Here is a 129105-nt window from a genome sequence, read left to right on the forward strand (position 1 = left end):
TTGTCCTGGGTGTGTGGAAGATGTGTGTTGAACTCCTTCTGATCACATCCATCGCAGTACCCGTGCTCAATTTGACTACTAATTGTCACCAGCTAGGCCGCCATACAAATTCAAGCCGTAGTTTCACCTTACCTTGTTAATAATACAGATTGATAGTTGCCTCGGAGGCACGGGGTTCGTGATGCATTGATTCTGGTTTCTAATAACCAGCATAAAAACCTGGGGCTGGCTGCTAAGTACACAACTGAAAATCAGATCTCGAACTTGGATTTCGTTTCCGTTTTGATTCAGCTCTTTGTGGCGGGGAATAAATTGTTTTTGTTGGTGCCAGGTTGAAAATACTTTCTGATAGTGATGTCATACACGTTAATGATTGGTTTCGCTATGGTGTGCACAACACACCCTGATACGGATGACATAATGCTCATTGGTATGTCTGAAACCACTCACAATTACATCTTACAATGTATCCTAACTGTATGGCTGAGTTGGTGAGTGCGAGAATGGGTGAGTTGGTGAGTGCGAGAGTCGATGGGTATGAGAGTGGGAGAGTTGGTTGGTGGGTGTGTTAGTGTGTAGGTGATGGATGTGTGGGTGAGTGGGTGAGTGAGTGAGTAGGGTGATGGATGAGGTAATGGGTGTGTGGATGTGTGGGGGTGTGGGGGTGTGGGTGAGTAGGGTGAAGGGTGTGTTAGTGTGTGGGTGAGTGGGGTAATGGGTGTGTGGGTGAGGGGGTGGGAGGGTAAGTGGGGTGATGGATGTGTGGGTGTGTAAGTGAGGTGATGGGTGTGTTAGTGTGTGGATGAGTGGGGCGATGGGTGTGTGGGTGAGGGGTGGGAGGGTGAGTAGGGTGATGGATGTGTGGGTGAGTGAGTGAGGTGATGGGTGTGTTAGTGTGTGGGTCAGTGGGGTGATAGGTGTGTGATGGTGAAGGGGTGGGAGGATGAGTGGGGTGATGGATGTGTGGGTGAGGGGTGGGAGGGTGAGTAGGGTGATGGATGTGTGGGTTAGGGGGTTAGAGGGTGAGTGGGGTGATGGATGTGTGGGTGAGTGAGTGAGGTGATGGGTGTGTTAGTGTGTGGGTCAGTGGGGTGATAGGTGTGTGGGTGAAGGGGTGGGAGGATGAGTGGGGTGATGGGTGTGTGGGTGAGGGGTGGGAGGGTGAGTAGGGTGATGGATGTGTGGGTTAGGGGGTTAGAGGGTGAGTGGGGTGATGGATGTGTGGGTGAGTGAGTGAGGTGATGGGTGTGTTAGTGTGTGGGTCAGTGGGGTGACAGGTGTGTGGGTGAAGGGGTGGGAGGATGAGTGGGGTGATGGATGTGTGGGTGAGGGGTTGGGAGGGTGAGTGGGGTGATGGATGTGTGGGTGAGTGGGTGAGTGGGTGAGTGAGTGGGGTGATGGGTGTGTTAGTGTGTGGGTCAGTGGGGTGACAGGTGTGTGGGTGAGGGGGTTAGAGGGTGAGTGGTGCGATGGATATGAGGGTGAGTGAGTGTGTGGGTGAGTGGGGTAATGGATGTGTGAGTGAGTGGGTGAGTGAGTGGGGTGATGGGTGTGTTAGTGTGTGGGTGAGTGGGGTAGTGGGTGTGTGGGTGAGGGAGTGGTAGGATGAGTGGGGTGATGGATGTGTTAGTGTGTGGGTGAGTAGGGTGATGGATGTGTGAGTGAGTGGGTGAGTGAGTGGGGTGATGGGTGTGTTAGTGTGTGGGTGAGTGGGGTAATGGGTGTGTGGGTGAGGGAGTGATAGGGTGAGTGGGGTGATGGATGTGTTAGTGTGTGGGTGAGTGAGTGGGGTGATGAATGTGTGGGTGTGTGGGTGGGTGAGTAGGGTGATGTATGTGTGAGTTAACGAAGGAGCGATCTGGAGGAGGGAAGGAGAGAAATGGAGCTGAAGTCGATTAGAACAGTATGACAGTTATACCATTGTTTGTCAGCTAACTATTCCAGGAAATACCCAAGTAATGCTTGTGTTGGAACCCGTGGTCAGAGGAATAGCTAAACATTGTAGTTTCAATTCACATACTACTCCATGTTGTCAACGTACGTAAAACTGATCCGTATTGTCTATGTGCAGTTGATACCTGTTGCGTTGGCAAAGAACAACCGATGCCTGCTGTCCACGTAGAACTGATATCTGTTGATCATCTCCACGAATTACCGAGACAAGAAGCAGTGTCAGTATTCAAATAACTCGAACTGTAAATAACACGACGTGTGTATGCGTGCTCCTTCATCGGAAACATTGTACTATTCACAATATTCATCCCTCATCTCCACGGAACAGCATTCCGTTGAATCCATGCACAAAACCTAGCATTATGATTATTATTAATGGAAAATTACACAGCAGAGCTTCCATATGCAAAAGATAAAAAGTCACCGCAGATCAATACCATGTTCTGCCAGTTTCTTATCATTATACAGTAACCTAATGGTGGCGTAAAACCATACTCACTCACTCACTCAATGAAGTAAACTGCTTTACATTCAGCACCCTGCTCACTATATCAACCGCTGGTTTTTCCGGTCCAGATCTATAAACAGCTACCACGGAGCTGGAAGGTTTTGGCCTTATAAAGAACGTACTGCAAGAGCTGATAACACGCCAAAGACAGGGGAGACAACTGCACGATTGGAGTGTGTAAGCCTGTCTGTGCTGTCACAACTAAATAAAGCGACTAGCAATGGCTGTTGTACTCAGTCCTGATACAGCACATATCGAATATACATACACGCACGTTGAGACTTGGTCTATCCTTTAAATGGAAGGAACATGCACGCCCAATCCTCCTCTACAGATCAAGATGTCTGCAGTCCTGGCTGGATGAAGTCGCTGCTGGAATGGCCTTCCGTGACAAGAGACACTTTTAACACTCGTAGACTGCTTGTCTAAACCCTGACGACAGCTGAGACGTGGACCTTCGTGCTTTATCACATGGACATCTTTTCCACCAAGGGTCCCAGTTTGTGTATGATAATTAGTTTTCAGGGAAGCAATTAGAGTGATGCATGGTTAAAAGTCGGACAAGTAAAGTGGAAAGAATTAACCGGGAAGAGTACCAACGCAGCTTCTATCGGTTGAATAAATGTGCTACAAAATATTTCATGCATTCAGAAATCGGTAAATATTTCATTTTGAAAGTTGAAATACTACAAAATGCTGACTCTACGTATCAATAAGGACTTAAGTGACGAAAGCTTATAAGAGACATTCTTCAGAGTGAGTCAACAAGCGAGTTTAGTTTAATGTTTTTGCAGGAAGGGGCACATCAGAAATGGTCTTTACACATTGCACCCATGTGGGGAATGAAAGCCTGGTCTTCCGAGTGACAAGCGAACGCTTTAACCACTAAGCTACCCCACCGACCCACATCTGTCTGACAAGTCTGAAATAACGTATAATGATTAAACCTTGACGTTAGTCAGCAGTGTTTTCTGGAAATTCTTTTCACTGTTGAACTTTTTTGATATCGTTAATATCGCACTACATTAAGGCGATCGTCATCATCATCATCATCATCGTCGTCGTCGTCGTCGTCGTCATCAACATCGTCTTCGTCATCGTCAATATAATCAACATTATCAGCACCAACATCATAGTGAACATCTACACAGTTATTTCATCATTACTAGTTCCATCCTTCAAGGGGCGGTGGGGAGCCATAAAGCGTTCGCTCGTGACACCGAAGACCCGTGTTCGATTCCCGACATGGGTACAGTCTGTGAAGCCACTAGGTGGAATCTCCCGGAAAAAGACGGTGTAAACCCAACTGGTGATAACACCGCTATTATGTGGCTGCATATTTATTTCTCCAACGCAGTACTGGACATAAATGTTTATTTGACCCCCAAACACTCTAAATCCAGGCACAGTGAAAGCGTTCATTAAGAGGACGTAATGACTCAGCCCGTCATGGCTTCTGTTGGAGATGATAAGAGCTTTCTGTCCCATGAGAGACACTTCCCTTCTGACACAACAGATGCTTCTAGTGTCGTTACAGACCACGTTCCCAGTTTACTATCAGCCATCACCATGCACTCTCCTGCTTAGGAGGCTCCAAACATGGCTAATGATCAACTCAGAGACACGCTGGCGATAAAGCACTCTCGACTTGCCTGGAAGTCTTTGCTGCTGAGCGACAAATAGAGTTTTATTGATTGCTAAATCACTGCATTTATCAAGATAATGGTGACATTTATTTTTTTAAAGATTTGAAATCTGATTTCTGTCTCGAAAAAATGTCAATACGATTCAATACACGTCACACATTTTGTTGCTGTTTATAAGAACATTTTTGTGTCGAAAATTGAATGGACTTAAAATCGCTGAAAAACACTTCCGTATATACAGTGTATATACTCCATCACACTATTGATTCAGCCAGAGAAGCCTAACATCGATTTCTGAAATGTACCCATATGAGTGTGTCATGAATATGACGTCATTGACTTCAACTGGCGAATCAGAATAGAGAATTGCTGAAATCACCAAATCACAAATATCAGACGTTATAACACTCTAGTTATATGTGAAAAATACTATGATACAATGTGCACAAGTGTTTTAATATCTTCCTAATATTTTAGTTCCTATAATTTGAAACTGTCTGTGTTCCACGTTAGATCCGACAGACATCTGTTGATTGGGCTGCTGACCTCCAACATAGACGTCCATCATACCTGAAAAGGGGAGACAATAAACATGTACTAGGTCAAGGTCAAGGTCAAGGTCACAATCAAATATAGTCATCTGTAAGAAGACTTTAATGGTATGTAAAGGTGTGTTAGCTTTTACGCCGCGTTTTAGCAAAATGCATGTATATATCAAGGCCTGGGACACTCGAACTGGGATTTACAATTTGACTCCAGGAGGAAATTGAAAAAGATCAACGCTACCCTACGGTCCTTGGAATACATGGTTAGCTGTGGTATGTAATTCCAAGTGTTGAACATAAACACCAAAATAACCAAGTGACAAAACCAATATTTGCACCTGGTGGAAGTATTTGAAGTGCGTGCGAATCTACATAAAAGGACAGAAGGAGATATCGCTTTTGTATTTTGCTATAATGAAAGGGATTGTTCGAGCATGGGGTAACACCGCTTCACCATTGTTCCAGCAATTTCACGGCTGGGGACAGTAATGTGCTTCACACAGTGTAGCCATGTGGGGAATCGAAACCGTATCTTCGGCGTGACGGCCGAATGCTTAAACCTTTTGCTTTAAACCAAATGGAGAATGACTACCCACTGTATTCCATGTTTTGTCCGCCATATAGATGGAAAATTGCTGAACAAACCAAATCATGTTAAAAACCGTGGCATATCACTTGCCTAGACAAAACCTGATAGTACAGTATATATTCTTTTATTTAGACCTGTGACAGTGTCACCAGCAGGTTACATAGGCAGACAGTTAATGTGGACGATAGACAACATATGGAAGGACTCTCGTCATACACCATGACACTTTGACATCCGTGGCTCATATTGTGTAAGTAGCATTTCTTTAACTCTTGGAGAAATATTGTGTGAAAAACATATGAGACTTTTGCAAACTTTAGATTGCTAAATACGATGCTGATTTATTTACTGAATATTTACTTTTTGTGTATTTGACTACGACTACGACTACGACTACTCCTGCTGCTGCTGCTGCTGCTGCTACTGTTACTACTACTGCTGCTGCTGCTGCTACTACTGCTACTACTACTACTGCTGCTACTACTACTACTGCTGCTACTACTACTACTGCTGCTACTACTGCTACTACTGCTGCTGCTGCTACTACTACTACTACTGCTACTGCTGCTGCTACTACTACTACTAGCACTAATACTATAACTACTAATAACACTAACGCTCCCACTGCTACCATTACAACAACCACCACCCCCACTACGTACTACTACTACTGCTACTACTACTACTGTTACTGCTGCTGCTACTACTACTACTGCTGCTACTACTACTACTAGCACTAATACTATAACTACTAATAACACTAACGCTCCCACTGCTACCATTACAACAACCACCACCCCCACTACGTACTACAAGTACTACTACTACTGTTACTGCTGCTGCTACTACTACTACTACTACTACTACTACTACTGCTGCTACACTACTACTAGCACTAATACTATAACTACTAATATCACTAACGCTACCACATTAGAACAACCACCACCACTACGTACTGCAAGTACTACTACTGCTGATCCACAGAGCAAAACACGATGACATACCTGGGAGAACCACCCATTCATCGTTATCGGTCCACACGGCCATGCTGCGGGGATCCACTGTAAATTCATTGACTACCGACCCGTTTGAAATAATGAATCTCCTGGTAAAACCAACCAACTGAATCCTGGGAACCGGAAGTGAAGAATTTTGCCATGACATATACACCTGAGACACCTGGAAGGGAAAAGGAATACCACGCACTTGATTTTTAGATATTCTTAACTTTTAAACATAGATTATTCACTATAGCTATCTCAAATGCGAAGATCGTAAATACGATATCACTTGTATCACGGTTCATTGGTTACCCTTTGCGACATTTCGGGTGATTCCGTCAGTGGGTCACGGAAAGGGCCGAGCAACTATGCGGTGAAGAACATTTGCAAATATATCATTTGGGTTTGACCCCACGTTGTTTCTTTTGCATAAGCTGGCACCGCATTGTACCTGCAAAAGCATCAGGTTTTTACGGTCAGTGTGGAAGATATCTGACCAGATAATTACGTTTGCACCACCAAATCGTGTGACCTTCCGTTCATTGCGACACGGTTATTCTGTAGCTCTGAGCTCCCCTATTTAGAATATATTCAGCCAGAAAGATTATTTTAGGACAGAACCTGGTCTGTGTATAGTGTATACCCACTAACCTCATCAGCGTCATACGACCCCGTGTTGTAGACGGTGACACTACACCACAGCCCCTCCCCAGCCATGACGGTGATGTCGCAGGTAAAGTCATCATATCTGAACGTGGTGTACGACAAGCCGTAGCCGTAGGGAAAGGCAGGCTCTCCATCGAAGAACCAGTATGTCCGACCAGCCATGGAATAGTTCACCATCGGAGGAATCTGCAAGATAACATTCGTTTGCTAAATAACAACATGGCCAAGCGTTGACTGATACCAATTAAACATATTCATCTGGGAATCATTGTTTGGATTTGAAATATCAAATGTAACATCTACAGTCCGAAACGACAGACCGCCGCCATACAGCTAGAATGTTGTTGAGTGCGGCGGAAAACTGAAGTCGCTCACTCATTCACTCACTCACCTCACCTCACCTCACCTCAACTCAACTCACTCACTAACTCACTCACTCACTCACTCACTCACTCACTCACTCACTCGTGAAGGTACGGGGTACACTAGCCCCAAGCAACTCATGCTTGCCGTAAAAGGCGTGTATGTTTGTCGTAAGTGGAGACTAACGGGATCTGGGTACCCGGCAGGATTAGAAGATCATACCGTGTACCCAGTCATTGCAGTAGCATGACGATGTTTGTTCTACAACAGCAGTATGCAGCTGCGTGTCCCTTCTAGTATCTATCTGGTAGACCAGTGAAGATCCGAGTTAGAATTGGTCTTCGCAGATCGATGAGCATGCTGTTGGTCACTGGATTGTCTGGTCCAGACTCGATTATTTACAGACAGCCGCCAAATGACTGGAATATTGCTGAGTGCAGCGTAAAACTAATCTCACTCACTCACTACTACTGCTACTACTTTATCTTGCTGTTGCCGCTACTGCTATCACCACTGCTGCTACTACTGCTACTACTGGTACTACTACTACTACTACTGGTACTACTACTACTACTACTACTACTACTACTACTACTGCTACTGCTGCTGCTGCTGCTGCTGCTACCATCACTACTATTTCTACTACCAGTCGCATCATTTATGATCCAAAACTCATCAAGGGCTCTACGGTGGCGGTTCTATACGAAAATCAAATTTCAATTTGTAATTAATATCTTAAAGTTATTAATGAATTCGTCTAAGTGACTAAAACGATGCTGTATTCTCCATGCACTTTACCTGTGTGTCACTGCTTGGCCACGTGTAGGGCAGTCTGGCTGCAGGGACTGAGCCAACCCCCGTGTTTGTCAGAGAGGCAAAGATAGCGTCGCCCGCAGCCTGAGCCGGATAAAAACATTCTATTATGGCAACAACACGTGGGTTCGCCACCGCCCATCCAATCTCAACAGGTCCGCCATTAAAGAGGAGAAGGACGACCGGCTTATCGGCTGTAACATGATAACGAGTTATGATTAACGAGTTATATGAGACTGATGCCCAGTACACTTGTTCCTGCATAAATCAGTTACAGTTATTATTATAAATGTGTTTTTGCAGAATCCTGTAAGTGAAATCCTTGAAGACGAATACATTTATTTCGCGAGATTCGGTATTTTCATTATTTTGATACATATTTACACAGTTTATTACCTACGATGATCGTGGTTCTGAATACAATGTAAAGATGCATTGTAGTTAGTGCAAGCCAGACCATATCCTGACCGACGTTCACGAATCGGGATCGATGCTGTTGAAGATGACGGTTCAGGTCAAGACCAGTGAGAGGTACACTTTGATACGGAGGATAGTAGACGAACATGTGAATGAGTCACTTTAGTTTTACGCCACACGCAGCAATATTCCAGCCATGTGGCGGAGATCTGTAAACAATGCGGATTCCATACAAGACAACCCAGAGATCAACAGCATCGATCTTCGCAACTGAAGAACGCTGACGTGTGTCAACCAACTGATGCGACCATGACCCCCCGATACCGTTAGTCGCCTCTTACGACAAGCGTGGGTGACAGAAGATCTGTTCTAATCCAGATCTTCTCTGTTCTAATCCAGATCTTCTCAGGTAAGATGACCATGTAAATGTAGCTGAAGACTATGAACAGATATGTACATGGTGGTCATGGTGTCGATGTTGACTTAGATGAAAAGGTAAATGTCACTGTGAGACAAGTTGGTGCAGAGGTTAATGCTGATATCGATGTTTTCGTCACTGGAAATGGACGTGAAGAACGTATGACCAGTCCACTAGCAACAGTATTTGCTGTTCTAGGTGTTGTATGTGATGTTGATGCGTAGATGGCGCAGGTGCTGTAGGTAATGTAGATGATATCTCACTGTTGTTGACGACGTCCTGTAAAAGCTGCAGTTGCTGTCCCGGCAGAGAAATGTTGTGTCGGTCATGCCCTTCAGACTCTATAGCTGGACCTGTAGGATATACCCTATTGTCACTTTAGATCACTGACACAGTTGTTCTGAAGTCGCACTCATTAATATGACAGTTTCGTCACGGTGTCGTGAAAGTATTTTAGTCTGGAGCAGACAATCCAGTGACTGATAGCGACGTCGTTACAGGATCACATATCTGACCTCCCGATCCTCGCATGTTACGACAACCATTCGTTAACCGTTGAGAACAAACACAAGTTGTAACTGGTCCAACTCGAAAGAACAAAGGAGGAAACTGGAGAGTTGTGCCCTTTACACATGACATAAGTTGCTGCGAATTTCACACCTGTTCCTAGGCACACGAACACCACGTCAGCTCCTTGCAGCGCCTTTACCACGTCCCCCTTCCTGTAGTCCGTGCAGAAGGTGCTGGAACAGCCTGCAGCGTGGGTGGCCATGGTGCCCAGTCTGACCAGTCCGGACAGAGGGGAGCTGATGTAACGGGGGTCAGGACTCGGGGCGTAGTCACCAAACACCTGCTGGCTGTCATTTGCCATAGGGCCTACTACCTGGAAAAGAATCCTGAGACTTTGTATTGAACACTAAAGTCATTCTCCATTATACTGCTGAGCAATAAGCAGATTCTCACACCTCTTCATTCAAAGCGTTGAATTGATGATTCTGAATTATATATTTTGAAACTCTTAAAACTTCATATTAGAATGCTCTTGAAAACTTTGATGCGTATCTGTCCGACACTTTAATCATAAACTAGTTCCTGTAGGATGATCACAAACTCGTTTCTGTAGAATAATAGTCATAGCGTTTTCCTGTAACATAGTTGTGATCTCCTTCCTGTAGTATGACCATAATCTTGATCAGTCTTGCAAAATCTTTCCTTCACCACGATAATAAACTCGTTCCTGTGGCATATCATAAACCCGTTTTTTGTAGATAATCCCGTCGTTTTAGTATAGTCCTAAACCTGGTCTTCAACAAAACCCTAAACTGGTTCCTGCAGCAATACCCTAAACTCTTTCGAGTAGTCAGTATGCAACTCACTGCGACGTGGGTGTAAAGTGTCTTGATAGGTAGAAAAGTATTGGTATTTTTCAGAAGAACAAATGTCTTGGCCGCTGCCTCTACAGCCAACTGTCGGTGTGTGGAGCTCAACACGACGTCATCAGTGTCAAGGTAGTTGTAAGGGTTCATTTCCGGTGGGTCGAACTCTCCAAGTCTAAGTCTGGTGTAGAGCAGACGTTTCATGTTTTCCCTGACCAACGTCTCGCTGACCTTGTTCTGGTGTATAGCATCAACTGTGAGTAATTACAAAGGTACTCCAATATTTTGTTTATTTCCACATTCAACAATATTTCAGCATTTCGACGTCGGTCCGAAGATCCAGTGATTGACATCATGAGCAGCTATAGTATATGGTGACATACATCCCGTCAGTGTGCTTGAACAACGTTCTTGTTATCATGTTCACCAGACAAAATATGTTCGGGATATTGACATTTTTAGGATTGATATTTGTCTGTCAATGAATAAATAAATCATTATTTATACTTTGAAAATTTACATATATTCCTAACTATTTTTGTCCAGTATATCAACATGCCGTGTTTCGATAATGACTATTACCTTTACCGACTGTAATCATGTTTTCATTGTTTTTCAGCTGGGGCGGTGGGGTAGCCTGGTGGTTAAAGCGTTCGCTCTTCACACTGAAGACCCGGGTCCGATTCTCCATAAAATGTGAGAATGTGTGGGCAAAATGTGTGAAATACATTTCTGGTGTGCCCCGCCGTGATCTTGCCAGAATATTACCAAATGAGGCGTAAAACCAAATTCTCTAACGCAGTCACTCCTTTTGATCTCGTCTTCAGTGTATCAATTGATGACTTGCTTTGAAGATACTCATCATATTGACCACTGGTTTTCCGGTCCAGATTCGACTTTTTACTGACCGCTGCTATATAGCTGGAATACTGCGTCGTCATACTTAACTCACTCACTCACTTTGTTTGATATCACAATACCACATATCATAGTTGAGTGAGGTGGATTTCCCGCCGATTTGAAAGGTATTTTATTCATATCATGCCATGTCTGCTGAATGTTGGAAAGACTGAGTTTACGTTACCGAAATTCGAACCCAAGGTACCAACAACGCTGCAGTATATTCTCTTCAAAGAGAAATAATAGCGGTATTTACCATCCCATGCTGCTACTTACTGATGGAGTTATAGACCCTTGTGTCACCGCCCTGCACCTCCAGGCCACATCCGGCGTTCAGACAGCCTGCAGCTGCGTCGACGGTGTTGTTGAAGTAGTGCTGAACGTTGATACTGGTGAGAAGAGCCCCAGCATCTGAAGCTACGTAGCCGGTGAAGTTCCACTCCCCTCTCAGTATGTCAGTCAGCAGCTTCTTGTTGGCGCAGGCGGGGATACCGTTGATGCTGTGAGAAGAGAAAATGTCTAGATATTCTGTAAATTGCTGGGAGTATGGCCATTTCCTGCTACACGGATGAATGTGCTTTGAGAGAATTGTTAACTGTCTAAACATATATGACATAGAATTAGCAGTCAGATTCAATAAGGTTTTGCTCTTACAGGTTATATGCGCAGTGGAGGCCGAATGATCCAGCTTCTGCGCATTTCCGGAAGGGAGGTAGGAAGTAACTTCTCCAATCCCGTTCTGAAACCTAGATGGAACTCCTAAGTAACCATCTCATCAGTCACTTGTGGCTCATGCAGAAACGTTGTCAACCTTGGTCATCAAGCTGTTGGAAGGGTTTTCGCCCAAAAAATGTTACAACATGGAACTTTTTGTCACGTGGCCTTGAACTTGGCATTAAGGAACTAAAGCAAGAACTGGTCAGTTCTCTGTCGGTATAATTTATCCAACAGTGGTATCTTTGTTACATTGTGTGGAAGGATATTTCAGAGGACTTACACTAGAATTCTGTCACAGATCCAGTCTTGCACAAACAGGCACACTCACGCACACTTGCATGCATGTTATCCTACCTCATTTCAATTTCAGACGTGAAGTGCATTTATTAGAGACCATTCCTAATTTATGAATAGGAGAGGGGAGTAATGTGGAATGTGACTGTACAAAATCCGCCCCCTCATCTCATTTCATGTACAAAATAGATGACATCCGATTCAGTGAATGTCTATCTAAAAAGCATCATTATGAAAATCAAAATAGGTAAAACTGAACCTGCTTTAGACTGCAAGTGCTGGGATGATGCAGCATATGATATACACAAGTACAAAGAAAGATTAATGTCGTTGCGTACAAGACGACGACTGTTTTTCCATCAGAGGCGTCTACAACATATACATTTCTGGAATGGAATGAGATTAAGTAAACCGACCACACCTTTGCATCAAAGTCGTGTCTACTGACGGGCCAGTCTTCTGGGCCTGCGGACACGTCGAAGTGTTTACAGGCGGAAGCAGTTCTCACATAGCGTGGGTGGCTACCATGGAGACCCTTCACGTGGTGGTATCCCATCTCCCCAGCATGGTAGGGGTCTTCACTTAGCGTCTCCTTAAATTCACGTTCGTTTGTAAAGACACAATGCTTGCTCATCTCTAGAATGCAGATTGGGTGAACGTAGCTATACTCTTGGTATTTGTTTGTTTTATTTGTTTTGTTTGTGAATGAGTGAGTTTAGTTTTACGCCACACCCTGCAATATCCCAGCTATATGACGGTCTTGGTAACTTCGAGTCAGGAGCAGACAATCCAGTGATCACCAGCTTGAGCATCAATCTACGCAACCGGGATTTGATGACATGTGTCAGAGACCCTGATCACACTATCATCTTTTACGACAAGCATGGGTAGTAGTATAGGGAATGGGGGTTCTGGACCACTTTCAAGAAATGTCTCTACAACACCTTATTTACTAAATAAGACGTTGGTGGGCCCCTTAGCTCTTGCTACTATTACCCCTACTACAAAAAAGTTGGCGGTAATTACTGTGCCTTGGTAGGAGGTAACACTGTGACGTACGGTACGATCAATACACGTTTATATCAATGAAGCAGTTTAACGTGAACCGCCTACGATCTCTTTGGTGTTCATAATAAAGGCTTGTTGGGCTTTTTGTATCCCCTGTGCTATGTACTTTTTTTCTCGTCCTCGCTGATAGCAGACTTACGAGACTTGGATCGAATATCTTGTTTCATTCCGTTATATTTTTTGAGTTCAGAGAGGATTGAACGAAACTCCTCTTCTGAGATCTTACTATCAGAGAGTGCCGTGGAAATACGCTCACTAACTGTGTTCAGTTTTGCTTCGGCCAGAACCCTGATCTCGTCGTGTTTCAATGCCTTACGATGCAGTCTGCGTGATACCAACTTAAGCGCCAACCCTAACACCCCCGCTATCCCAGCTGTTATTTCAAAACCTAGCACTATAGGTGCAGCCACGATGGTGGTTAACAACCCAACACCTGCAGCCCCTAGTCCCGTGCTGGTTGCCATAAGGGCAGTGTCAGCCCCGTCCACGATATTGAAAGCTCTATTGTACTTCTTACATAGTGCTTTCCGCGTGTCACGGTCTTGTTCTAGTTGACGTTTCACATCACATAACTGCCTCAAGCGGAACCCATCTACAGTTTCCAACGTCTTCGCTACTTCCTCTACGACTGGGTACAGACCCATCCTATAATATATATTATGAAAGATATTTTAATTGGGTTTCAGTTAATACTCTTCCAATGTATTTAAAGTCTACAAGTTCTATACGAGTAGTCAGGGTAATAGGTGAGAGGCTAATATACTTTCCTGTTGTAATAAAAACCCCACTGAGATTTATTAAGCGGTTTATAGGACCCCCGTGGGTATCCCGTTGTATAACAATACGACAATATTTGTTTGTGTGTTCGTCAAACCAGTGTATTGACACCCCGGGTAAAATTTGGTGTACTCTTGAGGTGTTTTCATTACCTAAAAATACAAAGAAGACTTCTATGATGAGTGTGAAAGGGGAGAATGTATCAAGACTTATGTTAGGAGTATAATTGATAAATGCTAATTTATTGTCTTCTCCAGGCCTTAAACTACTTTTTTCGGTCTCAGTAGTTGCTATGAATATCCTCTCCGGAATGAAATCCCCGGTCCAGATACCGTTGTTCCTAATCTTAGTGACAAATTTTGTATCTGTATCTATTGTGATATAAGGTGAGGCGAGTGTTAAGTTGATCAGCCATTTAGGCTCTTTTAAATCTGATAACGGCACCAGTCTGTACACGTTGTCTTTGAAGTGTAGGACGTATAATTCATCTTCCTCACCAGGCTGATCGAATCCCTCTGTATCTCCTAGGTCGTTAAGCGTGGTGTTGGGTCGATGACTGGTCATTATTATATTATTACGATATAATTTCCAACTGGTTTTTTGATAATAATTCAGGGGTGAACTTCATACCCATGAAGTGTATGTTGGCAGGCAGGAAGATATTGGTTAGTGATATCTTGTTTTCCACGATCACGTTGACCCCCTGCAGACTGGTGTTGGAGTCGGTACCCACCCGCACGTAAACATTGCAAACTTGATACTGGTGTCGTTTCACCCACCCGAGTTTGATCCCCTTCACGATCTCGATATTATTCCCCGATGGTTCCCCTAGGTAGACTTTGATGATCAGTGTTGAGTTTGCCGGTAGACTCTCTAGTATACTGACCACGCCTTCGAATTCAGACACCAACTGCAATTTCACGTTTTGTATGGTCGGTTTACTCGATAGCATATGAGCTGCCATAGTGTCGAGTGGGCTGATGACTATGCTACGTCTCTGAGTTGGGACGTAAGCCACGAGTATGGTTCCATTGTTCACGACTTTGTTTAGGTGGTTGTCTTTGTTATCCGTGAACACGTAGGGAGAGACGAGTCTAATATTGAGAAACCAGTCGTCGTTATCGGGTAACAACACCCACTTGTCATCTTCGGTGAAGACGAGCATATATGGCTTGTTTCGGGCGACGGTAGTGCTCTCAACATCGTCTAAGTCGAACAGTTTACCCCCGAACGATGGGTATATTATCCAGTTATTATCACCGGTGTTGACAAGGGAGTACTTAGTGTTTACTGTTGCTCTTGTGGTATCTATCATATCACTTAGGGCTCCACTGGAGGGGATTTCAACGCGTTTGTAAATGTTGTTTTTCAGTTGCAAGGCGTACGATGTACCATCTACTCCGGGAGCGTCGAAACCGCGCGTGTCTCCGAGGTCGGAGATCCCGATATTGACGCATTTTTTAACTCCGGGTCCTTGTGCGCTGGTCATTTTACATGAAGCGTTAAGCTGAGGTATCCTATATTTACAGGATTATGATTTATATCTAACACCGATATTGTCAGCTCAGGTATGTTGCCCTGGGTTAATTTTTTTATACTGCCGTGGTGAAAACGACTCGGTTCTACCGTCGTTGTATTTCTCAGTTTTCACCGGCACTGCTCTCAGTATAGTGGAAGGGTGACCTCCTTGAATGTTGTCCGTTGTGCTCACCTGACTGAGATGAATGTACAGCTCTCGGTACGGTACTAGGTCGGGTAACTTCGTGCCTGTGACGGTTGTTGTTGGTTTTATCTCATCAGGAGACATACCGAGTATCCTCGCTAATGGTCGGCCTAGCCTCAAGGGGTTTCTTCCGTTGTTGATTAACACCACTGTGCCGTTTGAGTCGTTCATCTTGAGTTCGGCTCCAAGGGGTTTGAAGACCTCGTCGTTTAGAGAGCACACGCTGTAGTAGCCGTCAGTTATCTGGCTGCGAGTTCCACTGACGAACAGCTTATTGTTGCTGATATTGATGTTAGTCCATTGCGGTAGGTAGGTGATATCGCAGAGTGCGACTTCGAGTTGACCTGACGTGTTATCGATCGCGTGCGTCAGCTGAACAGCCTCACCGCTCGTTATTCCTGGAAGTGTTATGTACATGTTAGAGTATATACACTCATTATATAAGAGTTTTAAAATGTTGTTTTACCCTAAACTGGACGTAGATTTCTCCCCGATGAAGATCGTGGTTGCTCCTGAGTTGTATTTCAATGCCCAGCTTTTAGATGTGTTCGATAAGTATAAGCTTTCGGTGACTAACATCAAGGCAGTCCACGCTTGGTTCAACAACCCTATGCAGTTCTGGCAGAATCAATTAAACTTTGCTGTGTGGTGCGCTACAACAGGGTGTGGTGTGACATTGACCGACACTCGACGTGGACCGCTGAGTCAGTCTGTGTTCAAGTTCCACGTGTACTACCAGGTCAGACGTATCCTTAAAGAGATCAGCGCCCCCCTCCCACAGGACAAAGCGTGGGACGCAACAAACAACCCGTATGATAGACGGGTCTACGAACGTATTTGCAATGAATTCGAAATAAACCCTAAGACGGATTGGCGTTTGCCGGGGCTGAACCACGGGTTGGGTATTCCTTACAGCGATGGGCTCTCAGTAAAAGCATTTAAGAAAGATTTACTAACAAACTTTATGAAACGAAAAATGTTTAGTACTGAGAATTTTTTCCATGCATTAGATGATATTGTTCCTAAACCTACCAAATATGGACCGAAACCAGTGAAAGATGCAAGTGATGATTTAATGAAACGAGGTATACTTAGGCAGGACTTTGCTTTATCGAGTAATGAATGGAGGGATGATCGTATGGACTTTGAAGGTGGTGTTGCTTTCACAATCCAGAAAGTGGAGCAGTCAACCGCAGACGGGTGGAAAATGTTTATGTTGGACAAGTCGAAAGGATTCACTCGTGCCGGGGTAGTCAGGTTGAACGACTCGATTCGAACGTACGTGTGGGCGCTGTTGGGTGCGCAGTCTATGACGCGTTCCAACATCCTCGGTAAGGGAACTGCTTACGACGCTCAGAAACAGTTCGTTTCCAACGTTGAGGATGCTATCAATTCTCCAGTTGATCTCCCGCGGGCCATCGAACGCTACCAAAACGTGTTAGAATACGCCAGATCGAAAGTCAATTACGTGTTCGGTGTGGGGCTGTACATGGCTCCGAGTGATATGCAACTGAGAAGGATCAAAAGTTGGGTATCAACCCTGATATTAACACCACCTATATCCCACACATCCCACCACTTGAAACGGGTATAGTGACGTCACCCCCGGAGTCTAAAGTTCATGTGGAGGTACCCCCCACACACTCTCATATTCAGGCTCAGCAGCATATTGATAGTAAAACGGCCCTGGTGGTTGGTGGGGTAGCTTTGGGACTTATTTGGTTAAAGATTTTTTAGCCGCTACGTACACCAGACCCGCCACGGCGACGATGGCTGCCCACAGGTTTTGACTGAGCCACATGGCAGTTTTAGACAGAGCGCTCAACAACCACGAGACGATGCTACCCAGGATGCCGGGAAGGGCTTCGGCGGCTTTACCAGCCAGTTTAGCTAGGCCTTCCCCGAGTTTTTTTATCCAGTCTTTAACACCACCGCCTGTGGGAGTTCCCCCGCCGGTAGGTGTGGGGGTTCCCCCCGTTAGTGACACCACCAGGGTTGATATGATGAAACCCAATGCAGTCAGAATGCTGGCGATGGTGATCCCTTGCTCCCGGAACAATATCCGAATCCTGTTGGCTAAAGTTGTATCCTCGTTCAGTATTCTATCGATTGTTTCCCGAATGCGACTGATCTGTGATCGAAGCTGTTCACGATTCGAGGAAGCGGATTCCAATCGTGTACGTCTCTCGTCTTCTAAATCACGTAGTCGTTCATTGATACGACGCTTCATATCATCGTTTTCAGTTTCGTTGAGTTTGGTTTTTTCCCTAGCGATGTGCTCGTCGATTTCGTTCAGTTTCCCCATGTTGTTCACGAGTTCTCCACGCACGCGTTTCACGGCTTCGTCTAAGCCGCGCAGTTCCCTTACCAGAAAGTCAAACCCCGGTAACGGTTTGTCCCAGTAGGTGCTCAACAGTTTTTCTATGCTGTCCGAGGCTTCTGTAGCACGCTGTGGTGTCATTTCATCTCTAGTGGTGAGGTGGGATCTGGTAGCTTGCAGATCTTCAACAACGACCTTAGGTATTGCACCACCGTAATTATGCATGTTTAGATCTTCACGGATAAATTTGACACCATAGCGTCTGGCTAGAGTTGACAAGGCCAGTGGTTCTTTAGTGCGCGTGTTAAAGATGTCAATCTTTTTGTTAGACTTAAGGCGTAGAACACCCTTTTTATCAATCAAAAAATTATTATAGTCTCGACCCTGTGGTTCAACGTAGTTTTTATCTCTTCTTAAACTTTCGTAATAATCATTTACCGTTGTTTCCAAAAGTTCTTGGCTCAATGGCGAACTAGTAAATGAGGTCTCCTGCACATCGGATGCCTGGGCACTATCGTCCCACATCTCATTCATAGGTATGTCTTCATCCATTATTTAGTATTAAAATATATTTTATTTATATATAACAATGTACGGCAGAAAATTAGATCCTTTCAGAAGATTGAGAGAACCATTAGGAGCCAGAGCCGTGCGTCAGTCGGTGACCATCACCAACAATCCCAGCAAGATAGACCAGAATCAAACTCTGCTGGTTAGATTTCCAAACCTTGGTGAGAATGACCTCATTGTACCAGGCACTGTTCGACTGGCGTTCAAGATCACGTTGACCTCCGACAACGACAAACGCGAGCTAGTGCGGAACGTGGGGCGAGCCATCATCAAGAAAACGACCGTCAAGATCAGCGGTAACGAGGTGCTGAGCATCGACGACAGCGACGTGTTTCACTGCTACAAGGATCTCTGGAAAAGCGAGAGAGAACGAGTCAATGATGTGTACCAGGGTATCAGCAAATCAACCCGGGCGCGCATAGGGTATGTCTTCACGCAAGACCAGCAAGACAAGCTATCGGACGGTGAAAAAGCCATCGCTCTAGCATACGGGAATCGATTCTGCGTGCCGCTAGACTTTGAGTTGCTCACGGGACACGCGCCGTTTTACCAGGCCACGCTGGGTGATAGGCTCGAATACGAGCTCACGTTTAACGACTATAGCAAAGTAGTGCGTACGCCGAACGGTGATGAGGCTAGTTATGCCATAGACAACATCTCTCTGGAGTTCGACATGGTCACTAGCCCGGAGCTGGCCAGGCAGGTTCGAAGTCAGTACTCTGGGAAGATGGCCATCCTGTACGATCGCGTACTGAGGCATAGATCAGTCGTGCGAGATAAGAGTGACACTGTGTGGAATATCAACCTGAACGTGCCGGCGCGATCGATGAAAGGTATCCTGGTCGTCCCCGTGGAGGATTACGATCCATTCCGGAGGGACAGCGAGAAGTTTTTCAACCCCGAGATTGAAAAGGTGGAAGTGACCATCGAGGGCGTGCCAAACCAGCTGTTCAGTCATGGTATGAGACCACACCAGCAGTGGGATGAGATAAAAAAGCTACCAGTGGGGGATTACATAACAAAGGACCTGGACCTCGGCTCCGTGCAGATCGGTGAATACCTGACCACCAAGTACGCCCTATGGTTGGACATGCGATCCACGGATGATGATAAACTGCACGGTAGCGGACGCCGTATAGATAACGGCAGCGAAGGGATAACCATCCAGATTACTAAGAAGGCTCAAACCGCTGGTAAGTTGAAATTATATCTGTACGTTATTATGGACGCGCAACTTAATATAGACAATGGGAGATTCGTGCAAGCCATCTACTAGTGGGGGGTACCCCCCCACAGCCCCCAACAATAAACTGCCCCACCTCCCCTCTGACCCACACTGCGCTATCATATGCGGGCAGACTGGCTGTGGGAAGACCGTTTTCGTGTTGGATATGTTGGAGGGTTACTATAAGGATGTGTTCGATAACATCGTTATCATGTGCCCTACTCTGAGCATGAATAAAACGTACGCGCGACCTTGGGTGATGACGGACCCGGACGTACACAAAATCGACCCTGGGACACGCCTGCAGGACTGGTTAAAAGCTCTTCACGAGAAATTTAAAGGGGAACCGACGCTGTTCATACTGGACGACTGCAGCGCTAATCGCAAGATAACAAAAAAGAGAGACATGCTATCGTACCTGGCCTTCTCCGGCCGGCATGCAAATCACAGCGTCTGGGTGCTAACGCAGAAGTTCAACTCGGTGTTGAAAGACCTCAGGGAGCAGACGCGATGGGTGGCCTTATTTCACTGCAAGGACAGGGATTCGTTCGAGGAGTGTTTGAGAGAGAACGATGTGATGAGTAAATTAGAACGGGAACGGGTGAAGAAACAGCTCGCTGAAACTAAACACGCTAAGCTCGTACTAAAAACCGACCAACCAGTAGCATATATAGTATGCTAAAGCTAAGCAAAGCTAAGCAAAGCTAAGCAAAGCTAAGCAAAGCTAAGCAAAGCTAAGCAAAGCTAAGCAAAGCTAAGCATATAGCTATGATATTTGAAGTATTTCTCTGTGTTTTGTCTGCATCGGGTATTATATAGTTAAAACTAAATCTTACTTGTTATATTATAAGATGGAGTGTGAGGAATTGCTCGAACAGTTGGGGGAATCCCCCACACCCACTGATGACAAGCGAGAGAAACTGGTGGCGTTGGCTGTTGGCGGCAAAGCCAAACATTACTTTGGAGACTACACTCCAGATAAAATTCACAAAATGTCAGCCGAAGAAATCGATAAGCTGTACGCTAGATACGAGTCCCGGCTCGGGGCAGAAATGACAAAGACAATAGGATCGGCTATGACCCAGATATACACCGGTATTGTGTCATACTTCCTTCCCATTCCACCAGAGCGCCGACTTTACCTGTGGGAGGACCTAGATAAAGACCCTTTTATCGAACACGCCGTGAGCTCTATCAGCTGCGAGCTGTACCACAAATATGGTATGTTGTTGGCTCCAGTGACGGCGGCGATTATCACGGCAAAGCATTGTCAATTTGAGAGAAAGAATAATAATAATAGTATAGATGGATGCTGCACAGGAAACCCCAGTGGGGGTACCCCCAACAGTGAGTCCCGAGGTGATGGAGGAGACCCCACCCCCAACAGTGACGGTGGAAACCCCTTCAACAGTAACCAGACAGAAGAATCCTAAGAGAGTAGCTGCCGGTAAAAAACGGTGGTGTAACCAACATAAAGTGACCAACCCAACCCGACTGTTGTTGGCTGTAGGCGTAACTGCTGCCTTGGCTATCTCGTGGTTATACGTGGGGGTACCCTCCCACAGTGAGCCACCACCCAACAGTGAGCCCCCCACCCCCACGGTAGACCCGCATATCATGTTATAATTTAAATATTTTTATATCATATACATAATGTCTGAGGGGAAAACGTTCGTCAACGACGCATACCACGCCACAGTGGTCGCCAGTCTAGCTGTAGGGTACGCTCGGTTGACTAAAATGGTGCTTAAACAACCAACTATCAAGCTAGATTTCAACCTGCAGGATATGGGTATGCTCATAATGAACCTTGGTATGGCGATGGCCACAAAAGACATCCTAGTAAAACAAGGAATAATACCTGATAATATAATGAAATAAATATAGGGATGGCCACGATAGCTATGATGGCCGGTGGGGCGTTAGTGAATGTCCTGGCATTTTCCGGGAGTAATTTCCTCTTCTCGAAACTACGAGATGATCACGCAATACAGGAAGAAAGGAAGCGGCACGATCTCGCTACTGAGAAATTACAAAGAGCACAGGCCAAGTACGCTAAAAAACGTCTCCAGAGGATCGATTTTATTAACGAACAACTCACGCGTGAAAACCATGCCGTTCAAACATTCAACGATGTCGATGAAGCAATGAAAGAATACTACCTACTAACTGGTAAACGATTGGAACCGCTTAATAAACCAACACTCGCTCAGTACTACACACCATCCAAGGGGCAAATGAATCGTGAACTGGTCTTCATAGTGTTGGGTATAGCAGCTACTGCGTTGGTTGCGAAGCAATTAAACTAAAATACCTATATAAGTAAACATGAGACCCGCTCCATACCGATGCGAATACATACTTATGGGGAAGACCGAGGCCTGTGGTAGGAAATGCAGGAATCAGGGGTTCTGTTGTTTCCATATGGGAAGTCCTAACTACACGTGTTCTGTGTGTGGTATCGGGGTTAAACTGCACTACTGTCTATGTAAAGCTCACGGAGCGAACGTAGTCAGACATCAACTCATCTACGAGAATAAAAAAGGCTACATAAAAGAACGTAGGCGACTGCTCAAGATAAAATCCAATTAGAGATTATACACACCTACGTATAGCTATGTCTGCGGAAAGTGTGATCGCATCTCTAGTTAAAAACATATTCAAATATGAACTGGCCTTATGGGGAAGCTTCAGATTTAAGATAATATTGGACGTGGTATGGATTAAAGAGGGTTTTAAGTATACTCGTCCCTTCGAATGGGAGCGGGATATCGCGACTCAATACCATATAGAACGTTTTTCAAGTCTAAGTGAATACTATAACCAAGGCGAGTGCTGGATTGAAACAGCCACACTATATATTTTACCAGGTACGTGGGACGATTTGACAGAATTACTAGAATTGGACCCGGCTGCCCGAGTTTGGCCTCTTCTGGATTGAAATATTTTTTTAATAAGGTTACTGTGAACCAATTAGACATTAGTTCTCTTAGGTGTAAACACTATGTCTACTGTACGCGAGCTGAAGAGGGTCGCAAAACAGAGAGGTGTCATCGGGTATTCTCGAATGCGGAAGTCAGCATTGTTGAGATTACTAGGTTTAGAAGCCCCTCCTACGGTAAAACAATTAAAAGCTCAAGCAAAACAGCTTGGACACACGGGTTATTCAAACCTGGGGAGAGCCGGGTTAACCGCATTGTTATCACATGCCCCCGTAGCACGTCCCACTGTAAAACAATTGAAAGCCGAGGCACACGATTTGGGTTTAGGCGGGTATTCCCGTATGAGGAAACCACAGCTTTTAGAATTATTACGACAGAATAGAGCTATTGACCTACAGTTCGTGCGCACTGAGCACGCCGTAGGCAATTATTTGAGAGGTTGGCGCATGCGCGTTGATAGAAACATAGACATTACAGATATCAAGCCTCTGATAGCTGATAAGGTCAACCAGGAACTAAATAACCTAGGAAGTATCAAGTTTCAGATCACAGTGAAAATGTCGCTCGATAAGCAGGTTGGGAGTACCACTGAGTATGTTCAGCCTTACTTCCGAGGTAAACAAGAGGTCGTCACACATGCAGAGACCATTGACGCATCAATCGATACCAGTTTTCAGCAGATACGAGAATACCTAGAACGCTACACACACTTGGGGTCTGGGTGGGCTGTAGATAAAATCGATAATGTCCATCTAGACATAGCTAACTACGTGCCGTTCAGAGGCGGGTCATACCTAGCCTTGCCTCCCTACTATAGGAACAAACATGCCATAGTAAACGTTAAGAATAGAGGAAACGATTGCCTGAGGTTAGCTATCAGGTCAGCCTTATTTCCAGCTGACACTCATTCAGATAGGCTTTCTAGCTATCCCCAAGACGATGGGCTCAACTGGGATGGTATAGATGAACCCACCCCCATATCCCAGATCACTAAAGTAGAAAAACAGAATAATCTGGCTATAAATGTCTTTGGGCACGAAGGTAACACAACAATAGTACACAGGGTCAGCCCGGTGAAGGATTGCCAAGTTATCAATATATTCATGATCCAGCGAGGTGATAAGTATCACTACACGTGGATAAAACACTTTAGCAGGCTGTTGTATGACCAATCGGCACACAGAGAAAAGACCCACTTCTGTGAACGATGCCTACATGGCTTCACCCGAGCTGATTTATTAGAATCCCACCGGGATGATTGTCAAGGTGTGGGGCAGACGGCCATACGAGTCGACATGCCTAAGGAAGGTGAAAATATCCTAAAATTCAGTAACCACAAGAACCAAATGTCTGTGCCTTATATCATATACGCCGACTTCGAAGCCTTAGTTGTGGGGGAATCCCCCACACCCCCTAGTGGTGAGAGCTTCACCCACAAGACACAAGAGCATAAAGCCTGTTCGTTTGGATACATTGTCGTCCGTTGTGACGGGGAAACGAAAGCTCCGGTAGTGTATAGGGGCCCTGACGCGGCTGAAAGGTTTCTAAAGTATTTGCAGGAGGAAGAAAAAATTATTAGGAATGCATTGTATAGAATCGCTCCCATGCGTATGACCCGAGTCGACAGGCTAGCTCACGCTAGTAGCACTAACTGTCACGTGTGCGACTCACCACTTAACGGTGATTCGGTGAGAGATCACTGCCACATAACTGGTAAGTATAGAGGCGCCGCTCACAGCGCGTGCAACCTCAAGCTTAAAATCAACCCTAGGACAATAAACATCCCCGTTGTCTTTCACAACTTGAGAGGGTACGACTCACACTTGATCATGCAGGCCATCGCGAAAATCGATGGTAATATAACGTGCATCCCCAACAATATGGAGAGATACATCTCCTTCAGCTTAAACGGACTTAGGTTCATTGACTCGTTTCAGTTCCTCCTATCATCACTCGACAGTCTGGTCAAGGCCAACAATACCTTCCCTATCACCGATCGATACACAGACGCCGAGACTAGACCCCTGCTTATGAGGAAGGGTGTGTACCCCTATGAGTACATGGATAGTTGGTTCAAGTTCACCGAGACCAGACTACCCCCTATTGACTGCTTTTATAGCAAGCTGAATGAGACGTCCGTCTCACGAGATGATTACTCGCACGCGACTAACGTATGGAATAAACTGGGTTGTAAGAACCTGGGTGATTGTCACGACCTGTACTTGAGGACAGATGTACTGCTGTTAGCCGACGTGTTTGAAACGTTTAGGCGGACGTGTTTAAAGCAGTATAAACTCGACCCCGCATGGTATTACACCAGCCCAGGTCTGTCGTGGGACGCCTTGCTTAAAAAGACCGGAGTTAATTTGGAATTGCTAACAGATTACGACATGCACCTATTCATTGAGAAAGGCTTGCGAGGTGGGATTTCCATGGCATCCAAACGATACGCGAAAGCAAATAATCAATACGTGAAAGGTTACGATCCTAACAAACCAACCAATCACATTCTCTACCTCGACGCAAACAACCTGTACGGCTGGGCCATGAGTCAGTATCTACCTACAGGGGGATTCGAATGGGTACCCCACGTTGATGTTATGGAGGTTGCACCAGATTCGAACAAAGGGTATATCCTCGAAGTTGACTTAGAGTATCCCAAGGAATTACACACATCGCACAACAGCTATCCCCTTGCACCCGAACGTATGAGGGTTAACACAGACTGGATGTCTGAGTACCAACATAACTTGTCAGGTGGTCGTGTGACAGACGTTGAAAAACTCGTGCCTAACTTAATGAATAAGACCAAGTACATCGTTCACTATCGCAACCTACAGCTGTACCTGTCGTTGGGTATGAGGCTGACCAAAATACACAGGGTGCTCATGTTCGACCAGAGCCCATGGATGGAGCCCTACATCAGAATGAACACAGACCTACGACAAAAAGCCACCAGTGATTTTGAGAAAAATCTCTACAAGCTCATGAACAACTCGGTGTTTGGTAAGACTATGGAGAACCTGAGGAAACGCGTGACCGTGAAGCTGGTTAGATCTAGTGAGGAAGACAAGCTCAGGAAATTGATAGCCAGTCCGGCATTCAACCGTAATAAAATATTTACAGACAACCTGGTTGCCATACACATGAAGAAAAGCCACATAAAATTCAACCGGCCTGTTTACGTGGGGATGAGCATCCTCGATTTATCCAAACACCTGATGTACGACTTTTACTACAACGAGCTCAAGAAACAGTACGGCGACAGGTGTGAAGTACTGTACACTGACACGGATTCCCTGCTGATGGAGATTCGAACCGAGGACGTGTACGAGGACATGAAAAAACACCTCGATTTATACGACACCAGCGACTACCCTAAGACCCATACCCTACACAGTACGGTAAATAAAAAGGTCCTAGGTAAGATGAAGGACGAGTGTGCTGGCACGCCCATAGCCGAGTACATAGGTTTGAGACCTAAGATGTACTCCATACTGAAAGCCGACAATAGTGAGATCCGGAAGGCTAAGGGGGTTAAGAAGTATGTGGTGAAACAACACATCAAACACGCCAGATTCAAGGAAGCCCTGTTCAAGACCCGTACCTTTAGACATAAAATGAACACACTTAGAAGTGATGGGCATAAGATATACGGACTGACTATAAACAAGACGTCCCTGTCGCCTATGGACACGAAACGTTGGATAGCTATTGATGGGATAAACACATACGCGTATGGACATGAAAAAATTTGAGGCTATTTACTACAGCCCGCGTGGGTACTGGAAAGGAGCTAACGCAGTAGATAAGCTAGCTAAACTAGCGCGAGTACCCACGGAGGAAGCCAAAGCGTGGCTTGAAAAACAAGCCCTGTGGCAGATCTATTTACCGGCACCACGCTACGTGCCTAGAAGGAGGTTCGGTATTAACATACCTAATAGCATTCACCAGGCAGACCTACTGTTCCTACCCCACGATAAGAGGTACAAGTATGCCTTAACCGTAGTGGATGTAGCCAGTCGTTACAAGGAAGCCGAACCCTTGACCACGAAAGATTCGGCCCAGGTAGCCAGAGGATTTGAATGCATATACAAACGCAGCCCACTGACGTGGCCAACAGAGCTGCAAGTTGACCCCGGACGGGAGTTCATGGGTGCCGTGTCACAACTGCTAGCCAAACACGATACAAAGGTCAGGCGTGGCACGGCCGGAGCCCATCGCAGCCAAGCCATAGTTGAGAGATTTAATAGGACTTTAGCTGAGCGCTTGTTCGGCTATCAGTATGCTAGGGAGATGGTCACCCCTGGAAAACGATCGACTGAATGGGTCACGAGGTTACCCAAGGTGGTGTCGGCAATCAACCATGAAGTCACCCGTCTCACCGGTAAGAAACCGGCAGACGCTATCAAACTAAAATCAATAGTTGCAGAGTCGGCCGCTCCATTGCGTGGGAAGGAGAAACAGATACCAGATAGGGCCCTAGTGAGGTATCTATACCAGCCGGGGGAACACGAGGGTGATAGCCGTAAGCGAGCCACCGATCCTATATGGTCAGTCAAAACTTACAACATAGATAAAGTGGATATGAAAGCCGACGAACCTAACTTGTACTACTTGAGGGGTGGGCCGGGTAGGGGGTTTGTAAGAGAAGAATTATTAATCGTACCGTACGGCACAGTGTTACCTCCTACCAAGGCACAGTAATTACCGCCAACTTTTTTGTAGTAGGGGTAATAGTAGCAAGAGCTAAGGGGCCCACCAACGTCTTATTTAGTAAATAAGGTGTTGTAGAGACATTTCTTGAAAGTGGTCCAGAACCCCCATTCCCTATACTACTTGGGTTGCTTAAGACCAATTCTTACCCGGATCTTCACAGATATATAGTCTTTGAAATGACTGAAGTAATATTGTCTCGCATGCACTGTTAAGTACAGTTATTGCATGATAAGATGTATAGAAATCCCTGAAGCGTGTTGTTTATAAGACGAAAAACAATTTCGTCAAAACGCATCCACATTCAAATCTTGAGACCATTGGACGTGTGCTTCGTCACAATATCAGCACCATCACGACCATATCACAAACATCATCATCATCATCCTCATCATTTCCGTTGTTACTATCATCATTACGCACCGGCCCTCTGCCCCAGCGAGGGTCTCTGTAGAGATCCATGTTGGGATTCCAGCAGCTGAGAGCCTGGTGGATGCCCATGGACCCTATCTTCACGAAGTGGTTGTAGTAGGCTCGAACCTCTGTACTGCTAGCCTCCGCCACTCGGTAGATCAGGTCCTTGCTGGAGGGTTGGGACAGAAATGCAGAAATGTGACGGACATCTGATGAAAATTCTACAGCAAAATGTCACCGATGTATCTCATCAATCTTTACGACAAAACAAAGAATCATGTTGTTATTATAGTCTGCAGTGAAAACGTACCCATGAATTTCACTTTAAACAAAAACGTAAAGTATATAAAGTGAAATTAAGATTGAAAATCCTCATAAACTTACCTTGTCGATTGAAAATGTGAGTCTCAGATTTTTATTCTACTTAGGATAAAAGATGTTCAACTAATTGGCTTGTATTACAAGGGTGTAATCGCAGTAGTTGGAACAGCAAAACAAATGCACGTGCCGCACGTGATGAGCGTTAACCAGCTCTGCTTGTTTTCGGTGTCTCATTTAAAGTACATACACCTTGTAATATAAACAAATGAAGTGATTGGAAACTATGACCTTTTATCCTAATTTGAATTAAATTCTGAAATGGGAGTGTTCAATTGGCAAGGTAAATTTGTGAGGATTCTTAATCTTAACTTCACTTTATTCGATTTACCATTTTGCTTGAAGTGAAATTCCAAATTCCGTACCATATGTTTTCACTGCGACAGACCTTATTGTTAACCCTAATCGCACAACGACATTGCTCAGACATTGCTCCAATAATGCTACTCTCACGGCCCGGTAAAATTCGGGTTTGTAAGGGTCTTTAGCAACTCGTGGTTATCGTGAGAGGCAACCAACATGATCGGGTGGTAAGGCTAGCTGACTGATTTCACGTGTAATTTCCCAATTGCGTTCATCGATGCTCATTATGTTGATCAATGGATTGCCTGGTCCAGACTCGATTATTGACAGACAGCCGCCTTATAGCTGGAATATTGCTGACTGCGGCGTTAAACAACCAGATAATCGACCTTATATCCTTGTGGTTAAAGTGTTCGCTCGTCACGACAACAGCACGAGTTCAGTTTCTCACAATTACACTGAATCGACGCTTCAGTACTACACAACACATGTACAACACAAACGTTCGTACATTAAACACTAAAACCAATCTGACAATACATGATTATCAACAGGTAGAATACAGAAACTCACTCAAACGACGCTCCAATGCCAATTGCCTGGGGGAAAGCCGTAGCGTTCTGACCAACATCACCCCGGCCACAGTTTGTCCACCAAGAGTATTCCCCAATACCTAATCTACTGATAGGTGGGGTAGCTCCCTGACCACTGGCCAGCTGAGCCTGAATCTCCTGGATGGTCAGTCTCCCCACCACATCCTCGACACGCACCTGCCAGGGTAGAGAGGCGTTACGGAAGGGGATGTCTGATGACGTAATACATATCAGAGATGACAGAAGGATTACAGAGGCGAAACGTTCCATCGTGAATGTGAATAGCCGTTCCTGGAAGTGTGTCAACGGACGATTTAATCACGTGATATCTCAAGGCAGTTATGAAAAGTCTGGGAATGTATCATCTGGCTCGCGTCCAAGATAAGATTGAAATAATATTCATGTAACGTTTCCTTATTTCAAGAACCGAATTTCCATCTCATCGCACATGGAAATTGTTCAAATTTGCCACACGTCATTGTGGTTCATCATGGAACTCATGAAACACTTGATTGGGAAGGTGAGGGTCACCAGTTCTCAATAGCACCCATACCAGTGTTGAACAATCTGGAACGGTAGCACCATGGACCAAATCACTTCTGTGGCTTGCTGCATGTTCACCCACACTTACTGCAGTGATGGTCAACTGTTGGAGGTTCTGTGGCTGCTGCTGACGAGATAGCAGACGTTGTCCAAGAGCATTAAATAACTATTCGATGGGAGTATCACTGGAGGCCTTAATAGCCATGGTAGTACTGGGGTGTTTTGGTTCTTCTAAAGAACAGTCTTGCCGTGGGAGCTTTCGTTTTAAATAAGGCTTGGTGTGTAATGGAAATTTCATCTGTGTAACGCTGGACCGTTAAATTGCAGTGTATCAAGTGAGTAAATGAGTGGGTTTGGCTTGAAGGTGCTATTACCAATATTCCAGCAATATCATGTTACGGGACACCAGACATGGGTTTCCCATAATGTCCAATGTGGTGAGTCGAACCCCGGTCGTGACGAGGTAACGTTTTAACCACTAGGCTACCCTACCGCCCAGGTCTGTTTTCCACATGCAGTAGGCATGTTGTGTTTAGGCGTTTCAATCGATTATAGTGCTGGTGTATGTCAACACCCTTTTTCCTCTGTTTTTGACAAGGTTTCATTTCATTCAAGGAATGCTGAATCAGTTGCTTCACTGCATGTTCTAACATGTCGTTTAAAGTGCTCATTATGCACACAAAAGTAAGCATTTACCGTAAAGTATATATGACCTCACCAAGTCCATATACGACTATCACATTTTAGGATGTTCCCATACTTTGGGTTGTATTTGTTTGTAGTATACTACTTACATAAACATAGAACGCCATTGATCAGAGAACATAAGCTGGGGACATTGCGTGTGTGAGTGAGTACATATCAGAAAGAAATGAGAAGCTGTGGGCACATTTGGTGCTGAGAGCATCACAATCAGTGTTCAAATAGTCCTAACCCTTCGCGTACCGTAGATCTTACAAACAGCGTTCGTGGTACATGAGTAGTGTTGTATCATATACGTAGACACAAGTTGACTTTATCTGTAATAATTTTTAAATCTGAAGATCTCTAAAGTCCACTTGTGTGTATTTTTCATCAGAATGGCAATGGAATTATCTAAAATAATACTGAATCAGTCAGTCAAATGTCGGCAATCTCTTCTATACTTAACATCGACAAAATTTCAATGGACGTGTGAAAAATCAAATTGTCCCTCGATGCATGTGCACTCGTCCGTGTAAGCAATTTCCTTAACTGGCTCCTCAGCCTTTCTTTCCTAAGTGTGATACGCTGTTCCCTGTTTGCAGTCCTTTGAAACACAAAGGGCAATTGGTGGACTAACCGCTGTGGTTAGTGATATTACCCTTGCGTATATCCGTGATCTGTCGTTTTCTAACGAGATGCAATTTCACCATTAGCACTGGGGATCGACCTGATAGTGGCATCCAGCGTCTTGTTACATTCGCTCGTCAAGACCGTTAAATCTACGGCACTGTACAGCTGGGCCGGTTCCTAATGGCATGGAACGTAATGACAGGACCGCACGGACACGGATTGAACCTTGAACAGTTTTCGGTTACGACAGATGAACAAGTCTGGATAATGTTATGTACGTTCACAACAGCCAATTACGAATTACCGGTTGAAACCGGCAGGTGGATTTTTATACCATTAACATGTTTCCCAGTTCCTTGATTGAGCTATATCGAAGGCGGATTTAAGTTGTAGGTGCTCGCCCTTGGAACTACAGGAAACAATTGATCTGTAAATATCGTTCGCATCAACGTCATCATGTATAACAAGAAACAAGAAAAATAGTCATTGTCGTAAAACGTTTAATATTTTCCTAATATTTTAGTTCCTATAATTTGAAACTGTCTCTGTAGCACGTTAGATCCAACAGATATCCGTTGCTTTGGTTGCTGGCCGCCCACGTAGATATTCATTGTACCTGCAAAACAGGATGCATTGAAGGGCATTGATAAGTTACACGTGCAATTGTTATCAGTCTTTGTCAACAAATGGCTTCCTCTGTGGAGTCTACATTATCTGATACAAACTATTGATAAGTAATCAGTAGTTATTATCGTTATCGCGTAATAAAACCATACTCACCTGGGACAACCACCCATCCGTCATCATCTGTCCACACGGCCATGTTCCTGGGGTCCAGTGTAAACTCGTAAACAGCAGACCTACCAGACATGATGGTTGTCCTGGTGAACGACACCAGCTGAATTCTGGGTACAGGAAGTGACGTATTTTGCCACGACATATAGGCCTGGGTGACCTGGAAAATATGTGAAATATATAGAAGCAGATGACCCACGTTGGCCAACTTGCCAGTACGTATGAGGTGTTGCACGTATCGGGGAAGTTGGTGACGTTGGTGTAAGGCGTAAGGGTTACCTTTGTGTTCCTGCCGTGTTGATAACCGGCGTATTGTGTTCATCTGACTCAGAATCATCATGTAGTTAGGTGGCATTGACCTTGCACTCACATCATTGATTTTTCCACCAGATTAAGAAACATCTACTCAAAACATTATTGCTGAATTCATTTCAGAACACAACGTAGTGATGTTTTGCGTCCAGTGACGTCATCAGCGTCATATAAACCTGTCTTGTGAACCATTTGGATACTGACCTCATCAGCGTCAAATGAGCCTGTATTGTAGACGGTGACACTACACCACAGCCCCTCCCCAGCCATGACGGTGATGTCGCAGATAAAGTCATCATATCTGAACGTGGTGTACGACAAGCCGTAGCCGTAGGGAAAGGCAGGCTCTCCATCGAAGAACCAGTATGTCCGACCAGCCATGGAATAGTTCACCATCGGAGGAATCTAAAAGAAGATGATTTCATTTACACTGGCATTCTTTCTTACCCATTAAACAACTCGTGTTGAATTTTTGTTCACCTGATACTCCCGTCTGGGCCACCTGTTGAATGCACTAACATGTTCACTTGATGATCACTATTCTGTTGAATTAAATAACATATCCACCTGTGAATCACTGCTCGGCCACGTGTATGGCAGTCTGGCGGCTGGCACAGATCCCGCCCCGGTGTTTGTGAGGGAAGCAAAGATGGCGTCGCCTGCCGCCTGAGCCGGAAGGAAACATTGCATGATTGCGACAACACCAGGAGCCGTTATCGCCCAGTTAATGTTGACTGGTCCCCCGGTAAATAACAGTAGCACCACTGGTTTGTTGGCTGTTGAAGAAAAATGTGTATATCTGTAAACACTGACACATTGTTTCAAATGACAGAGAAATTAAACGCTGATCCTTCTGGTTTCCTGGCAACATTGTTCACAATGTTCATGCACAGGCGAACGAGTGAATGTGCCTTTTCAGCAATTTTACAGCAATACAAGTGTGGGGGTCTCCAGGAATGGGTTTCATACATTGTACCCAGTTAGGGAATCGAACCCGGGCCTTCGGCGTGACGAACGAACCATTAGGCTACCCACCGTCCCATGCACGACGTAAAACGGTTCCTATTTGTTTTACAGACATAGTACATGCAACATTCTCCATGACTAGATGCTCGTATGTAGATGGTGAAGGTGATGTAGATTATGTAGGTGATATCTCACTGTTGCTGACGACGTCCTGCAGAAGTTGTAGTTGCTGTCCCGGCAGTGAGATGTTTTGTCGGTCATGCCCCTCCGTCTCGATTGCCTGGCCTGTTTCAAATACATAGACACTGATTATTCATTGGACACATTTGTATGAAGTTGAATGAGTCATTCTGAAATCCTACAGTCACATTGAAAAGACAAATTGAAGCACCAAATCCACCCAATCCACAGGTGTACTGAAACCATGGTATCCAAAACATGGAGCTATCCAGTGATGACAAGCTAACTCCATAAGATATTGCCCGTACTAACGGGATGGTCAGACTCATTGATTTGGTTGACGCATCGTATTGCCATCGTATCCCAACTGCGTAGATTCATGCTCATGCTTTTGATCACTGGATTGTCTTGTTCAGAATCCAGATTATTTGCGGACCATGTAGGAATATTGCTAACTGAGGCGTTAAAGGCCAAACTAACATGTAAAACAAAGGTGGAGCTCTAGTTTTGATTACTGCCCTTGTCAGCTAGCACGTTTTAAGTTTCTTTTATGCAGAGTCTATGAGAATATGGACCCGTGAAGGTAAGGGGTAGAATATGCCTTCAGCAACCCATGCTTGACGTAAAAGGCAACTATACTTGTCGCAAGAGGCGACTCATGGGATCGGGTTGTCAGACTCACTAACTTGCTTGACACATGTTATCGGTTCCCATTTGGGCAGACTGATGCTCATGTTGTTGACCACTGGATTGTCTGGTCCAGATTCTGTTTTTACAGTCCGCCGCCTTATACCTGTCGTTACGAAGGAAACCCCTCTAAACTCAGGCAAAGTTAGGCCACTGTCTAAATCAAACCACATAAGCGGATATTATGGAGCACCTTTTGGCATGATGGAGATCATACCTGTCCCCAAGCAAACAAAGACGGCATCAACTCCTTGCACCGCATTCTCCACGTCAGTCCTGTTGTAGTCGTTACATGCGGTGCTGGAGCAGCCCGCAGCGTACACACCAGCATTGCCCAGTCTCAGCAGTCCGTTCAGAGGGGACGTGATGAAGCGGGGGTCAGTCTTGGGCGCGTAGTCACCAAACAATTGTTCTGTGTCATTTGACATTGGTCCAACAACCTGTAAATATCCCTCATAAAAATTATAGGACGCTTCAGAAATTAGGAATTAATCGATTAAACATATACAGAAAATCATTGTACTGAATGTGTAATTAATTCACTGTTTTCTGCATCATGGACTTATTTACTTACAGCAAATTTATCGAGAGGTGATTTGATCGGTAGAAAACTGTTTTCATTTTTCAGCAAGACGAAGCTCTTGATAGCTGCCTCTACTGCTAGCTGACGGTGTGTGGAGCTCAGCACGACATCATCAATGTCAAGGTAGTTGTAAGGATTCATTTCTGGTGGGTCAAACTCTCCCAGCCTGAGTCTGGTGTAGAAAAGTGGTTTGATCTGGTCCCGGACAAAGGACTCTGTCAGTTTGTTCTGTTGTATCGCTGGAACTGAAAGAGAAAGAAGATAATTCTACTTCCACGAATGTTACGCGTGTTTTATGAGACGGAAAGGATGGGCGTGCACTAGCAACAACAAACAAGAAATTACGAAAAAACAAATAACAAAACAAAACCCAAAACATATGTGAATCGAAAGTGGAAGAGATGGACGCAAGAAGAAAGATAAGATATTGAACTGTCTGTACCTTTTGTCAAATGGTACCGTTGATGCCACCTACTTATTGAATTATACACTCTCAAGTCACCACGCTGGACTTCCAGGTTACAACCGGCTTTGAGACAAGCTGCAGCGGTGTCGACAGTGTTGTTCAAGTATTTATGTACGGTGATGATGTTGAGGATCTCCCCAGCGTCTGCAGCAATGTAGCCGGTGAAGTTCCACTCCCCTCTCAGTATGTCAGTCAACAGCTCCTTGTTGGCGCAGGCGGGGACACCGTTGATGCTGAATGTAGATACGTACTGATGCTGCACATTCTATATATGTAGGCACAAAGTTGAAGCCAAGGCAAACAGTTGTTATTGAAATCGATGTTATCTTCATTGTATTCAGTATTATTTGTGTCATTTACTGTATAATAAGAAGTATGCAAAATATAATTCTGTCAAAGAATAGTGCAACAACGTCTTTACCCTTAACATCTGTTGATGTACAACTGAGGATGATCCTTTCATGACTATTTCAAAGAAGGACATACGAATCATGCTCGCTTATTTATCATGATGCCAAATTTCATCCAAGAATATTTTAGAATCTTATGTTGTAGACATTCACAGGACATTCCCAAATTTGACCCTCATACCGAATGTTCTTACATATATTTGCCTGGAAGTATTTATGGTAGCAGCAGGATATCAAAATGCTTGGGAAACCCTATAATGTGCTTTTTTATAATGTACCTCGTCTAGGCACATATAAGTTCATGTATAATGTATATTGCCTGACATATGTCCGAAGCCTACTTATTGTTTGCTTATGACGTATTAGTTACCAGCACGAAAGCACAGTGTTAGTTGTTTGCCTGATTGTGTCAGGACAATGCTTATCTGTTATGACTACACTTTACTATAGGCACGAGTGTTCCGTAGAAGGTTAAAACGACACACGTAGCCAGTAGTCAGCCGGGCATGTAAATGTGATAAGCACGAGTAAACCACCCACAAGTTTCCTTGTTACAACGTGGAAGACTAGAGTTTACCTGCTATAAGCACACTGTTGACAGGCTGAAAGACCGCAGTTAAATGTAATAACTTCACAGGATACTTGTTAAAGCTGTATATTGTACATGGCATTCGAACACATTTTACTGCAAACGCAGTTCCTACAGTAAAAGAAGGCAAATATACCTGTTATAAGCACAGATCAAACTATAGGCTCCAGCTTCAACACATCGCCTGAAGGGAGGCAGGAAGTACGATCTCCAGTCTCGTTCTGAAACCTGGTAGACATAACACAGAGTGTCAAAAGTATTGGCAGAATTTTAAATATATTAGCAGAGGAATTTACATATCTCTCTTTGGCATGTTTCGAATCTGTTAGGCATGATACGTTTGTTTGAAAATCATGTGGAAAGTGGATAATGAGGAGCCTAAGATGTAACATAGGATTTGGACACATTGACTAATCTGTGCATCAAACACCTGTCTGGACACATTCATCCATCTGTGCATCGAACACATGTGTGGACATATTGGCCCACCTACCTGTGCATCAAACACCTGCCTAGACACTGGCCAGTTCTCAGGTCCTCCAGACACGTCAAAATGTTTACAGCCAGAACTAGTCCTCAGGTATCGAGGATGGGTACCATGGAGACCCTTCACGTGGTGGTAGCCCATCTCGCCAGCGTGGTAAGGGTCTTCACTGAGTGTTTCCTGCAAGTATTAACTCACATATAAGGAGCATCCGGACTCACCGCCTACCGGAAGTCATTCACGTGAAATGAAGTACATACTGCATAAACTGTTTCAGTTGAAGTACAATCAGACCTCCGAATCCTTACAGTTACAATGTGTTTCAAACATAGTTCATTGTGTTCTGTTTAATGGACAACGGCTACACCTGAGTGTGTGTAACATCAACCATGTTCTGTTTACAGCTACTGATGCCCTTAACAGAACCTCACTTGATAGAAATGGACAAGTATGTCATAACTGTTATTCTTTAAGGCTACGTGAAGAAGAATTAATGAAACGTTATTACACATAACAACGGCAGCTTCTATTCACGGGTAACGTTAATTGTCCACCATTACTACTAGATATTTCTTTAATATAATATACTATTCAAACACCGGTAGCGAAGGCCGATCTTTGTAGCTGGAATATTACATTAAGTCATTAACATTCATCCGCCTACTTCCCGCATAGATGACTTAACTTCTTCTCCATGATCTGGAACCGTGTCCCTGTTGAGGTCAACTGTTTTCATCTCACCGTTAATATCTGACCGTGCCCCGTTGGGGATTATGGTTTCTCAGCTGATTGTTCTCCTCCTTGGGGTATGAACGTATCGACCCCCTAGACAAGTCATGTCGTTCCCTTAGTAGGTCTCGGAAGGTGTCCACTCTCGGGATATCAATCAGGGCAGCAATCAGGACAGCAACCAGGACAGCAATGAGGCAAACGATCATTGTAACAATGCGGACAACAACCAGAACAGCACAGTGGCCAACAATCAGGGAAATTATCAGGACAGTAGTCAGGTCGACGATCCGGACAGCCGTTAGGCAAACAATCAGGACAGCACAGAGGCCTACAATCAGGTCAACAGTCAGGACAGAAGTCAACAATTAGTACAACAATCAGAACAACAGTCAGTAGTCCGGAAAGAAATCAGTACAGCAATCAGGCTATATATCAGGACAACAATCAGGAAATCAGTCAGGTCAACAATCGGACAAACTATCAGTACAGCAGTCAAGCCAACCAGCAGCCACGGAAACAATCAATCCAAAATCAGGACAGCAGGTAGTCCAACAATTGGTTCAACCATCGATATAGCAGTCAGGCAAACAATTAGGCCAACAACCTGGAGAACAATCAAGACAGCAGTAAGGACAGCCATCAGTCCAACAATCACGCTTACACTCCAGTCAGAGATCAGGACAGCAGTAAGGCAAACAAGCAGGCCGCTCCAACAAGAGGTTTCTGAATGAATCCCCGTTAGGGCTCCATGTTCCTCACCTGTCCCCTCCCCCACCTCGGGTCCCTGAACGTGTCCATGTTAGGGCTGAAGCAGCTGATCGCCATATGTACATCTAGAGTAGCCCCTGTCTTCATGAAGTAATTGTAGTAGGCGCGGACCTCTGTGCTGCTCGCCTCGGCTATTCGGTAAATCAAATCCTTGCTGCACAATGATACACGGATACAGATATAAGTAAATACAATGAATGCACAATTAATGTCAGTTGTCATTGACCTTCTCAACAAAATCGCAAGAAAAGATGTCTTTTCTACACGTCTGGTTAAGCTTTCTGACATCATGTAGTTTAGGGGGCACACCGAGGAGACTATATCTCGAGTTTGGTTTGTTTCTAACACTCCAGTGCAACTGTTAGTGGTTAGTAAACACAGCTTGTCAATTTCATCAAAAGTGGTTAACACCTTAAACTTGGGAAACGTTAGCGGTTTTACAAACGGCAGCCATTTAAATGAAATCCAAATACAGCCAGACACGTTTGTGTCGAAGTCAGGAGAACCTATGCAGATATTTCAATTGATCTGATAGCCGTGGTACGACTCAGCCTTCTTTTCGAGACAAGTGTAGGTTAGGCACATCAGAACTCGACTCCATGTTGTTAAGAATAGATACGTCACGACAATATTACATACTTCGAGTTATCCGAGGTTCGATACAGAGGATACACGGGTGTTTGATTGAAGATGTAAGACGAAGTCTAGTGTTTATCAATGTTTCAGCGTTTAACTTGATAGTTTATTGTGACGGTGCTGTACTCACTCGAAAGACGCCCCTATTCCGATCCCCTGGGGAAAAGCCGTAGCGTTCTGGCCAACATCCCCCCTACCACAGTTTGACCACCATGAGTACTGATTAATCCCCAGTCTAGATATCGGAGGCGCTTGTCCTCGACCACTGGCCAGCTGTGTCTGAATCTCCTGGATGGTCAGTCTCCCAACCACGTCGTCAACACGCACCTGCCAGGATAAAGAAGCGTTGCGAAAGGGTATGTCTGCAGTGGAATAGGTGAGTAAAGACAAAAGGGTAAAACACAGCACGTATCGCATGGTGGAATGTGTAACCGGGGCTGAATCAGATCCAACTGAGACTGAACAGCAATTTGGAATTTGGAATGATAATAAGACATTCCCAGGAACGAACATCTGGCCTCTTTCTTTCAAGGTTTGATCTGAATTAAGGTTATCTTAGGTATTTCAACCATCCAGAACCGCCCACTGTTAACGGAATGACAATAGTAATTTTTCAGAATAGAATGTCAGAGCGTGTATGATTTGCAGTCGAGAAGTAAAGATATTTGTTTACAGTGCTGCAAGACACATTAGAGACCAGAACATGCGAAAAAGCATCATGTCCATACCATCACCATGTACAACCAGATCATGCCCTCATCATGTACAACCAGATCATGCCCTCATCATGTACAACCAGATCATGCCCTCATCATGTACAACCAGTTCATGCCCTCATCATGTACAGCCAGTTCATGCCCTCATCATGTACAACCAGTTCATGCCCTCATCATGTACAACCAGATCATGCCCTCATCATGTACAACCAGTTAATGCCCTCATCATGTACAACCAGTTCATGTCCTCATCATGTACAACCAGTTCATGCCCTCATTATGTACAACCAGTTCATACCCTCATTATGTACAATCAGTCTATACCCTCATCATGTACAGCCAGTTCATGCCCTCATCATGTACAACCAGTTCATGCCCTCATCATGTACAACCAGATCATGCCCTCATCATGTACAACCAGTTAATGCCCTCATCATGTACAACCAGTTCATGTCCTCATCATGTACAACCAGTTCATGCCCTCATTATGTACAACCAGTTCATACCCTCATTATGTACAATCAGTCTATACCCTCATCATGTACAATCAGTCTATACCCTCATCATGTACAATCAGTTTACCCTCACCATGTACAACCACCCCCCTCATCATGTACAACCAGTCCATACCCTAACCATGTACAACCAGTTTATACCCTCACCATGCACAATCTGTCTATACCCTCAGTACACAAAGTCTGCACACAACGTTGACTCCAAGGCGTTTACACCCGGACACAGATGGGCTCGATCCCGGCGCCTGAAAATCCCTGGATCACTAGCCTTGCGTCTTTGAGAGCTCTACCACCACATCCCTCATATCCTTACCATGCACAGCCCGATGAAACCCACAGTAGCACATACCAAGCAAACAAAGGAAACGTCTAGGAGCTCCCTGCATCCTACCACATAATCACACATACATCTGCAATTTTCGTCAAAGTGTTAACTGGCACGTGAAAAATCAATTTTCCATCATTTCTGGACATTGCGTGAGAATATGTCCGTGCAAACAAAATTGGCACTTCAGTATTTCTGTCCTTTAATCGCTCGAGTGTGACACGCACTTCCATGTTGACGGTCTTTTTAAACAGAAAGGGCAATTGGTGACCCATCGGCTGGAGAATGTGATATTACCCTCGAGTATATCTGTCGTTTCCAGGGGAGATATAATATAACCATGACCACTAGTGATCGAACTCATTGTAGCCTCCGGTCTCGGACAGTCCGGGTCACGACGTTCAACCTACAGATCCCAGTATCGGGATTGGTTCACCCAACGAGCACTGGCCATCTCTGTGGGACCATCAATAGGACTTTGACTGAAGACTGAACACACAACAGTTCTGATCTAAAGTCATCATCACACCTGACAGTTCAATACTACATCGATCAGGTTTTGAGGATGGACATACAAAACTGTGACCTCTCCAAAAATCCATATCGTCACTTATAAACGATTGTATAACTTTTCGTGGACAGCACAACATTGTCTCATGACATACTTTTAGCAATCGAGGATGAAATGTAAAAATCCGCAGGAACAGAACAAAACACTTTGAAGTTGCCTGAAATCAAATCTGGAGAGAAAGTTACACCCTTAATAACGTTCATGAATTAGGAGATATCGCTGTTTTAGAAAGCGCAAAATATTGACCAGTAAGAAAAATATTTATTTCCCGTTGAAGCGTTGAAGTTTTCCATACACCGCCTCTTTGTAAGAAGTGATCCTAAATATGTTTTCCATTGATTTTCTCGTTGAAACAAACAAAGTCCTAAATATCTCTTTCTTACACTTCCTCGTTGAAACAACTGAATCCTACATGCATGTTTCAGACACTGCTTCGGACCCAAAATGTACAGCAATGTAATACAATACTGATTTATACTCTCTTTCTACTTTTTCGTGTTCATGTATCTTTGCTGTCAGACAATCGGCGTTCTTGGATGTCTTACCATTCGATGTGCAGGAGTTACGTAATCCAATTAGGCAAATAACAAAACACCAGTGTAAGATAAATGATCACATTCAGGCTGAAACGACCATGGAACTAGAGAGGGGCTGTCTGGACATGCAGTAACCGTGATTGTGTGATAGGACGATGGCATAGCAGAATGTAGTTCCTGCACGAGGAGTCTTTGTACACTTAATGATAGGCTAAATACGATACATGGTGTTTCCACATAAGTTAGACTATGGTTATACTGACTCCGTTCTTATTCATGTGATTGTGTGTGACAAGCTGAATTTGGGGTAGCATCATGTTAGCTGGGTTGTGTCCAACACGATATTACGGTATGGGGGAAGTGTACACACCATACTTTGGTGGATCCGCACCAAACTCTTGGTGGCTCAGAATACAATATTGTCAGTATATGTCCTTAGAGAATGAACAGCTCCATAGTTCAACTGACACAATATGGGATGTCTCCAATCTCTTGTAAGCTATCTTAGATTCTTTGAGATGTTGAATATTTCATTTTAGGAATGAATGAATGAGTATGGTTTTTCCCCACTTGTAGCAATATTCTAGCGATATCAGGAAGGGGACACCAGATTGTGAATCGAACCGGGTCATTAACGCTACGAGCAGACACTTTAACCTCTACACTACTCCAAAACTCCCATTTTAGGAGGAATAATCTGACTGTTAGATGTATAGATAAATTGTATGTCAGAGGATTATTCATTACAAGTTACAAGTCACCAGCATCACAGCGAGACAATCCAGTCATAATGAACCAGAAACGAGGCAAATGCATTGCACGAAGTCAAAATATAATGAAAAGCAAGAAACAGTCACTGTTGTAATATTTTTAATATTTTCCTAATATCTTAGTCCCTATGATTTGAAATTGTCTCTGTAAAACATTAGATCCAACAGACATCCGCTGATTGGGCTGCTGGCCTCCCACGTAGATATTCATTGTACCTGCAGCACAAGATGCATGGGAGGGCGTAAGTTAAACGTGTAATCGTGACCTTAATAGCTGTGGATAAATTACGTCCTCTGTAGAGTCTATATTGTCTGATATATTCACTCCTCAAACCATTGATATATTTCGAGTCCTTGTTATTACATGATACAATCATTAAAATCTTGTTTACCTGGTAAAATTCATATATCACTAACGGCAAACGTTCCCTAGTGAACATCTTACGTATAGTGTGGGCATACGGATAGTTCCCATTCAAGACATCTTTCAAAATATTCGACACCAAACTAAAGCCAATGCTGCTATAAGGAAGTGAAACATGGGGACACACAAGCGTCCACGCAATTGAGGAAGGTCAGTATCTAGATTGTAAACGCTACATTGGAGCCGGTACAAACATGCCAAATTCTCTGGCCCTCGGAGAGTGTGGACGTGAGATACATCAAATTCTGGACCAGACTCACTCTTCTCGCATCTCATCGACTACCACACAAGGCATATGAGACGTTGTATAATCTGGACAATTTGGGTCGACATACATGGTGTCCCGACGTCAGAACCCTACTACCAGATGTTGGAATGGGATATGCCTTGGCTTCTCAAGAAGTTGGTTGTACGAATGTTTTGTTCAGCGTTTAACAAATATCAGTTCTCAACAGTGGCATGACATTTTAACCAGCAGTTCAAGATATGTTACATACCCAACATACAAAACAAATCTTGGTGCTGAAAAATACCTATTAGACTGACTATGAACTTTTGCACTCTTGCAAGAGTTGGACATACAAGTCTACATATTGACAGATGCCGGATGTCAAATACCTCGTGGAATCGAAGACGCTTATCACTTTACTTTGATATGCCCCTCACTTGATACCATCAGAAAAGCTATTCTAGTAAGTCATGTGATCAGAACCAAATCAGAACAGATGAACTCAGAACTTATGTCAACAACTTCAAACTTTAAACTTACAAAGTTGATGGCATTTATTCATGTTGAATTAAAGAAGTGAAAATGATTGTATAGAAGTGTATGGCTGTATTATGTATTTGGGCCTATGGCCACACATGCATTATAAAATAAACACATCATATTTACCAGGTAGGACCACCCATCCATCGTTATCTGTCCACACGGCCATATTCCTGGGATCCAATGTAAATTCATATACTGCAGATTCACCGGACAGTATAGATGTCCTGGTGAACGACACCAGCTGAATTCTGGGTACAGGAAGTGACGTATTTTGCCACGACATATAAGCCTGGGAAACCTGGGAAATGGATGAAATATTTACCAGTACATGATCCATCGAAACTGAGACATTAAAAACATTTTAACCATCCATGTAAACACACACACACAAACACAAACACACACACACAGACACACATACACCTTGTTTCACAATAGGACTTTTTAAAATTAAGTAACTCACATGTACACCATATCAGGTCACATGATAATTGATGGACAAACAGGACAAAGATCAATGACGTTCAGACATAACAATGGTCAATGTTGGGATTCCTCTAATGTATCTCCCCTGTGAAAGGTACTCCATAAACCACACCTCCTGACAAAATGGAGTTTGCGATCACTTGTTTGCCGGTGTCGGATGTTGGTTTTCGATGACATTTGTGTCAATGCAAAATGACACAAGAATATCAGGAAGGAATGACCGCCCAATATCATAGACAGCTTTGGTGATTCCTGTTCAAATCACTGTGCTGTCAACGAACGTGACATAATTACTCCCCAGCTCTCCCAAGTCATGTGGATCATAAGTCATAACTCAATCAAAGAGTTCTTAGGACAGGACCTAGTCTAAACACTTTGTACACTGACCTCATCGGCGTCATACGACCCCGTGTTGTAGACGGTGACACTACACCACAGCCCCTCCCCAGCCATGACGGTGATGTCGCAGGTAAAGTCATCATATCTGAACGTGGTGTATGACAAGCCGTAGCCGTAGGGAAAGGCAGGCTCTCCATCGAAGAACCAGTATGTCCGACCAGCCATGGAATAGTTCACCATCGGAGGAATCTGGAAAATGACATTCGTTTGTGAAAAATTATCTGTTTCAGTTTAACAGGCATTTCCCGCTGAATATTACTGCTCAGTCACGTGTTAACATATTCACCTGTGAATCACTGCTCAGCCACGTGTTAACACATTCACCGGTGAATCACTGCTCAGCCACGTGTTAACATATTCACCGGTGAATCACTGCTCAGCCACGTGTTAACACATTCACCGGTGAATCACTGCTCAGCCACGTGTTAACATATTCTCTCGGGAATCATTGTTCAGCCAGGTGTTGACATATTCACCTGGGATCACTGGTCAGTCACTTGATGAATTAAATAAGATATCCACCTGGAATCACTATTCTGCTATGTGTTACATTAAATAACATATTGACCTGGGAATCACTGCTCGGCCACGTGTAAGGCAGTCTGGCGGCTGGCACAGATCCCGCCCCGGTGTTCGTGAGGGAAGCAAAGATGGCGTCGCCTGCCGCCTGAGCCGGAAGGAAACACTGCATGATTGCAACAACACCAGGAGCCGTTATCGCCCAGTTAATGTTGACTGGTCCCCCGGTAAATAACAGTAGCACCACTGGTTTGTTGGCTGTTAAAGATAAATGTGTATATCTGTCAACACTGTAAATGGACTTGAGGTTGTTTTGACTGATTCATTGACAACATTGTTGTATGACGATATAGATGATGTCGATGATGTTGGTGCTGTAAATGTCGTTTACGGTGTCAATGGAGAATGTTGGAGATGATGTTGTTGACGTTGACGATGTGAATGGTGGTGGTGAAGTAGTAGATCGTGATGTGGACAATGAGTAAAGTGTTGATGATGTTGATGATGCTAATGGTGACGATGATGTTGAGACACAGATTATGCGGTAGAATGAAATGTCTCACTGTTGCTGACTGCGTCTTGTAGAAGTTGCAGTTGCTGCCCCGGCAGAGTGAGGTTTTGTCGGTCATGTCCCTCCGCTTCGATGGCCTGACCTACAAACATTCGTACACACCGATTACTTCACACATATGCATGAGGTTGAGTGGGTCTGCAGTCATATCACGACAACATTTGGGACAAAGCATCGGACTTTCCATTTTTTATACGAATCTGCTGGTAAATGACCAGATGGTGACCACATGGATATGTGCAAACATCTTGTTTCTGGGACAGAAACATGCAGTAAAACGTGAACAAAGAATGCGACTATGTGTCCTAGTCTACCTAGATGGGTGCCTCTTAAAGATGGGAATACCATATTTAGCGCGTAGTGGCCGCATAAATTTAATGATCTCCAGGGAGTTGAAATTGAAAAATACGATGCGCCGTTGATATTGACATCCACTGATGGAAGGAAAAAACAAAGCAGATGGGATGGACTATAGCACTTTATACAAAGTGAACCTTTCGACTTCATGCGTCTCCATATGACTGCTTCATGACGAGGCTACACGTTAATGGAGAGCCTCTGATGCCGAAAGTTATGAAGTTATTTAACCTCGTAAGTGAAAGGATCACATACAGATTATGCCATTGATGCACAGATTCTCCCACTGTCCTCGTGGTTCATGAAACCTAGGTATCCATACCGAGGAGCGAACAAAACTCGATTTTCATTGAAAATTTATTGAAATCTCTCATTTATGAAAGAATGATATCATACCTGTCCCCAAGCAAACAAAGACGGCATCAGCTCCTTGCACCGCATTCACTACATCAGCCCTGTTGTAGTCGTTGCACGCGGTGCTGGAGCAGCCTGCAGCGTACAGGGCAGCATTGCCCAGTCTCAGCAGTCCGCTCAGGGGGGACGTGATGAAGCGGGGGTCGGTGTATGGCGTGTAGTCACCAAACAGTTGTTCTGTGTCATTTGACATTGGCCCTACAACCTGAAAATATACAACGTATCAAACTCAAGACGCTTCAGAACCCGTTCACCTTTAAACTTGCCTATATACACATTGCATGTGTGTCAATGTTCTAGTTGTCTCGCCGTGGTTCTAATCTGTTACATTGTTTCTGAGGATATCTATATCTGTATCGTAGTGTGCAGTGTCTTTCCAGTATCTTCAAATCAAGGATATTATGAGACGTTGTAAAGGACTTACACTCTGTACAAAAGGTATGTTCTTGACTCGTTTACAATGTGGACACTGAGCTCAGACTTGTATTAGAACTTTCATCACTTCATGATGTTGATCACTGGATTGTCTGGTCCAGACTCAATTATTTACAGACCGCAGCTGAAATATTGCTGAGTGCGGCGTAAAACTAAACTTACTCGTTTTGTTCATTGTTTTCGCTTTTACTGATGTAATCACTTCTTACGTATTACATGTACACGGTTTTTGGATTTGTACTGCCATTACATTTGTAGAGCAATCACAATTAATTTGTGATTAAATATTGACTGAACTATTGCAAAGCAACTGTAATATTTTCACATTTCTTTGTTCTTTGTCAGTTTCACAACATGCTCCGTTACGAAATGAATTCCAATTACTTTACAGCTTCAACATGGGAATAGACATTCTACTCATATGTGTACAACAAGTGACACGAGGGATGATGGAGGTATGTGTTGTCTATGTTTTCTGTGTTATCAGCTCTTGAATGGGCTCTGTATTTCTGCGAGTCTACGTTTCAAAGCTGATTGACACCAGATAACAATCTTTTGCATTTTAACTCTAACGTGTTATAGACAAAGTTCCATCCGAACAAACATCGCCAGTGTAAATTGTTGGAATTGTTCCAAGTAAACGTTTTTGTCTGTGGGGACAGTAGAAACAGGAAAGAAAACAAATTCCGCTAGAGGCACAGATACTCTTTGACATCAACACGCTACCTGTTTCTTGGATTTCATCTAAATCGATTTTAACAGTATGGCCTATGTGATTCCACCACAGAAGTATATCACCGTGAAACCAGTTCTAAGCCTATTCAAGTCGAGGCACAACATTGTTTTAAATATGTAATTAAAACATCTCACTGTTACGTAAATCATGGAAGTGTTTACTTACAGCAACTTTATCAAAATGTGATTTGATCGGGAGATAACTGTTTTCATTTTTCAGCAAGACGAAGCTCTTGATGGCTGCCTCGACTGCTAGCTGACGGTGTGTGGAGCTCAGCACGACGTCATCAATGTCAAGGTAGTTGTAAGGATTCATTTCCGGTGGATCGAACTCTCCCAGCCTGAGTCTAGTGTAGAAAAGCGGTTTGATCTGGTCCCGGACAAAGGACTCTGTTAGCTTATTCTGTTGTATCGCTGGAACTGAAATGTTATCAAATAACGTCAAAAATGAATCAGAAGTAAAACGTTTAAGGTAGGAGACGAACGGAAGACTGCGAAGATTTGGAAAGCAATATGTCAGAGCAAGGAAAAGAACAGAAAGATGAAGCCGGGACAGAGGAAGACGAGGAAAATGAAAAAAAAAAAACAGGGATGGAGAAGAAGCCGAAGAGGACAAGATCCTGATGACAAAGTGTCCTGTACTGGAAAAAGCAGGTATCAAAAGAAAAAAAATGTTTCGAGGAAGAAGCGGGGTATTGTAGTCATGATGTTAAACCAGAAAAAATGGGATATTTTGGCAGGGAACATCATCACGTTAATCAGGATGGAGGAGTAGAGGGAGGGAAAGAGGCAATATGTGGACAAAAATACCGTAGATCATGCATCATAATGAGAAATGATGCATGAATGATAACAAGGAGGAAGAAGCATGAACAAGAAATAATGGGTGCTGGTTTTTGTCATACTCGACTATCCAGCAAATGTGTTGACTCCTATGGTGGCAATAGTGTGCTGATCTGAGAGTAAACCGTATTTGACTATCTCATGCATATTAGTAAGTTGTGTGATGGACGGAAAGAAATCATCGGACATAATTATAACATAATAACATACACGGTATGTCCAGAGAAAGAACATCAAGCTGCAGGCCTTGACTAATAAAGTACATATACTAGACAGTGAGGCACCAGTGTCCCTCCACAAGACCTACACATGGAAACTCGAGTGCTGATGATGACCAGCCGCCTCAAAATAATTCCTGAATGATTGGACACTGGTCAGAATATACTTTGGCCAGTAAATCCCGGACTTTAATTGTGATTATTAGATTTCTAATAAAGCTTAGGGTGCAAAGGGACACGTGAGATGAGAAGTGCATGAGGATGACATACCACTGACTAGATGCATACGGGGGAGGTGTGTGTGTGTGTGTGTGTGTGTGTGTGTGTGTGTGTGTGTGTGTGTGTGTGTGTGTGTGTGTGTGTGTAGGTTGAGAGGGGGAGGAGGGAGGGGAGTTCATCATTGAACTGCAATGTGATGAACGTTATATTAGACCTTAATCCGGAATCGGAGTGATATATTTACAAGATTACCCCATGAAAATTCCTGAGCAATTTGTGACAGTGACTGTGGAGATTTAATGATCGGATTGGATATTTACTAGCCGAATAAGAACAAACTTCGATACATATATCTGTCGAGGAATTGTTTGTAATTATTATCATCTATGGCTCGGCAGTATGTTGGTGGCACCTACTTATCGAGTTATACACTCTCGTGTCGCCAGACTGGACTTCCAGGTTACAACCGGCATTGAGACAAGCTGCAGCGGTGTCGATGGTGTTGTTCAAGTATTTATGTACGGTGATGATGTTGAGGATCTCCCCAGCGTCTGCAGCAATGTAGCCGGTGAAGTTCCACTCCCCTCTCAGTATGTCAGTCAACAGCTTCTTGTTGGCGCAGGCGGGGACACCGTTGATGCTGAATGTAGATACGTACTGATGCTGCACATTCTATATACGTAGGCACAAAGTTGTTTCCAAGATGAATAATTATTTTATCACCTTTGAGTCAGATACATCTCCTTTTATTCGTTGCCATGTGTGCCATGTATGTAATGTGTGAGGCGAGGGATGACTGCAACATCTCTAAGGTCACCCTCTCTTTATTGTCGAGCATCATTCCAACGACTGGAGCCTTTGTGTGTTTGTGACGCTACAATTATTTCAAAAAGTGTCATACCGCTCCAACTGAACACACGCCAGGTCAGTGTTACAACATTTGAAGCACCAGTAAATGTCAAAGATGTGTGTAACATGAGAAAGACATTTCCTGATCAACTGCAATATGACAAAGTGTTATTTCCCAAATTCCCCATGGTTAGGCATAAGGCAGATTCAGGAGTTTGGAGAAACAGGGGCTCACGTTAATCATGAAGTCCCAAGATTATGGAGGAAATGATCAACATGGAAGAATATTCGAGGCGTGGGGTAGTGACTTGGGATTAGGAGTTTAGGGGTAGTGTGCGCACCCCGACCGATCCCATCCTACACGGCTGGATGCGCCCCTGAGGCTAATAATTGACTGTGACGGATAATAACAGAGGGTAAAATACAACCTTTTTGTCATTGGATATCCTGGTTGCAGTCGAGTCAGCTTAACGAGATATGCAGGGCTGGTCTTGATTACTATTCTTGTTACGGATAGCGGAGAATTTGTACCTGGTATTTCTTTACTCACAATAAGCATGTGAATTATCTGTTATAAGCACATAGTCTACGTGTTATATGAACATGGTATACCTGTTATAAGCACAGATCAAGCTGTAGGCCCCAGCCTCAACACATCGCCTGAAGGGAGGAAGGAAGTACGATCTCCAATCACGTTCTGAAACCTTACAAACACAAGTAATTAGTAATACTTAAGAATAGTAAGTCCGATCCTTTGTCACGTTTTTTCGGCAGTGGAAATGTCTGTATTAGAAAACCGTGTTGTAAGGGAACATTGAACAATTTTAACGGATCTATGAAATATATAAAAATATACGAAGGTCAATGATTTGAATGTCTGTTTGTTCTGTATCACAATATATTCTGACGCAATCGTTGTCATCAGATTGAAGCATACCTGTGTATCCTTGTCTGGAGACAATGTCCTAACTATACTTTGGGTATCCTTCAGCAAACATCGGAATACTGCTGCATAAAATACATGTATTGCTATAATGACACTACCTGTGTACGGTGACCTACCTGTGGATCAAACACCTATCTGAGAACAAAGATTTGCCTGTGCGCCAAACACCTGCGAGGACAAAATTACGCACCTGTGCATCGGATGCGTTTCTGAACACATTGACTCATCCGTGCATCAAACACCTGTCTGTACACATTGACTCACCTGTGCATCAAACACCTGTCTGGACACTGGCCAGTTCTCAGGTCCTCCAGACACGTCAAAGTGTTTACAGCCAGAACTAGTCCTCAGGTAGCGAGGGTGGGTACCATGGAGACCCTTCACGTGATGGTACCCCATCTCGCCAGCGTGGTAAGGGTCTTCACTGAGAGTTTCCTGCAAGTATCAACTGATGTGTAACTTAATCTGCTCGATTGTTTGTGTGCACGCGTATCTCACCAGTGCTATTTCTCTACATCAACAACTTCTCTTCAGGGACTAAGAGGGGGACAAATGTCTTATGTATACTCAAAGGCAAACAGAATCAGCTTTAAACGTTTTTGATTCTTAACTATTCCAAGATGTGGTAACGGGGAGGACAGGGCATCTTGCATATGAACATGAGCCACAACACATAAGGGAGTTGACAAACAAGTTCAGTAGCGAGTGTGTCCATCTTATGCATTGATGCAGGCCTGACACCTTCACCTCACTGAAGCCACTAAACGTCGGATGTCATGTGGAACATCATTCCACATCCATGGCGTGGAATAATACACATCATTACTGGAGGATTCGGACCTTTCTTTATATTTCATGACAGCTCTATCCACATGCTTCATGTTGGCAAGTGCATGTTATCCGCTCAGCTATCGATGTCGATGTCGATGTCGATGTCGATGTCGAAGTTCTGCCGTCGGAATTGGTCATCTGGCAGGGCTGCTCTAGACGCGTATTCGTCGTTGATTTCTTCTCTCAGATGCACCTCTGTAAGTCTTGCTGTTGGGACCCGTGTTAGAGGTGCATGGTTCCAATTCATCAGTCTTGACATTCGGTCGATGTTGGTGGACGGCATCAACGGGAACGACCTATGACGTGCTGTAAACGTCACCATGAGTATCACACGTCACCATGGGTATCCCAGATAACATACTGAAACATACCTACAGCTTTCCAGATATCATTTTCCACGTGGTGTGGCGTGTCGAACGTCTTCCAGAGAGATGAACAGGTGTTTTTTTCTGACTTCTGCTCGTTGTGAGTCAGCACTGGGTGGAACTGATAAGCGTCTCATTATTCAGCCTATTAAGCGTTGCTTGGCATGTGTCTGGGATATGTCATGCTTCCCGCAAAGTCATGCATTTCGAACAACTGTGGCGTTCTTCGTTCATTTCAACACATTTCTTAAATCTCCCAAGTCAGTTGCAAGAAAACCGATGGAACGTTTCATGTCACAATACCTTTTACCTCTGAGTGTAGAATGAATTATTCAGTTCTTGCGTGTCACATTTGTAAATCTAGATCTTTGATTTAAGTGGTTCTGACTCTTCCCTTTATGGGGATCCATATTCCTCACCTGTCCCCTCCCCCACCTCGGGTCTCTGAACGTGTCCATGTTAGGGCTGAAGCAGCTGATCGCCATATGTACATCTAGAGTAGCCCCTGTCTTCATGAAGTAATTGTAGTAGGCTCGGACCTCTGTGCTGCTCGCCTCGGCTATTCGGTAAATCAAATCCTTGCTGCACAATGACATGTAATAAATACAATCAATACAAAATGAAGGTAGGGAAATATATATCAGTTAAACAGAAATCCATGAAAAGAAGCATTTTCTTCACATCAGGTCAAATTGTCGTCAGAGAGGACACATTGAAGGGGTCATCTTATTGGCTCGGATCCAACAGTACATTGTATGTGATCACCAGTACAGTGAAAGATAAATGAGAGTGAGTGTGGTGGTTTCATTGCCCTAAATATTGAGGGGTCTGATTCCCCGTTTGCCCTGATTTGTCACTCAACGCACTCACAAAGATTGAAAAAAATTAAAATCAACGAAATCCAATTTAGAGCCGAGTAAGAAACTTCGTGACTTAAACGGTCGGCACAAGCCAGTCAGTCACGTTTGTGTCGACGTTGAAGGGACCTACGTTATTAGTTCGAGACATCCAAAGCAACCGCAAAATGATAATTAAATATACAAAACATTTTTTCGAGTCATCCAAAGGTGCGACTAGTCCCATACAATTGTGTTTGACCGCCTGACGGCAAATTTACAGTGAATTTAATCGCAATGTTTATCTCGATAACAACTGTTAAGGTGTTGTACTCACTCGAAAGACGCCCCAATTCCGATCCCCTGGGGAAAGGCAGTAGCATTCTGCGCAACATCCCCCCTCCCACAGTTTGACCACCAGGAGTACTGGTTAATTCCCAGTCTAGATATCGGGGGAGCTTGTCCCTGACCACTGGCCAGCTGTGTCTGAATCTCCTGGATGGTCAGTCTCCCAACCACGTCCTCCACACGCACCTGCCAGGGTAGGGAGGCGTTACGGAAGGGGATATCTGCAGCGGAGTAGCTGAGTAAAGCCAAAAGGGTTAAACATCGTACGTATCGCATAGTGGAATGTGTAACCGGGGCTGAATCAGATCTGAATGAACAACACGTTGAAATGATCACTAGTCAAAGCCGGGAACTAACATCTGGCATCTTTCTTTTAACCTGGATTTAGATTATCTACGTTATGTGGACCGTTCACCGTAAGCGGAATGTCAAGGTCACGACCTTTACCTCAACATCTAACGGTAGAACGGGCTTAAGATATAAACATGTGAGAATGTCAGGACGCATGGAGTCCGAAACCGGGGAGTTTAGGGGTACTTTCAGCAGACTCGCCTCAGTAAGCCCGTCACGCCTGTGCCTACTAGATGCGTTGGCGACCAAAATGTGCCTTAACTGTAGAATAATGTTACTGTTGTAAATGGCCGACAGCACTGACGTGAAAGCGTTTTACTCCTTGCGAATTCTATGACTGATAGATGAGGATCGAACGCAAGGCATGCAAAAAAGTCATACCCTTACTTTAAGCTTACCTGACCATACCTTTGCCCTTACGTACTGTCAACCTCACTATTCACCTGTACCCTCACGAACTGTGAACCTCACTATAAACCTGTGCAGTAACGTAATGTGAACCTCACTGTACACCTGTACCTTAACGCAGTGTGAACCTCACTATACACCTGTACCGTTACGTACTGTGAATCCCACTATTCACCTGTACTCTCACGTACTGATAACATCGCTATACACATGTGCACTCACGGTCTGTGAACCTCACTATACACCTGTACCGTTACGTACAGTGAACCTCACAATACACTTGTATACTTACGTTAAGCAAACCTCCGTATGTGAACCTCATCATAACTGGAACCTACACAGAGCATCGGAAGACCTTTTTAAACATAATAAAACTCCATTAGAGTCTACAGTAACATATCATTACACCTTCTATGTCTGACTCCGTGTCCCGATACAATAAGAAAACAGAGGTTAATTTGATATGTTATGATAACTTGTTTCATCTTTATCATGTGGAACGATTCACCTTTATAGGGCCAAACTAATGGATACAAACAAAGTGTCTGTTTCTGATTTGGGGCATTTCCTGTCTTAAAGAGTTTCGACTTTGCTTCCACCACTCACATACCAGATCGCAGACAATGCATGACATCGCTGTATCAGCTGCTCTGTCACATGGCGTTCTACAGTGCGCGTTAACGCCATATTGTCACGTCACACGACGTAAAGTGACGTACAAAACATACCTGCGATTTATACTCGCAAGTACTGTCGTACATTTATTTCTCATGTAAATGGTTTGTGTTTCGTGATGGGAAGGAGTATAGATGACTTGATTCCTTTCACTGCACCTGTATGTAATACCGGGGAGATGTAATTGTTTTAAATGATACGTGACGTATTCCTGTTAGCTCGGAGGCATACACCAGCATTACAGCCATGAACACAATCAAAGGACAACACAAGAACAATATTCGTGAAGTAATTTGATGATGTGCGCCGTAATGCTCCTTAAAAACGTTTTGCCTTTGATTTGTCGCTGTACATAGTTACGACCTGCCCAGTCTTGTCTTCTTTATGTAGATAATAATGTAGCGTCTCAGCTAGGAACATATTGGTCTGACAACCATGCCGTAATGCCGCGAATCAAAACCACACACACTGTGCAATAACAATTGCTACCATAAACATTTGCCGTCAAATATGTGCAGGTATATTTTCTATCACTCAAGTTCTCTACTGGGTGTGGAATCATGGAGAGGGCACAGATGTTGCGGACGATCACTTGATCTTCCTATTGTCAAAACGCCTTTACTTTACCGCTGTCAAAGTTGTTAATAGGTACAAGTAGATATAGGTACTTTTGAAGGTTAGTGTTTTTGGAATTCAATCAGATGACGTCATCAAGCAGATAAGTACAATCAAATACAGCGTCCAGTAGTCCAGTGGCCCAAGCTTTCGCTCGTGAAGCCGAAGCCCCTAGTTCGATTCCTCACATCGGTTCAAAGTGGGAATCCCCTTATGATGTTCCACTAATATATTGCCCAAAATAGCGTGAAGCCACTCACTCACTCGTTTTAGCTTAACTTATATTAAAATAAACACCTGGGGCTATTGATAAACGTACATACAATCTGAGAAAATAAATGATAACACCCAGTCAGGGAGTGGACTAGCGAGGAAATGATCAGGCGATGCAGCAATAGCATATCACCAGCACGCACGTGTGTTTCTGTGGTTGTGGGAAAAGTATGCAAATATATACAACATGCATGCAACACAAAGGAATTATCTGTGTCTTGTATCGCGCTGTCGTCGGATTTATACCAAACAGTTACACAGCTTATCTGTATGAATAACAAGTACGGGCATCTGAATAACGATTGCAACATTATTAAATGGAAGTGAAGTTAATTTCCTAATTTTGAAATCAAAATCCTCTGTTGTCCTCGTTACCAGGGCGCGTTCAATAATCCGATGAGCGAGTATTGTTAAACACCCACTTTTGCAGTATTCTATCTGTTTCACAGCGGGGAGATATGAGCCCTGTGGTTGTGTTCGGGATCCATTCAGGATTGAGGTGAGCTCGATACTGTCAACATTAACCTGTCGTCAATTTTGCAGTGGGTGTAGAGATCGATGAATATCAAATACAGTGCACGTTGTGCTCACTGCCATGAAAAATAGCCGCCATATAGTACCACTAAGCTCAAAACCTCACCATGGACAATATAACCCTTTCTGTATATGTGACCGAAGCTTTCGCTCATCACGCCAAATGTCTGGGTTCGGTTTTCCATATAGATAATAGGGCTGTAACGATTCATTGGAATTATTGAATCTCTAACAGCAATTAATCGATGATAGAAACGGATTGCTATCGATGCATCGACAGCATGTGTGACTATCGGTAGTATATTACTTAACTTCAGTTGATAACCGAGCAGCGCAAAATGCATAACGTTTGGATGCAGACTTGCAATTTCACTGAGTTTATGTTTAAACTGCTTATGTGATCTGGGTTTCAAGCGCTTTGTCAGTTGTCAAATAAAAGACTGAAACTATTCACTTGTTTTTTGTTTCACATAAACCATGCATTCGGTTGGAAAATTACTTCAAATGAAACAGTTCAAGGGGAACAAAACTACTGCAATAGTATCACAATACTTCTCGCAACAGATTATCACTATCACAATAGTAGTTTGCAAAAGACAGTCGCTATTGCGGTAGTTGTTTCCCCTCTATAGTCACCCCTAATTGGTGCAGTGTGTGAACCCAACTGCCTGTCCTTGACATTGATGGAATATTGTTAAAAGCGACTTAAAGACTTACCAGTGATCACGTTTATTGCATCTGTTAAAAGCATTAGAGCATCCAAAGCAAAATAACAAAAACAGAGTAATCCATCAGACATCATAAAGGTAGTAATGGTATCCATTACGAAACTGGTGGCCGGAATACGGTCATGTTCCAGCGCTCTGTTTGATATTTATGAAAGTGGGCAACATTTTTGTCCTCAGTGGGCAAGTGGAAGAGAGCGACCGCTTGTTGAACACTTGTAACATTTAACGTTTGTTGTCTCCTTCAAACACACCACACACCCACACCCACACCCACACATCCACACACACACAAGCGCGCGCACACACACGCACGCACGCACACACATACACACGATGGTATTTTGATAGTGGACGTCAGTGACAGCGATGTGACTGCCAGAGTCGTATGCTCTGAGGAAAGCCGGCCTTTTCTATTCAGAGCTGAGGGAAACTGTGTCGCTGTGTCACTGAACATGAGCGAGTTTACGTGTGTGTGTGTGTGTGTGTGTGTGTGTGTGTGTGTGTGTGTGTGTCCATTACGTTGAGAGTGCTACATGAACTTAAATCAGCTGCCTAGTATTTCAATAACAGTGGCTGTATGACTGTTTTCCTCAATGTTGATTTTGTTCATTTTTTTCACATTTTCGAAACACCATACATGACGTTTCTAGAACGTGTGCTTTTCAAACTGGAAGGATACAGACATGATGATAAAGTATTCGTAGAACGTTACATACCTGTAACGTTGCAATGTATGCACTGATTTAGGTTAGGTTCATAGGAACATGTATAAATAACAGAAAATTTAGAGGTTCTTCTAGAAAGCATGTCTATGTACAGTACAAACGTTCTCTTTTGTCATGCTGACCGGGGAAGATCTGTGCTAGAATGCGTCTTCAGTAACACATGCTTGTCACAAAAGACGACAAACGGGATCGGGTGGTCAGTGTCGCTGACCTGGTTGACAGATGGATCCCACATGCGTAGATCGATGCCCATGCTGTTGCTCGCAGGTCTGTCTGGTCCAGACTCGATTATTTACAGACTGCGACCATATAGACCGATAAGCAATAAATCAACCAGCCAATCCTGGACAAAAAATTCAAATACAATGCTATGCATTGTTCAGCGATGTTCAGCGCCACACCATGGGAATATACGGACACGTGTCACTCTTAATCCAGGATGAATAATACTGTTACGCTTTTTCCCTGGCACTAACTAATATTAGGAATTGGTCCTCGTCTTACTTATAGAGAAAATGCTTCAAGTCTTATGGGGCATTGGCAACTGAATAACCATCCGTCACTTGTTTTTACACTTAGCCACTCTTTCTTAAACAATATGTATATTGTAATGATAACAAACAGGTGGTTACTATGACAAAGCTGGTTGATGTCAAGACGTTCTCATGGTCTGGTCATATTGTCAATAGGACGTATCATCTAGTATGATACATTGTTCTTGAGACGTTGGTGAAGAAGTCACGATAACATCGAATGGTTACGGTGACCATGTCAGTTGATGTCAAGGAGTTCTCACGATCATGTGTCACAATGTTTGAAAAATAATTTGCTCCTTCCTTTCAGATGACTTATCACCTTAGATGCATATGATGATTTTAGAGATGTTGGTGAAGATTTCACGACCACATCAGATGGAAACAGAGACAGATATTGTTTTATGTCAGTGGGTTCTCGCGGTCTGGTGGCCTTGTCTTAGAAACAGTTTACACTTTTTTCTTTCAATATGACACCACCTGTGAGACGGATGGTGATCACCTTGAGACGTTGGTAAAGTGTCACGACCAGATGAGTTGGTAGCATTGGCCGCGCTAGTTGATGTAAAAAAGTTCTCAGTGTCTGGTCACTGCTGCTCCGAGGTTGAACATTGGCACCATTGTTTTATCCTCATTGCATATTTCCACAAATACTTGTCCAGCTCTCACTGATTACAAAAACTGTCATCTGTTCCACACAACGTCAGACCGTCTGGTAGCACCGGCGTGATGAATCTACTGCTACTCTGGAACAACAAAACTTTAAATAAGATTTAACAAATCCTCTGGGATACCAGCTGAAAATTATCTTTTTCTGCGATGGACATTTTATTCCATTCAGCCAAACCCTTCCCATTAAAAGATAGTATGCATAACGATGCGTTCAGATTGGTTTTATTTGCATAAAAAATGTGAAATGAAAATAAAATAAAACTTTCAGGGCTAATTAATGATATGTCACTTCGTGTTCCTGGATTGCATGCTTACACACACACACACACACATACACACACACACACACGCACGCACGCACGCACGCACGCACGCACGCACGCACGCACGCACGCACGCACGCACGCACGCGCGCCTGTGTGTATATAGTGATGGCAATACTCTGTTTTCCAAATACCCATAAAAATATATTTAACATAGGTTTGAACTGTGAATTTGATTAGGTGAAATCATTGAAAGTGGAACAAACTATCCCCTGTGATCAGCAACAGGTTCCAATATATTTAAAGAGAAATATATGAGACAAATATTTTGTTATGAATACACTTAAAATTAAGAATTTTACACCATTATTTCATCTTCACCATGTGCATGGAAAGATCGGCTTACTGCCCACCTGCTACTTTCATCTTGTACACATTTTGCTGGAGTTATCTCCCCGTGTATTTCAACATAGATGTCAGTGCATGTCAGCTTCCGGTAAGACTGAAACAGACGTCGTTGTACAATTGTTACCATGTCAATGCATTACGCAAGTATTCTCTCATTCAACAGAAACATCACTGGTTGTGGGGCAGAGAGGCATCTGGCCTTAATTGTAGTAATGCATCATTACGAATCAGGCAGATTTCGATCTCGGGCGGTCAAGCTTCCTGACTCCGACGAAGCATGCCATCGTATCTCACATACGTAAATTGATGATCACTATGCCAAAACTATTCCGACAGTTGGAAAATCCGACTTGGCTGACACATGTCATCGGTTCCCCATTGCGTATATCTATGTTTATGCATTTGATCACTGGATTGTCCTTTCCAGACTCGATCATGTACAGACCGCCGTCATGAAGCAGTAACATTGCTGTGTGCGGCGTATAACTAAACGCACCCACGAAAGAGGGGTTAAAGTAGAGCTAACATCTACTTCGCAGTTTATGCAACCCTCTTCATTCATCGAAATTATACATACTATAATATGTTCATTGTAGAATTGTCCTCATGTTTCCGCTGATATCCGAATGATTTATGTGATTAATAGCAAACACATTTAGATTCTGAAACACCCCATGTCTACAGTAATGTTTCACGCTTTGTGTCACATGATAAGCATCAATTTCCATGATCACAGAACACGTTAACCGCAACCGAATGTGTATAATTCAATAAGGAAGTTCCCTGATCCCAGCTGAATGATGAGATGGACATTTACCATATAGCATGGAGCCGAGAGCAGCCAGCAGAAACACAAACACAACCACCAGTGAGGCTTGCAGTCGAAACAATGGCTGTAGATGGTGTGATTCGTCACGTAGAGTCTCGCGCGTCTCACTTTCATTTGGTGAATGTCGTCACAGCTCGTGATGGCTTCTTTGTGCTCGGCGTACCAGTCATGTAGGGATGTGGACATGTCCAGCTAGTGAACGTAAAGAGAGTATGATTACGCGATGCCATTTAGGAAGTGGTCAAATGCAACATATGTCATATTTGGGATTTCACTTCCTCGACTTCCACCGCGACTTCCACCGGTGGCTGAGCGGATTAGGCGGCAGACTTTGTGTGCTGACGATTAGGTGCCTGACTCTGAGGGTGCGGGTTCATATCCCGGATGGGACTCAACCAAAAAAGTACTAGAAGTTGTACTTTACTGAGGAAGTGAAATCCCAAATATGACATATGTCGTACAGAGAGTACTAAAACGAGGAGATGCTTCGTGTACTTTTACATTACAGTCACAAACCCGAGACAGCCTATGACTTTGCAAAGCATGACCCTTATTGCTGTCAACAGTTACTGCTCATTTAGCCTGAATATTTGGTGGTTGGTTTGTTCATTAACACCGAGCTCAGCAATATCTCATCTGTATGGTGCGGTCTGTCAGTCAGACCAAGTGGTCAGCAACATGAGCATCGATCTGCGCAATTGGGATACGATGACATGTGTTAATAAACCCAGATAGTCATCTCTTACGACAAGCATCCTTTACCTGGAGGTGTTGTTTGTATATAGAACATTGTATATCCTGGAATACAAGTTGTATAATCGCTCGTGTTCAAGATACGCGGGTTCATTCTTCAGTACATGACATTAACTGTTAACCAGTATTGGTTGCTAGGCATTCGATTCAAATCTGGAATCTTCAAGTTATCAGGGTTGCTGGTTGTCTGTGTTTGTATGCCGATCGAAATATCCTCGAGACAGTACTCATTGAAGTAGATGTTATTAATTTTCATACCTCAAACAGTTAACAAATAATTTTTGTGAGACTTATGAAGTACAGCACCGTACTCTCTGTGGACTAGTCTACTCCCAATACACATACTTACCCACCTCAAAGCAGAATTTCCTGCATCTTGACATGCGCAGTGCCGCGCACTTGAGCCCATCACCTAACCTCGTTATGATGGACGGGTGGCTGGTGTTGATCAGAACGGCAAACTCATCTGAAATCAGAAACATTTCCTTGTATATTCCCACTCTGCATTAACAAATTGAAACTGTGAAATGTTTCCATGGTATACCTTTAGCTGTGTATTAATTTCAAGAAGGTCAACATCAGTGTTTGTGGAGCTCTTGACAAAAATTGTCTGAAAGCTAAGAGGCATGTTGAAGATGGATTTGTCGATTTATTCATAAATAACCGTGCTCCGTTTTTCTTCATAGCAGCCAAACATCGACAGATAAATCCAGTTTATTGATGTAGTTCTAGGGATAAATCATCGATTTTCGCGTGGCTGCGAAATGAAAGTTCTACGATTTCTCTGTTTTGTTTTGATAGTTACACTTAATATATACTGATGTTCGCCTTTTGCGTGACGATTTAGTTTACACTTGGTCGTCATACCACTATTGTCATATAACCTTTGCAGCGGTGAGGTAGCCAAGTGGTTAAAGTGTTGGCTCGTAACGCCGAAGCCCTGAGTTCGATTCCTCACATGGGTGCAATGTGTGAAGCCCATTTCAAGCGTCCTCATCCGCGATATTGCTGAAATATGGCTAAAAGCGACGAAAAGAACATACTCATTCAGTCATATAAACTTTTTCTGTGGATGGGGTACTTATGTGATAACACATGCTGAGAAGCTGTATCATTTTGATGAGTAAACACTTCTGATCAGAGGGAGATGAACTTTTCGCTGTATTTTACCATTAGTGATTGAGAAGATCTTTATGCTATACTTTACCTTACAGTACTGAGGGGATCTCCACGCAAGTTTTGACCTAGTATTCACGAATCTCCACCTTGTGCTCTATTTTCTTTTTTGTGGTGTACTTGGTGCTCTGGTACTGAGATTAACTCTTCAATGTATTCAATGTATTCGATGACATTCTGGTACTGAGATGACATCCATGCTATTTTTAACCTTTTTTGCTTCCTGCTTTGGAATAATATGTGTGGTGTATCTAAAGTTCTAGTGTAGAGAGGATGTTTAATAAGGTCGTTATTCGAGTTCTAGCAGTAAGATATCCTCGGTATACGATACACCCAAACTGCATGTAGCCATTGAGATCTTTCAGTACTGAGATCATGTCTAGCGTATATGTACCTTCCAGTACTGAGATCATGTCCAGTCTAAGTGTGCCTTCCAGTACTGAGATCATGTCCATCCTACATGTACTTTCCAGTATTGAGATCATGCCCAGCCTACATGTACCTTCGAGCGTTGAGATCATGTCTAGCCTATATGTACCTTCAAGTACTGAGATCATGTCAAGCCTACATGTACCTTTGAGCGTTGAGATCATGTCTAGCCTACATCTATCTTCCAATAGTGAGATCATGTCCACTCTATATGCACCTTCCAGTACTGAGATCATGTCCAGCCTCTATGTACCTTCCGGTATTGAGATCACAGTCCAGCCTACATGTACCTTCGAGTACTGAGATCGTGTCCAGCCTATATGTACCTTCCAGTATTGAGATCATGTCTTACCTATATGTACCTTCCAGTATTGAGATCATGTCCAGCCCATATGTACCTTCCAGTACTGACATCATGTCCAGCCCATATGTACCTTCCAGTACTGACATCATGTCCAGCCCATATGTACCTTCCAGTACTGACATCATGTCCAGCCCATATGTACCTTCCAGTACTGACATCATGTCCAGCCCATATGTACCTTCCAGTATTGAGATCATGTCTAACCTATATGTACCTTCTAGTACTGAATCATGTTCAGCCCATATGTACCTTCCAGTACTGAGATCGTGTCTAGGCTGTAAATTCTAGTATTGAGATCACAGTCCAGCCTATATGTACCTTCCAGTATTGAGATGGTCTCCACGCTGTATTTACTGGAGATCTCCGTGTGGAGGACTGTGATGCGCATGAGCAGGAGCTTCCTTAGCAGGTCTCCAAGAAGTGACGTCATCTCAGCCTCGTTGTGGATTATCAAAATTATTTCATTTCTGGAAAGGAATGCGCATCGTATGTTATCTAGTTCGTTAGAGAACTGTTCCATTCAGTCAACTTCAGATGTCTGCCTCAACATACGTGAAGACATACGTGAAAACATACGTGAAGAAAACCGAAAATGTGTGTAGACACAAACACAGACACACATGCAAACGCACTCAAACACATACTTGCATCCAACCATCCATACACGCACGCACAAGCCCTGTTAAGCTCTAGTATGTTGATGTGATGTGAAGCGATGTTCAGTTGTGCTGTGGTGATGTGACAAGTCTTGCTTATTTCTGATGTGGTGTTGACCTGACAAAGCCTGTTTAGTCGTGCTCCGTTGAAATCACAACCCCTACTTAGCTGTCCAGATCCTGTTTACTGTGACCGTTCTGATATAGGAAGACATTCTGTGCAAACATTATTAATTCACAAAACAATTGAATCACAAAAGAGCGAACCTTGTTCTCAAAGATGCAATACGTGAATCATATTAATCATTTATCATACAAACACCACAGCGAACAGCCATACATCATGTTAGGAGACAAATCGATAGCAATCTTGATGGAAACCATATCCACAAATACTAATATCGGGCTTGACACAATCTTACACAGCTTTACCACAATAGACCGACTTACTATTATCCCACACGTTTGTATTGATACATTACATGCATATTGCTCTTACAGACGGAGGATACACTCGACGGTTGATGCCAATCAACAACATCAACACTCTCTGTAACTTGTGTACTCTAAGGCTCATTCCCCAAGGAATGGTCTGTAGACAAAATGAACGCCATGAAAGGATACCGGCAGCGTAAAGTTTGAGGCAAACACTTTTACGGAAACTTTTCATTTGATGAAAATCAATACCGATCAAATTCATCATTCAGTGAACAGATTTGAACTTGGTGGCAAGCAGACCCTCGTCTAATGTCTTCAAGTCACAACGTCATAAATCGTTAATTCGCATATCGTGAAGCGCTGGGTCCATTTTCTGCCATATCAAATGTTCCGCCCGGTTTGCTTAAACTTGGAATTACAAAACAGTTCTTACATTACAATTTTCACTTATCTCCATAGAATTCAGTATCAAGGATTGACACTTCTGGAAGTGGGAATGGTTAAATGACGTTGAGTTACTTTGGGTGTTTGTAACACTTTGGGTGTTTGTAACAAAGAGACGATAGACGCATTTTGGTGGGATGGTTATAGAACACACAATATTTCAACTAATTACTCGCCAGTGGAAGGTACTGCAGTGTAATATTTTTAAGACAATGTTACACTATGTAATGCGAATAAAAGCACTAGACTGGGATAATTATATTATATGGACCATTCAAATTGGAAGTTGATAACGAGGAGACGATAGAAACATTAAGTTGGTATGGTTATGCAATATTTATGGTTAGTGAAGACAGAATATGTAAACTAAATGTTAATAATAGAAGATAGAACTATTACTGGGGACACCTGTAGAAGATAAATTTAGAAGCAAGTGGGAATGAATAGGCGGTAGAAACTTTTAGCTGGGTTATATAAGTTTTAAGTAGGTATGGTGGTAGAAGATAGGACATTTACACGCGGATTTTTACAAAAGACAATATTGAAGAAATTCACTGGGAAAGCTGCAGCCAATAGAAGCTTGATGGTGAGATGTTAGTGCAAGACATAGGCCTTATGTGTTGATGGCCACAGACCACAATAGCTTCAAGTGGAGAGTGTGCCTAAGTAAGGGCGATAGTTTCTTGGAGCTTTCCGTGAATCCAACAACTATTTCAGCTGGGAAGATGAGGAGGCCGACTCCTTCAATACGTCAGATCGCATTGCCAGTTGTCCAGGATGAATCTGAGGTGTAATCTCCCAGCAGACACCATGGCCTGTAATTAGATATATCTAAAGGCGACTGAGTGAGATGTATTGTAACTGTCAATCAGGGGTGAAGGCAATTAGCCATACCTTCAATGCGTCCTCAGTACAATCTATAAAGGGGAATCTGGCTGCAGGACCATTGCTATAGAGTATTAACGCCGTCTCCTGATGCCGGACAGTGGCCATCGAACACAGATCGCTAGTACCTTAAACTTAACGAAACTGCACTTTTGGAATCACAGATCATGTAAAAAACTAGTATTCCGAAATGTAAACAAACTATCAAAATCACAATAATTCACAATAAAGAAGTCGACATTCATTTCTTAAAAAAGACTGAGTTAGCGAGAGGTTTCCTTTTTTGCCATTTCTGAAGCGAAATGGATATATTGATTTAGACCATTTTACATCCTTTTTACGAAATGCATGATAATTAGTGAACTGCTTTAATTAATAACCAAAATGTGCTTACATCACGATTCACACTATGTCATTATAGCATGGTGAAAGTTGCCATAATTTGCTTCTAGTTTTCACAAAAATTCGAAAATATTCTACAATGTATATTTGATTTTATTTTACTCCACCTAACTTGCACCTGACAGCTGGCATAATATCACAACTGGTCAAGCAAAGCAACATTCAGTCACAACTGGTCATGCAGCTGCTAAGTTACTTTGCCTCCTAATCGAAATACAGGGCTTTGTCGATGTACAGAGCCTGATAGCGCTGTTACAGCTGACCAGGTTAAGTATATTCCATCAAAGGAATAAACTTTCATAACTACGGCATTCTGACAACCAAACCTTGCGTAAGGTAACCAGCATCAGATATATTCTATTATAAAAAAATGTGAATTGGCACAGACTTGCTTTCGAATTCGGACAGGAGGTCTCGGGTAGACATCCAGGATGGTTTTACACTAGAATCATTCCTGCTTTGCCTGAGATCCCTCTAAAACCCCGTATACACGACCCATAATAAATGACTGTTCCATCACAAACAAATGCAAATGACCGTGAGTTTAATGATACAAGTGTTCATGACAAACTGACTGTATCCTGGACCGCCGGTCTTAAACAAACACAAAGGCAAGCACGACAACGAGCGAGATAGATAAAAACACTGGGAACTATGAACATGTATTGATCGAAACGAAACAAAGCTCATACTGGGGTCATGTAACGTGAATGATCTAAGCTATGTAATTGTAAGAAACAATATAGAGGTATAGAGGGATGTATACCTAAAATGATCAACCCACTCCTGGTTTAATGGCATCAGGTGAGTTTACGAGTAGGTACCAGCCAGCGCCTGGTTAATATCAACACTTGTGTTGTGTCTGTTTAGTTCCCGCCCTTCAAAGAAACATACCATCGTTCTGACATCAGAAAAATCAATCACATTTATGAAAGGTCGAATCCTGCTTGAGGTGTGCTAAGGCTCACGTTGCTGTAAATAGAGAGTTGCGTGTCCTGGCAATTTGCTGGTTATAGCAAGTTTCATTTATGTCTGTCCATCGCTTCCTTTTTTGTTTGGACGCATATCCAAACACGTATCACAACGCACAGGGCCACGCCACTCCACGCACCGAAACGCACCGAATAAATCACCCAAACTTATCGCACCTAATCATATCGTGCGAGAACATATAGCACCACAGCACAACGCATCGGAACACAGCACAAACCATCTCAACGCAGCGAAACGCAACGCAACGCAACCAAACCGTATCGAGCACAACCTTAAGTCAACTGCAACCGCAGCTGGAAACTCCTCAAATATCAGAGGACGACGACATTTGCCAAACACCTGCTCACACATACGCACTTATCCCCACTTACTTCTGCAGATGGTATCCTACTCCAGCCTGCTCAGCCGCCAGTGGCGTAGTGAGGTCGAAGACGAACTGACCATCGTAGGTTAACTGGCCATTCTCCTTCGTGAAGGCGTGATGAAGCTGGCCTGGGCATGCCAGGAATTCCGGCCACGCCAAGACTCTCACAGCCTCTAAATCCATGGTGTCCCACTCAGGACATCGGATGTACACACAAAACAGCTGGCTCAAGGCTCTACGCTTCACAGCAAGGACATCGTGGACGTGGAGCTTCAGCTTCTTATAAGCGGTGGTCGTTCCTCGTCCCCGTGTGCGGTGTACAGGGGCGAATGAACATCAAGATGACAACAGTCCCATTGAACAGATGGTGGGACTCCTGTGTTGGGGGCTTCACGATGACAGTAATCCGGGCTGCTCAGTTATCTGAAAAATGAAACATATTTTAAATGTGTGGCATGCCTTTACTACTTATAATATATTCCACTTATGTTTGTTGTTTAACTCCGCCCTCAACACAGTGCAAGCTGTATGGCGGCGGTTTGTAAATAAAGAAAGTGATTAAAATTATGAGCATCGATCTATGCAAATGGGATATTATGTCGTATCAATCAAGTCTGCGAGTCTGACTACCCGATTCCTATTGTCACGTCTTACGTCTTGAGTTGCATGATATCAAACAAATGGTGATCGTGAGGCTGAAACATAGCAAAACCTATTCCCTTGATGTTGACAGATTGTATGTATAAACTAAAACATAAATACAGCTGCATTTGCATCATATTCTGAGTGAGGATGTCTACAGTTCGAACGTACTTCGTACATGCGACGAGTCTTAAATACCGACGCAAAATTATACGTGCCGTATCACGTATTCTCCACACATCAATCAACACCTGGTTGACTTGATTGTATTAAATAAGACTCCATCGAGGAACCATTTCTTATTTTTTCTTCAATTTTATATATCATCAAACACAGTCCACCTTTAGCTACCATCACATATGGTTGACAATCTTGGCTAACATCAAATATGGTTGACGTTCTTGGCTACCATGAAACATTGTTGTATACACTCTTTTTCACTTGTATTTTTTGTGTGAGGAGTGCTATACTGAGCTGATGAGACCCTTTGAGCAGAAGGATCCCTTTGGTGCGTGTATTTATGACATTTGTCAGTCACCCATGGCAATCATTCAGATAAGATAGCTTTATTCTGCGGTATGTAGGGGACGACTGGTGAAGGGACGAGGTTACCATGTTATTTAGTACCATCACGCGCCCGACACATGATCCAAGGCCCCATTTAAACCAGTATCCAAAGAGCATTACGGTCAAGTACGGAAATACAGATTATAGTCCAAGGCGTTTAGCTCAAGCCTTATACGCTGAGGATATAGGGAACAAGAATCGTGACTGTCCAGAGCAATGGTGTCCCAAAACAGGGATAGTCACGGATGAAGGTGGACTAACAAGAATGAGGATAGCCAGATCAAGGATAACCCCAAGGTGAGGATGACCGTGGATGACACTGATAACCCTGCAAGACGGTATTGCTGAAAACAATGGTTATCACCAAGGATGAGGATCATGGCAACATAAGCATGACCCATATATGTTTGTACAAGTAGGTAGTTGTGGTATGTACTACATACAAGTAGTCAGAATTAGACTGAAGTATATTCGCCCTGACAGGGCGTCAGAACTAGCTTCTTGTAGATATACTCCTACTAAGAATCTTTGGTACCCCGCCTACCCGTATGTAGTCGGTCCCTAGTACCTATCTTGTTAGAAAACATAGAAAACCCTTGATAGATGTCTCCCTATAATAAGTAATCTCTCTAAAAGTACTCATTAGTAGCTCCTTTTAAATATCTCTCTACAAGTAATCAGTAGCCCCTCCTAAATATCTAAGAGTAGTTACTAGTAGGCCCTGCTTAATACCTCTTTACGAGTACTCATTGGTAAACCCTGCTAATATCTTCAGAAAAGTACTCATTATCAGCCCCTGCTTAACGTATCTCTTCAAGTAGTCATCAGTAGTCCCGGCTAAATTTGCTCCCTACAAGGTGTCCTAAGCAGATTCTGCTAAATATACCTTTACAAGTACTCATAAGTAGCCCCTGCTAAATATACAGTACATCTCTCTACAAGTACTCATAAGTAACCCCTGCTAAATATACAGTATCTCTCCCTACAAGTCCTCACAAATAGCCCTACTATATATCTCTCTTCTAGTCAAAAGCAGCCCCTGCTAAATATATCTGCTAAAGTGGTACCTTCTGTTACAGGCATCCCCTACAAGCAGTCAGTAGCGGCCGCCTCTGTTACACATAACCAAGGCGTCAGTGCACTCTAACGCTGTGATGGAGCATAGAGCAGTTTGTGGTGCATTGATTACCTCAGTGTAATGGTCGTCAGACATCACATCAGCGGGGCACTGTCATCTGAAATGACTGAACTCATTAACAGCAGATTTAATGATACTGTCTGATCGCGAATGATATATTGATTGCAGGACATTAAGTGCCCGATACATACTATCTGTAAGCGTCTAGTTGCAGCTATTAACCGTCTTTGTGTCTCATAAATTCCATCCACGACTGGCAGTATAAGAGTTGTAGGAGCACTGATTCAACATCCCGTCGTACAGAACCATGACAGATTGGTGCATGTCTCACTCTGGGATCAGCTTTAAGAGAGGAGGTGAATAGGTGGACGGTGCAATCGGATGGAATCCCGCCCTTATCTGGTTCTTTAGCACTACACACACAGAAAACACTCACGGTCCACGTATTCTTCTGCAAGTCATATTATTTCGTTGGAATGCCACGTACCCCCTATGAATGAATGAATGTTAAAAAGAATAAGCCACGGAAATGAAGCAAATATAGCAAAATAAACAAAAACAAAGTCAAAACCAAAAAACGGAAAACTCTGACAACAAATAATATAGGAAAACTACAACATTTCAGTAAGTAGAAAGCGAAACTACCGTCTACGCTGAGCCGTCGTCCGGCGTAACATTTCTCTTCAAGCTTTGGATTTAATTCAATAAAATTATGAAAATGTATGTTTTATGTCGGCCACCAGTTCACAAACAAAATAATGCTGTCAAGAAAACCGCACAGATAACCTGATACTGACTATGTCAGCTATCTTTGATGGTACGAAACTTTTTTAATTCATCCAAGAAACAAAAAATAATTATTGCTTATATTTCCTTTAAAGTATGCACACAGTGTTGAAAAAGTAAAGTTCGTTTCTTATTTCTTTTTTTCACTTCATATGTCAGACACATGATCTTCAAATAATACATCTCGCAAAATATATTCGTTGATTTCATGTACTGCATGAATGTGTGTGATGGTCAAATGGATATAGTATGGTACCATCTTTCATCAGACAAGAGTCTCCAAAAGTGCAGTATTTAATTAATACAAATACGGGAAAACATTGGAACATACCTGTGTCAAAACGTTTATTTTTTTATTGGCATTCCAGAAGTTGGTGAGTCAAAAATGAAGCTTACAACTTTATGGGTGCTTCTTATTTAAGAGTCTACCAACCTTTGGTGAACAAGGTCGATTGTTTGTAATGCATGCTGTCTAAACATATCGGAGATACTAACAACATGGGGCTTGCTGCTTGAACATGTCGTGAGGAACCCTCTCGTACAGGCTTAGGCAAGCTACAGATAAGGCGTGTCCAGAGAATCGGAGATTATGTAGAAGAATTTGTTGACACCTACGAGCATTGGTATGAACCTGTTTGGCCATATTCACACACACGTGCATTGAACGCATGTGGAAAATTCAGTTCTAACAGCGTTTGCCATGTAAGGACCTTTTAACCAGTAAGTTGCATAATCGACCCGTGTGTTTTTTGACTGGTTTCTCCCCTGATTCCTCTCGAAGACGTTTGATCTGGTAGCATGAAGGCCAACTGCCCATGTAGTCCGTAGGGGTTAGCGTCACGTGAGGATGAAACCTCAGGTGGGTCTACCAACTGTGGCGTTTATATACTTACAAACGTCCGCTTCACGGACATGTAATCAGTATCTCCTTCTTTGGAAAAGTCGTTATTCATAAGATATGTGTGAAAAAACAGCATCCAAAGAATCCAAACGTCCAAAGAAAGTTGGCTAATCTCTTTCATTGCAACTATTCAGTGGAAGATAAAATATTGGGGATATTACAATAAACGGCATGGCAGTCAAAATATCAACTCAGACAAATAAGGTGAAATGCGCACCATTGCCAAGGGCAGGTTATTCTACGTAGCATCACTGCATCGTCCGAGGTATTCTATCTGTTTCTTCAGATTATTTAAGCACTGTTACCAAACTGAATCTATAGTTCCCCATATTCTGTATATGCGCCAACATCCAGGACGTCCAGTCCCAACATCTGGTTCTAGTATCCCCAGCTGTGATTTTGCTGGAATATTGATAAATGTCGTAAAACCTAACTCACTCACTCAGAATATGAGTATTCAAATGATGACCTCAGGTTGTCCTCAAGCATACAAGGAAATAGAAAAGGAAAGAACTACTGAGGTTTGCAGTGGTAACAGTAATGTAACAATGGTAAACATGGATCTACATGAGTACATCCTCCCCTACCTTTAACAGAGAATCCGGTCCAACCGTCTTTGTGATGCTCTGTGTCCAATAACGCACCCTTAACATGAACCTACAGCATTTAAATCCTCATCATTTGCAGTGTCTCGAAGGCTTTCCAATATCGCTAGCTACCTTAAGTACAACGTCAGTCAGTAATCACAGCCTGGAGTGTCGGGGCACAGAGCTCTAGAGGAGTCGACCGTGCTGGCCGTCGACGTCTTCAGCTACTGCACAGACAGCCGGGAGCGTTGTTATCTGACTCAATGCAACGACTCCCTCTCCGGTACAACATGAGAGCAGCTTCTACTGATATTACTGTTTAGCAATAAAGGGACCAGGGGGGTTTCATCAGCCTTGTTATTGGGCTCAGCTGATCACGAGGTATGTGATAACGCTTTGGGCGAACACATTATAACCAGCTCAGGCCGATCAAGATCTCGGTTGTCATGAATCGTCCCGGAGGGTTTGTGTAGGTCGTGCTGACTACAGATGTGTGGTCAAATGGATGGATGGATAAACAGACGGTGATGTGGATAGATGGATGGATGGATGATGGATCAGCTGATAAATATGCGGGTATATACTAGTATATTGATGGATGGTTTAGGGTTTTGATGAAATGGCAAATATAGAATCGCTAGTAGATAGATGGATAGACGGATAGACGGCGGTATAGACAGATGGAATTCCTGAAGGACTTGATAAACAGACGGATATACACTAGAAGGTGGATGGATGGATGAATATATTTTGTGGATGGATGGATGTATAATTTGTTAACGCAATGACGGGTGTAGAATAGCTAGTAGATGGTTGGATGGGTGAATAAACAAGGATGAGCTGTTTGGTGAATAAAGGGGTATATACTAGGGCATGAAAAGATGGATGAGTGTATTGCTGGATGGACGGATGGATGGATTTATTGGTTGATGAAATGATGAGTATACAATAGTGAGTAGATGGATGGTTGAATAGACAGTGGCATCGACAATCGAAGGGTTATTAAAAGGGTGATGGGAATAATGGATGAACAGATGGGGATAAATGGAGATGGGACGATAGATGAACGATACATGGACGGCATGCATTCGCAGATGGAATAATGGATGATGAATAGACGGGAAGAAAGACAGATGGAAGGATAGGTGGATGATGAATGGACGGTATACACTACTAGATGAATAATGGATGAAGACGGGAAGAAAGACAAATGGGAGGATGGATGAATGATGAACTGATAAATTGAATGAAGGATACATGAGGGATAGACAGTGATATAGGCAGGTGGATGGATAGATGGATGATGAATGGACACCTGACATCATCACCATCATCACTGAAAAGTATGTTTATGGCACGGTCGGATGTTGATGCTTGTGCTTTAAAATATTCAAACAGTTGTCAGTAAGGTCGTTGCATCTGCATATATGAGTGCAGATAAGTGATTTTCTCCGCCGGGTAAAGGTACTCAAATTAACAGCTACACAAAGCGAACCGCAGTTAAGCCTGTCTGTAACTGTTTCAGTAAAATCCGGAGTCATATTTACGGAGTAATCCCTTTCTAAATTATGCAGACAGTAATCCAGAGAATTGATTTCCGACACAACGTGTTCCACACTAACAACGCGTCAGTGTATATGTTTGTTAATTACTCCCACCGGTAGTCAAATAACGCGACAGACTGAGCCCTGTGTACTGAAATATTTAGGCACCTATACACTCAGGTAAGTACTTGATGAAAATCAATCCACATTTACCAAAAGCTGTCATTACACACGCACGGGTAACTGTATTCATTAAGTAATAACCGCCCGCTTTGTTGTCACACAATATACCTGATACACGGGTTACGGTGGTTATGTCAGCACCAGCTGTTGGGTCAGTTAATTTAAAACATCAGGTGTCTGACGTAGTCAGTGGTGTGAGTAATCAAATACATATATTATGGCACGCTGCATAATGTAATCAGACTTGTCTCTGAAATCGTAGAAGACAGCGTATAGCGTGGCTGAGTGGGTTAGCTCTTTCTGTGCAGGCGATTTGGTGCCTGATTTGAGAGCGTGGGTTTGAATCCCTCATGGAACTCAGGCAAAAAAGCATTAGAATCGGTATTTTACTGAGAAAGTGTAATCCCATATAAAAGGTATGGTACAACTTATCACTTTCTAAATGGCACTGTGTAATCGTGTCACTAAAGTTTCCTGTAGTGAGTGAGTTTGGTTTTACGACGCTTATAGGAATATTCCAACAACATAACGGCGGGAGACACCAGAAAGGGGCTTTACTTATTGTGCCCATGTGGGGAATGGAAATCGGGGTTTTGGAATGATGAGCGAACGCCTTAACCATTGGCTACCCCTTGCATACATCTCATTATCCCCAAGGTAATGATGGAAACAGAAACTTGTTCAGGTCCAAAGAATGATAATAATGGATGATCCTTACTGCCCAAATTTCTAAATGTCTCTCAAAGAAGTAACCCCAAGGCGAAACACCAGACGCATCTGGCAGATACAACAAAAGTGTGGTACCTATCCAGGAAGACACATCTACCGACGCATTACACTCATGCAGACACATTCGGGTTCATATAAAAATAAAGACATAATCCTCACAAATATCGGATTCTTCATCTCTTATACAACCGTTGTTACGTACGGTATCATATCTAGAACTGAGCTTCACACATTCTACCCATGTGGCTATATGGAATAGAACCTGGAGTTTCAGTGTGACGAGCAAACACTTCAGTCATGACGCCACCCCATGGGCCCATCGCTCCGAAAATTCTTGTTACTTATAGACGAACGGATATTAACCCAACAGAACCATTGCTAGTCTGTTTCCAGCACTGTCACGCCTTGTTTCAAGAATAATAACATCGTCTGCCTTGGGAAGGTTACGTACAGCAACCCACCCAGTTAACGGGGTCGGGCGGTCAGACTGGCTGACTTGGTTGACACATGTCAAAGGTGCGTAGGTCGATGCTCGTGCTGTTGATCACTGGGTTTTCTGGTCCAGTCTCGAGTATTTATGGTATGTGGTAAATTAGAATTAGTTCTGTAATGACCAATATGTACTCAAGGAAACAAATAAAGTAACACCCGAAGCACACACGTTCCTTTTGTTTTTTCTATTCTGCACAAGCAGGGGAACTACTAAACAAGGGAACACAGTGGTGTTCACATATTTCTTTCCCTCAGTATAGTAACAGGTACTTATAGGAACTCTGGTGATATAAATTACCTAACGTCACGAATATAGATGGCATAATAAATGATTTCACTTTTGAGGTCACTGTTTAAAGTTCCGTTAAATGTCAAAACCGTTTCCTCGTGTCATCAATCTTTGTCGGTGAATTGCAATAACGGCTGACAAATCTTTCAAAAATTGACAGCATTGAATCAAAGATTGCGTCTGACAGATGCGTTTTTTCAAAAGTCAGAATCAATTCTTTTGGATTCGGATACCTCCTACAAAATCTCTAAAAGCATGAAAACAGTTGGAATTAACTGTATTCAGGTAGCAGCTGCCAAACACATTTACCAGCCGCAGAAGCATCCCAAGGCATATGTGAAACGACACGGACAACATGTATAGTACAACAGTCCTATCAGTTTGTAGACTAACTCTTTAATGTAGCAAGGATGGCGAGAGGGTTGCATTTAAGGCCGATGTGAATTATAATTCCTGTTACATTTCTGCCTGCTAGCTAAATAATTCCCACACAGTTGCAGGTTTTAGATTTGACAAAATATTGACACCAGAATGAGTGAGTTTAGTTTTACGCTGCTCTTAACATTATTCCAGTAATATCAAGAGAGATGACACCAGAAATGGGCTTCACACATAGAACTCATGTGGAGCATTGAACCCGGATCTTCAACCTGACGAACAAACGCTTTAACCACTAGGCCACCGCACTGTAAATCAAACCAGCTGTCTTGTAGTTAGTACCAGCGATCATTCTATAACAGGATTATAACAGGTAGCATCAGAGGGATGCAAGTATGATTTTAAATCGTCAGGGCTATTATTTTTAGACTTTAGTTGGGAGCAGTGGGGTAGCCTGGAGGTTAAAGCGTTCGCTTGTCACGAGGAAGGCGCCGAAATGGGTTCAGTTGTGAAGGACATTTCTACTGTCCCCGTCTTGATTTTGCTGAGATATTGCCAACATAAAGCCAAACTCACTCACTCACTCACTCACCCACCCACCCACCCACCCACCCACTCACTCACTCACTCACTCACTCACTCACTCACTCACTCACTCACTCACTCACTCACTCAACCAACCACCCACCCACCCACACACTCACTCACTCACTCACTCACTCGTCATTGCTTCTGAAAAGAACTCGTCCTTATATAAGTAAAATTCTGAATCAAACAACGCTAATTACAATAGTTCTTCCTCTCACAAAAAAATAATGTGTGAACTATGTCATTTCTTGTATATATTATGGAGTGTATAGTCAAAATGATTACTGGATTTTGCACCAAAAACATCAATTTACGGGTACTACCACAGTATCTGAATAAAGCTCAGGATTACAAGTAGGTTGGTATTTTGCCTCCAGTCTTCAACGTGAGCCTTCAAACAAACAGCAGACTAAATTAGGCTCCAGTCTGTAATTTGCCCTGCTGAGGGGACAGCCGGTGCGTTATTGATAGCCCTTGTCCACAACCAATGAGCTGAAAAGGGACTGATCTTTTTTTAAATGAAAAATCATCGTTTGAATAAACCTTCATAAGACTTTTAATGTAGGGAATATGGTTGAACTCGATGTCTTCAGTATGCAAGTGACTGATTGCCTCCAAGACGGTGATGAGCGTTCGAGCTGAATGTGTTGTCATCCTTGATACGCTGTTATACACAGCTCATTTATAGTTTGTCATTGGTATATCAATATACTCAAAGCTCTTGAGAGGTATTCAGAAGTTGGCATTCACGTATAAGACAAAATGTTATGGATGTCAACTTCTCCTTTATTGCATATACAGCGTTTCGGGGTCTTTCCTTGCCTCCGCTTCACCTGGATATTTTTTTTATATCCAGGGCAAGGGAAACGACCAAAAACGTTATGCATGTATAAAAAGAAGGACCTGACAGATGTAACATTTTGTCTTATACATCTATATACTTGTAATTGTCAAATTCCCATTGGTATACTGCCATTCTTCAATTACTGCCAATTTCACAGTGTGCACTAACACACTGAACGCAATTTGTCGTTATATACACATGAACACATATGATTGATATGCTTATAAACTTATTTCCAATTTGCTATTGTTATATACCCATGCGGGGAATCGAACCCTGGTCTCCAGCGTAACGAAGGGGAGTACAGAGAATGTTCAAAGCTAGTCATTCATTGTTGGAATAACGACAGCAGATGGGTTCTACATCTTTGGTATTGTCATATATTTGCCTGCACAGAATTGCCTGATTGCCATTTAATGGTTCGCCCATTTCAGAGGAGTTCAACCAGTTGGCTTCCCTTGGAATCCTGGAAATCCTCCCTCTCACCTTTTGAAGCAGATGTTTCTACGGCTGTTTGATCTTTATACTGATTTCACTGTTGCTTAGTGTCTGGTTACAAGTCATGTGAGCAATCGACCCATGTCTTCAGCGCGACGAGCAAACTCATTAGACTACCCCTCCAACCCATCTCTGTGTGGGATACTTGGTGCGGAGGCTCGTTGTGGCCATTGTCCAAACGGACACACCCAAGCCCTCAACGCCTGTAGAAGCTGTCCTTTAAAATTTCATGAGATACTGTGAATGCATGGAATTAATGTTTGAAGCTTAAAATCATGAACAGTTTAAGTGGAGGTGTAGGCAGAAAGACTGCTGCTGCTGTTGAGATATAGCCAACCAAAGACGTATAAACGTCCTTGAACTAGCACACATACACAATGGAAAACAAAACAAAAGACCTCGAAATAAACACAAATATAAACAACAAATAAACAAAAAGAACACTGTTGGTCATCAGAGAAGGAGAGACCTATTTTGTTTACATGCCTAAGAGTCAAACGGTAAATCTTCTAGCAATACTGACATTACCAACTGGCGTGTTGCATGAGATTGTTTGAACGGTTAGTACTTTTAATGTCCTATCCACAGGCAACATTACACAGCATGAGCTGTTTATAGCAGAAGACAGCAATCCCACCACAATCTGACAGGAAACTCATCACTTGTTCCCTCATACAGGAAACCCAAGTCGTCGCTTATTGGTCACGTCTCGCACAATCTCACGAGATCTTCATCACGTCATTCTGGGGTAAACTGACTGCAGAAGATATTGCGTGACACTAGATTAATAAACGATGGAGTAATCTGGAAGCTGAAATCCACGTGGGATGTGTCATGTGACAAATCGACACATTATCTCTGTCTGATTGGTGTGATAGATCGCCGTGGGACAATTGCATCATTAATTCTGATAATGGATATATTTGACGTTTTAGTCGTCTTGATGGGATGGGGGTTGATATCGTTTACACACCACAACCAACACATATTACCACTACCACACCAAACGTTCGATGCACCATCTGTGGTTTTGGCTTCAGTCTTGCGATATTCGCAGGCTTTGGTTTACTGGTTGGAAAGTAGAGTAAAGGTTAAACAGCGATTGTTTGGATGAGCGGGTTGATCAGTGATTGTGTGGGTGCGTGAGTGAATCAATGATTGTGTTCATGGTTTTAACCTCCCACTCTTTCTCTTTCTTCTCTCTCTCCCTCCCTCCCTCCCTCCTCTCTCTCTCTCTCTCTCTCTCTCTCTCTCTCTCTCTCTCTCCATTGTATTTTGAGCATCGAGCATCGGCCCAGCGAGCATCCAGTGGCTCTGTCTATGTACTGATCGATTGTCTATAGTCATATCAAATAGCTATTTTATCATGAATTTCGATTATCCGTTGTATCTCTCGCAAAGCTGTCCACTATTTCTGTAGCGGTTCTGTAACTGGGAAATACAGATTTATAAGACAAATAAGAAGCATTAGTCTTCAAACGTTAACCCTTTAAACATCATGTGCATCGAAAGGGCTTTAATATGTCGAACACACGTTTTACAATTTTTCAAATGTAACGCCTGGGTTCGTTCGGAACAGCGCTTGGATTCTCTGATCTAATTCATTACAAAATCAGAAGCCATTGATGTTTGGGTACCTATTTCCCTGGAGATTGACAACGCAATACACATAGTTTCATTTCACGGTTCCTGATGGCTGGCTAATGGATTTCACCGAGCTAGGAACGTCTGGCAGCGGTGTGCACGCCGTTTGAATACTGCACTTGGACACCAACCATAAACACGGGTACTATCGATTTATAAATTGACAATTTCCTTTCGGGTAAGAAATCAATAGCGTGTAGAGAACATCACGTTTTAATTCATTACACAAGCTTACGAGCACAAGTTGCACTCGTCTTAAACGTGTTACCAAATATGATTACTGCCATCATCATGGCTGAAACAGTATCTTCTGGCTTCTTCTAATGGGTTGGAATTACAAATCAAAGGGATTGCTCTGAAATGGTCGTAAAACGTAAATCGTTGTTTTTTAAACTGTCTCTTCATATTTGAATTTTCTTGCAAGATCATCAGTTGGGACGTGTAGTCGGGGGCTCTCGACACATGAACTACAATCCAAATTAATAATTAACAGTAACCACAGGCACGCTGATAATACATTGCTTCTTATATGTTTACATATTCCATACTTCTTATCAAGATTCCGGAGGAGTACAAAACAAGATTAACAGTCATGTGAAAATTTCATACTACTATCGGGTACCCATTTTCTGCGGAGTAGTACTAAGCCGTATTGGAACAATGTCCTCGAGCTCAATGTTTCCCTGAAGCGCAGTGTACGCTACTTAACTTCGACTGTATGACACAGAACCACGCACAGTCGTTTGTCTACGTCTATTGCACGTCGTATTTATTTGGCCACCATCTGGTCATTTACGAATGGATTCGCGGGATCTTTTAAGTGCACAGGGTTGTGTACTGTAAACTATGATTTGTCGTAATACTGGAAGAGTCTTCACATACAGCTGACTCCAAGGTTTCTACACCCGGTCACAGGATGTCTCGATCCCCACACCTATAGCTCACTGGATCACCAGCCTGGCGCCTTAGACAGCTCACTCGCCGCGAGATAAAACACCTGACAGAGAGCATGATAAACCACAAGGTACTATAAAGAATCTGAGCAACCAATTATCATTTAGATCACCCTTATTCCCCCGAGTATGATGTGAGCGTTCAACCCATATTACGAATAATATTTTTGCTTTCCAATCCTAAATTTTCACAAGTACATGTTTTTAAGGAAAAAAAGACGACAGTCATCTGTTGCCATTTCCTCTTTAAATAAAACCTTGAAAGATCCCACAGATACGTACTTACCACTCACAGCGTCGCTTAATGCCTGAAGTTTATATATCACAAGAGTTACAGTGAAGTTCTCATTTGTTAACCACCTGTGTTGCCAGAGGTTGAACATCAATGTCCGAAATAAAAGGGCCCGGAAGTGATATAAAAGCAGGCGATGTGCGACTGCCTGGTCACGTGACAAGAATAGATTAACCATGTGTAGGGTTTCAGTATACGGGCATTATACCCGAGTACGGGTACTATACCAGTATACAGACGTAAAGGAACTGTTTTTACTTCAAAAAGTAAAAACAAAGTTGAACTGGACAATATGTTTTATTTGGATGCCCTCCATATTCCCACATCCAAGAAGACCTTTCATCTGCGGCCAACCATGTTTTGTCAGGATTTTACCTTTACCTTGACGTTGAGAAAAATCAACACTTCTCTACTAAAACAGGTGCCAAAAGCTACTGTGATAAACGTCAAGAGTATTTGCATAAATTATGTATATTAGAATGAATGTATCATCCCATTGTCTGTCTACTTAATATATATTTGCATTTTTTCATTATGAACCAATGAATCCAGTGATTGACATTGTGAGCCCCCGTCTACGGTATGACTAAGCCAAGTCAGCGAACCTGACCACCCATTAGTCGCCCCTTACGGCAAGCATGGGCCGGCTTTTGATTGATCCACGCAACTGTTGCACAATGGCATACATGAACAGAGTCAGCGAGTGTTACATCCTCATGCCGTTTGTCGCCTTTTAACACGCATGGGTTCGTGAAGACCATGGGTTCGTGAAGACCATTTGTTCGTGAAGACCATGGGCACATAGTGTATGTGATCGAATGTCGGTCGGCTAAGTCATTTATTGATCTTGAGGCTGGTATTCATAATCGGTGTTTGTCTTCAGCACATAAGTATTTCTATTTAGGGCAAGCATTTAACAAACTTAATACTGGAGCTGTAACGGGTTTGCAGTAGTTAATATATGTGTGTGTCTGACCGACTGAGGTAGTGTGTTTGTTCGAGTGAACTGATGTGTCTGACGAGAGAGTTGGTTTGACTGTCCGAAAAAGGTACCGATATTTTATACATATGTCTTAGTGCTGTGTACATTGTGAAACAACATGGCACAATACTAAACCATTCTCTTATTATTAGCATTATAATTAACATGGTACAGTGTCCAAGGCAATTAGTATGGACGTATTGATAATGGACACTGATCTCAAACACGAAATAGCCTCTACAATATTTACCACTTCGCTACATTGTCTGAGTTTGGCTATTGATCATTTGTCATTGTTGTGTACCGAACAGCGTTGACCGTGGATCCGGCCGCCTGTCACGAGAGCAGTGTATATAGAAATGCGTACCAATGAATAGCCAGTACTTTAATTTGCATACTTAGGCATCAGAATTGTAGTCGTAGAAGTGTCTACGTAGTATCAGCAGTAGCTGCAAGAGTAGTAGTAGCAGTCTCAATAGCAGCAGAAGTAGTAGTGGTAATGGTAGTAGGGGTAGTGGTAACTGTAGCAGTGGCAGTTGTAGTAGTAGTAATAGTAGTAGTAGTAGTCGTAGTGGCCGTGGCAGTGGTAGTAGTAGTGGTGGTAGTATTAGCAGCAGTAGTAGTAGTAGTAGTAGTAGTAGCAGCAGCAGCAGCAGCAGTAGTAGTAGTAGTAGTAATGGTGGTGGTGGTGGTGGTTGTATATCGATATAGTACAAGCATCAATCAAAGACAAGGCGTAAAAGCAAAGTGATATGCAAGATGTAGACGGCATCATCGACTCATCACACATGGCTCTCCACTGTCGGCTTCACATCTGTCTTCTATAAAGGACGCTCACAGCGTCGGTTGTTTGTGTCATGTTCCGATCAGAATCTGGGAATTGCTTTCATAATTAACCTCACGTGGCCAGAACCCCCGATAATGGAAACTGGGATAACCACAATCCGCCTGATGGGTTGCTGATAATGAAAGTCTCCCATCAACCCGGAAACGTTTTACCTAACTTGTAGGTTTGACGTACATTTGATCCCGGCAGTTTGCCTGACGCCCCAGTGGATTACACCAGATGATGACTACAATGTCCGAATATCATTCTGTAGCTGTAGCTGTAGCTGTAGCTGTAGCTGTATCAAGTGGCTATACATTGTAATGAGCATTTAAGTCAGGGAATTATCAGCTGGTCGTAATGGTTCCTTAAGTACCATATGTGTGATTGTGGGCTCCATGTTGTTTAGATAAACTGTCTGTGGCGTACTATTTGACATAGTGCTTTCTTCAGTCCTTTCACCAATCAACAGATAGCACATAAATACTGATGGTAGTCACGCACCTATACTGGCGTACGGAAGAAAGTCCACACCTGCTTTCGGAACATTTCGGAAAGAGTTATATTATGACTGTAGCGCAGTGGTTAAAGTGTTCGCTCGTCACGCCAAAGGAGTACATTGTGTGAAGCCCAATTGTGGTGTCCCCTGTCGTGACTTTCTTGGAATATTGCTAAAAGCGGCGTAAAATCCAACTCACTACATTATGATGTAGAATGTTTGTGAGAAATGTCATTAAAATCAAGTTTTTTGAACGCACTTGCATGATATGAACCAACAATATTAAACACAGTCAGTTTGACTGTATATATCATTATACATTAACAAGCCAAGGTTACCAGCTGCCAACCGAGAACAAACTGCTGGGATGTTGCAGATGGGTACTTCAAATGGCCATACTTAGAAAACGCTCGGCAGTTCAAGGTAGACCACATTCGGGGACACATCAACACACCAGTTAGACAGTCCCAATTCTGGGAGACTGAAGGTGACCATCTCGACTGATGAGCACCACCTGCAGTATCTGCGCTACCGGATGTCCACAGTAACGTCACCAGTATCTATAGCGTTCGTCCCCCATGTTAGCAGGAGCACAATGACCAGACGTTAGCATGGAGTCTGTATTCAGTCACGGGTAATGGTCCTGCCTGTTACATTGATGCTGAACACCTCCAGCTGATTGTCCTGCTTTACTGCGGTGGCGGTAGTTGTGGTGGTAGTGGTGGTGTCGAACACCTAGAGCTAATTGCCCTGCTTTACTGCGGTGGTGTTGAACACCTAGAGCTAATTGCCCTGCTTTACTGCGGTGGTGTTGAACACCTACAGCTAATTGCCCTGCTTTACTGCGGTGGTGGTAGTTGTGGTGGTAGTTGTGGTGGTGTTGAACACCTACAGTTAATTGCCCTGCTTTACTGCGGTGGTGGTAATTGTGGTGGTAGTGGTGGTGCTGAACACCTTCAGTTAACTGTCCTGCTTTATTGTGGTGGAGTGGATCACCTCCAGCTGAGTGTCCTGCTTTACTGTGGTGGTACCGAACATTTACAGATTTGTCCTTCTTTACTGTGATGGTGCTAAACACCTACAGCTAAATGTCCTGCTTTACTGTGGTGGTGGTGTCAAACACCTACAGTTAATTGTCCCGGGTTTTGGGCACCCAGATCTCATGCTTTACTGTGATGGTGCAGAAAATATACACCTAATTGTTCTGCTTTACTGCGATGGTGTTGAACATTTACATCTACATCTAAAGCCCCTAGTTCATAAGACTCGTGACAAGATAAATCAATAACTGTATATTCAAAAAATTATTTTCAGTTAAGTTTACCAGCTGCCCTGGGGATCAAGTTGCTTTCTGCCAGTTTTATAGACGGATGTTGTAAAACAAAAAAAAAAAGAAAGAAATGTGAAATGATATAAAAGGCCTTGCCAATAATGCTATCGTACCTAACTGAATCAACAATAACATTGCAGGATCAAACGACACGTCGAGGTTCTATCGATAACAAATCTTCCTTGAGCTAGCGAAATTGGCAAAAGCCATTATTGAAAGATATCTGTTTACGGAAAGCACACGAGCTTAATTCGTATTTCTTGTTACAAGAGAAGGTCCGTTCAGGAAACAAACAAGGAAATGTTGGCTCATGAACAGGAAACATTCAGCATCACACAGTTAATATCGTGACACAGTATATGCGTGCAAGTATGTGTGCGTGCAAGTATGTGTGCGTGCAAATATGTGTGCGTGCAAGTATGTGTGCGTGCAAGTATGTGTGCGTGCAAGTGTGCGAGCTTATATGTGCGTGCGTGGCTCTTCATACACGACTGGAATGATGAAATGATGATAAATAGTTTGTTGCACAGATTTACCGGCTGTACAATGTTTACATAGGGGCTCACATGCTCCGACTTCTCATCCGGTGTCAGTCTGCTCTAGTGTCAAAACATGCAAGTTTCTCCACTGTATGAACATTACGTCAACATGGACTCACAAAAATGTGTTAATGAATAATGACAACCAGCTGTCATTTTGTCGAAAACGAACCCCAAATAATACTTTATAAAAGCGTGAGATTATAGGTCATATCAAGAGTGAAGTTTTGTTTTCAGACAATCCTTATGATATTTTGTTTGTGTAAAACAAGGGTAAAAGAACTTATTCCGGGTTGTGGGTGTATTGGTTGGGGCGAGCTGGAGAGATTACCACTAGCCTGCTTGGTGTGTCCTTCATGTGCTGAATTGGGTGAGTGAGTGAATTTAGTTTTACGCCGCATTTTTCAATATTCAATCAATATCAAGCCGGAGAATACCGCAAACAGGATTCAAAATATGCACCCATATGTGGAATCGAACCCAGGTCTTTGGCGTGACGCACTAACGCTTTAAATAACTACTAGGCTACCCCACCGCCCACAGGTGTTGAAAGGGTAAGATGAGTGGTGGTTTGATTGGACGATCTTCGTACCGTTATCCAGAGAAACGTCGACAACGCCACCTTGAGTTACGTCTTGGCTTTATACGACAGCTCCTCCTCTTTAGTGATAACATTCAATATTCCAACCACATTCGGTATCCATGTATTCTACCAGGACACACTTTCGAGAGGACTCTCCGCGAAAATACAGTGTTGTCACACTTATCGTAACAATGGCCTATTTAACTCATATGGAAAAACGCACTCAAAGCAGGGCTGCAATAACAATGTGTTGTCATTTACGTAGACACTACTGCAGAAATTACAAGCACAATGGCTGCAGAGATCTTCCATGTCTATGTTATATAGACAGAAAATATTCATGTAATTATGAATCAGTAAACGTTTCATGAACATACAACTGTGTTTCTTAGGGTATGACACTTCACGCTTTTGTCATGCCTTGGTATGGGGGAACTTTGACATCAGCAGAACAGAACGCCTACCTTATTTACAAACAAACAAGCCATAAACATATAAACTTTTCTCTTGGACCAAACGACAGTAGCCGCTCTTGGACCAACTGATATTAGCATCTCGTGAAGCAGCTGACAGTCGCCTGTCTTGGACCATTTGACAGCTACCATCTTGGAACAACTGGCAGTCGCCTCATAATCTCTACCCTGTTTACATACGAACTAGGTACAGTGTACTACCCGTAAACTGTACTGGTGTCAATAAAGAGATGCATCGACACATTCGAAACACTCTCTAAAACATGAACAGTTCTACTTAAATATTTATCACGTCCGTGACGTTTAGCAATATTTATGTTTCGCACAACTTGTGAAGCAATAGGGACGCGAAGTCATGTAGTGTAGATGCATTCATTGTGGTATATAGGTCGTGAACGTCAATAATAGATAGCAGCAATCACCATAACATCAGTAATTGCCGTTGTCTACTAATAACCCGTGAGTGAGTCTGAGTGAGTTTAGTTTTACGCCACACCCAGCATTATTCCAGCTATGTGGCGGCAGTCTGTAAATAATCGAGTCTGGACCAGACAATCCAGAGACCACCAACATGAGCATGGATCTGCGCAGTTGGGAACCGATGACATGTGTCAACCGAGTCAGCGAGCCTGACCACCAGATCCCGTTAGTCGCCTCTTAGGACAAGCATTGTCGCCTTTTATGGCAAGCATAGATTGATGAAGGCCTATTCTACCCCGTGACCTTCACGTTACACTAATAACCCGTGACTAAGGGGCCAGATGAGAGTCGCCACCCTTGGATCTTGCCATTGTTTGATTAATGCTAATGACAGTTGGCATTCTTGGAAAATGACAGTCGCCAACTTTAAGTCAAATGACATTTGACATCCTTGGTGCAAATGACCGTTGACATGCTTGGATCAAATGACCCTTGGAACTAATGACATTTGGACAAATGAAAGTCGCCACTATTTCGGCAAATGACAGTCGCCACGACGTCGACAAATGACAGTCGCCACTACTTGGACAAATGGCAACAGTTAACTACAATAATATCATAACACATAAACCGAATGATCAATTCGAGAGTAAAATTGTCATTGAAGCATTTCTGACCTTGCAGATGATTCTGTGCTTGAAAGGTTTGTGGTTAGGCTATAGTGATCATACTGTTTTACATTACCTTACACATTTTAACAATAGATTGTAAGTACATTTAAGGGTTTTATCGGAGAATATTTTCACAAAGAGTCACTATATTCAAAGAATGCTGTATTCAAACGTCAACCTTGACCTTATACAATGACGTTTCGTTTAGCGTGTAAGATTGTGATGACATAACGTAACCGCAAGTACCACGTTATATTTATACGCTCACTCCCGTTACGTAATGTTTGAATACTGTTAGCTACTCTCATAATAATAACTCGTTTATCTGACGGGTCTGATTTGTAATTTGTATATTCATACTGAGCAGGTTACCAGATCTTCATGTATCCTAATGGTTTTATGAAGCTCCATCCGTTTCCGGATTCCTACATTGGTTTCATTAAATCATGTAACCAAAACAATCATCACGAGATTGACACAAGTGAATGGACTGGTAAAATGACTGACTGCATTGCACGAACTCCCATGTAGTTAAACGTGGAATGCCAGAACAAATTGAAATTCCTCATTGCTTACCTTTTTCTAGTGATGATAGTGCCCGACCACCGACGCGTCCTGTAGCAGTATCAGCTGACCACTTGATACGATGTCGGAGTTAGTCCCTCCAACTGATAGTTACCCTACGACCGCCTCCCACCACGTGTCGTTCCTCCGTGGCCATTGATCTACAACATCTCACTTCCAGCCAACCCGCCGCACTGCATTACCGAGCTGGTAGCAATTCCGTTATGTGTAAACTGTTTCAGCGCGAGTTACATGCTTCTACAGCGCGGTGCTTCTATGTAGCTAGGCGTTCTTCATTACCACATGACTGCTGAGGGATGCCACACTATGTTGCTATGCATACCTATCATAGATGTGTTCGGTTCCCTACAAGAAGTGAGCAGTATGACTTGGAGACAAAGAAATTAAAACGAGCTGCGTTTACACAGAGTGGCTAACGTCACGGACGTTACAGAGTTAACGATGTTAGACGTGATGTGTAGATAAAACTCGCTAGTTCAATTCGGCCTCTTCCACTGAACTAAGTGAAGTGTTAACACTTTGAAATAGCTAATATTGATTTACAGGAGTTTCAATGTTTGTTGTGACGGAATGATGTGTTGCCAAATACATCACTACTTACAATACCTGCTTATGTTGTCTGTTGTGTTCTATCATTCTTTGCATAGCTCAAATAGCATCAAATAGAACAATGCTATGCTGACAGTTCGGTGCCAAGGTAGGTTAAAAAGTACAACCCAAAGAGTTTGCGTGCTCTGTGAACGGCGTGTATCACCCCCCAAAACAAACTATCTATGTCTGCAAAACTTTGGTTACATTATTCTCAACTAATGACACTAAAGAAATTATCAGTTTATCAACATGTGTATCAAAAGTATCATCCCTTAAAACAAAACATAAACGTAGCCTAGTCACTGCCATCCAGTAGTGTAGGTTTGCATTTACATATGAAAGGTATTATGTATTGTTATATATATTTCCATTTGTTTTTGTACGAAACATATTTGCATTCGCTCGTGGTTATGTGAGAATGAATGATTGACTGTTTGATTGTTTGATTGTTAAACAAACAAACAAAATCAAAATTAAAGGCTTTATATGAACCGAGTGCATATCCAACCATCACTTTTGGGGCATCAGACGGGGTAATCTCCGCTGGTGACAATGGGCAAAATTAGCTTGAGCACTGTCACCAAGTATCGCTCGTTGACAATTCTTCATGCCGACGTTAAGGGAAGACATTCCTCCATTTGCTATTGTTAATTATACGATCATGTTACTGACTCCAAAAGGGAACAGTCCGATTTGCTCCAAACTGCAGTCTAGCTCGAAATCAAATAAACATAGATGAAACGCTGATCAAAACATAATCAAAACATCAGATGTACTCTGTGTGGTATTTATGTCACAAAATTAATCAGTAATTATATGAAATACTGACACAGTTCTCAATTTGTTACACGAGAGTTATGCACAGAAAGGAACAGCCAGACGTTCGAGAAGCACTTGCGCAAGTGGAAAGTAATTAATGAATTTACCTGTGCTTTGCCATTGAGTGTTATATGTTTATTAGTTTTCGTGTTAGATTGCAATTCGCCGATCTGCTTTTGAGTCAAACGGACTGTAAGTGAGTGATCCAAACCCAGAAAGACCTTCAACAGCACCCACTTGTTCTCAAATCCACCATGAGACATATCAAGGTCAAAGCATCCTTGAGGATGCTTCCTTTGACACTGTTATGGACATCGGAGTCAAGGGGGTAAAAGACCCTCGAGGTGCATCCACCAACAGGAAGACCTTCATCTGCCCCTACTAAGGAAGAATGCAGACATTGACACCCAGTGATAACCCAAAGCTAAGTTTTTAAACATCAGACAAAAACATTTTTTCTCAAGTACATCATGAAACATCTCCAACTACAACATATATTGAGTGTGATGCTGATTGATTTGACTGTCTGGAGAGCCTGGAGGGTGATGCTGATTGATTTGACTGTCTGGAGAGCCTGGAGGGTGATGCTGATTGATTTGACTGTCTGGAGAGCCTGGAGGGTGGTGATGCAGGCTAAGGATGACCTTCAACTAAATTACATAATGCAGTAGGCATCTCTCACACAAATGTGTACTGTCTGACCAGTACGATATATTGCCTATAGCAAGTGCTTCCCAACCATGACACACATCACAAAGAAGTTTATTGCACCACTTTACTCCTTCTTCGATAGCGGTGTTCAAATAAAGTACATGTGCACACAAACCGGTGACGTCATATTCACTCTCCTGACGTCTTTACTGCTGAAATGTTCGCAGGCCAATATACTACAGAGCTACAAGTTACCACACTGTTATGGGTACTAACTAATGTAACAAGTCATTCCGTAAAGACAACGCATAGTTCTTGTGGGAACGAAGACCCATGTAGATGTTCCTACATAGTACGTGCACAAACGCACGCACACATACAAACATACCAAGACAAACACCTATATCCCCTGCACGTTGTTTACATTCGAAGTGAATATCGGGGAAAGAAATTAAATGTAACTTGCGGTCATCTGAAAATCTTGAACAATGTAACTTTGTTCTATATGCTAGAGTTGTTACGCTCCTAACCTGGTATGGGTATAGTGAGTGAGTTTAGTTTTACGCCACACTCAGCAATATTCCAGCTATATGGCGGTCTGTAAATAATCGAGTCTGGACCAGACAATCCAGTGATCAAACAACATGAGCATCGATCTACGCAACTGGGAACCGATGACTTGTGTTAACCAAGTTAGCAAGCCTGACCACCAGATCCCGTTAGTCGCCTCTTAGTACAAGCATTGTCGCCTTTTATGGCAAGCATGGATTGATGAAGGCCTATTCTACCTCGTGACCTTCACGGGTCACTAACAACCCGTAACTAAGGGGCCAAATGAGAGTCGCCATCCTTGGATCTTGCTATTGTTTGACTAATGCAAATGACATTTGACATCCTTGGTGCAACTGACAGTTGGCATCCTTGAACCAAATGGCATTCTATGACAAGCACAATCACCTTCTATGGCAAGCATGGGTTGCTGAAGGCCTGTTTTACCCTGGGACCTTCACGGGTCCGGTATGGGTAGAGGTAGCCTATTTGGGTTCGCTCGTTACCCGATAGACCCGGGTCTGTAACATAGACACAACGTTTGCAGCCCTTTCTTCTGTGAAATATTGTTAAAACTAAACTCACTCATTCACTTCTCTCCTAACATTTACGGCTAAATTTCCATAGTAACACAATGCATGGATTGAAACATGCTTCGAAATCCGCAGAACTTCAAAAACATATCCTATTAATGTTCACCTTTACTTGTTTCGTTTATTGCAATGTCTGCTTGTTTGACAGAATGCTCCAACATATCGTAGATCAAACAAGGTGAAATGCATGTCGCGTGCTCTTATTGTTAATGTGTTTTAGTGAGCCCACCTTGCCTCCACAAAATACGATAACGTTAAAAGTACAAAATTGCAAGTAACAATTAATATCTCCGATAAATCTTGAAGACACGTCTGCTTTTCGTTTGGTTCGTTGTTTACTTCCACATCCAGCAATATTCCATCTGTGTGGCGATGATCTGTAAACAATCGAGTCTGGACCAGACATTGGACCAGAGTCTGGACCCTTGGTCAACGATATCATCCGCAATTGGGATACGATGGAATGTGTTAACCAAGTCAGCGAACCTGACCACCTAAATGGAAGGTTTGCAAGGTCAGGGCGTATTTGCTACTGAAATGAGAGCACATCTAAATAGCACATCTACACTGTGCGTTGAAGTGTAGTGGAGTAATGTGTTCTGGTTTTCACGATCTGCACCAAAAACAAACACAACATCCTGTCCTAAGTCAACGTTGTTGCCTCGGAAGCTCGAAAAAATATATTCAATAATCTCATTGAGAAAACAAAGTCTCATCTTTGTTCTATTGCTTTTAAAAACTTCGATTACTTCCGCCTGCATCTCCTACAGTGTAGGTATGATCATCATGGTCTCGGCATTGTGTAAGAAGACACTGAAAAAATGGTCCAAAATAACACCAGAAGAATGTGGTCTAGCTCTAAGGGTAACTTTTCTATTTCTGTTTCTCATCGCTCGGCCGACTGTAGTTTGGCTGCCGACCAATATTTTTTTCTCTTGTTAATCTATTTCCGCCGACTCGAACTCGGACCTACCAGCTGCTCGTACAGTTGCTTCTTTCCTCTGTCTGTGCTGGGCTGAAGATTGGAGATAGAGGACAAGGAAGGAAGTGCTATGTATTAATATTCTTCTTTCTTTACATTTCATCTTTTAACCCGCCATCATAATATACTGATGATGAACGGAGTTTTTTAGGACTGATGTGTTTATCTTTGTGACAGGAACATAATATTCAATCAGATTTCATGTTCTCTTTTGCGTTTCTCTGTTGTTCTCTGCTGGGATATGTTTGCTATTTTATGTCAATATTTTTACATTCGTACTTTTTAAATTTTTAAACCGCCCGACCATTTCCTGTCATTTTCCAGCCCCATTTAGCATCAGATATCAAAGAACAAAGGGCTCAAAAAACAAACGACTCCACTGATAATATTATCGTAAAACATACGCTTTTCAACCGGGACATTGTGCACATCAGTGTGTAAATCACCATGTCCAACGCCATCTCTTTCTTCAAATGGATTATCGCCTGTTCGGGCACTGCAACCACGACTGAAATCGGATCACCGATCAAGTATAGAAAGCTTTCATTTTATCGATATGGAGACCGGAAGTAGTAGTGAAATGTTGGGCCAGTCAGAGGTGTTCAGTGTTGAGTGAGTGAAGTTAATATTTTACGTCACATAGGCAATACTTTAGCCATGTCGTGACGAATGAATTATATATTACTTCATAAAAAGCTGGCAACGAAGGACACTATAACAACACGATTACCACATAATCATTTGTGAAAATGTAAATAATTTAATTTTTTAATTGACGAATACAATATAAAAACGGGCTAGAGATCCTTAGCAACGACAGCTAGCAACTCAAGTTAGGGTAGCAACTAAAGTTTGCCTCCATATTGGAGACCGTGCAGTTCCTGTGCAGAATGTATAGTCTTTCAGCTGCGAGCGACTGTAGGCAGGGTTAAACACAATGTATAACATATACAACTAAACTGCGATTGAAACAGTGATAAAAGCCTATCTACGCAGTTGGAATACGATGATGTATCAACCAAGTTACTATCCAGTACCGACAATCGCCTCTTACAATAAGAGAATTATCCCAGCATTATCACAGTGAGGACAACATAAATGGGCTGGTACCATTGCATCCATGTAGGGAATTGAACCTGGACCTTCGGCCTGACGAGAGAACGCGTTAACCGCAGGGCTACCCCACCGCCATCTCCCGACAAGTATGGGTTACAGAAAACCAGTCCTAACCAGGGTCTTGTACCTAGATTTTAGAAGCTCTCTTGGTGCTATGGTTGCCATAAGTGCCATACATTAATATTACCTTAAGAATGTCTTAGCGCCAATAGAGCTTCGAAAATCTAGGGCCAGAGGAAGCACTCTTAGCGCCAAAATAGTCGGAAGTGTCATACGTTAACATTAGCTTAGGACTATCTTAGTACTGTGAGAGCTTCGAAAATCTAGCCACTAGATCTTACAGCTCTGTATTGATTACATGATACTGAACCGTGGTGATGCTCTGTCGGCTGTCAGTGTGTAATAACGGAATAAAGATACCAGATCGTCATCAGGGTCTCAGCAGCAATCTGATGTGCGGTCCGATCATACTCATTCAGTATGCCAGCAAGTGAGCTGTACCAGCGTGCGTAATTAACGTCGGTAATTAGGCCCGAAGTCGAATAGGCCTCGAATGGAGATTTTGTTTTCTGCAGGTCCTTATGGACAACTTTATCATCCCCAACGACTCTCCCGGTCTGATTGAGATTTTTCAGAATACTTGGATCTTGACATGAATTTTGATATAGCTAACTAAACTCTTTAACTGTTTGGTGGGAAATACTTATATTGTAGCTAGGACTACACATTCTGGTCAGGACTCACAACATTTTATATGGTCTTGGGTCCTTAGGGTATGCAGTATTTTAGGGTTAAAGGCGAACATTGGTCTGTGCTCCTCGGTTGCACGGGAAGATGACTCCATCACTCTGATCTCCCACAATCATTCATAGAGCCGCTAATATGTTCAACGATGACCTCAATGTTTCTGACGTGTTGACTCATTAGATAATTACACATCGCTTCGAATTATGCTACACTATTATCTAACAAGAATTAACCTTTTAGAGCACCCATCACACGCCTGACACATCGATTAAACTGCATTGGAAGAAAGTGTCAGAATGTTTTAGCTCACTCATTCTTGCATCTTTTAATTCACCTGTTAAAAACATTATGTCAATGTGTTACAAATAGAATACATGGCTTTTCATCGCAAAATCTCGTTTGACACCTCTTCCAACACTTTTATAGCCATTAGTGAGCTGGGCTTGTCGCCGCTTTTTTGTAATAGTCAAGCAATATCATAGCGTAGAACTCCAGAAATGGGCTTCACACATCCATGTGGGTAAATGGAACCAAGCCTTCGGTGAGACGAGCGAACTTTGGATATCAAATTATGGCATTTAGGCTATAGATCACCAACAACTGACCCATACAAGGAGTCAGTGAGTGAGTGAGTGAGTGAGTGAGTCACCACTCAGCAATATTACAGCTATATGTCGGCGGTCTGTAAATAATCGAGCCTGTACCAGATAATCTAGTGATCAACAACATGAGCATCGATCTGCGCAATTAGGAACCGATGACATGTGTCAACCAAGTCAGTTAGTCTGACCCGTTAGTCGCCTCTTACGACAAGCATAGTCGCCTATTCTACCCCTGGACCTTCACGGGCCGACCCATACATGGAACCACGGGGACTTATAGTACCTTTGCATTGACCGTTGCTGGATTCACATTATCCCTTCGGCGATTATAGTTGTATCTAGCCATAATTTAAAACTATGAAGAATGCTACATTTAAAAAATCTGGCACGTTTAGTAGAGACAGTGATAGAATGTAGTATAATATGTGAGTAATATGCCAACAATATGACAGCAATAGACAGGTACCTCACGCACAGGTATTGATCACACTGTGGACCCTTCACCAGCAATGCACGGTTCGGACTCAGTCCTCCTTGAAGGGACGCAGACATTAGTGGTTGAGAACAGTGTGCGAAACAGGCTAGAAAACATCCTGTAGAACCAGTGAATCTCCACAGTGTCACGACTGGCTTATGAATATTTTTTTGGTAAATATAGCACTCTTTGAGACTTGTAAGACATAATACACCTTTAAATCATACAAAATTAAAATTGAAAAAAAAATTCCCTATATTTGTAGCTCAACAATGAAACACGTGTCATGCCGACAATATCTTATTCGCATCTGTTTGATATCTATATATCCTTTGCTTGGTGTCTGCAATCATGGTACGGACATGTGAATTACTTTGTTGGCTAGTAACTTTCAGGCACAGACAGCAAAACTTAGAAACTGTTTCGCACACTGGTCGAGAACAACATGACCAGGAGTACATGTACCAGGAACTCGGGTAATGGTGGATGGTCTGGTTGCATTGGCTGTTAAACACTTTCTCTCGTGGACAACAGGTTAGTGGGTGTTATCTAATTACATCCATAGCTGGTTTATAGCAGCTGCTGGGAGCAGTTAATATGATTCCCCTTGTTGGAAGTCGTTAATCTACAATCTCTGCACTAATGCAGTAATGGAGCCGAGTGGTCAAGGTGCCCTCCATCGGAAATCAGAGATTTCAAATATGAGTGGCAAGCCATAACACATCCCTCAGCTAACAGCTCCCTTTGTTGGTTAAACTTTTCATCACAGGGAATAAATGAACACGACCAGGCCCTGAAAGCGTATTAAATCCAAAACATAAAGGTGCTGATGGCACGTGTACGTAGTCCAGCAAGTGCAGATATGATGCTACAGATGGTGATGAAAACTGACGCAAAAGTGGTCTTTCGGGGGGCACAATTACTTTTAGCGTTTACAATGAAATTTTGTATAGATATTCAACATACTTGTTATTAACACGTATTCTCACCTAAATTTATTAACAAGTATCCATATATATCTTGATACTGAAATAGTATAGTATACGCATTGTATGGTACGTAATACTATATGATAATTTAATGTATTCTATTACAGTGATATAACTCTAAAAGGTACCATGTTTCCAATACAGTTACTCTAAGAGGTACGTACCATGTTTCCATCAAAGGTATTTTGTCTGTTGAAAGAAAAGCCAAACACAAGCAATAAAAGATGATTCTTAGAGTATGCTCCTCAAGCTGAGATTGAAAGGCCATCCTACCTCAGGAAGATTTTTTGGTTAATGAAGGGAGAGTGAATAATGACATATTACCCTTGCTTTGCATTCAGATCAGGTTTGCAATGCAAATGTTACACTTCGGTTTGCAGTGCCTAGCATTTATAGTGCTTGCTGGTCAAGCCGGATGCCAGCATTGGATTCGTGTACATTGGAGCGCATCTTTGGTAGCCTCTTCCCCACCACTTACAGCACATTGTTCAAAGCAGCATTACGCCATAACCTCTAATTTGGTTTGACGTGAATCACAAGATGCAGACATGTCATCACACCTATGTGGCGTGATCAGGTGCTCATGTTATCAAACACTGGTTTGCTCGGTCCAAACTCAAGTTTTGTCAAGACACGGTGATATTGATGCAAATAAGACTCCAAAATGTAGAATTTGTTTCACAAACTGATATGTCCTGTCGTCTGAGAATTCTCCAATACTTCGCTGATTTCGTGTCATGATGGAGCCATGCTCATAAAATCAATCACTGGTTCAGTCAAAAGATATTTTGTCATGTAGTCGGAATATAGGTAGTACAACGTTCAACAATGTAATGAATTGAAATGTAATCGTATTGATAGTGAGTGACTTGGGCCGCTTTTAGCAATGTTCTAGAAATATCACGGCGGGGACAACAGAAATGGGCTTCATATATAGTACCTATATCGGGACTGGAACCTGGACCTTCGGTGTGACAAGCGAACGCGTTAACCGAAGGGCTACCCCACTGCCATCTCCCGACAAGTATGGGTTGCAGAAAACCCATTCTAGTCAAGTTTTACACGCATAAGTGACTCAAGAGAGTTTAGTTTTACGCCGCTTTTAGGAACATTTCAACACATTAATCGCAGTGCATTCATTTATTTATAGTCTAGTTAATCAGCTACAGCCTGTGATAACTCTGTCCTTCATAGGTTTCGGTAAGAGCTGTTTAGCATTTACCTGGAATATGAATAGAAATATTCGCATAAACTAGCATGTCCTGTACACGTTTATCTGCTGGATGACCGATGTATGTAACAAGCATTTTCTTGTCTTGTCGTCGTCACGTTATAGCTGACATACTGCAGATAGGACGTCGACATTTAACTCCATACAAAGACGTCTCGCAACAGATCCCGCTACAACTGGTCTTCAGTATCCCATGATTGTCATAAGAAGCGACATATGGGATCGGGTGGTCAGGCTCGATTGACACGTCATCGGTTCCAAGTTGTTCAGATCGATGCTCATGTCGCTGATCACTGGATTGTCTGGTCGATGATTACTGACCACCACCATGTAGCTGGAATAGCTGATTGCGGCACAAGACTAAACTCACCCTTTTAAGCATCAATGTTAGTTTGAAAACACCATTGCGTTCTTGACGTATGGTCAGCCGTACTTGACTCGAAGTGGATGTGCCTTCTCATGAAACGCATAACTTTGGTTATGTATTTAAGTATTGGATAAGTATTTAAACATCCGGGAACTAAAGCATTTGCCTGGTAACGAGTTCGTTCTTAATTCATATTTTAGACGCTTGTATGCTTGAGGTGAGCTTAGCGTAAATGCGTTTCAGATTAGCAGTCGAAATGTACCGTTAGATGACTGGAAATATTTCGTAATATCAACTTCGGATGAATGTCTTTAAGAATGTGTTTGCAACATCGAACTTTTATCGGAATCTGTTGAATCATACAGAATGAGAGATTAATGTTGGTAATTAACTCTTTCAAGCCCTGCGGCATCTTGTCTGCTAAGTGTCAGTGGTCCATGTTGAACATAATTCGACTCGCATTAGTATGGATTATATTTCTGAAGCTGAAACTAAACAAGCATGCGGATCATTCAGTGTTTCCAAATATCACGCTTTGATGTTTACTCGATACTCTTTATTAACATGAATGTAGGCAATAAAGGAAGTTTTTTAGGTTTTCCTGCAGCTGCGGATAGACATAATTACAAACAGCTTTACATCTCATCTCATGAAATGTAGTTTTCTCACACTCTCGGTTGTTAACTGCGTGTAGAATCTACACGTGAAATTAAGATTTGTATTACGTATATTATGCATTTCGTGGAGTATATAATAGTATATAATAATGTATTTGTTGTTGTGTAACGCAATATTTACTAGACAACACAGTGAGTAGTTTACGCAACACACAGCAGTATCTCAGGTGATTTGGTAACCAATCGAGTCTTGACCAGACAATCCACTGACTATTTTACTCCGCACTCATCAACCGATTTTGCATGTGATCGATTCCGAACAAGATAATCCAGTGACTGATGTCATAGGCATAGATGACATGCATTAATCAGTCTTTAACATACTTCTTGCCTCGGTTGCTGAAGACCATTTCTGATGATGTCATAAGCATAGATGACATGCATCAATCAGTCTTTAACATACTTCTTGCTTCGGTTGCTGAAGACCATTTCTGATGATGTCATAAGCATAGATGACATGCATCAATCAGTCTGTAACATACTTCTTGCCTCGGTTGCTGAAGACCATTTCTGATGATGTCATAAGCATAGATGACATGCATCAATCAGTCTGTAACATACTTCTTGCCTCGGTTGCTGAAGACCATTTCTGATGATTACACGATGCCATTTAGAAAGTGGTCAAATGCAATATATGTCATATTTGGGATTTCATTTTCTCAGTAAAATACAAATTCTAGTACTTTTTTGGTTGAGTCCGATCCGGGACTCGAACCCGCACCCTCAGAGTCAGGCACCTAATCGCCAGCACACAAAGTCAGCCGCCTAGCCCGCTCAGCCACCGCGACTTCCACAAAAATGAAAGTCGAACAACTGGTAGTCTAGACAGCCTACTTTGTGCACCCCTCTGATAAGTGTGAATTGGCACGGCTCCCACGGCCGAAAGCAATGATTACACGATGCCATTTAGAAAGTGGTCAAATGCAACATATGTCATATTTGGGATTTCATTTTCTCAGTAAAATACAAATTCTAGTACTTTTTTGGTTGAGTCCGATCCGGGACTCGAACCCGCACCCTCAGAGTCAGGCACCTAATCGCCAGCACACAAAGTCAGCCGCCTAGCCCGCTCAGCCACCGCGACTTCCACAAAAATGAAAGTCGAACAACTGGTAGTCTGGACCCCTCTGATAAGTGTGAATTGGCACTGCTCCCAGAGAGCCGTTAAACCACAGTGAAATGATGTATATTATAGATAAAATGGACAGAATTACCATTAAAACGCCCGCACGTTATCAGAATTGAGCGGGCCTCTGTAACTTGATAATGCCCGCAAAATGTTTGACGACGAGCCAGTATCAAGCCCGTTGTTAGGTGACGTCATAAGTAGCTCAGCTGTTGAAGTTCAACCACCTACGGCTCGATTGAACAAGGGTTCATTTTTTACCATATATTTGGCTCGCATACGTCACATGTACCTGTGCCATTATGCACTTTCCTGCCTGTGCCAACCTTAGCAGTTGTACCATAAATGCCAACATACAGCAATGAAAATATCGACTTGAAGCCTAACGTTGTTCATCACTGAAAACAATGGCGACTGGTAATATGGTCAAGGTCGAATGTCGTCACTCGCAATAGTGACGCCATCTGTGTTGTTCTATGACGTGTCTATATTTGTAAAATGTGTGTCAGTGACGTCCGTCGTTTGCTGTTGGCAGTAAATGCTTCTAAACCGATGCCGTTTTTTCATTCTTAGTTTATTAAAAATTCTGTCCATATTAGCTGTAATAACGTTAACGCTATTTTTCAGGGCATTATCATTTGCAGGAGTCCCCGGTCTTTTCAACTGCCCTCATTCGTCAGGCAGTTAATGAAAGACCTCGGGCTTCTGAAAATGATAATGCCCTGAACAATAGCGTTGCCCTTATAATAATACCACTGCCAATGAAAATGAAGCAAGACGTTGTATGAAATAAGAAAATGAAAATGCAAAATAAAATGATAGGTGAAAAATTAGTATTTTGATCTTGTTTGAAATAAACCTATACCCGCAGTAGTTACCATCAACTGTCAACATTAAAGCTCGCAACAACCATAAGAGTGGGTAAAGTGTGCGTTTACGTATAACACTACTTCAGCGATAATGTGAAGAAACAATAAGGCACTATTACTGGCTGAACGTCAATACAAGTTGTTCACTGGTTACTGGCCATGTACCCTCGAGGTCTGTTTATGTTCCACGAGCCCGCAGAGCCCATGGCCCCCGATGGACCAGTGAACAACGTATTTATCTTACCGTACACCTGAATTGTAATTTTGAACTGTTTGTGGCACTTCTGTTGAATATGAGGCGAATCGTCATTTTGCAGACGATACAAGGTAAACATATTTAGAGTTATCTCCCTTCCATCGATTTTCAATCGCAAAATATCGGTAATTTCCGTGCTTGATGCGTGATTCAATGTTATTCGAGATAAAAAAAAAATACTACCATGAAGCACCAGAAGAGTTCGGAATTCCCAGCGGTGTACACTGAAAATAATACATTGCCTGTAAGCGGGGTACATTGAAAATAATAGAATAGCGCTTAGCCAATCAGAAAGCGACATTCATGTGTGAGGTAAGATAATATTTTGAGTCGCAGGGATTTACGTAAAGCATATTAAACGCGTTATCAGGAACAGCTCTCCTGTGGCGTCTCAGCACCTCTATCGGTTCAGTGTAGTTCACCACTTCGAAGGTTGGACGTCTGATTTGGTGGTCAACATCATCAAAAAGACGTTAATACTGACATATTGAGCGACTCGGTTTCCTGGTGTTTTCGCAGGTTTGATGATGATTGTGATCATAATTTGATGAGAGGATTGGTATCATTGAGTGATTTTACATTCCCCTGTAGAACTACAGAGGAACATTGGTTTCCATGGACGAGATGGAATCTTTAATGCCGCTTCTGATATTATTTCAAATCTTGATTTCACTTCAGACCAACAACCAAGACAACAGTCATATTAACTCGACAGACCAACCCTTTTGACTTTTCTCATACGTTTGGACACCTAAATAGAACGCTTGTTTAACAAACGATTATTTCAAGAACAATTTCTCTAACAAAGAACAAAATACTACTTCATTCAAATGTGGAGTAAGGCCACGCTTTTATTCATGAAATACAAGGTAGCGAAAGCGTCGCGCAACATCTACAGCCTGGGCTAGGCCTACACTATGTACTACCGGCTTTACAGCAAAGGGAGGATGAAGCCCCAATAGTCCCATCACTCCCTTGACACGCAACAGTAATGAAAACAGCCTCCCAGGGCAAACCAAAAGAGGCATAATTATGTTAAACCGACCTGCAAGGGTATTAACAGTACTCCAACAGTACAAAACGGTACTTCAATAGTACAAACGGTATTCCAATAGCACAAAACGGCACCCCAATGGTGCAAACGGTACTCCAATAGTACAAAAAACGGTAACCCAATGGTACATTTCAAAAGTCGGTCAGCGAATTACTACGCCCAACTATGTTTCTAACACAGTTCCCCAATACTCGCAGGTGTATTTGAACATATGTAGTAATTCTGATAAGGGATAGCGCTTAAATGATAGAGCTATGTCCCCGTAAAATAGTTAAAAACCAAAAACCAAATATGTCTGGGGAAATATCCTGTATGTGTTGCAACTTGCAACTAAAATAAAACCAAAACCCAAAATACCATTTGAGAATACCAGAAACTTGAGTAACTACCTGGATAGATCTAACTCGCATCATAAAAAAACACCTTATTTGCTCCTGTTTTAGGAATGTCTCCAGACTCTCCTGTAATGCATTCAGAAATATAGCATTGCCCACATCTGACAAATGCATCCAATCTTCTCTGTACAAACCGGTATCACTTGAGGTAATAGCATGCTTAAATGCCCTGCCCCCAAAGCTCAATGCTGCCTTAATTCAGACGCCTCCTTGTATCTGTCACTTTCTGCACCATGCCAGTAAAGTCTGGGGAAAATCTGGGACCAGATAAGAACAATTTCAGCAATGTCTGCTTGTACACTATTTAAAAGGGATTTGATTGGCTGCCTTCCAAGATCATTAGATCCAAGATGTATCAAGATGACACTTGGTGGTGGTCTCCTGTTCAATTCTGTCAACAAAACTGGTTTCAACTCAGCCCATTTCGAAATTCTTCAAAGGCATTTAGAAGTGGGTGAGGTAATACAAGACACTATTATGGATGACAACTTCTTTAATTCTTTTAACACGACGTTTCAAGGCTAATTCTTGCCCCTTCGTCAGGTGGATAATGAGCATAGGTGACATTGCAGAATATATATAGGTATACATGAAGCCAGAGAGGTAAGATGTATATACAAGCACATAAATGTAGTTAGGTATGTACAATCACAGAGGAGAGATGAAAAGGAGGAATGTTGTAACAGTACATGGTTGTTTATACAGCTGATAGATTGAGAGTATGTGAGTCCTTGTTGACACACCAGGCAGAGGGTAGGTACACGCCTTGATCTCTATTGATCTGAGGTTCTAATCTTCTGATGATGATTGCTTCCCAAAGCTTCCTTCTTCGCCAATCACTGATATTGGAAGCCAGGATCTCGGTGTTTTTCCAGTCGATGGAGTGGTTTGGATAGTTGACGATGTGTTCAGAGAGGGACGATTTCAGATCTAATTTTCTTACTGAAGTTTTGTGCTCTTTGAGTCTGATGTTGAATGATCTGCAGGTTTCACCTATGTAGCTGCTGCCGCAATCACAATTTATCTTGTAGATGCAGCCTCTAGGGTTGGGGTTGGTTTGATAACTGCCACCTCTTCCATTTGCTCTAAGGATGTTTTTCAATGTCTTATCAGAATAAAAGGTCACATCAACACTGGCAGTTTTTATGAGGGGTCGACTGATTTGATGACGTATCTTGCCTTGGTAGGGAATGTTGACTCGGATGGGTGCAGGCTCAGGTTTAGGGACGCGGTCGTTCTGATGCTGGAGAGTTGTGGCTATAGTCTGGTCAACGAATTGTTTAGGGTATCTATTGAGGGTGATGAAAGTTCTCTTGAGGTGGTCAATTTCGTCTTGGAGGTGGGCTAGGTCACAGATGGCTTTGGCACGTCTGGCTAGGGTGGAGACTATGGCTTGCTTTATTTGTGGATGGTGGTTGGATAGGTAGTGGATATACTGGTCAGTGTGGGTGTTCTTTCGATAGACATTGGGAACGATTCTTTCAGATGAGTTGTCAAAGGATACGTCTAGGGTCTGTCTTCTATAACACTGTCGAGTTCCTTGCCAGACTTCTTGCTCCTTTGGGGAAGGAAGGCAAATCCTTCATCAGTGACTCCTCCTCCTTAGTGCTAAAACTCTTGGACGCTAAGTTATCTGGTTGTATGGTCAGCTATGATGTTGTTGATTTGTTCACAAACATCCCTCTACCTGAAGCTCTTGATGCTCTCCGTGCTAAGTTAACTAGTTGTATTGACACCCTTGACACCAAACTCACCACTGACAGTATCATCAACCTAGCTGTTTCCAGACCTCGTACTTCACATGGCAGAACAATATCTACCAGCAGATTCATGGCCTACCCATGGGCTCACCTCTCTCTCCGCTGATAACTGAAATCTTCATGAGCAGCTATCGTACTCCCACCATTTTTAACTCATAATTGTGTTACCATTAAATTCTGAGAAAAGACCACCATGTCAACAGATCTTCTTTTATGCCCCTGGTAATCCTTATTCGGTAGTGCTTTTTTCTTCCCTTCATGGAACTTATCAGTCTCCGGAGAAATGCTCTCCCTGGTGCCACCGCCTTGCACAGGAAGTGTAATGAACCAGCCAGAGATTGCATCTCAAATAATCCCACTTTTGATGAAGCTTTGTTTATTTTCTCTGTTGGAACCCTAATTGACATTGTCATACTGCCAAGCTCCAGACTAAGAAAGACTAATGATGTTGCTGGATTGTTGCCGCCATGGGTACACTTAGCTCCCCACACACATCACAAAATGTCTCTAATGATCTCTGACAACCATCTGAATCTGCAGGACCACTGAACAGAAAATCATCCGAGTAGTGCATTGTATCTCCTGACTGCTCCCTATCCTCCACCATCCATTCAATAAAAGTCGAAACCTTTTCAAAAAGGTGACAGCTAATACTACAGCCCACTGGGAGGCACTTGTCATAGTATCACTTATTATCCAGCACAAAGCCAAGTAAGTCAAAATCTTTTGGAGGTACTACCATTAATCGAAAATCACTCTTGATATCAGCTTTGGCTAACAATGTCCCTTTTCCAAACTTCTGAATAACTGAAGCAACATTGTTAAATCATGCATAATGCACTGGTGACTGCTCAATAAAGTCATTAACACATTCACCTTGGGGATAAGATAAATGGTGAATTACCCTGAAATCACTAGGAGTTGATTTTGGTAATAAACCTATTGGAGATACACTAAAATTAACTAATGAACGAGAGGTGAAAGGACCAGCTATTCTCCCTATATCAGCTTCTTTTTAAATCTTATTCTTTGCAATACTTATATTCTCCCTGACAGATCTTAAGCTCCGTGCTGTGAACCTCCTGCTGCAGTGCCGAAATCCTTCTCTAAACCCTGTTACCAGCTCCTTGGCGACTTCCTGGTTGGGATAACATTTCGCCATTTCCGCCAAAACCACTTGTTGATTGGAGTCCATCCCAGGGTGAATTGATTTTGAACGTCAACAACTGGCGAAAAAGGAAACTGACGGAGGCCATCCGCTCCAAACCGGAATGTAACAGACATCAGGGTGTCTTCCTACCAAATGCGTGGTGCACAGAATATAGCCATCAATAACATGTATCTCATTGTTTTTTCCACTATCACTGTACATGCCTTCATGTGTTTTCCCAATATTGTATAAATAAGTGGCTTCTATCCCATCATGTGCTTTCCTATCATTGTTTTCATAACTGGCTTCCAATCACCGAAACATGTTAATCCATCCTTCTACTTGTATAACAGTCGGTACACCCATTGCCCACTCTGTAGAGTCAACACTTAAGTTAATCCCCTTGATCTCTGTACATCTCATCTGTAAATACTATCTCACTGGTTTCCTATACATACTATATATTTTTACTATGTCATTCACCTGATGAAGGGGCAAGAAGTAACCCAGAAACGTCGTGTTGTAAACATCAAAGAAGTTGTAAATCCATACCATTTGTTGTCATGTCACCCACCAACTTTTAAATGCCAATCAAGCAACCAAACCATATGCATTTATTCCCCTTTGTTGAAAGGGAACCAGGGTTTGGAAACTTGTGAGCCATTTTAGCATACACACACAGAGTTACGTCCCATTGCAAGTCGTTAATCCATACATTGGTTTATACAAGGAAATTTAAGTTCATATAATCGAACCTTACACCTGAAATTACTGAAATAAAATATTTTATCCTGTAGGGATACAAGTAATTACATTTTCACATGTACCAACCGTTCCCTGATCATTCTTTGTGAACAACTGACTGGTCCTTGCGTATGTTTATGACAGGTGCACCCTTGCATAGGTTGATACTCACGGGCTTCTCTGGTCCAGACCTCATAGTTTACCAAAGGTAAGCTGTCGAAACAAATACATAAACACTTTAGCAAAGATGTTTTGGCTATTATTTGTTGCTTCCATTTCGAAACAAACAGAAACTTCTTGAATTTAGAAACAGAAGTATAAGAGCAGAACAGACTTCATATCTGTCACAATATTTATTTTTCAACTTCCTGAAGTTCTGGTCTGCACACCATAAAGTGATATACTCCGCCAAGAAAAAGGCATCCCTTTGGGCAATAACTGTACATCCCTCCATGCTAATTTGTTTCTTATATGTTTGTGCATGTGCATTTTCATACGAGTTCAGTTTGGACGAGACGTTAAAGAGCAGGGAGTGAGTGAGTGAGTGAGTTAATATTTAACGTCACATCGGCAATATCTCAGCCATATCGTGACGAGAACATTCAATACTAAAATGAAATCTATGTCTATTATAAAATCTGTCAGCGAAGGACAGTAAAACAACTAGGATATCACAGATTATAATATAAAACTAGTAACTATGCCTAAAACAATTTATCTATACAGGACAATACAATGTAAAAATGGGCTATAGATTGCTAACAACTGAAGGTAGATCACCATACTAGGGACCATGGGGACTTACAGTACCTTTGCTACCTGCATGGACCCTAGCTGGATTTACATAATTCCCTCAGCCGTCAGCAATTTGTGAAATCTAGCCATACAATAAAAGACATTTATTCTACGATTAAAAACCTGGAAATTTAGAATTTACTTTCACTGTTTGTGGACTTACGTACCCTCTCAGGAGGACAATAATTTTACAATACTTCAACCCCCTTTGAGGGTACAGCCACTAACAATTCTAGTTACAAATCTAAACAACCAAGAATTAAAATGCATCTATTTACAGAACATGTTGTTCAAAATTCAATCAAAAAATCAATTTCTTTTAAAAAAACCTATAATTAAATGAGAATTAATGTTTGTAAAAAGATCCTTTACAGTTTTGACATTGAAATATTTATCCCTTGTGATGGAGAATTCAACACAGTCAAGCAGAATATGCTTGACCGTGACTCTCTCATCACAAGGGATACAAAAAGGAGGATCCTCACCTTTTAAAAGATATGACTGAGTATATCTGGTATGGCCAATACGACATCGTCGTAAAATAACCTCTTCAAATCTGGACTGACAGCCCAAGTGGGTATAACCAATGTAAGGTGTTATCTCATGTAATTTATTTATACCCACTTGGGTGTCCCACTTCTTCTGCATCAGATCACGGATATAAGATCTAATGCTCGCTTTGTAATCACTGTAAGGAATAAGCAATGCTGTGACAGATTTGTTGAGTGCTGCCTTAGCAGCAAGGTCAGCCAATGTGTTACCAGAGATCCCTACATGGCTGGGTAACCAACAGAAGACGATGTCGTATTGGCCAGTAGCAAGATCATTATGCAATTCAATAATTTCTATTAAAAGTGGATGTTTGCAAGAAATATTTTTAATAGCCTGAAGGCAAGAAAGAGAGTCTGAATAGATTATATATTGTTTACGTTTAGGGTGTCTTTGAATATATTTAAGAGCCGTTAGTATGGCGTTTGCTTCAGCTGTGAAAATAGAACTGTTGTCTGGCAATCTAGAAGATATTGTTCGGGATCCAATGACAGTGGCACAAGCTACTTCGCCACCATCCTTGGACCCATCTGTAAATAAGGGTTTGTAATTGCTATATTTAGTTTTTAATTGGTTATATTCTTGTTTATACTGTAATTCATTAGTTTCTGATTTTTTAAATGAAGTTAATGTTAGGTCGACTTGAGGCCTAACCAACTGCCAGGGAGGAGAAGAAAGAAGACGAGAGGGAGCTATGTTTTTCAGCTCAATGCCGGCCGAGGAAAGAAAGGGTTTAATTCTGTGCCCTAGAGGTGGAACCAGAGAAGACTTCTTGTCATACAAATCCCCATAAAGTGGATTGAACACACAGTTATATGCAGGGTTAGGTTCATTAGAGTATAATTTAGTAATGTATTGTAAGGATAATTTTATACGACGTTGTGTAAGAGATGGTTCATCAGCCTCAACGTAGAGACTGTCAATAGGTGAAGTGCTGAAGGACCCAAGACAAAGTCTTAGACCTTGGTGATGAACAGAATCTAATAGTTTCAGGTTGCTTTTGCAGGCTCCACCATATACAATGGAACCATAATCAAGTTTGGATCGCACCAATGATCTGTATAAATGAAGGAGGGTAGTTTGATCCCCTCCCCACTTAGAATTGGAAACAACCTTCAGCAAATCTAGTGCCTTCAGGCATTTAACTTTAAGAGATTTAATGTGTGGTAAGAAGGTTAAATGAGAATCGAAAATTACACCCAAGAATGTAGCCTCCTTTACAACTTTGATTGGAGTGCCATTTAAAGATAGTTCTGGGTCTTTATGCGGTTTATATTTTCTACAAAAGTGTATACAATTAGTTTTTGTTTGAGAAAATTTAAAGCCGTTTTCAAGGCACCATTTATTTATTTTATTTAAACACAACTGTAATTGCCGTTCAATGGTGCGCATATTTTTACCACGACAAGAAATATTAAAATCATCCACAAAAAGTGATCCATCGATTGAATCAGTTAAAACCTTTGAGAGACTGTTGATCTTAATACTAAACAGAGTGACAGACAAAATACTGCCTTGCGGGACACCCTGATCCTGAGTATAATGGTCAGACAGGGTTGAACCCACTCTGACTTGAAATTGCCTGTCATTTAAAAAGTTGGATATAAATTGAGGCAGGCGGCCTCGTAATCCAAAGTCATGTAAATCTTTTAAAATGCCATGTTTCCATGTCGTGTCGTATGCTTTTTCTAGATCGAAAAAGATTGACACAGCGTGTTGTTTATTAATTATGGCATTCTTAACAAAAGATTCTAAACGCACTAAATGATCGATGGTACTTCTATTTTTACGGAAACCACATTGTATATCTGTTATTAGGTTATTAGTCTCCAAGTACCAAACAAGTCGATTATTTATCATGCGTTCCATGGTTTTGCAAACGCAGCTCGTTAGTGAAATTGGTCTATAATTCGATGGATCAGTATGATCACGTCCAGGTTTAGGGATGGGCACAATTATGGCATCTCGCCACGAGGGAGGAAATTTTGCGGTTGTCCAAATGTCATCAAATATATGTAAAAGTGTCTCTAAACAGGATTCTGGCAAGTGCTTCAGAAGTTGATAATGAATACCATCAGCTCCGGAAGCAGTATCGTGAGCTTGGTCAAGGGCAGTATGAAGTTCATGTATTGAAAAGGTTTCATTGTAGTCTTCCCCATTCTCTGAAGCAAAATTAATATATTGCTTTTCCTGCTGTTTTTGATATTTTTGGAATTCAGGTACATAATTTGATGAGGAAGAATGTTTCGCCAAAGTCTCACCAAGTTTATTCGCAATATCTGATTTATTAGTCAATAACTGATTCCCATCTTTAAGATGGTGAATACTAGGTTTAGAGCCCTTACCTTTTATTTTCTGGACCATGTTCTATACCTTTGAAATTGGCGTACGTGAATTTATTTTTGAAACGTAATTTTGCCATGACTGGCGTTTATTTTGTTTAAAAGTACGCCTTGCTTTAGCATTTAAAATTTTAAATTTGTTTAAATTATGGACCATAGGATGGCGACGGAAATACTGTTCAGCTTTCTTCCGGGCCTTCCTAGCTTGTTTGCAGTCAGCAGTAAACCATGGTTTACGTATGTGTGGATTTGAAGAGGACTTCGGGATACATTCATCAGCTATTTGAAGAAGTTCTTTAGAGAAGATTTTTATCGGATCAGAAACATCAACAAAAGCATCAGGTGTTAGTTTTGCAGAGCAGCGAATTTCATACAAATCCCAGTCAGCTTTAGCAAAATTCCATCGTGATGATGGAGGGACATCAGAAGGTGTCACAGATTTTAGAATGGTAGGAAAATGATCACTTCCACAGAGGTCATCGTGGACTGACCATTCGAATTCTGTAAGCAAATTAGAATCAACTAGTGATAAGTCAAGGCACGAATACGTGCCAGTGGCAGGATGTAAATACGTGTGAGAACCATCATTAAAAATGCAGAAATCATTATTCAAGGAAAACTCTGGTAATTGTATCATGAGAACCCCAAATTGGGTTATGACCATTTAAATCACCCATGATAACACATGGCTTAGGGAGCTGGTCATATAGAGCCTGGAGTTCAGACTGTTGAAGTGAATAGGAGGGTGGTATATACAAAGAACAAAGAGTAAACACTATGTTTAATGTAACTCGGACTGCAACAGCTTGAAGGGGCGTAGCTAGAGGAACAGGACTGTGAATCACACCCTGTCGCACTAGTACTGATGATCCACCAGTAGCTTTAACTCCCGCGGGAGAATAGTGATGATATGAATTGTAAAGCCGTAAATCAAATTTATCTGTTGTCTTAAGGAAAGTTTCTTGTAAACAAATTACCGATGGTTTGTAATCTTGAATTAATAACTGCAGATCATTGAAATTATTCTGAAATCCCCTACAATTCCACTGTATAATGTGACTTGCACTCATGGTGGGTTAATGGGTGAACGAGAACGTGAAGGAAGAACATTCCTTTTGGTTTGAAACGGAGTAGTAACCTCCATTTCCAGCGGTTCAAAAGAATTTTGAACCTCTACAGGTGGTTGCGTAGAAGGTGGCGCCTCCAAGTGTTGAAGCACCTTCGTCTTTTTTTTCTTTTGTTTTTTTTATTTCCTTGTTTGACGAAGAACATTGTTCTCAGTGTCAGAAAGGTCTGGAGATTCTGGCTCTGTGATCTTCAATGGTGGGCTTTCGGTTTGAGAGGCCGAAGTATTTGTCATTTGACTTGATAGGATACTTTCACTTACAGATATTTGTTTATCTTGAATCCATGAAATTTCAGTCTGGCACGATGTAGTCACTGTAGTAACTTTTTTCATAGGGGCAGGAGAAGATGCTACAGCTGAAAAGGATAATGTACTTGGAACTGAAAACGGATCTGGCACCAACTTTTTGGCTTCAAAATAAGAGAGATTGTTTGTGCATTTCACTTTCATAATTTTTGACTGATAAACGAAGACGGGACAGGACCTGGACGAGGCCAAATGCTCACCATCACAGTTTGCACACTTTATTGCATTGTTGCAATCAGAATTGGCATGAGTACCACCGCAGCGGGAACATATCTGAGTGCGAGTACAAGTTCTGGCACCATGACCAAATTTTTGGCAATGGTAACACCGGAGAGGATTTGGAACATAAACATCAACTCCGATGTTGAAGTATCCGGCTTTTATTGATTTTGGGATAGTTGGCAGGGCAAACGTGAAAAGATAAGTGTTTGTTTTTATCACAGTGTCATTTTGTTTCCTTGTAAATCGCTTAACAGCAATTACTCCTTGGTTTTTGAATTCGACCAGAAGCTCCTCCTCGCTCATGTCAGAAAGACAACGAGCACGATCTCGAATTATTCCACGGCAGGAATTAAGTGTATTGTGTGCTGAGACAACAACCGGGACATTTACAAACTGCTTTAATCCAAGCAGATTGACGGACTGTTGTCTTCGTATACATTCCACAAGAAGTGAGCCAGAGCGGAGTCGAGTGACGTTTTTAACTTCTCCACAGGCACCTTTGATGCCCAAGGATATGGCAAACGGATTCAACTTGATCGCATTACCATCGGAAGATGAAATGACAATAAATCTCGGCCAGTAATCATTAACTTCAGGTGTAAGTTCCTCATCAGATGATACACAATCAACATGACGGCGTTTGTTCTTCGACGAACCAGAGTATTGGTTGAGAAACATGGTGAGAGAATTATATTCGGCAAACTTGCTCCCCACCCGCCATCGAGTGTCAACAAAGGACGATGTTGCAGAGGAATCCAGTCTGCGTCATCAGGGCTACAAGTCTGCTATACTCCAGCAAATGTAACACGAATAGCTATATTTGTCTACCAAAGTGACTGTCCAGCTGGTTCTGCACATGACAGAAATTTGGAGACCTACAGAATTCGGAGGTTGACATTAACCAGATTGGCCCATGAGCCACCGCCTTCTGACGTAGGACTCTAGGCAAAAACTGTAGATATTTCTTACAAATGTGAAGCCCAAACACAAAAGAGTAGGATAGTAGACTCAAAACATGGTATGTCCAACACAGGGCTTGACATGACCAGCCGATTGATAGAATCGGGCCCATTCTACCACCCGTCTAGGTGAAGTCAGGGCCAAAGTGGTGTGTTGAGCAGTAGGAACACGGTTCCAAGAACCCACTGCCCTCAACCACCAGGATCCCCTCCTCCACCGACACAGGGCCGCAACCCACGGCAAACCTGTTGGTGGACCAAATATCCCCCCGGGTCCACTACGGGGGTGTCGGCGAGCACTTAGCGTTACCCAGCACCCACCACGAGGAGGTGGCTCGCCACGGGTGCCTAAAGAGCAGGGATATGGCTGATGTGATACCGTCCTAGAACGGTCAAACATTTCACTGACGCACTTGGATCACTGAGATGGTTTCTTTCAAAATCAGACCTGTGTGTAACGACTGAAGGAACCAGAATGTATCACCTGAAAACAGGTAGACAAGAGGAATAACATTTAATGAGTCAACGCTATCGCTTCGAGTAATTCCCCATCAGTGCCAGTCTGTGATGTCCACCTTTAACAAATGAAAAGCAACATTCGAGCAATATGGGAAAGATTTCTCAGAGTATTATGTCAAAATTTATTCGACCAAGGCTGCAACACTGAAGGCCTCGTGTTCGGCGAAATGTTCAAGAGGTACTTCTGAAGACATATGGAAGACATTTCTGAACTTTGCGTAGCAGTAACAAAGCAATACATCCCGAGAAAGCCGGTGTTCCAGTGGACATTTTAAGTGAACAATTGACAACTGACAAACTTCTGTTTGGATGAGTCAAGTTAGGTTAGTAGTAAGTAAATCTTACCACGAACATTACTTGAGTGAGTTAATGTTTAACGTCACATCGGCAATATGTCATTCAAATCTTGATGAGAACATATTTGACGATCATAAAGAATATGTGTACATTAAAAATATGTCGTCAAAGGACAGTAAAACAGTTTAGACTACCACTGTTCGAATTTAAAACTAGCATTTGAAGTTAAAACTAATAGCCCAATTTGGGCAATGCATAACACAAATAGTCTATAGATCGCCAACATGTGAAGGTAGATCACCATACCTTTGGGACATACATAACTGTTGCTATCTGTATGCTCTAGTTGGATTTACGCCCTCCCTTCAGCCGCTGCAGAGTGTAGGAAAAACGCTTTAAAACTTAAAAAGAGACATAGTTAAATTTTTACTTTGAATGTCCTAGGACTTACGTACCTTCTCAGGGGGACAATATTTTTACGATACTTTATCCTCATTTCACGATACAGCCATTCAGAATCGCAGATGTCACTTTACACTACCGTTGATACGATTACATTTACCTATGTACAAAATATCTAATAATTCTAAACAAATGTATTACATGATAATATACAATAGTAAAAAATATCCTTTATTGTTTTGACACTGAACTATTATCCCAAGTGACGGAACATTACTTCATACAGACTGATATGTCGTATAGTCGGAACTGATCGCTCAGCTTCCATTTCCATTATAAACTGTGTCATTCTTTCCATTGAAATATTTAATATGTTAAGTACAGACAACACGCTTTTTACGTACTTTGCATTATCGTCCATTCAATTTGAACCTCACAGTTACACACCCAAATTGGCATGTCTATATGTATATTAAACATATGGTACTTCACACAGATTAAGATTTCTTTATATAACCATCCCTTAAAATCTGACTTACAGTCAGACCAGAATGCTGCTTATCACGCTTGTGTCCGTCCTGCTCTTCCGCCAGGGACTCTCGGACACCACAGTCACCATCTACAACGAGTGGCTCTCCCAGGGTGGAAGGGTCCATTATGAAGTTGATCGCTGGCATAAACATAACGGGTTTACCAGCACCAATCTGATTTCAAAGTGTAAAGCTATTGGAACTGCGAGTGGGCGCTGGATTAACAGAGATATCGACCTGTTCAGAAACGTATGTATCGCTATTGTATCAAATTGATTATACTCGTACTTTATTGTTCTTGTCTTTCTTATCAACAGTCTTTGCATTCTATCCAGTAATGTCCATATTCTTCTTATTTCTCTGATATGAAGATCAGAGCCTGGTCAATACTGTCCACGTCATATTGATCTGAATTATGTTATGCATTTTGTGTAAGTTTCTAATTTTAATTCTCATGCAGTAAGTCATGTTTTCAGAAAAGCCGCGTATTATTTTCTTTTGGAAAAAAAAAATTAGACATATCAAGGCCAACACGACTTCTTCTACTATTATTTTCAAGTATATCCGATAGTCAACAAAACTGACTGGATGAATATGATGCTATGTTATCACTAATGGTGGGCAAAGATACCATTAACAGCTGTTCCGAGTGATGTCATATGACACTCCAGCAATCTGTCAGACTCTGAGGTTTCTTTGTGTAGAAGCATCGTGTCAGTGAATCACGAGGGACACTTGTGCACACATATTCATCGATAATTGGGAAAGTAAATAAGCGAATATTCCAAACAAGGACCAAATATATATTAATGCTACACCGTCGCCATTTTAACCCCATTTCTAGCTGTTCCTGGATTTCTAAACAACCGCAGAACGATAACATGAAACAAAATCTCTTGGTGATGTGTTGATTTCAACAATCTTTGACACGTTTAGCCCAAATATCGTCTTATTTTGTGTCATCTGAAACGAGTAAGTGAGTGAGTTTACGCCACAATCAGCAGTTTTCAAACTGTAAATAATCATGTCAATCTTGTGATCAACAACATGACCATCGTTCTGCGCAATTGGGATACGATGACAAATGTCACCCAAATGAGCGAGCCTGACCAGTCGACCATGGTACTCGCTTCTTACCATAAGCACGGGTTACGGAAGATCAGTTCTAACCCGAATGTTCCTCTGAAATGACAATTTCCAGATGTGAAAGTACTGGAGTGTATACTCCACTATGACTGATCGAGAATGACATGTTTTCCACCCACTGTTGGCTCTGTCTGTTAACATATGCTGATATCAAGTTGAACCTGATTTCCAAGCTTTATGGTTTGGGTTTCAGTGGCCCCAGAGCCCAAGTCACCATGGTTACCCAGACCCACACTACCTTCAAGACCACAGTCAACAGATGAAAGCATGGCACTTCTGGATGGAACAGGTGCACGGCTTTGGAAGTCAAGTCGACAATGTGGTCTGGGAAACGAAAAGTAATTATCCCCCAAAGCAGTAAACCCAATGCCCAGCTAAAGTATCACCATCTGTGATTTGACAGATACGTAGCTTGTGATTCGTAGGGCACAGATTAGATTCTAGATTAGCTAGCCACTATGCATACATCCACGCATTGATGATAGACTATGGTATTAGTCTCATGTTTGTCATCCTCGAAATATGTACCTTGTCGATACGCTTTCTATCAGTATAAGATAAAACACAATAACCATTGAACCCATGGCCAGCTAAATCGTCATCATCTGTGATTTGAAATTAATAGTTTGTTGTTTTGTCTGTGTTGCCTTCTCAAGGTTCCCAATCTTTTTGCCATGATGTTGTTTAATCCAATGGATGTTCTCGTTCGATAGTCACTGTGTGAATTGGAGGTGACGTTGTGAAGGACATCGTCTCTTTCTTTAAGATACCATGATTTAAGGTACTATGTAGTATTCCCAGAAGTCATTGAGAATGCTGTTTCGGCAAATATGTACACATTGTATAAAAACTAAAACAAATATGTTGTGACATGATTCTGTTACAGTCTAAGTGTCATTTCAGTACTTTGTGAGACCTCCTTGCCCTGCAATACTAGACTGAATTCGCCAAGGTACACTACCGATCAAAGTTTGTGGGAAATCGTGTATCGACCACTCTTTTCTTCATACTCTCACTATTTAGGAGTCCGTTCTGGTTTATTATATCATTCATTAGTTCTCACTCGTTTCCAACAGGTTGAACATTTGGGACGTAGCTGAGCCAGCTTAAAACTTGACAATTTTCGTCAGACAACCACTGATTAGAGTAGCCCGCAGTGTGTTGTATTATACCGTTTTAAGAAGGTCGTCATTTATGATTTGAACATATGAAAATACACTTCACTCCACATGATGATACCCGAAACCACATGTGCAATGTCGGGCTGTATTTTGCGCGTTGGTAGATAGGTTTCACGGTACCCAAATTTTCATACAGACTTTTCATACAACTTTCATGAGAAAAGAAAACATTATTCCAATCATGATTTTTGTGGGCCCTACCCCAGTTTAAACGTCCTTCTTTTGTGTATCGTTCATCAATGGTGAGGGGACACTATTTCACACAGTTAAGTCTTTGGAATTCTTGTCTAAGAGTTTTATTACACACCTGAGTATTTCCTCTATTAAACAGTAGTCTGCTGCCAATCCCTTGTACTAAACGTCTTTGATTTCCCAGTCGCTGTTTTGTGCTCAGTTCAAATCTTGAATGAATGTTCGTCAAGATCTGTGGAATATCGTACCTATCAGATAACCACTTAGCATTAGTCACGCTGCGATTGCTTGTCAAGTCTGCCATGACAACAAATGAAACCGTCTACAATACCAGGGGAGATACCTCTTGATGTAGTAACGTCAATTCTGACGTTTGTGTGCTTTGCCGCCATATCGAGTAGCTTACTACATAACATAACTCTTACGAAGTATATTCTAAATTCTATCAGTATCAGGAGACAAATTATTTTCTTAATAATTTCGGGGAAAACTGTATGTTAACCTATACAGACATGCAAATTTGCAAATTAAAGATGGATAGATTTATTATATTCCACTATGTCTTACAGTTTTTAAGTTTACTCATGGCTATTTTCTGTCTGCAACAGGTCAGTTCTGGCCCAGCTGGATAGACAAGTCACACCATCAGGGTAAATTCCCCAACAACCTCGATGCAGTGGGAGAGTTTATGTCACTTATGGTTCAGAGCGCCAAGGACTACTCCAATGGACACATACCTAAAATATTTGAGGTCATCAACGAACCTGAGATAGAACACTATATTGATGAACAAACTCTTCTGGATTTGCATAAAATAGTAGCCCAGAAGCTGAAATCCAGGTTTGGAATGAAGGTTGGAGGACCAACGTACACTGGCTATACCATTCTCAAATCAGATATTAACAACTTTAGCATCTGGCGAAGAACAGCTAGATTTTTGGACATGTCTCTTGATCACTTGGACTTCTTCTCTTTCCATGCCTACAATCACATATATGTATCAGGCGGAAGTCATAGATACAGTGGCATCAACGAAGCTCGTCTTGTTGGTGGTATTGATATGATTGAAAATTACTCTCATATGAAGAAAGGAAAAAATGTTCCACTCATTATAAGCGAGTTTGGAAGAGGTGGCGTACACGGGATAGATCAGTGGGCACCCAGTAGTTTGCTTGATTTTCAGACCATTTACCAACCAAATGGCTTCATGTTTACATATCTGCACCTGAGGGAGTTCATTGACAGGGCTATAGTTTTCATTCTTGCAAATGAACAATACCCTGGTCACGACAGTCTTAACTGGTCTTTGTTTACAAAAGATGGTCATCCGACACAAATGGTCAAATTCTTTCAGTTTTGGCATAATTTCTATTATGATCAGAAATTTCTCACAGTTGGAAGTAAATTCGATGGACGTGAACGAGTGGTCTCTCCTCTAGCTCTGGCAAACCCAAACAACAAAGAGGTGGTAGTTCTACTTCACAACTATGGCACTGCCTGGCAAAATGTGAAGCTGGACTTCCATGGCGGATGGATCAAACCCACAACTGGAGAATCAACTTGTGTCCAGTTCCAAAATGGTAAGCCAGCAATGAACTCCAATGTCCACTTCGACACAACCAAGAACCATGGAAATGTTGGCCTACCTGGAGAGTCAACATGTTTCTACAAGTTTAAAACCAACTACAACTTTGGCGGTGTCCGCACAAACAACGAGAACACCTACTATGGAAAGAACATGGTCATTTCCATAAGCAATGGGCATGCACAGACAACGATCCAGCTACCCAGCTCTGGCTATCATACATCTCATCTTAGAGTGGGAGTAAGTCGTGCTAAAAACGCCAATGCAAAACCACTTAAAGTTGATTTCAATGGATACACCCTACCCTCAACCTACACGCTGTTTGACGCCGACAAGGTTGAAGCATCTACAAAATGGGAGGTGTGGGAGTACTGGGTTCCATCAGATCGCATCAAATCGACTAACACCGTCAGCATGAGCTTTGCTGGAAATGGTGGTCATGTGACATCTGTGGCGCTGGTTGTAGGGAAGCTTCAATAAACGAAACTGTAGCCATTCAGTTTTTATTATTTGTTTGATGTTATTTAGTAGACACGAAACACTAGTATGAGAAAATATTTGAACAGAAAAAAATCAATGTATGTACTTTCAAGAAACACCTACCATGGACACAAAAATGCCAGTTCGTATGATTTGCTTGCCTTTATCGTTGAGCTGTACATTTATTACATGGTAGTGTTTCGTTTGGATTTAATACACCCGTGAAGATCCGGATTAGTATATTGCAGAGTGCGGATACAATAATATTTTGGTCACGTTTCTGGCAAATTTTTATAAGATGACAGCATCTCCAAAGTCACTGGAAGTAAAAAACTAAGTGTAACAACAATTTTTTTATCTGGTGACAGTGTATATATCAGGGTATATATCAGGGTATATGATAAACAAGGATATGAGGATGTGTGATTAACAAACGTAGTTTCTAATATCTAAAATAATTCTGACAGTTAAATTACTAACGCTTGCGAAACAAAGCCCTACTACCTTATCGCTACTCGCATGTCAACGTGAGGACAGCGAATGGGAGCATGGGCACAATTTTCACAAAGTGGTTAGCTGGCGACAATATGTTGATACCAGGAAATACCTACCTTGTCTTAGGAGACAGTTCATAATTACTTCTTTCATTAGGAATATGATGTACAAACATGGCTAACTTAATACTTATTGCATTATTTTCAGACTTACTTTTCACAACTTGTACCAACTTGTACATGTTCAGCTGTTTTACTGCGTTTTGTGTTGGCAGGCGTTTCATAATTTACAAATATTTAAGGTGAATTTATAACATGTTTTAGTCAGGACGTTACGGAAGACCAGCTCCTGCATGATGATCATTACTTGCCATTCAGCCTAGCAGAGGAAACATTTCTATTTCTCTCAGCACTGCATACGTTTTATATTGCCTTTGAATTTGCACTGAAAACTCTATTTCCGTCAGTATTTAGAGCAGAAAGGTGATGAAGAGATCGAGCTCATATCCCGAAGAACAGGTAGGCTTAGAGTCAGGGTACAACAAGAAGTAAGCCGGCACTGCAAAAAATACACATGTCCAGATAAGTAGAAATAAGCACGCTAAACACACGTGTATGCCGCAAGACAGATGAGATAATCTCGAAAGCAGCAGCCTTGAACCCTGAGAAGAAAAACTTGAAATGTGCACTATCAACAGTTGTGTTGATATTCTGTCTAATATTTGCGTTCTCGTCCGCCTTTGTGCCTCAGCACCAGTTTCCTTTTTTACATAGAGGTGCACAGAAGACGGTGACGATTTCACCTCTTTGGTTGACTGTTAAAGTACAAAAACGAGTTAATTGTACCTAGCTGGTAGTATTCACGGTAAAGACAGTTAAAGTTTGACATAGAAACATGTCGACGAAGGACAGTAAACCAAACAAAATGTCCACATACAGATGCTAAAACTGGGATATATCTCTACAAATCGATTTCTGTTCAAACAATACAATACAATATGGTCTCACCAGAAACTGCAGGTAGATCACCATACACCAGTGACCATGGGGAATTACAACACCATGCTATCTCCATGGGTCATAGATGGATTTGGTCGTTTGTACATGCACAGATGTCGTGTATTGTTCAAACAATTTCCATGCTGATTGCTGTCTTTGTTGAGTTGGATTTACATACTGGCTCACAGGATGATTATCTCTCTGCAGATTTAAAACCATCTGTGATTTAATCCTAATCCTACAATAACCACATGGACTTGCATACATAAACATATCTGGATGGCAGGACGTTCCTCGCTGATGTCATGATTCTCAACTGAACGATGGCCTCATTGAAAAACTGCAATTTGACATTCACATGCACATTTGTTTGTCAGCTCTGATTAATGGTTTATCAACCTATCCCAAACTAACTGTGTCCAATGTATTTCACCTTGACAAAATAGACACAAGATAAACCTTCACCCGGTTATATTCCATGTGTTCACTTCACATACAGATTACTAGCCATTATAGCAGCACCATACTCTTATCCTGCACATTCTGTCACCATGCGACTGATATTGGTCCTCCTGAACTCCGTGCTGTGGAGAGGAGTGTTTCTGGACGCTACAATCACCATCTACAATGAGTGGCTCTCTCAGGGTGGACGAGTCCATTATGAAGCTGACAGATGGACTAAACATAATGGTCTTGACCGAGCAAACCTTATTCCATACTGTAAAGGTGTTGGATCCCCAACAGGACGATGGCTGAATAGGGATCTGAATGATCATCTCTTTGCAAATGTAGGTATACAGTCCAAAAGACATTAGCTTGTACATACACAAACCACAAATAACGCAAATTGCTTATTTTCGAGCAGTATAACACGCTGAAAACTGTACTATAAGAAGTGTCCACATTGAGGTCACAACCGCCACTGAATGTGTAGGTGCTGGTATTGGGACTAGGATTTATGGATCTACTGATGGCAGTGATATCATGTATGAAGGTCCGTGGAGTGTAAAAGTGTACTTTTACCCTCTGTGACTAATTGATATGTTCTGCTGAATTTCGCTTCCTTAAGATAACAGATATTATACAGAAACAGTAAGGGCAGATAACTCTGCACATTTTGCCAATGGTAATCCTACCCTCGATGTTGACTCTCGGTTCATGAGACGAACGTCTCCTGTCAGCAGAATTCTGTCCATGTTTCCACGTTTTTGTTTTGACAGTGGCCCCAAGATCCCCAACACCATGGTTATCCCGATCCCCACTACCTACTGGACCACGCCCTACAATCAAAGATGTTTAATCACTACATGGAACAAGTGCGTGGTTATGGAAGTGGAATTAAGAATATCATTTGGGACTTAAAAGGTATTTGTATTGTTAGTTTCATCTTCTGTTCAGTAATACGTCAGTTTGATATTTCTACATATGCTTACATGCCATTATTTCTCTATCTTGCATTGGTTCACTGGAGTAGTTTTCTTTTTCGCTGAAGATGTGTGAAGAATGTTACCGGTCCCCTTTTGTGATGTTGCTGAGGAAGGGGGGAAGGGGGCGGCTAACTCACACGGTTTTACTACTTATCTAAGGAAATGCTTCTGTGTAAGAGTCCACGTCCTCGTGGAGCAGTGCTGTCGTGAGGTGTCTGCCTATCACACATTTAGGTTCGGGTCCCATGGTAGGTGCATGTGCGTAGTATCCTTGGAGAAGATACTTAACTCCACATTGTCTCAGTTCACCCAGCTGTGAAATGGGTACCCGTTAGAATGTGATTACAATGTGAGTGATTAGTTCATTCCACCTAAGAGACAGCATGGCTGTATACTAACCAGGAAGCTGAAAATTATTGGATAGTCGGTCATGGTGTCCTATGACTGAGGATAATAATGTACATAGCGCCTTGAGCAGGTAATGTGCCTGGCTATGGGCGCCATATAAAGTGGACAGTACCGTATACACAAGTTTTAGAATGACGCGTTGTCATAGTATGTCTTTCCATACAGGTTTGAGCTGGCCTTCGTGGATGGACAAATCTCACCATGAAGGAAAATTCCCCAACAACCTCGATGCTGCTGCTGAATTTGTGTCACTTATGGTCCAGAGTGCTAAAGACTACAGCGGGGGTCATATCCCTCACATACTGGAAGTCATCAATGAACCAGAGGTGTCCAATTTTATTGGACTGCAGTCAATTATTGATTACCACAAGGTTGTTGCTCAGAAGCTGAAGTCCAGGTTCGGAATGCAAGTAGCAGGACCAACATACACCAGTTACGCCATAGTCAAATCGGATCTCTACAATTTTGGTATGTGGAATAAAACAGCAGTGTTTCTGGACATGTCTCTTCACCACCTGGACTTTTTCTCCTTCCATGCCTACAACAATCTCTATGTCTCTGGTGAGAAGTTTCACTTCTCTGGCATTAATGAAGCTCGCTTGGTAGCTGGTGTTGACATGATAGAAAATTACTCACATCTTAAAAAGGGTGAAAAGGTTCCTTTAGTTATCAGTGAATATGGAAGAGATCGTGTGATTGGTCTTGATCGGCATCAACACAATAGTATCACAGATTTTGCCACAACTTATCTGCCCAGCGGTTTCATGTTTACTTTCCTCAAACTGAGGGAGTTTCTGGACAGGACCGTGATCTTTATGTTTTCCAATGAGCAATATGGCAGCGAAACCAGTCTTAACTGGTCCATATTTACCAAAGATGGACACGAGACAACAATGGCCAAATTCTTCAAATTCTGGCACAGCTTTTACTACGATCAGAAGTTTCTCAGGGTTTCAAGTCCATTCACAGGATGGGAGAGATCTGTTTCGCCATTAGCTTTGGCCGACCCTCACAAAAAGGAGTTGGTGGTTCTTCTGCACAACTATGACACTACCTGGCAGAATATAAAGCTTGACTTCCACGGTGGGTGGATCAACCTTACAGTTGGAGAATCAACATGTATCCAATACAAGAATGGAAACACTGAAATGCGTTCCAACGTCCACTTTGACACTACAAAGTACAAGGGAAATCTTGGTCTCCCGAGTCAGGCAACTTGTTTTTATAAATTCAAAACAAATTACAACTTTGATGGTTTACGTACCAACAATGAAAACACCTATTATGGTAAGGACATGGTTATTCCTATCAATAACGGCCATGCCGAGACAACCATCTCCTTACCAAGCTCAGGGTATCATACATCACATCTTCGAGTTGGTGTTAGTCGTAACAAAAATGCCAGTGGTAAACCCCACCGTGTCGTATTCAATGGATATACCCTGCCCTCAACCTTCACATTGTTCGACTCTGACAAAGTGCAGGCAACAACTAAATGGCAAGTATGGGAGTTCTGGGTACCAAATGATAGGCTCAAAGCAGCTAACACTGTTAGTATGACTTTTGATGGAAATGGTGGTCACGTGTCATCAGTGGCTCTTGTTGTTGGCAAACTTGAATGAAATCTTTTCATGTTTTGTTTTGTTTTGCTTGGTATGTTCGTTGTGTAACACAAATTGTTGGACCATCCAGAGATAAAGATTTAGCATATGCCTTGTGCATACTTTTGTTTTACAAAATATCAATATGATAATACCTCTCGGATGGGTCTCTACAGCGCGGAAGCCAACAGATGAGAAATATTTTGTGTATCTTACCAATCAAATATATCCGACTCATAAAACATTTCGAACTTGATGTTCAACTATGGACAGCGGGCAATATTCACTGTGCCTGGTATTCTTTTACAAGCGCTTCATTAAGTCAACTTATCAAGTATGCTATGAGCAATGTCTTTGCATGTATTTTGTGGTGAACAACACACACACACACACACAGACACAGATATATATATATATATATATATATATATATATATATATATATATATATATATATAAGACCGACAGAACAAATTCCAAATGCCACCCCAGCCATAGTACTCGGGAATTCTTACTTTCATTTATATAGCCTAGGAACTTTATTTGTGGAAGTAGATTCAATTCAAATTCAAACTGGGTTGTGATTAGACTACCTTCCCACGCCACGTATGTGGTGGAACCTCCAAAACCAACCTTAAACAATTTGATTTCGTTCACAATCATTGTCACAGGGTCAGAGAATTTGTCTTGTCTCATGTTGTTAGTCTCTACGTCGAGCCAGATCAGTCAGACATCTTTAAACTATAGAGCTATGAATTATTTTTACCCAACCCATGAATCCAACCCTTCATCCAGCTGTGTTTTAATACTCTTATTGCAGACCCGAACAATGAGAAATTTGTTAATCCACCAATAATAATAATAGCAATTAAAACCTTCATTTCTGTTGCTAACACTGACCTAGAGAATATGTATCCTTTCCGCTTTCTTCCCCTCCTTGGAAATTACATCAAACACAGTATCGCCGTTTCTAGACCCGATTATTTTACAGACAGCTGTCATTTTGAGGGAATATTTCTGAGTGTAGATTTAGATAAACCAACAAACGAATCATGTCAGGATGTGACAGGAACGAGACGTCAAATCCAGCTAACTGCCAAACGTACTTACCGTCACGATACGGCTGCAGTATTGCCGATGTGACGTTAAATATTAACTCCCTCAGTCACCCAAACGTACTCACCCAGACGTTGTCATCACAATACATTTTGTATCTGTGTAGTGCCAGCATGTCTCTGTCCACGAAGAACACCATATCAGTACATGTCACAAGAACAAATGTCAATCTCGTCTGCCGAAATGTACAGATGTAATTACGTAAGCCAAAGTACGCGATGAAATAAGATTTTCATGCAAACTAGTAGCACTCGCCAGTCATGCAGTTTCCATAGAAATGTAAGCATGTGTTACTGAGTGGGTGAGTGAGTTTATTTCCGCACTCGGCAATGTTGTAGGTGCTGATCTTTAAAAACCAGGTGACAATCCACCTTCATCAGGGTGGAATTTCACTAAGGCAGATTGGCCTAAATATGGACAATTATGCATTGGGAAATTAACACCTGATCACTTCAGTAATGTACCAGATTCCATCCTTATGTTCTCAACACAACTGAATGAAATTACTGATCAAACCATTCCTAAGTCCTCTGCAACTCCTCATATTCGTAAACCATTGTTTACTGACGAATGCAAACAGGCAAGAAAACGTAGGAAAAAAGCAGAAAACTATTTTCGCAGACATCCTATCGTTCATAACTTCAACAATCTTTAGATTACTAGTGCTAAGGCACGACGTACGTATAAACAAAACAAGCGTCAATCTCGGAGGAACTATGTTTCAAACATTAATTCACGTACACTCATGTCTAAGGTGTGGAACATGGTTCAGCAAATAAAAGGCAAAGGTTCAAAATCTGCTGTTCGCCATCTTAAAGATGGTGAAAAATTAGTAACTAACAAAGCGGACATAGCAGCAAAAATTAGCGAAACTCTTGCATAAAATTCTTCATCATAGCTGGATTTACATCATCCCCTCAGTCGTTAGCAATTTAGACACATCTAGCCAAAAATTAAAAATACACATATCCGAACTTCCCATAATTAAAATACATCTATTTACACAACAAGTTTTCAAAATTCAACTAAAAGATCAATTCCTTTAAAAAAAACAATAATTAAATGAGACCTAACGCTGGTAAAAAGATCCTTAAATCTTTTAACTGTATAATAATTATCCCTTGTGATCCAGAATTCAACACAGTCAAAAATAATTAAATATTAACCTTATTAAAGTTAAAATAACCTCTTCAAATCTGGACTGACAGCCCAAGTAGGTGTAGCCAATATACGGTATTATTTCATGTAATTTATTTATACCTACTTGGGTGTCCCACTTCTTCTGCATCAGATCACGGATGTAAGTTCTAATGCTTGCTTTGTAATCAGAGTATGGAATAAGAAGTGGTGTCACAGATTTGTTGAGTGCTGCCTTTGCAGCAAGATCGGCCATTGCGTTACCAGAAATGCCTACGTGGCTGGGTAACCAACAGAAGACGATGTCGTATTGGCCAGTAGCAAGATTATTATACAATTCAATAATTTCAATTAAAAGTGGATGTTTACATGATAATTTTTTATTCGCCTGAAGACAAGAAAGAGAGTCTGAATAGAGCATATATTGTTTACGTTTAGGGTGTATTTGAATATATTTAAGAGTTGTTAATGTGGCGTTAGCTTCTGCTGTAGAAATAGAACTATTATCTGAAGATACAGAAGATACTGTTCTGGCTCCAATGACAGTGGCACAAGCCACTGCACCACCATCCATGGACCCATCTGTACATAAGGATTTATATTTGTTATATTTATGTTTCAATTGATTATTTTCTTGTTTATATTGTAATTCATTAGTTTCTGATCTTTTAAATGTGGTCAATGTTAGGTCTACTTGGGGCCTGAGCAACTGCCAAGGAGGAGAAGAAAGAAGACGGGAGGGAGCTATGTTTTCCAGCTCAATGCCGACAGCAGAAAGGAAGGGTTTAATTCTATGTCCTAGAGGCGGAACAAGAGAAGACTTTCTGTTGTATAAATCCTCATAAAGGGGTTGAAAACACAGTTATCCACCATAGACGATGGAGCCACAACCAAGTTTAGAAAGCACAAGTGATGGATAGAGATGGAGAAGGGTAGCTTGATCCCCTCCCCATTTAGAATTTGAAACCACTTTCAACAAGTCAAGTGCTTTCAGGCATTTATTTCTAAGAGATTTAATATGCGGTAAAAACATTAAGTGTGAATCAAAGATTAGACCCAAGAACTTAGCTTCCTTCACAACTTTAATTGGCGTGCCATCTAGAGATAGTTAAGGGTCCTTATGTGGTTTAAATTCACGACAAAAAGGTATGCAGTTAGTTTCCGATTTAGACAATTTAAAGCCGTTGTCAAGACACCATTTATTAATCTTGTTTAAACACAACTGCAGGTGCCGCTCAATGGTATCCATATTTTTACCTCGACAAGAAATATTAAAATCATCCACAAATAACGATCCATCAATTGAATTGTTTAGAACTTTGGATAAAATGTTTATCTTTATACTAAAAAGTGTGACTGACAAAATACTGCCTTGTGGAACACCCTGATCCTGATTGTAATGATCAGACAGGGTAGAACCCACGCGGACTTGAAATTGCCTGTTATTTAAGAATTTGGCTATGAATTCGCAAACCGAAGTCATGTAAATCTCTCCGAATGCCATATTTTAAGGTTGTGTCACATGCCTTCTCAAGATCGAACAAGATAGACACATCATGTTATTTATTAATCAGCGCTATTTTCACAAATGATTCTAAACGCACTAAGTGATCGACAGTACTTCTGTTTTTCCGGAAACCACATTGTATATCTGTGATAAGGGTATTTGTTTCAAAGTAAAAAACAAATCGGTTATTTATCATGCGTTCCATGGTCTTGCAAACACAGTTGGTTAATGAAATCATTACGATAATTGGATGGATCCGTATGATCACGTCCAGGTTTAGGAATCGGTACTACTATGGCATCACGCCATGAAGAAGGAAATTTTCCAAAGTCCAAATATCATCAAAATTTGATAAGAGCGTTTCTAAACAGGATTCAGGAAAGTGCTTCAGGAGTTGATAATGTATGTTATCAGCTCCTTTAGCAGTGTCATGAGCTTGATCAAGAGTTGTAAGGAGTTCATGAATAGAAAACGTTTCATTATAATCTTCCCCATTATCAGAATTGAAATTAATAGTTTTCTTTTCTTGTTGTTTTTGATATTGCTGAAATTTAGGTACATAATTAGAAGAGAAGGAATGTTTAGCGAGAGTTTCGTCTAGTTTATTCGCAATATCTGATTTATCAGTAAGTAATTGATCTCCATGTTCAAGATGATGGACAGTAGATTTAGTACCTTTACCTTTTATTTTCTGGACCATGTTCCATACCTTGGACATGGATGTCGGAGAATTTATTTTGGATATATAATTTTGCCAAGATTGGCGTTTGTTCTGTTCAAAAGTACGCCGTGCTTTAGCATTTAACATTGTAAATGTATTTAAATTAAGCCCCATAGAATGGCGACGGAAATAATGTTCTTTTTTCCTTGCCTTCCTAGTTTGTTTGCATTCATCGCTGAACCATGGTTTTCGAATATGTGGACCTACAGAGGAATTTGGTTTACGCTCATCAGCTATGAGTGAGTGAGTTAATACTTAACGTCACATCGGCAATATCTCAGCCATATCGTGACGAGAACATTCAACAATGAAAGAGAGCATATATAAATCATAAAAACCCGTCAACGAAGGACAGTAAAACAACTAGAATATCACAATTTCAGTTAAAACTAGCATGGAAAGGTAAAACTAATAGCACTATTTAGACAATACAATATAAAAACAGACTATAGATCGCCAACAACAGAAGGTAGATCACCACACTAGGAACCATGGGGACTTACAGTACCTTTGCTACCTGCATGGACCCTAGTTGGATTTACACCATCCCTTCAGCTGCTGGCGATTGTATGAAAAGTTAGCCGAAATTAAAAGAACATGAATGCTACGATTAAAATCCTGGTAGACTTAAATTTACTGTGAATGTTTGTGGACTTACGTACCCTCTCAGGAGGACAATATTTTTACAATACTTCAACCCCCTTTGAGGGTACAGCCACCAACGATTCAAGTTACTAATTCAAACTACCAATCATTAAAATGCATCTATTTACACAACATAATTTTCAAAATTCCACCAAAAAATCAATTTCTTTTAAAAAACCAATGATTAAAGGACAACTGACAGTGGTAAAAAGGTCCTTGATAGTTTTGACATTGAAAAATTTATCCCTTGTGATGGAGAATTCAACACAGTCAAGCAGAATATGCTTGACCGTGACTCTCTCGTCACAAGGGATACAAAACGGAGGATCCTCACCTTTTAAAAGGTATGCATGAGTGTATCTTGTATGCCCAATACGACATCGTCGCAAAATGACTTCTTCAAATCTGGACTGACAACCCAAGTATGTATAACCAATGTAGGGTTTTATTTCATGTAGTTTATTTATACCTACTTGGGTGTCCCACTTCTTCTGCATCAGATCACGAGTGTAAGCTCTAATGCTAGCTTTGTAATCACTGTAAGGAATAAAAAGTGGTGTCACAGATTTGTTGAGTGCTGCCTTGGCAGCAAGATCGGCCATTGTGTTACCGGAAATGCCAACGTGGCTGGGTAACCAACAGAAGACGATGTCGTATTGGCCAGTAGCAAGATCATTATATAATTCAATAATTTCTATTAAAAGTGGATGTTTACAAGAAAGATTTTTAATAGCCTGAAGGCAAGAAAGAGAGTCGGAATAAATTATGTATTGTTTATGTTTATGGCGTCTTTGAATATATTTAAGAGCTGTTAATATGGCGTTAGCCTCAGCGGTAAAAATAGAACTGTTGTCTGGTAATCTAGAAGATATTGTTCTGGATCCAATGACAGTGGCACAAGCTACTGCGCCACCGACCTTGGACCCATCTGTAAATAAGGATTTATAACTGCTATATTTATGTTTCAATTCATTATATTCTTGTTTATACTGTAATTCATTAGTTTCTGATTTTTTAAATGTGGTCAGTGTTAGGTCCACTTGGGGCCTAACCAACTGCCAAGGAGGAGAAGAGAGAAGACGGGAAGGAGCTATATTTTCCAGCTCAATGCCGGCAGCAGCAAGAAATGGTTTAATTCTTAAACCAAGAGGCGGTACAAACGAAGATTCATATTATATAAGTCCTCACACAGAGGACTGAAAACACAGTTGTATGCAGGGTTTGACTCACTGGAATATAATTTTGTTACATACTGTAAAGCTAATTTGATACGTCGCTGCTCAAGAGATGGCTCATCGGCCTCAACGTACAGGCTGTCAACAGGTAAAGTTCGAAAGGAGCCAAGACAAAGTCTTAGACCTTGATGGTGAACAGAATCTAAAAGTTTCAGGCTGCTTTTACAGGCTCCACCATATACAATGGAGCCATAATCAAGTTTTGACCGGATCAGTGATCGATAAAGTTGCAGGAGGGTAGCTTGGTCCCCTCCCCATTTAGAATTTGACACGACTTTCAACAAGTCAAGTGCCTTCAGGCATTTAGTTTTGAGGGATTTGATATGTGGTAGAAACGTTAAATGTGAGTCAAAAATTAATCCCAAGAACTTGGCCTCCTTTACAACTTTGATGGGAGTGCCATCTAGAGATAGTTCTGGGTCCTTATGTGGCTTATATGTTCTGCAAAAATGTATACAATTAGTTTTGGACTTCGAAAATTTGAAGCCGTTTTCAAGACACCATTTATTTATTTTGTTTAAACACAACTGCAGTTGCCGTTCAATAGAATGCATATTTTTATCACGACAAGAAATATTAAAATCATCCACAAATAATGATCCATCAATTGAATCGTTTAAAACTTTTGACAAACTATTTATCTTGATACTAAAAAGTGTGACTGACAAAATACTGCCTTGTGGAACACCCTGATCCTGATTATAATGATCAGACAGAGTAGAACCTACGCGAACTTGAAATTGTCTGTCATTTAAAAAGTTGGCTATGAATTGAGGCAAACGACCTCGCAAACCGAAATCATGTAGATCTCTCAAAATGCCATATTTCCAGCTTGTGTCATATGTTTTTTCTCGATC

General features: G+C 42.1%; 7 protein-coding genes across 7 annotated transcripts; 2 read left to right on the plus strand and 5 right to left on the minus strand.

The window, feature by feature from the left end:
• Positions 1-4114: 4114 nt before the first annotated feature.
• Positions 4115-29552, minus strand: LOC137278151 (uncharacterized). Its single transcript, XM_067810325.1, has 12 exons — positions 29219-29552; positions 27974-28133; positions 12631-12801; positions 11853-11944; positions 11475-11698; positions 10299-10552; positions 9583-9805; positions 9186-9275; positions 8073-8281; positions 6897-7097; positions 6249-6423; positions 4115-4677 (listed from the first exon to the last, which is right to left on the minus strand). Exons 1-12 carry the CDS (start codon positions 29506-29508, stop codon positions 4562-4564), a joined length of 2205 nt encoding a protein of 734 aa, XP_067666426.1. The 5' UTR covers positions 29509-29552; the 3' UTR covers positions 4115-4561.
• A 2043-nt stretch (positions 29553-31595) lies between these two features.
• Positions 31596-39120, minus strand: LOC137278140 (uncharacterized). The gene is made up of 12 exons (XM_067810314.1): positions 38834-39120; positions 38059-38221; positions 36577-36747; positions 36220-36311; positions 35094-35317; positions 34610-34863; positions 34253-34475; positions 33364-33453; positions 32770-32978; positions 32407-32607; positions 31876-32050; positions 31596-31711 (listed from the first exon to the last, which is right to left on the minus strand). Exons 1-12 carry the CDS (start codon positions 39118-39120, stop codon positions 31596-31598), a joined length of 2205 nt encoding a protein of 734 aa, XP_067666415.1.
• Positions 39121-42219: 3099 nt separating this feature from the next.
• On the minus strand, positions 42220-53067 carry LOC137278160 (uncharacterized). The gene is made up of 12 exons (XM_067810336.1): positions 52693-53067; positions 51939-52101; positions 50588-50758; positions 49990-50081; positions 48945-49168; positions 47415-47668; positions 46061-46283; positions 45300-45389; positions 44786-44994; positions 44206-44406; positions 43456-43630; positions 42220-42352 (listed from the first exon to the last, which is right to left on the minus strand). Exons 1-12 carry the CDS (start codon positions 52977-52979, stop codon positions 42237-42239), a joined length of 2205 nt encoding a protein of 734 aa, XP_067666437.1. The 5' UTR covers positions 52980-53067; the 3' UTR covers positions 42220-42236.
• Positions 53068-56272: 3205 nt separating this feature from the next.
• On the minus strand, positions 56273-86759 carry LOC137278167 (uncharacterized). Its single transcript, XM_067810350.1, has 7 exons — positions 86576-86759; positions 66629-67044; positions 62758-62906; positions 60824-60936; positions 59706-59909; positions 58894-58982; positions 56273-58291 (listed from the first exon to the last, which is right to left on the minus strand). Exons 2-7 carry the CDS (start codon positions 66802-66804, stop codon positions 58249-58251), a joined length of 774 nt encoding a protein of 257 aa, XP_067666451.1. The 5' UTR covers positions 66805-67044; positions 86576-86759; the 3' UTR covers positions 56273-58248.
• Positions 86760-101370: 14611 nt separating this feature from the next.
• On the minus strand, positions 101371-103595 carry LOC137271652 (uncharacterized). The gene is made up of 2 exons (XM_067804087.1): positions 103554-103595; positions 101371-102231 (listed from the first exon to the last, which is right to left on the minus strand). The coding sequence occupies exons 1-2, from the start codon at positions 103593-103595 to the stop codon at positions 101371-101373; spliced, it is 903 nt and encodes a 300-aa protein (XP_067660188.1).
• An 8767-nt stretch (positions 103596-112362) lies between these two features.
• Positions 112363-116977, plus strand: LOC137290207 (beta-porphyranase A-like). Its single transcript, XM_067820939.1, has 3 exons — positions 112363-112623; positions 113714-113858; positions 115502-116977. Exons 1-3 carry the CDS (start codon positions 112396-112398, stop codon positions 116956-116958), a joined length of 1830 nt encoding a protein of 609 aa, XP_067677040.1. The 5' UTR covers positions 112363-112395; the 3' UTR covers positions 116959-116977.
• A 1966-nt stretch (positions 116978-118943) lies between these two features.
• On the plus strand, positions 118944-121923 carry LOC137278172 (beta-porphyranase A-like). Its single transcript, XM_067810363.1, has 3 exons — positions 118944-119239; positions 119672-119816; positions 120452-121923. Exons 1-3 carry the CDS (start codon positions 119003-119005, stop codon positions 121906-121908), a joined length of 1839 nt encoding a protein of 612 aa, XP_067666464.1. The 5' UTR covers positions 118944-119002; the 3' UTR covers positions 121909-121923.
• The last annotated feature ends 7182 nt before the right edge of the window (positions 121924-129105 follow it).

The sequence above is a fragment of the Haliotis asinina genome, chromosome 1 (assembly GCF_037392515.1).
Source record: "Haliotis asinina isolate JCU_RB_2024 chromosome 1, JCU_Hal_asi_v2, whole genome shotgun sequence".
Taxonomy (NCBI): Eukaryota; Metazoa; Mollusca; class Gastropoda; order Lepetellida; family Haliotidae; genus Haliotis; species Haliotis asinina.

Excerpts from the sequence above, each read along its gene's own strand:
- LOC137278151 (XM_067810325.1), bottom strand. The coding sequence starts at position 29,508 with ATGGAACGTTTCGCCTCTGTAATCCTTCTGTCATCTCTGATATGTATT. Across the intron at positions 10,553-11,474 it reads AAGGGTCTATAACTCCATCA|TTGATGCTATACACCAGAAC; the intron begins GTAAGTAGCAGC and ends AATTACTCACAG. Across the intron at positions 9,806-10,298 it reads CACTTTACACCCACGTCGCA|GTAGTAGGCCCTATGGCAAA; the intron begins GTGAGTTGCATA and ends ATTCTTTTCCAG.
- LOC137271652 (XM_067804087.1), bottom strand. The coding sequence starts at position 103,595 with ATGGCGAAATGTTATCCCAACCAGGAAGTCGCCAAGGAGCTG. Across the intron at positions 102,232-103,553 it reads AGGAAGTCGCCAAGGAGCTG|GAGCAAGAAGTCTGGCAAGG; the intron begins GTAACAGGGTTT and ends CCTTCCCCAAAG.
- LOC137290207 (XM_067820939.1), top strand. The coding sequence starts at position 112,396 with ATGCTGCTTATCACGCTTGTGTCCGTCCTGCTCTTCCGCCAGGGACTC. Across the intron at positions 112,624-113,713 it reads ATATCGACCTGTTCAGAAAC|TGGCCCCAGAGCCCAAGTCA; the intron begins GTATGTATCGCT and ends TTTGGGTTTCAG. Across the intron at positions 113,859-115,501 it reads TGTGGTCTGGGAAACGAAAA|GTCAGTTCTGGCCCAGCTGG; the intron begins GTAATTATCCCC and ends TGTCTGCAACAG.
- LOC137278140 (XM_067810314.1), bottom strand. The coding sequence starts at position 39,120 with ATGCGATACGTGCTGTGTTTTACCCTTTTGTCTTTACTCACCTATTCC. Across the intron at positions 36,312-36,576 it reads GGCAGGTGTTTGATGCACAG|GTTTCAGAACGAGACTGGAG; the intron begins GTAGGTGGGCCA and ends TATGTCTACCAG. Across the intron at positions 33,454-34,252 it reads CTTTGTTTGCTTGGGGACAG|GCCAGGCAATCGAGACGGAG; the intron begins GTATGATCTCCA and ends TATTTGAAACAG.
- LOC137278172 (XM_067810363.1), top strand. The coding sequence starts at position 119,003 with ATGCGACTGATATTGGTCCTCCTGAACTCCGTGCTGTGGAGAGGAGTG. Across the intron at positions 119,240-119,671 it reads ATGATCATCTCTTTGCAAAT|TGGCCCCAAGATCCCCAACA; the intron begins GTAGGTATACAG and ends TTGTTTTGACAG. Across the intron at positions 119,817-120,451 it reads TATCATTTGGGACTTAAAAG|GTTTGAGCTGGCCTTCGTGG; the intron begins GTATTTGTATTG and ends CTTTCCATACAG.
- LOC137278167 (XM_067810350.1), bottom strand. The coding sequence starts at position 66,804 with ATGGATTTAGAGGCTGTGAGAGTCTTGGCGTGGCCGGAATTCCTGGCA. Across the intron at positions 59,910-60,823 it reads GCAGGAAATTCTGCTTTGAG|CTGGACATGTCCACATCCCT; the intron begins GTGGGTAAGTAT and ends TACGTTCACTAG. Across the intron at positions 58,292-58,893 it reads GTACAAGATGAAAGTAGCAG|AGTAGCAGTAGATTCATCAC; the intron begins GTGGGCAGTAAG and ends TTGTTGTTCCAG.
- LOC137278160 (XM_067810336.1), bottom strand. The coding sequence starts at position 52,979 with ATGCGATACGTACGATGTTTAACCCTTTTGGCTTTACTCAGCTACTCC. Across the intron at positions 52,102-52,692 it reads GGAATTGGGGCGTCTTTCGA|CAAGGATTTGATTTACCGAA; the intron begins GTGAGTACAACA and ends GTCATTGTGCAG. Across the intron at positions 43,631-44,205 it reads GGTCGTATGACGCCGATGAG|GTTTCCCAGGCTTATATGTC; the intron begins GTCAGTGTACAA and ends TCCATTTCCCAG.